This window comes from Carcharodon carcharias, chromosome 4, assembly GCF_017639515.1.
Source record: "Carcharodon carcharias isolate sCarCar2 chromosome 4, sCarCar2.pri, whole genome shotgun sequence".
NCBI classification, from domain to species: Eukaryota; Metazoa; Chordata; class Chondrichthyes; order Lamniformes; family Lamnidae; genus Carcharodon; species Carcharodon carcharias.
This window is the reverse complement of record NC_054470.1, coordinates 170,255,202-170,399,380: the sequence shown is the minus strand read 5'-3', so window position 1 is coordinate 170,399,380 and position 144,179 is coordinate 170,255,202. Positions and strand designations below refer to the sequence as shown.

General features: G+C 44.6%; 1 protein-coding gene across 1 annotated transcript; it reads left to right on the top strand.

Annotated features, from left to right (window-relative positions):
- The first annotated feature begins 35,448 nt into the window (after window positions 1–35,448).
- LOC121277165 (solute carrier family 22 member 5-like) lies at window positions 35,449–143,235 on the top strand. The gene is made up of 11 exons (XM_041186267.1): window positions 35,449–35,823; window positions 69,986–70,089; window positions 82,464–82,618; window positions 98,582–98,753; window positions 105,016–105,157; window positions 107,833–107,933; window positions 124,532–124,746; window positions 127,334–127,516; window positions 138,232–138,367; window positions 139,143–139,302; window positions 143,022–143,235. The coding sequence occupies exons 1-11, from the start codon at window positions 35,449–35,451 to the stop codon at window positions 143,025–143,027; spliced, it is 1,749 nt and encodes a 582-aa protein (XP_041042201.1). The 3' UTR covers window positions 143,028–143,235.
- Window positions 143,236–144,179: the final 944 nt, after the last annotated feature.

Below are 144,179 nucleotides of genomic sequence, written 5' to 3'. Positions count from 1 at the left end.
GTACCCATAGCCACACCTTTTATTTGGAAGAAGTGAGAGGAGTTTAAGGAGAAATTGTTCAGTGTGAGAACAAGTTCAGCCAGACGGAGGAGAGTAGTGGTGGATGGGAATTGTTCGGGTCTCTGTTTGAGGAAGAAATGGAAAGCGATCAGACCATCCCAGTGGGGGATGGAGGTGTAGAGGGATTGGACGTCCATGGTGAAGAGGAGGCGGTTGGGGCCAGGGAACTAGAAATTGTTGATATGATGTAGGGTGTCAGAGGAATCACGGATGTAGGTGGGAAGGGACTGGACAAGGGGAGAGAGAATGGAGTCAAGATAGTAAGAAATGAGTTCTGTGGGGCAGGAACAGGCTGACATGATCGGTCTGCCGAGACAGTCTTGTTTGTGGATTTTGGGTAGGAGGTAGAAGTGGGCTGTCCGAGGTTGGGAGACTATGAGGTTGGAAGCTGTGGAAGGAAGATCTCCAGAGGAGATGAGGTCAGTAACAGTCCTGGAAATAATGACCAAATGCAGACTGGGTGACTGCTTTGTAGAACACCTTCGGTCTGTCTGCAAGCATGACCCAGACCTCCCTGTCGCTTGCCATTTCAACACTCCACCCTGCTCTCATGCCCACATATCCGTCCTTGGCCTGCTGCATTGTTATTATTCCTATTATTCATTTGTTAATGCTGAGCAAGATAATTGTTAACATTTTGAAACCTCATGCCACGCAAATCAAAAATGTACAGCATGGTTTCAACTTAATGTGACCTTAACCAGTATCATATCAATGATTCTCTGCAATAAGCCTTTTAGTACAGACTTAACACGAAATTGAAAAGGCACAAAAATGTCATTTTAGCTACGTTTGTGCACTAGATATAGATGCATATTCTGCAATTACCAATATCTGTGATATCTTTTGAATTAATTAATCAGCAAGGTTCCTTCTAGGGTTGCCAACTGTGATTAAATGTATTCCTGGAGGCTTCATCACATGACTTGTTTCATGCTCTTGCCATTGATCAGCCACCACTTCCACCTTGTGATGCACTGCCTTCCTTCACCAATTGGAAAACAATCAAAGACTCAATACCCAAATCGTTGATGTTTGACTGTCAGCAAAACAGCCTTTTTATCCCATTTTCAATATTTTTTATATTTAGTAAAGAGAAATGTTAAACGAAAATGACAGCAAAAAAAATCAGCCTTTTTTAACGTCCCTGTGATTTTTCTCCGGGGCTGCACCGAGTTGTGTTGTGGAGATTGATCTTCAATTGCTGGAGACTCCAGGCTAATCCTGGAGGGCTGGCAGCCTTAGTTCCTTCTGGCCAGAGGTGTGTAGATTGGTCCTGGTGCCATTTTGTGCACTGATTCAGATTGGCATCATTTCACTCTGGCAGAACAGCCCAGTTTGAAGAGGCTGTAACTCGTTTCATGACTCCTCCTCAGTCATTGAAACTGGTAAATATATCCTAATCTTTCATCTTGTGCTCCAGATTGTTTGCTGGCGTTTAATGTTAAAGTGCTGGTACTCTAAATGATGGATTATATCAGGGATTTCATTCTGAACACTTGGAATGTGTTTGTTTTGAGCAGATATTGTGAATGAAATGGAATGATGGCATCTTTTTAAAGATTACAGCATACCAAAGATTATGATCGATTTGAACAATCTTTGAATATTTGTTTTTGTTATCAGATTAAATAGTTATCTGTGTTTAATCAGAGAGTGCTGATAATATCAGGCAAGCTGGCTAGTGAGTTACTGAGCAACTGAAGTTACTCATTTAACAGTGAGGTGAGTTTTCTCATCCATGACCCATTGGGTGCAAGTATACTTATCAAGGGGCAGCTTGTCTGAGTTTTAATACCTCTTTATGTTACCAAAGTTGATTTATGACCATCTGCAGAATTTATGCTTGTAACCATCAAGAAGGTATAATAATGTCTATAATGTTTTTGGAAATTATTTTAAAATAGAGTTTAGTGGTGTCTGTGTCTAGGGGCAGAATTTTCCGAGCCCGCTGGCGGCAGGCTTGATAGGTGACATGCACAGAAGTTATGGCAGGATCCACTTCAGGATGGTGTGAAGGCAGGTTGTGATCTTCCGCTCAGCCCTCCAACGGCAGGCCGCCTTTCCTGCCATCGGTCAGCGGGGAGCTAATTGCAGTACATTAGCATATGATTAAAAGGCCATCCCGCCAGGCTCTTGGAACCCCACTGTATCGTCCGTCCTCGTCGGCGGGAAAGCACGTCAACGTGTTTCACAACAGCAAGTAGGTGATATGCACTTGTCAGCCTTTACTTTTGGGGAACTGAGGTGAGTGAGTCCCACTGTTCACCACAGCTCGCCTGTTGTTTACAGGCCTTGGGGGGGGTGGGGGAAACTGATGCCCGGCCCCACAGGCGACTGCTGAGAGCTGCAGGGTGTCTGCGGGCAAGTGCTGGCCAGCCTCGTAGGCATCTGCTGAGGGGTGGGAGGTGTCTGGGGACAAAGTGCTGGCCAGCCTCGTAGGTGACTGCTGAGGGGTGAGGGTTGTCTGGGGGCATGTACTGGCCAGCTTTGGAGGTGACAGCTGAGGGGTGGGAGGGGTTTAGGGACAAAGTGCTGGACAGCCTCGTAGGCAACTGCTGAGGGGCTGGGGGTCAAGTGCTGCCCCGGCGCTGCATCCTGCGCACAAGCAATCGAATTGGGGGCAGGTTAGGTGAGGAAAGTGGCCACGCATTAGAGACACCTGTATAAACTGACCATGCTTCTGCAACTGAGACAGATCAGGTGTAGCCACAATGATATGATTGGGGTCAGGCTCCTAGCCTGCCCACCCATGCAAACAATGTGGAGGCACCAAAGGGCCACCAAGCGCTCCATACCTTACCGCCTCCCTGCCCCCTGCCCCACACCCCAGCACAGACTTCGAGTCTGCCACCACTTTATTGGACTGCAGAGCAGCTGGACCATGTAGCAGTCACTGCTGGAGGCAGTTACAGCCCCTTGCAATTTCAGCATCCCGGTTTGGATCAGTGCCTTTCATGTCGCAGGTTGACAGGGCAGCCATACTGTGCACTCATCTCTGGCCATCCGAGGGGTGACCAGCATTCTCTGGGAAGCATTCAGGGACTGTCACACAGGGCCAGGTAAGGTGGCACGTACAGCCATGATAACCACATCTCCCTCTCTTTCATGCTGCAGGAGGACCATGTAGGATCATGGATCCTGGTGACCTAGCTGTATGCCTGATGGCCTACAGAGACCGCAGAAGACGGAGGAGAGAGCAACGATGAGGAGGACGCCAATGGAGATGAGGGTGAGTATCTAATGTGTTTACAATCTTTCTTGTATTAATAAAAGTTTAATTTAGTTTTATAAAAAACCTCTTGAGATTCGGTGGTCTTATTACTACCGAATTCAAAACCTGCATCTCAAAACATACAAATTGCAAAAATGCGTTATGACAGTTTGTTCAAGTTTCCCAATGGAATTTGAAAAACTCAGCCTTTACCATCGGCAGTGTCATAATATAACTGACTGGAAAACTTTCTGCTAATGAAACAGAATTTACTTAAAATAAGCACTTCTTCACACAAAGAGTTGTAGCTAGGTCAATTGAAAATTTCAGAACAGATTGATCGATTTTTCTTAGGAAAGGGATAGGAAGTAAGGGGGGTTAAACCACAATCTAATTGAATGGCAAATCAGATTTGAGGGACTGAATGGCCTACCCCATATCTAAAAACACCTGTGTCCATCTCCAAAAGAGGATAGAGGCAGAGTGTGTCATGATGATGGACCCTATCCTTGAATTAATTAGGGATATATTGAACTTTTAAATAAGACGTGTTATGTGTTTTTAAAAAAAAATGACATAACAAGCAAAAGCTAGCTGAGACCATAAAATAACCACTTGCTGGAAAATTCCCATGTGGATTATTTGACCAACCAGTTCAGAGAGAATGGAGTGATGCACCTAAAAGGTATGACATGGCCTACATCAGACAGAGGCACTTCAAAGGAAAAGATACAATGTAAACTGAACTTCAATCTCCTGTGGTTGCAGAGATAATGGAAAATGATTACCATCTCATCCACAATTGTTGAATTATATCCCAGACTATGAACATGAACTGAGTTGAAGAGAAAAAAGATCTGGATGAAAGATGTTTGTTTTTCCCTTCCAGGAATACACAGGGAAAGGGGTTTAAAAAAGCCAACTGCAACCCTAGTTTTGTGTGCCAGTCTGGTGTTCTCCTCTGATTTGTGTGTTCTGTGAAGGTCACAGCTGAAGAACACCAACTGGGCATCTCTGCGCTTGGAGGTAAAAAAAACTTTCTCTCTGATTGCTGGAAATAAGTCCCAAGTCAGCAAAGCCACAGACAAACAAGAAACAGGACAAATCCTTTCAGCTAACTTGCTGAATCAAGAATTTCCAACACAACTGCTCAACTGCCAAAGTCAGCGCTCCTGGAATCACCACAACTTAACGGCCACAACTTTTTGCCATCTGCTCCTCACGGACAAGCCAAAGGACTGATTCTTATACCTTTTTTAATAATTATTTTTGGACTCAATTCCTCATTTCTAACCTATTTGTATGTGTGTTGGGTTTTTATTATTTTTCTTCGTGTTGTAAGGGGTTCTTTGTGAGCCAGTTCACCCTTACCGTTAGTTCTTGACTTTATGATTTTATAAAAGGACAAACTTACACAGAGGGTTTTAGGTTCAACCACAAACTTTTTTATTAACAAAATAGCCCCAGTGCCCTAATACAAGAGCTCTAAACTAGTGTAACGATGCTGCGCAACACTCAAAACCACAGCTTATTAGTAAAATCCACCACTGAAAAGGAAAACCCACAGACAAAACCCCACATTTTTGTCCAAAGGCTTATTTGGTCCAACTCAAACCCCCTCAGGATTTAGTTGCTATCCTTAAAACTATTCTTAAACCTCAGCCCCAATATCCTTCGGATCTGGCAGATACTTACAACTCCTCACGTGGTTCATCGTTCCGGTGTGAGTTATGGGTGCGTGAATCAGGTTGACCGTTCCTGATCCTCCTTGGTGATTGCAATACCAGACCCTACAGCCTTTGCCTTTTATTACAAACTTTATCGACAATATCAAAGCATATTTCCTGGACACATTCTGTTTGGATGGTTGGTGCTTAGTACCCTTTTAAGCTCTTTAGTCTGGTTCCTGCCTTGGTCCAGACAAACCCATTCATCATGATGATTCCATGACTGAAACAATGTACCCCATCCAGATGTGCTGTCTCTGGCTCCCAAGCTGATGTGCGTTTAATAGAATCCACTTCCCCTTAGCTGTTGCTATAATGGCTGTTGCCTGGGGCCATCTGCTAGGATTGTCTCCCAATTTCTTTAATTGGGGTGTCTGATGACATCTGCTTTGCATCTTTTGAGATGATAATGTCCCAGCATCGACTTGGTTTCAGATTTGTAGATTAACCCCAGGCAGTTCATCCTGCCTCTGTGTTGAGGTTTGGCCTGTTTGTTTTGCAATGTTTATGCCCATGAAGCAAAGCTTTTTGGGGTTCTTTATTTAATAAAAGTCCAGTTAGAGGAGATCCGATCCTATAGTGTTTAGCAACTAATAAACTCACTCTTTCTTTGACTCAAGACAGCCTAGTTAAGTTGGCTTCTTTTAAAACACAAATACATTTGAACTGAGAAAAGGTATCCATGAGCAAAGAGATCCTTTTTAAATTAACCTTGTTGCGACCTACCTGAGAGGGTTGAATAAAGAAAGGGAGCCAGTTCAGCCCTGCTCACCAGGGTGCACAGCAATTTGGGGTACCTCTCCCGGGATCATAACAAACTGTGGGAACCGCCTAGGAACTGGTCGTAACAAGAGGCAGAAGAATTGTATTTAACAAATCTTTAAAAATCGTTATGATAAACTAGAACATTCACTTCAGAAAAAGAGTAGAATTAAATTTAGAAAGCAGAGAATGGGAAAGGAGGGAGGCTGAGGACAGGGTTGACAAAAGTGAAGTAATTGGATTTGTGTTCTATTTCATTTAAAAACAAGTTTTCTTCCAGGTTTTGAGGTTGTCACCCATGGGCCGGGATTTTCCAGCCCCGCCAGGGTGGGACCCACCGTGGGAGATTTGGTGGCCCAGCCAAAAGTCCATTGACTTTCAATGGGACTGGATGACCCTGGCAGCAGGCAAGGCGGGAGAATCGTGCAAATGTGCCTGGAAACTATGGCATAAATGACTTATGTCATCCCTTAAGCCGCACTATTACTTCCTGGAAATCCTATGTTGCTACACTGTTTCTCCTCACTGAAACTACGAGTAATTAATTAATATAATTAATTACAAAACCTCTGCTGTCTATTTGAACTGACGTTCAAATGAAACTAATTTGGTGATGAAAGCTATTTGATCACGATTGTCGCTTAGGCGACCTGAGGAGGTCATGGGGTAGCATGGGAAATCTGAGGGGGTCAAGGTTAGTACGGGGGATCTGAGGGGGCATGGAGGGGTGGGGAGGTGAGCGGGTGAGGGGTGAGATTTAGGAGGCCTTTGAAATGATATTTGGAACTGAGCTGCTGTCTCCAAGAACAGAGGTGAGCCTTCTAACCAGCTCCCCCTCAACACCCACACTCCTCCCTCACTTCATCATGGCTCGCAAAATGCACTAGGAATCCGAGCCCTGTGTGAAAAGACAAAAATCCCTGCAAAGTCACACATGTGCTTAGAAGGCGGAAAAGTGCGCAAGGCCCGGTTTTCCAGAGCCCACATGAAAATCCGGGCCATAAATTGAAGTCTCCTTGATATCAATCTCCAAGACCTTGTATTCCCAGTAGAGCCACTCCACTGGTGAAAAACCGATCGAATGTACCTTCAACCCATTTGAGCAGGTCTGCTCAGACTCCCATCACAAATTACCCAGTCAGGAGTCATTAGCATGTGCTGCGTAGGTGTATCAGCCACATCTGCCCCAGAAAGCTGACAGGAAACAAAAGGGTGACATGGCACCTCCCTAGAGACCCAGGAACAGTCCAATGGTAATAAAGGTAAGGGACTACTTGCCTTTGCTACTAGTCAACTGGGTTATTACTGAGATTAATCTGGCCTCATTGGGATCGATCAATTCTTGCCGAAGCTTCCTTTTGTGAGGCCTTAGCACAGCTAATACCAGCTGGTGGAGTGATGGCGTAGTGGTATTGTTGCCGGACTAGTAATCCAGAGACCCAGGGTAATACTCTGGGGGCCTAGGTGGAATTTGAATTCAATAAAAATCTGGAATTAAAAGTCAATTGTTGGTTTGGCCTATACATGACTCCAGACCTACAGTAATGTGGTTGACTCTGAAATGCCCTAGCCACTCTGTTGTAACAAACCGCTACAAAGACAAAAAAGGAATGAAATCAGGCAGACCATCTGGCATCGACCTAGGTACAGCAATCTCAGCCCTGTCAACCCTTCAAGGTCCTCCTTGCTAACATCTGAGGGCAAGTGACAAAACTGGAGGAGCTGTTTCACAGTCACAGACTAGTCAAGCAACATAGTCATCCTCATAGAATCATACCTTACAGATAATGTCCCAGACACTGCCATTACCATCCATGGGTATGTCCTGTCCCACCAGCAGGACAGACCCAGCAGAGCTATACAGATGGGAGGGAGTTGCCCTGGGAGTCCTCAACATTGACTCCAGACCTGTCTCATAGCACCAGGTCAAACATGGGCAAGGATTACCATGTACTGCCCTGTGGTATAATCAGCTAATGAATAAGTGCTCCTCCATGTTGAACACCACTTGGAGGAAGCACTCAGAGTGGCAAATCACAGGAGGAGTCATCAATGTCCATCACCAAGAGTGGCTCGGAGCACCACTACTGACCGAGCTGGCCGAGTCCTAAATGGCATACCTAGTCTAGCAGCTGGTAAGGGAACCAACATACTTGACCTCATCCTAGAAACATACAGAGAAAATAGGAGCAGGCCCTTCGAGCCTGCTCTGCCATTCATTATGATTATGGCTGATCATACAACTCAATAGCCTGCTCCCGCTTTCTCCCCATATCCTTTGATCCCTTTCGCTCCAAGAGCTATATCTAACTCCTCCTTGAAATCATACAATGTTTTGGCCTCAACTACTTTCTGTGGTAGTGAATTCCACAGGCTCACCACTCTCCTCATCTCAGTCCTAAATGGTCTGCCTCATATCCTCAGACAGTGACCCCTGGTTCTGTACTCCCCCACCATCGGGAACATCCTTCCTGCATCTACCCTGTCTGGTGCTGTTAGATTTTTATAGGCCTCTATGAGATCCCCCCTCATTCTTCTGAACTCCAACGAATATAATCCTAACCCACTCAATCTCGCCTTATATGTCAGTCCCGCCATCCCCGGAATCAATCTGGTAATCACTGCACTCCCTCTATAGCATCCTACCAACCTACCTGCCGCAGATGCATCGAAGGGTCATGAGGACTCGAAACGTCAACTCTTTTCTTCTCCGCAGATGCATCTGTCCTTGACAGTATCAGTGGGAATGACCACTGCGCAGTTGTTGTGGAGATGAAATCCCACCTACACATTAAAGATACTCTCTATACACTACCACCATGCTAAATGGAATAGATTTCGAACAGATCTAGCAACTCACAACTGGGCATCCATGAGGCGCTGTGGGCCAGCAGCAGCAGAATTGTACTCAAACACAATCTGTAACATCTTGGGCCTGGCATATCCCCCACACTACCATTACCACCAAGCCAGGAACACGACCCTGGTTCAATGAAGATTACAGGAGAGCATGCCAGGAGCAGCACCAGGCATACCTAAAAATGAAGTGTCAACCTGGTGAAGCTATAACACAGGACTACTTGCATGCCAAACAGCATAAGCAGCAAGTGATAGACAGGACTAAGTCATCACACAATCAATGGATCAGATCTAAGCTCTGCTGTTCTGCCACATCCAGTCGTGAATGGTGGCACAATTAAACAACTCACTGGAGGAGGAGGCTCCACTCCACGATGGAGGAGTCCAGCACATCAGTGCAAAAGACAAGGCTAAAGCATTTGCCTCAAGCTTCAGCCAGAAGTGCCGAGTGGATGATCCATCTCAGCCTTCTCCGGAGGCTCCCAGCATCACAGATGCCAATATTCAGTCAACTCGGTTCATTCCATCTGATATCAAGAAATGGCTGAAGGCACTGGATACTGCAAAGGCTATGGGCCCTGTCAATATTCCGGCAATAGTACTTGTAAAGACTTGTGCTCCAGAACTTGCCGCGTCCCTAGCCAAGCTGTTCCAGTACAGACACAACATTGGTATCTGCACAGCACTGTGGAAAATTGCCCAGGTATGCCCTCTATGCAAAAAGTAAGACAAATACATCCCGGCCAATTACCGCCCCATCAGTCTACTCTAGATCACCAGTAAAGTAATGGAAGGGATCATCAACTGTGCTACCAAGTGGCACTTGGTTAGCAATAACCTGCTCACTGACGCCCAGTTTGGGTTCCGCCAGGGCCACTCAGCTCCTGACCTCATTACAGCCTTGGTTCAAACTGGTACAAAAGGGCTGAACATCCAAGGTGAGGTGAGAGTGACTGCCCTTGACATCAGGGCTGCATTTCACTGAGTGTGGCATCAAGGAACCCTAGCAAAACTGGAGATAATGGGAATCAGGGGAAAAACTCCGTTGGTTGGAGTCATACCTAGCACAAAGGAAGATGGTTGTAATTGTTGGAAGTCAGTCATCTCAGCTCCAGGACATCAATGCAGGAATACTTCAGGGTAGTATCCTCAGCCCAACCATCTTCAGCTGCTTCATCAATGACCTTCCTTCCATCATAAGGTCAGAAATGTGGATGTTGGCTGACAAGTACACAATGTTTAGCACCATTCGCGACTCCTCAGTTACTGAAGCAGTCTCTGTCCAAATGCAGCAAAACCTGGACAATATCCAGGTTTGGGCTGACAAGTGGCAAGTATCGTTTGTGCTACACAAGTGCCAGGCAATGACCATCTCCAACAAGAGAGAATCCAGCCATCACCCCTTGATGATCAATGACATTACCATCACTGAATCCCTCACTATCAACATCCTGCGTGTCACCATTGACCAGAAACTGAACTGGACGAGCCATATAAATACTGTGGCAGCAAGAGCTGGTCAGAGACTAGGAATTGTGTGACAAGTAACTCACTTCCTGACTCCCCAAAGACTGTCCACCACCTACAAGGCACAAGTCAAGAGTGTGATGGAATACTCCTCACTTACCTGGATGAATGCAGCTCCCACAACACTCAAGAAGCTTGACACCATCCAGGACAAAGCCGCCCACTTGATTGGCACCACATCCACAAACATTCACTCCCTCCGCCACAGTAGCAGCAGTCCAAACCAGCTACAAGATGCACTGCAGGAATTCACCAAGGCTCCTTAGACAGCACCTTCCAAACCCATGACCACTACCATCTAGAAGGACCAGGGCAGCAGATAGATGGGAACACCACTACCTGGAAGATCCCCTTCAAGTCACTCACCACACTGACTTGGAAATATATCACCGTTCCTTCACTGTCACTGGGTCAAAATCCTGGAACACCCTTCCTAACAGCACTGTGGGTGTACCTACAGCAGCAGTCCAAGAAGGCAGCTCACCACCACCTTCTCGGGGAACTACGGATGGGCAATAAATGCTGGCCCAGCCAACAAAGCCCACATCCTGTGAATGGATAAATAAAAAAGCTAGTGAGAGGTCTTGGAAGCTCATGGAGCTAGTACTGGCCGGAATTCTGAGCGTGGCCAAAGAACTCACCTGATTCTTCAAAGAAGTGTCATATTGGACTCAAACGTTAACTCTTTCCTTCTCCACAGATGCTGTCAAACCTGCTGAGTTTTTCCAGCACTTTCTTTTTTTATTTCAGATCTCCAGCATCTGCAGTATTTTGCCTTTATGCTTTGATTGGTCCTCTGATTGTAAGAGCTTGGCTGCTCATGCAGCTTCTGTAGATTTATACTGGTGTGCAACTAAATTTGCTGAGATAGTATTGCAAGTGTCATCTTAAACAGTTTATAATACAAATGTGTAATGTAAACACATTCTTGGTACAGTAACTCATCGCAAAAACAGAAATGAGGACAGAAAAGAAGCCATATATCAGTTGTTGTCAATGTCTATGCTTCATCACCATGATCCATCCAATACCCGCAATAACTTTAGTTTACAATTCAGAGGCAATGGTAAATCTGTCTCACTTGAGGAGTCTTCCTCTGTCTCTGAGAAGCAAGGATTGGAAGCTATTACCAAATCTGGATGTCAGAATGAAGGAGGAGCAAGTTCTCGATGCCTGCACTACTGTTGCACGACTAACATGAATAATGAACATTTCTGATCCGCCAATTAAATGTGAGCTTCCTTGATTCCAGCTTGAAATCTTGCAATTAACAGGAAGAGGGAAAGCATGAATTCTTGAAATCTGTAATAAAAACAGTAGGTTATTGCTGATCTTGAAAGTATAGTTTAATGTTTAGAGTGGGGCCTTCCATCTGAATACAACATTTGATGAAAAGCTCACCGTCTGATCATCGGACCCAATTGCACCTGCTTTATGCACCTACTACCTTGCTTTGAATTTCTAGAAGAAAATCAGTTGGAATTGCAAACCTAAAAGGCTTGTAGCATTGGTATTATCTTCTGGATCTTAAAGCTGCTGCCCAATAAACAGAGCCAGAAAACCTCCGGCGCTGCAGTTCTGACTGTCTGGATAAAGGACTTGTTCTTATTTTTAGCTGCTTCATGCCTGTGTTGTTTGCACATCCTCTTACCTGAGCCAGTCTAAGTGAAAGGCTAAAGACCATTTTCCTGAAGGTGTTTCCAAATAATGATCAAAAACAATCAGCGGTCATTTTGACATCAAATGTTCTCATTTGGAATGAGTTTTTCATGCAGTCAGCAGTTTTTGCCATCTTTGACATCAAAGGTAAAAGTGCTCAAAGCCATCAAATGCACAGAAAGCTATCAAATGTGGCCTAAGGTATCAAATGCTTTCAGCAACCTGCATTAGAAAATACAAGGAAATTAATTTCTTAAATAATATCTGAATTTCTTCAGTTTTTTCATTTAGCCTAAAGAATCTTTCCACTGTACATGCTCCCCATCAGTTCCTAATTCATTTTATTCATTCATTAGTTGCCATCCTGGGAAGAAAACACATAGGATGTTGGAAAATCAGCCTGAGTCTTGGCTTCCCTGGTGTTTCTCTCTTGGGATCTACACTCACACCACACAGTTTCAGGGTCTATACTCCTCTCTTTCCCCCCCCCCTTGACCCCAACATGTGCTTGGGGTCTAAGCTCTCCCCTAACCCAGTCTCAAGGTCTATATTCTGCGCCCCCCCACCCCCACCATAGGGTTTACACTTCCCCAGTCTCAGAGTCTATACTTCCTATCCCAAACCCTCCCACCCCCCACCACCATAGTCTCAGGGTCTATACTACCCCCCACACACAGTCTCAGGATCCATACTCCCTCCTCCCCCTGCCCAGTCTCATAGTCTTATCCTTCCCACTGAACTGTTGGGTCTCGCCACTGAACTGCTGAGCTTCGACGACGACGTCCCAGGCCTTGGAGCTCGCCGTAGAACTGGTGGACCTCGGTGCTGAACATCCAGCTTCCCCAACCCAATACTTAACCTTGTCCCTGCCGCCGTTGGTGCTCCCAGGCTGGCAGGGAAACTGCAGCAGAGCCAGCCTCACTGTCACTTCTGGTTCTGGCTGGTGCTGAGGTGTCCCATTGTCCCATGGGGGTGGAGAGGAAGGTGGGGGTGGGGGTTAGAGAGGCAGAGGGGGTGGCTGAGAAGGCGGTAAGGGAAGGGGAGAATGCAGGAGGTGAGGGAGGGGGGGAGAAGAAGGGAAAAGTGAGGGTGGAGATGGAGAGGAAAACTGTTGCAACAGGGGTTCAGTGGGGGGGGGGGCGGTGCGTGCTGAAGAAACTTGCTCCAGGGCAGGATGGGTGTTGGTGGGGGAAGAAACTGCTGCAATCTGGGATTGGGGGGAGTGGTGGCAGGGTGTGCTGCACTAGGTTATGAAGAAAAAACATAAAATGAGCTTATCAAATCATATGTTAAAACAGAATCCGCTTTTTCTAAAGTTAGGTCAGTTTTAGGATATTTGAAGCTATCAAAATTCAGAAATATGGTAACCAAACTCTATGACCATAAGGTAAATGATTTTGCTAATCGCAAATGTTTGTGTGTTAAGGTTCAGGGTAACTGATGACAATGATATCAATTGCTCTACCTGCTATATTAAATGATAGCTAAATGATTGCTTTTGAGTGCAACTGATGTCAAATGAATGCAAATGAACCTTGTTGAAAGCAAATGATGTGTAGGGCTTCTCCCCGCAACCTCATAACATCCCACTCAAAGTGGATGGAGATTTGTCATGGGTTTCCTCTTTCTTCTGCTTTACACCAGTGACATAAGAATCCTCAACTGCGAAGCAAAGATAGGCATGATTTAAGTATGGATATTATGGTCCAGAACTGAGGAGTGACAATCAGAGTTGGATTGCCACTCCGTTCCTTTTTACTTACCTAGGTCCGGAGCTGCAAATTTCTCACCCGCTGTTCTGACCCGAACCTGGTGAGAAATGTGCGGTGTACCTAGTTCCTGAGGTCTTCCGGTCCAGTGTAGCGGCTTTGGGGGAAAGGAAGCCACACCCCCTTTTTACAGCACTAGTCAGGGGTCGTGAGGGCAATCAGAGAGGCACAGTGGGGTCATCGGGTGGTCGAAGGATAGTCGGGGGTGTGGCAGTAGTCGGGGGTCAGTGGGGTGGTCAGGGGATAGTGGGCCAGTAGTTGGGAGGCGGGAGGGTATTCGCGGATGGGGGGATAGTTGTGGGGGATAATCAGTGGAGCTGGGGGTAGTTGGTGTTCTTGGGGGGTCGGGAGGCTCGGGGAGGGTGGTCAGGGATTGTGGTGGTGTCTGACGTTCAAGGGGGTGGTAGTTGGCGGTGGCTGGGGTGGGGGAGGGGGGGGAGGGGGGTGTCCAGTGGGGGTTCGGTGTGGGAAGCTTATACTATAGTTACCCAGGAGTTGGAAGTGGTTTTAATTCTTCTAACTTTTCTTGGTAATTATTCTGCTAAGAGAGTCTGAACTATCCAAAGTCCCTGATCAAAGTATCGGATGCCTCCCAGTGCAGGGGAATTCCCCCCCAGGAGTTTAAACTTCCTGGGCAACTCCCGTGCAGTCCTTGCGGTGGGGGCGGGGGGGTGGCGGGGTGGAATGTGCAATGTCCCCCCCCACCCCCACCCCAACCACCACCAGCAACCCCCCAACCCCTGCCCATAGAGACTGGAAGTTCTGGTGCACACGTTGTACTTTTGCTGCATGTTCACCAGAGAAATGTGAGTGCCAAGTAGCAGTTAATTATACTGACTATTCTTGAAGGTCACTTGAGTAGATGAGCATGGCAGGTGTGATGCAAGAGTTGTGTGTGTTACTTTTTTCATGCTCAGTGCCAAAGTTCAGTCCTGTAAATGAGCCTTCAACATTTACATATCAGAGCATACCCTTCCACATCCAATATCTGTTAATGTCACTAGTCCAGGGCTCAAGGAGAAACCATTATCACCATGTTTGCTTTACTGAATATGATACAAGCTTGGATAAAGAAGAAGTGACACTTTGTTAACTCCACAATAATTATTTGCTTGTTTTAGCACAATCTGGAATTCTTAGGGCTAGCTTTCCTCTCTGTCAGTGCATGGGGTACATTCAGTTCCCACTGCGCCATGAAAAGGAAAATAGAGTGGAGGATAATTACATCAGCTCTCTGCACTTTTGCTGTACATAGGATATACGGCACAGAAACAGACCAAACAGACCAAGCAGCCCAGTCTTTGCTCCAGGATTCCTAGGGCTTTTGTCAATGGTGGACCTTGGGCAAGAGCCTGAAATTTCCTTAAGATACATCAAAGGGTGCCTGGATTTAACTTATCATACACCTTTACATCATGATTTGTGAAGTTGTCACCACCTTTTGAACTTAACCTGTCAAAAGGCACCTGACTCCAGACTAAGCTTCCCCTATGGTTCATGGCTCCTCTGAGGTCTAACTCCGTAGAAATAGTGAAGGTGTCTAAAACACCCTCCGTTGCCAAACCGCACCCCCCTCCCAACACTGCAGTTGGTAAGGGCAGGATTGCTGCGTGCAGGCTTGCTACATGCATCCTTATCCTGGGGCCATAAAAATCCCAAACGGCAGGAATGGATTTCCCAGAATTGGGCTCAACCCACCATTTTTAAATCCTCCCACTCCATTCTGAAACAAATGTCGTCATTGAAATCCAGCTTCTGATGTTCACTTTTCTGATGAAGAAAAATCATTGAAAATCTTAGTAATCAATAGATTTACTTCATAAGAACCACAAAAAATAGACTTTCACACTAAAAGAGTAAGAATAAAAAGTAGTGACTTGTACTGGATCGTTTACTTCATGGATATTGACACTTCACCCTAATATTAGCTGCCAGTGAGGTCAATGCATGTGCGGACCATCCTTGTAACATGAGTGAAGCATATGATGTTGGCCTTCATGAGGTATAAAACAATGGATAGTTAGTTCACATGTTCTTATTTAACATGAGAGTTGGGGAGAATGCCCATAAATTGCATATCTTATTAGCACTTTGTTAGATATCCCTTTTGAGTTCCAACATGGAAACATGGAAAATAGGAGCAGGATTAGATCATTTGGCCCTTTGAGCCTGCTCTGCCATTCATTATGATCATGGCTGATCCTCTATCTCAATGCCATACTCCCGCTTTCTCCCAATACCCCTTACGTCTTTAGATTCTAGAAATCTATTTGCTTCTTAAATATATTCAGTGACTTGGCCTCCACAGCCTTCTGTGGTGGAGAATTCCACACTCTGAGTGAAAAGTTTTCTCCTCATCTCCATCCTAAATGGCCTCCTCTGTATCCTAAGACTTAGACCCCCAAGCCAGACTGTTCCAGAGGAAACATCATCCCTGCATCCAGTCTGTCCAGCCCTGTCAGAATTTTTTCCTTTCAATGAGATCACCTCTCATTCCAATGAATACAGGCCTAGTTGACCCAATTTCTCCTCATGCGTGATATCAGTCTGGTGAACCTTTGCTGCACTCCCTCTATGGCAAGTATATCCTTTCTTAGCTAAGGAGACCAAAACTGCACACAGTACTCCAGGTGTGGTCTCATCAAGGCCCTGTACAGCTGCAGCAAGACACCCTTACTCCTGTATTCAAGCCCTCTCACAATGAAGGCCAACATACCGTTTGCCTTCTTAACTGTTTGCTGCAGCTCCATACTTGATTTCAGTGATAGGTGTACAAGGACACCCAGGCCACTTTGTATATCAACATTTCCCAGTCTATCACCATTTAAATGGTACTCTGCCATTCTGTTTTACCTACCAAAGTGGATAACTTCACCTTTATCCATGTTATAATACATCTGCCATGTATTTGTCCACTCGCTAAATCGCCTTGAGCCTTCTTAACATCCTCCTCACCACTTACATTCCCACCAAGTTTCGTGTCATCAGCAAGCTTGGAAATGTTACATTTGGTTCCCTCATCCAAATCATTGATATAAACTATGAATAACTGGGGCCCACTATACCACTAGTCACCGCCTGCTGCTGCGAAAAAGACCCATTTATTCCTACTCTCTGTTTCCTGTCTGTGAACTAATTCTCAATCCAAGCAACTTTATTACCCCAATCCCATGTGCTTTAATTTTGCACATTAACCTCTTATATGGGGCTTTATCAAAAGCTTTCTGAAAATCCAAATACATCACATCCACTAGTTCTCCCTTATCTATTCTGTTAGTCATGTCCTCAAAAAACTCCAGTATGTTTGTCAAACATTTCCCTTTCATAAATCCATATTGATTTTGTCTAATCCCATTGATATTTTCTAAATGTCCTATTATCTCATCCTTTATAATAGACTCTAGCATTTTCCCTACCACTGAGGTTAGGCTAATTGGGCTGTACTTCTCTGTTTTCTCCCTCCCTCCTTTTTTTAAATAGGGGGGTTGCATTTAGCACCCACCAATCTGACAGGACTGTTCCAGTATGGAATATATCCTGTTAAGTACTCTCATAAGTTGTGCCATAATTAACTAGAACCATCTGCAACTGAAGGAAATGCAGAACTTTTTTTTGAAGCAGAGCAGCTGTTGATATTTTTCCAGTGGAAGTGAACAATAGATCATTCTTATAAAAACAAAAAAACTGCGGATGCTGGAAATCTAAAACAAAAACAGAATTACCTGGAAAAACTCAGCAGGTCTGGCAGCATCGGCGGAGAAGAAAAGAGTTGACGTTTCGAGTCCTCATGACCCTTCGACAGAACTTGAGTTCGAGTCCAAGAAAGAGTTGAAATATAAGCTGGTTTAAGGTGTGTGTGTGGGGGGCGGAGAGATAGAGAGAGAGAGAGTTGGGGGGGGTGTGGTTGTAGGGACAAACAAGCAGTGATAGAAGCAGATCATCAAAAGATGTCGATGACAATAGTGCAATAGAACACGTAGGTGTTAAAGGTAAAGTTGGTGATGTTATCTAAACGAATGTGCTAATTAAGAATGGATGGTAGGGCACTCAAGGTATAGCTCTAGTGGGGTTTTTTTTTGTGGTTGTAGGGACAAACAAGCAGTGATAGAAGCAGATCATCAAAAGATGTCAATGACAATAGTACAATAGAACACATAGGTGTTAAAGGTAAAGTTGGTGATATTATCTAAACGAATGTGCTAATTAAGAATGGATGGTAGGGCACTCAAGGTATAGCTCTAGTGGGGGTTTTTTTTTATATAATGGAAATAGGTGGGAAAAGGAAAATCTTTATAATTTATTGGAAAAAAAAGGAAGGGGGAAACAGAAAGTGGGTGGGGATGGGGGAGGGAGCTCACGGCCTAAAGTTGTTGAATTCAATATTCAGTCCGGAAGGCTGTAAAGTCCCTAGTCGGAAGATGAGGTGTTGTTCCTCCAGTTTACGTTGGGCTTCACTGGAACAATGCAGCAAGCCAAGGACAAACATGTGGGCAAGAGAGCAGGGTGGAGTGTTAAAATGGCAAGCGACAGGGAGGTTTGGGTCATTCTTGCGGACAGACCGCAGGTGTTCTGCAAAGCGGTCGCCCAGTTTACGTTTGGTCTCTCCAATGTAGAGGAGACCACATTGGGAGCAACGAATGCAGTAGACTAAGTTGGGGGAAATGCAAGTGAAATGCTGCTTCACTTGAAAGGAGTGTTTGGGTCCTTGGACGGTGAGGAGAGAGGAAGTGAAGGGGCAGGTGTTGCATCTTTTGCGTGGGCATGGGGTGGTGCCATAGGAGGGGGTTGAGGAGTAGGGGGTGATGGAGGAGTGGACCAGGGTGTCCCGGAGGGAGCGATCCCTACGGAATGCCGATAAGGGGGGTGAAGGGAAGATGTGTTTGGTGGTGGCATCATGCTGGAGTTGGCGGAAATGGCGGAGGATGATCCTTTGAATGCGGAGGCTGGTGGGGTGATAAGTGAGGACAAGGGGGACCCTATCATGTTTCTGGGAGGGAGGAGAAGGCGTGAGGGCGGATGCGCGGGAGATGGGCCGGACACTGTTGAGGGCCCTGTCATTCTTGCTGCTTCACAGAATTGTCCAGAATCAGTTCCTAGAATGCTCACTTAACATAGCAGGGAACCAATGCAAGATCCACCATGGCCCTTCCCTCACTCTTGAAAATGGCAGAAGGATAATCATGAGCTAAAATCCCTATGGCCCCACGATCTTCCCCCTCTTCTGGTCCCAGTGGAACTCTCATTAATGGTTTTGAAGCTGAAGTTTTCTTAGAATTTCTTAGCATTATTTTGCCTTCAACCCAGATGTTGAGCAGACAATAGTAAACAAATGGGTTTTACCAACAAACTAGCCATTTTCATGGATGGTTGAAGAATATAAGAAATGAGAGCAGGAGTAAGCCATTCAGATCCTTTAGCCTGCTTCACCATTCAATAAAACCATGGCTGTACTTTCCTGCCCAATCCACATAAACCTTGATTCCCTTCTTGCCCAGAAATCTGTCAGCGTTAGCTTTGAGTATATTCATCAACTGAGCATCCACAACCCTCAGGATAGAGCATTCCAAAGATTCACAATCCTCTTAGGGAAGAAATTTCTCCTCATGTCATTCTTAAATGGTCAACCCCTCATTCTGAGACACCTAGTTCTAGACTCTCCAACCAGGGGAAACAGCATCTCAGCTCTACACTGTCAAGCCATCTAAGAATTTTATGTGTTTCATTGAGATCATCTCTCATCCTTCTAAACAGCAGAACCATAAGCCCATTCTAGTAAATCTCTCATGAAATAACAGCCCCTTAATTCAAAGGATTAAACTAGTGAACCTTTGATGCAGCCCCTTTAAGTCAAGTATATCCTTCTAACCCTCAGGCTCATTACTGTTCTTTGCAAGATTACAAGCCTTTTCTTTCAATCTAATGGTATTTTCAACTTCTCTAGCCAGCAATCTTGTACCAATTTTCCAATAGAGTTTTTAATTCTTCAATTTTCATTGAGAATTATGAAGTGTTTACTTAAATGTTTGTCATTGCTTATATACTGAAATATCTTTAATCTAATTTCTCAATCTACCTTAGCCAACCCCTCCTCATACCTCTATATTTGTCTTTTTTAAATTTATAATCCTAGTTTATGATTTACCCACATCACTCTCAAACGTATTAAGAAATTCCATCATATTATTCCATCTTCCCCACAGAATTCATTACTGCTGAAAAAAGACACATTATATGTTGAAGCTTTTCGTCTTGCATGCATCAGGATAATTCACTATAATACCAAATGTAAAGGGAACAACAATTTATACTGTATGAGAAGAGAGTGCTGTTTGGTTGGCAAGTGGACCCTGATTGGTAGAGACATTGCTATGGATTCATTACATATGTTGCCAGGATTCATTACTTTAAGATTAATAATTAATCCTGTCTCATTATACAACTAAAATAGCCTGTTCCCTAGTTGGCTTCTCAACATATTGTCTTAGAAAATGATCTCAAATGAGCTTGTCCTCTAAGTGCCTTTTGCCAATTTGGTTTGCCCAGTCAACATGAAGATTAAAGTCCCCCACAATTATTGATTTTGATGTGCTTCTCTATATCCTGCTTTATACACCATCCAACACTATGGCCACAATTTTCCGTTCCAATCACAACGGTCGTCAAGGTGGGTGCAAGAGCTAAATCTCCCGAGAAGGCCCAAAACTGGTTTTACAATGACACAAAACAAGGAAGTGATTGTGTGCTTCAGCCATCAATGGTGGGCCTCGTTTCCCGCCGCTGAATGTCGCGAACGTCATTAGCATAAATCAGCATGTCATTATGATGCCCGCTGACCAGAATGATCCCTACATGCTGGATTAAGAGCCCATGTCAGCATGCAATTAGAAAAGTGTGTTTTGCAACAGAATTTAAACAGTGTGCGGCTGGCGACCTGCGCTTCACTCCTGACCCCAAGGTGAGTTCACATACCTTGTATCACGCAGTGCTCATGGGGGTCAGTGCCAGTCTTTGCAGGCTGCACTGCATCGGTTTCGGGGGGGGTTTCAAAGCAAGTCTCTACAGGTACCACATCATGGGTAAGGCGGGGGTGGCTTTTACTGTGCTGCAGGGCAAGGTCTTCACTGGGGAAGAGGCCAGACAGGAATGAGGGAAGGGAAGGGTCATATCGTTATAACTCTGCCAAGAGACAGCCGGCACATGGAGTTGGATGGTACATGAGCCTTCTCCATGCGTTTGCACATCTCTCCTTAAACATCACAGCTTCATCTGTCAAGGTGATAGGGGCACACCCCTGCCTCAATCATTCAGAGCCAAGAATGCACATAACAGGACTCTACGAGGAACAGGAACAAGGTTCGTCCCACAAGCACACTTAACATGAAAGTGCTGATATGGAAAATTATGTTGAAACAGGACACTCATTGTGTGAGATCATAGCACACTGCACAGAAGAGAGGCCCAGGAAAGAGACATTTGCCATAAGTGGGTGCAGGAAACAAGTCATCTCATGTGATTGACAGTAACACAACTCATCATAAGAAGGAAGCATAGACAAGAGGAGATATGAAACTATTGTGAGTCTCTACATTTGTGAACATTATATACATGTGGTTAACACCCGTGCCAATGTTGTGCAGCTACATCTTCTTCATTTTCCTTACCCTGCCGCTACGTCTTGGTGCTCCCCGATTTCCACGGTGGAGGTGGAGGTAGCCTGCTGACTGCTATGCCTTGTTATCTGCGATGACTTTGGTGGATGTCTTCTGGAGGGCCAAGACCTGGTGGGCTCCGGCCTGCACTGGGTGTCCTGCTATGGGACAGGTACACTCTCCTCGGCCTGTGGAGCTGGAGCTGATGGGGTCACAGGAAGAGGGCATTTGGATCAGCCTGACACTCCTGGAGTCAACTGAGTGCATGGCAACGGAGTGTCGATCTGCTCGTCCTCCTCGCTATGAGTGGCCGAGGCCCCTGCCTGACTCCTTGAGGAGGCGGGGCAGCTGGAGTGAGATCGAGGTGCCCGACAACCCTCTCGCGTTGACACTGATGGATGCCACCAATGGCTTCCGCGATGGAGTGCAGCTCCTGCAGCAGTGCAGGACCAAAATCCTGGACCAAGGCCTCCACAGTGGCTGCCAACCTGCCAGTGTTGACCTTGGTGTGTCGGCATGCCAGCACTATCACCTCAGACTGAAGGCGGACAGACTCCTCCATCGCACGTTGCAAGCTGAGGAGTGCAGCTGACACCCCTTCCTGATGTTCCAGTGCTTGTCTTTTCAGCTCTAGCAAACTGTTTTAGGACTGAGTCCAGAGGCTCGTCAGCAGACTCAGACTCAGCAGAATTATGGCCTCCAGCAGTCCTCTGAGTAACCTCTGATGCCCTTTCTCTGCCTGCTGTGGAGCAGATAGTGCGCTGGGCTCACCAGATTGTGACCCTGAGGCTACTCCAGAACTAGGTCCCACCGAGGTGTGTGTCGCTGAACAGGTGGGGGGTGTGGATGAGCGCTGTGATGGGTCTTCAAAGGTGCTGTCCTCAGGTTCCTCATCCAAGGAGTCGTCGGGGTTGGAGTTGAAGGCCTAGCTCATGGATGCCCTTGACAGCTTCCCAGAGGAGCCTATGAAAGAAAGGAGAAACAGTTAGTGCATGGCAGGTGACTCTGAAAAAGGAGAGCTCACTCACAGTATGGCGATTGATGGATGTTTTGGTGCAGGATCCTCACTTGGGTGTACGCTGCTGACCTCACCATCAGTGCAGACACGGTCTATTCCTCTGTGGTCAGCTCTATGGTTCTGTTCTTGAAGTCCATGAGAATCTTGATCTCAGGAACTCCACCCCTGGCTTGGGACCTCCTTATTGTGAGCCATTTTATCCTAATGTAGACAGATGGAGATGTTGTGAACAAGACACATGTGAGGGCAGATGATAAGGATGCCTTCCATGTGTGTGTAGCGAGTGGAGTCTTGGACAGGATTAGGATGCAAGCTCCAGAGGAGATGAGGCCAGATGGAGATGTGAGGGCATGTGAGTGAGTAGTGATGTGCCTTGAAGTGGCAGCAAGTGAGATCCTTGTGAATATGTGATGGGCTTGAGTGTGTGTGAGTTGAGAGTGATGAGATGGTTGACTTACCCTGACAGAATGGATGAGATTGTTCATCCTCATCCTGCACTGGGTTGCAGACCTCTTCTGCAGGGCATTTGCACTGACCACCGCTGCGAACAACTCCCAAGCCTGATTGGTCACCTTTATGAAAGACCTGCAGCCAGAGCAGGGGTAGAGGATGAGACAGTGGGCCTCGACTGCACTCAACAGGCGATTCATTGAGATGCCACTGAATACGGGTGCAGCATGCTTTTTCTGCCTTTGGGAGCCATGTCTTCACTGGAGCAGCTGCAGACAGTGTGAACGCTATGCAGGGGCGCTGTTTAAATATGGCACCCAGAGTTAGGGAGCACTAAAGTCACTCTGGGGCAGGTGAATCAGATGCCACCCAGCACTGGAAGGGCATGTTCCCCATGGATGAATAATTAATCAGCTGTGATGCGGATGATTCACCGCAAAAAGCCGCAATTGCAGCCGGCAGGTGGAATGCCGTTTTTCCTGCCTGCTAACAGACTTTGCGCATTTCAGGGAAAATCCCGGCCAATGATGACAGCTAGGAACTCATAAACTACTTCCACTAGTGCATGCTGCCCTTTCTTATTTTAAGTTCACCCATATTGATTCTACATTTGATTTTCTGGGCTAAGATCCTTTTTCACTGTCTTTATCTCATCTTTTATTTACAGGGCTACCCACCTCCTTCTTCACTTTGCCTATCTTTTCTAGAATTTCAGAATCCTAGAATTTTTAGTTCCAGATAATGGTCACCATGCAACCAAGTCTTAGTCATGGCAAGGTATTTATATCCATTTATCTCTATTTGTGTAATTAATTCATCTATGTTGTTATGAAGGCTTTGTATATTCATATAAAGCAACTTTCTTTTAATTTCCCATTTCTCCTTTTCCCTGATGGAATCGTACAGCACAGATGGAGGCCATTCACAGAGTGTAAAGGGAGCTTTATTGTGTAACAACCTGTGCTGTACCTCCCCTGGAAATGTTTAATGGGACAGTGCAGAGAGAGCTTTACTCAGTATCTAAACCATGCTGTACCTGCCCTCGGGATGTTTAGCATTCACCCTCATTGCTTAGCAGGTTAAGTGTTCTATTCCTTTCACCTTGAAGTTCACAAAATTGACAAAAACAAAATGTTGCAAAAGTGATTTTACTCTCATTGAAATTGATGAAAAAAGAGACATATCTAACCTGCCTGGTTTCAATTTGGCAATTAACTGCCAGTCACCAGTGGTGGTGCATTCTCCATGGCATCGCCACTTGTCAACCAATCGGCACTCTCTTCATATGCAGTATAAATTGATGTTTTCCTCTTTATTTTGATATTCTTATGAGTGCAAGACAAAAAGCTTAGACATGTCTCTTTTTTTAGTAATATTCAAGATGTGGACTTCCAAATGATCAATTCACTGAAATGCTGCTTTGTAATTTTTTTGGGGTTGTAACAAATAATTTGAGAATCTGAGTTAAACCTGAAGCATTATTCAATAAGCAGCAGTTTCTACTGATTCTTTTTTTATTAGTTATAGCTTGAACCCTGAAAGTGGCTTGTCGGTGGGGGAGGAGATGGAACATAAGAACAGGAGTATTCAACATTCAATGAGATTAAAACTGATCTGCACCCTAACTCCATATACCTGCCTTTGCCCCATATTCTATAATATTTAGTTAATGAAAATCTATCAATCTCAGGTTTAAAATTTACAAATGACCTACCGTCAATTGCCATTTGTGAAAGAGTGTTCCAAACTTCTACCACTATTTGTGCATAAAAATGTTTCCTAATTTCACTCCCAAAAGATCTGGCTCCAGTTTTTAGACTATACCCTGAGTCTTAACCTGTTCAAGCACAGGAAGTAGTTTCTCTATCTACCCTATCTACTTCCCTTAATATCTTGAAAACAAATTGTCCTTAACCTTCTAAATTCCAGGGAATACAACCCTCTCCTCTGAGCTGAACTCTTTGAATCTATTCCAGTAAATTTGCACTGTACTCTCCCAAGATCAATATGTCCTTCCTAAGGTGTGTGCCCAGAGGTCCTCACAGTACTTCAGGTGTGGTGTAACTAGTTTGAAGAAGAGTCATACGGACTCGAAACGTTAACTCTGTCTTTCTCTCCACAGATGCTGTCAGACCTAGAGTCATAGAGGCCTACAGCACACAAAAAGGCCCTTCGGCCCATCGTGTCTGCACCGGTCAGACAAGTACCTAACTATTCGAATCCCATTTTCCAGCACCAGGCCCATAGCCTTGTATGCCATGGCATCAGAAGTGCACATCCAAATACTTCTTAAATGTTATGAGGGTTTCTGCCTCTACCACCCTTTCAGGCAGTGAGTTCTAGATTCCCACCACTCTCTGGGTGAAAAATTCTTCCTCACATCCCCTCTAAACCTCCTGCCCCTTACCTTAAATCTAGGCACCCTGGTTATTGATCCCTCCATCAAGGGGAAAAGTTCCTTCCTGTCTACCCTATCTATGGCCCTCATAATTTTATACACCTCAATCATGTTCCCCCCCCCCTCAATCTCCTCTGCTCCAGGGAAAATAACCCCAGTCTGTCCAATCTCTCCTCATAACTAAAACACTTCAGCCCAGGCAACATCCTGGTAAACCTCCTCTGCACTCTCTCTAGTGCAATCACATCCTTACTATAATGTGGATTCCAGAACTGCATGCAAAACTCTAGCTGTGGCCTAATCAGCATTTTATACATTTCCAGCATACCTCCCTGCTCTTATATTTTATGCCTCAGCTAATAAAGGCAAGTATCCCATATGCCTTCTTAACCATCTCATCTACATGTCCCGCTACCTTAAGGGACCGGTGGACATGCACACCAAGGCCCCTCTGATCCTTGGTACTTCTCAGGGTCCTACCATTCATCGTGTATTTCCGTGCCTTGTTTGTCCTGCCCAAGTGCATCACCTCACACTTATCCAGATTAAATTCCATTTGCCACTGATCAGCCCGTCTGACCAGCCCATCTATATCCTCCTGTAATCTAAGGCTGTCCTCCTCACTATTTATCACCAGACCAATTTTCGTGTCATCTGCAAACTTACTGATCAGCCCTCCTACATTCAAGTCTATATCGTTTATATATACCACGAACAGCGAGGGACCCAACACCGATCCCTGTGGAACCCCACTGGACACAGGCATCCAATCACAAAAACAACCCTCGACCATCACCCATCACCTTCTACTTCCTGCCACTCAGCCAATTCTGGATCCAATTTGCCAAATTGCCTTGGATCCCTTCGTTATCAGTCTCCCATGCTGGACCTTATCAAAAGCCTTGTTGAAGCCCAAGTAGACTACGTCAAATGCATTGCCCTCATCTACACCTGCTAATTTTGCCAGCATTTTTTGTTTTTTGTTTTTGTTTCACATTTCCAGCATCTGCAGTATTTTGCCTTTATTATCTTGGTGTAGTGAGTGTTTTGTGTAGTTGAAGCCTGACTTCTCCCCCTTGTCCTTTTTTTTTCTTTATTCTTTCATGGGATATGAGCATCTTTGGCAAGACCAGCATTTGTTGCCCATCCTTAATTTCCCTTGAACTGAGTGGCTTGCCATGCTATTACAGTGGGCAGTTAGGAATCAACCACATTTCTGTGTGTTTGTAATTACATGCAGGCCAGACTATGTAAGAATGGCAGATTTCCTTCTCTAAAGGACATTAGTGTACCAGATGGGTTTTTACAATAATCGACAATGGTTTCATGGTCACTATTTCTGAGACTTGTTATGGTATGGAAGGTGATATTTGCCAGGCTGACCAAATCCACAGGCGAAACTTGGCCAAGCTATCACAACAATTTTGCAATTTGTATTTATTACAAGAAGACTTGTGCACTGAAGTCAGGAGTAATGAGTCCACTACCACCTTTAGAGATTGTAAAGATTAAATTAAAACATTTATTAACAAAAGAAGAAAAACCTTAATCACACACAAGATTACAATTACAGACTTATAACAGTTACCAAAATTTCTACTTAATCAGACTGCCAACTACACATCCCTTTTAAGGCAACAGTCCAAATAGATTCCAAATTTATAAAGTCATCCAGCAATATTACCACAAGCACCCACTTGACAATGGACTTCCAAAGGCTTTTAACATAACTTTGGTTACTGGAACAGCAAAACTTCTGCATCCTTCCACCCTTCTTTAAATATATTTTATCCCTTTTGATTTGTAAGTCCCATTATTTCAACTTGTCTTTAGAAGTTACTTTTCCCAGAAAATAAAAATCCTTCATGTTCTCATTATGGCCCACACTTTTGGGAAAAATCAAAGAAATGACCTTGCCTTATTTATCTTGCTAGTTGTAAACATTTTCCATGTCCCTTTGAAAATCAAGCACCTTTCTCACTAATCTAAATATTCAAATCTCATTCACACCATCTCTGCTGAGACCTCACCCTAGTTTACTCATCACCATTTCAAATGCCTGCTTTACACCTAACTCCTTTGATAATTTAAACCTTGCAGTCTAATCCTCTCTAGTTTAATTAAATCAGCCACACACACAGAACAACACACACACAAACAGAAGACTATATAGTAATATTAGGAAAAGTATGATTGATTAGCTTTTTAATTCCAGATTATTACTTGAATTCAAATTCTAACAGTTGTTGGTGTCCTTGTCCCCAGAACATTAGCCTGTTACTGGCCCAGTGACTTACCTCTAGGCCACCATCTCCCCGAAGTCACTAGACCTCTGTTATAAAGGACAGCATTCCATGAATTTTTCAGGGTGGAAAAAAATCACTGTGTTCGAAGATTCCAAGAAACTCTCCAAGGATTTCCACCGTGACTGGCTCGAGTGTATCACTGACTCTAGCATACAGCAGGGAAACTGCCATATCACGGCCAAACAATACACACAAACTGACAACAAGGCCAAGGTGAGAGGGTGCTGGGCATCATGCTCAGTGAGGTTTATTCCTGAATTACCACTTGTATTGTTCAGGAGCAATCAGAGCAAATCATTTCACTGTTAGAATATTAGTTTTCATAGGATGATAAGCTCTGCCCCTTCCTGTCACAATCTGCTTGATTTTATCCAGATCACTATTCTGCCAAACAGCCTTGACTTTTCTGACAAATAAATTCATCCTCACCTGAGAGCTCCCCTCTTCTTATTAGTTTAATACCCCATCTACTGCCCTGGTCTTTTGATTTGCAAAGGGCACTGGCCTCAGCCTGGTTTAAGTGAAGTTGGTTGCAATGGAAAAGCTCCCTCTTTTCCTAATATTAGTGCCAGCGCCCCATGACTTGAAAACCCTGCCTCCCACACCACATCAATGGGTGCCTGGAACTCACTGCCTGAAAGGATGGGAGAGGAAGGACTTAGAAATACATTTGAAAGGGTCTATGACTATGGTCAAGGCCTGGCAAGTGGGATTAGCTTGGATAGTGCTTTTTCAGCTTGCACAGTGACAATGGGCTTGAATGGCCTGCTTCCATGCTATTTTTTATTCTATGATTCTGCTCCCACCACCACCATGATTCCAGGGGGGGTGGTAAATTGGATAGCCCCCAAATTCAGCTCAGGGATCACAATATGCAATTATCCCCCACCCTCAAAGTGATGCAAGCAGCATACAAACTTAGCCAGCTCATTTCCATGATTATGTCATGCAGCCCAGTGCTGAACATGCTGCTGAGTGGCTGCACTCTTCAACAGAGGGTCAAACTTCAGGTGAGGCTCGCACCACTTAAAGACAGACTGAAGCTAATGGTGAGGTGCATTCTGGCCCCAGCAGTAGCTGAAATTGATTGGACAACATTTGAAAACCTTCAGAAAGGACCCAAAATAGTGCAACAGGTAGGAGCGTGTCCACAGGTTTTCAGATCCCACACTAGAGTTGCTGTTGCAGGAGGTGCACTGGAGGAGAGAGGTTCCCTTCCCTCAGGGGGCCAAGAGGACCTCCAGCCAACGTCTCCAAAGACAGTGAGAGTAAATTGCTGTGGAGGTTAATGACACCAGGCTTGTGCAGAGGGCACGGATGCAAAGTTGCAAGAAGTTTAATGATCTCACAAAAGTGGTCAAAGTCAGTCAATGCATCTTCAAATGCCATACCCCACCAACTGCACCCCTAGCTGCACACACTGCTCCATTCACCACACCCGCTTTACTCAGCTACAATCTCGGTCAACCACAACTGGTATAGGTTGTACTTCAATCTCAAACTTAGCAATGCTGGAAGCTGCATTTTCACATCTCTCAGATTTTACATGTTGCCAGCTATTCAACTGTGGCAGGCACATACAAAGAACAACATGAGGCAAGAGTGCTACGAACTGAGCCACAGCTGACATCGCCCTTCAGTGTTGCACATGTTGCTTTCCACCATCCTCATTTCCCTCATGCCAACCCTTCTCTCATGCATTTACACTTTCAAATGCCCAAGGACTGCCACCTAGCATGCCAGTGGTGTTTAAGCTGAAGGCCCAGAGGAAGATGAGATCCCCGGGGAAGAAAGGCTGTCCATTGATCTCACACTTGTAGCCATCAGTTCAGATGCAGACACTGTGTGAACTTCAGAGGATATTATAGGGGTGGGATCTGCATGCGGTGAGTCACTTGGCACAAGTGGACTGCAGACAAGCCGGGGTAAGGATATTGCATCTGGCAGCTCCCCTGAGGGCGAGGTCACACATAAGTTCAGCTGCTGAGGACTCAGATGAGGACTTCAGAAAAAGGTAGATAGTCATGCACAAAAAGATGCTTGGTGCATTGGCAGTCCTGTCAGAGAGCCTGTCACTATCAAGGAGCATGGAGGACCTGGGTCCAACTTTGTACAGGGATTCACTCAGTGCTTGGAGCCCATTCTTTGCTGCATGTAAGTGTTGACCAACTCCATTGAGATACTTGTGGACCCAACCATGAAGCAGCATCTTTGGCCAATGTCTCAGCTTCCATTGCAGTACAAGGAGAGTACAGCAGGTTCATGCTCCATTGTATTCTCAGAGGGCGGTGCCTCATCAATCTTAGTACTCTATTGGAGGACAGATTATTGGACTGCTGTGACAGCCCATAGAGCACTGGTATCTGAGGGCAGAATGGCAGCAATCTGAGCCTGCATGGCACCCAACTGGGGCTGCATGACAACAAGCCTCAGTTTGAACTTCTGCTGCAGCACTCAGATGTTGGGGTCAGTGGCCTATCAAAAGCTCAGAATGTCTTCACAATACCCAAAACCACTCCCTGCTGATTGAACCAAATTTTCAGCCCTCCTCCAACAACCAGTACTTCCATTAACTCTGCAACAACAAGTAAATAGTCAAAAGCAGCTAACCTGCGAGTTGGATGGACGATGTCCTTAAATGGCGCTGGTGGGGAATCCCTGAATGCTGTGCATATTTAAGGGAGGGCATTAAATAGAGAGGCAAGATCCAAAAATGGCAGGTTAGGGGTCAAATCAACATCTCACACTAACAGTCTGAACAGCCATGCTTCTTCTGTATCAGTATCACAGATGAATATCTACATTCCACCAACACTTACAAATGTGGTTAACAATGTGATAATAACCACATGTTTTTGTGATGTTGATTGAGGGACAGATATAGGTCAGGACATCAAAGATAATTACCCTGCTCTTTGAATACTGCCATGGGATCTTTCATATTCACCTCAAGGGGCAGGTAGGACCTTGGTTTAATACGTCAACTGAAAGACAGCACCTCCAGGCATGCAGTGCTGCCTCCATACTGCACTGGAATGTCAGCCTTGCTTTTTGTGCATTCAAGCCCAGGAGTGGAACTTGAATCTAAAACCTGATGATTTAAAGGTAAGAGGGCGCAACCAACTGAGCCACAGCCAATATCACCCTTTAAAGCTTTGTGATTTGAGGTGATAAGAGGATAATGGTAGTGTCACTGGCCTAATAGACCAACAGCCTGGCTTAATGCTCTGGGTCCATGGGTTCAAATCTCACCATGGCAACAGAAGGAATTTAAATTCAATTAATTGATAAATCTGGAACAAAAAGCTAGCCTCATTAATAATGGTCATGAAACAACCAGATTGTTGTAAAAAACCATCTGATTCACTCGTGTCTTCAGGGGAAGAAATCTTTTACAAAAGTAAGGCACTGGATACTGAAATTAAGGGTAGAATTGTCCCAGATTTGTACTACGTGTGGTAGTGGGTGGGTAAAATGATGTTTTTCCAGCCGCAATGGTGGGTTTTCACGCCTCATCATCCCAAACCTGCCACATTATTTATGCATTCCTGGGAAACACGCCGTTTCCATGGTGGACGTGCTCCAATTCGCCTGCCACGCAGTGACCTTGCCGCTTCATCACTCCAGGCACCACATTTAAAGTACAGTCACACTCAGTGCTTCCAGCCCAGGACTGCAGCATAGAAGACATGGCCCCGAAAGGCAAGAAGACTGCAGCCCTTGAGTGCCCTTTGGATTCCATAGAGACATGCTGTGTTGTCCTTTATTGCCGCTCTGGCCGCAGGAGAGGCAGCAACATTAGCACTGCGGCTTGGTAGGTGCTGGCAGTGGTGATCAGTGCCAATGCTGCACAGAAGAGGTTGGCCAACCAGCGCAGATAGAGGATGACTGATCTCATCCATGCCACTAGGGTATGGCAACCTTCTCAGCACTCTAAACTCACACACTCAAGCCCATCACACATTCACTGGCATCTCACTTACTGTCAGCTCAAGGGACATCACCGCCCATTCTCACATACCCTCACTTGTCCATCTGGCCTCATCTTCTCTGGAGACTGCCTCCTCAACTCTCACTATCTTGAGGCCACTTGCATAGATCAACATGTGCCCCTCACACACACCCTGGATTACCCTCCTTCCCCAGTACAGCCCTCATCTTGCAGCCTCTTCCCTTGCCTGAGGCCACTTCTCCCCCTTCCGCAAGCAAGCCCTAGTCCTGCAGCCATTGAAAAGCCACCCACATATGGCTGATCTGGTAGGGAGAGACCTACACTTGACCCCACCCCCCCAAACGTGAGGTGGTGCTGTCTGTGAGGCCTGGCACTGATGACTGCGAGTGTTCGCCACAGCAAGGTAAGCAAACAGACCTTGAAGTTCCGAGCAAAGTGCAGCCCGCCAGGTGCATGTCGCTTATGTGCTGTTGCGATACACATCGCCATGTTTTCCCACCGGCATGGGCAGACGATCCAGTGGCGGGGGATGAGACCAGCTGATGTGTTATAATGTGGTTCCTGATGTCCAATGGTGGGGAATGTGGCCAGCCATCGGCGGGCTGAGCGGATAATCGCAAACTGGTTTCACACGGTCGTGAAACCGATTGCGGAATATTGTCCGCTCACGTCACCAAACATGCCTGATGCTGGTGGGCACGGAAAACCCCAGCCTAAAAGCAGAAACTGTGGGAGATGTTCAGCAAATCGGGCAGCATATATGGTGGGAAACAGAGTTAATGGGCTGCATATTACGGAGATATATGTATGGGAAACAGAGTTAATGGGCTGCATATTACTGGGAGGGGCAGACAGCTGCTCCCCCTGCTACCACCCTCCAGCCAGTTGGAAGCCAACTCTTTCCACGCCAGCCCACCCCAAAGCCATAACATGCTGTTGGCGGGGTAAACTGCTCGACAGTGAGACATCCACACCTCACTGGGAGGAAGCCCTGCACTCAGGAGCTGCTGATTGGCCGGCAGCTCCAGCAGTCCTGGCAATGCCAAGATCAGAGGCAGGCGGGAAGGTGGTGGGCTGAGCAGCCACCCTATTTTAAGTGACCCCCCCACAGGCCCCCACTGAAAGCATGCAACATGCCTAGCGGGGGCAGATAAAATCCAGCCCAATATTTCAGGTCGATGATGACTTTTCGTCAGAACATGGGAATCTGCCATCCTTACCTGGTAGGGCCTACATGTGACTCCAGTCACACAGCAATGTGCTTACCTCTGAAACAGCCTAGCAAGACACTCAGTTGTCTCAGACTGCTGAAGACATAAACACTGTGAGTGTAACTACACCACATGGAAGTAGCAGTTCAAGAGGGCAACTCAACACCATCTTCTCAAGGGCAATTAGGGATATATACGCTGGCCTAACCAGTGATGCCCTCATCCAGTGAAAGAATTTTAAAAATTACCTTTGAGGTTCTGCTTTTTAACTTGTAGCCTAGCTCCTGAAACTTCCTCAGCAGAACTTCACTTTATTCTGATGTTAGCTCACAAATGACAAAATTTATTGAATTTTATATTACAACTTGTTTTCAAGTAGTCACTTGGGAGTACAGAACTTGAATACTGCTGCAAAATGAGATATATTTTTGAAGCTTTTCATCTTGCACTCATCAGGACAGATGCAGGAATGTCAAATTTCAAAGGGAGCAACAATTTATATTGCCTAAGAAAAGGGTGTTGATAGGTTGGAAAGTCATCTCTTGTTCCCCCATGCTTCTGTTTAATTTAAATAAAACATAATGCCTGGACAAATTTCTTTTGCTTGCAGAGGATAGATCGTTATGTATGAATGCATACTAGCTTCTCGTAAGCGTAAGTGGGCTACATTGCAACCCCAAATGATCATTCTAAATTGGTGTAATTCATAGCACATTCTGGATTATCCAGCAAGTGCTGTCCAATCACAAAATCACATTTAACATTAGACATTATGTTCTAAGCTTTGCAAGCAAGGCTGGTTGAATACGATCAGTATTCTGGCTATTGCGAACAAAAAAAGGGGTGTGTTGTTTGGTATTTTCTGCCAGTCATTTCATGCTGCTATTGGAGCAGCACATGTTGAGCCGTACGTCCCAACAACTGGTGTATTGTATCAAATGGCACATCCCTTTGGTTGTTCACAATAGACAGGCTAATGACTGTACTCAACCAACCCATGCTTGCAAAACTCAGAACATAACATTAGGCACGATTCCGTGATTGGGCAGAACTTGCTAAACAATGCCGCGTGTGCTAAGAATTACACTAACAACCAATTTAACATTATCAGTCGGGCTTGCAAATAGGCTCGCTTCATGCTTGCTAGAAGCTACACATATTCGTATGCAGTGACCTCTCCTCTGCAGGCAAAAGGAATTTGTCCAGACATTGCACCTTTCGTTCAATTAAACAAAAGCATGGGGGACAATAACTCCTTGGTACATTCTCCATGGCAATTCCTTGACCAATCAGAGCCAATTTGCCAATCAAGCAGCACTGTTTTCTCATACAGAATAAATTGTTCCCTTCTAAATTTGGCATGCTTGACATTCTGCCCTTGAGTGCAAGGCAAGAAGCTTTGACAACATGCATCTTTTTTCTGCAATACATAACTTGTTTTCTCCAAAGCAGATGATCATGAAAAACCTCCTGGAAATTTAACTCCCCATTCTGAAAATCTTCCACAAAACTATTTGTCACATGTTCAGTCGATTCTCCTAATGCTTCTATATACCTGGTCTCTCTTTGCAAAATGCCTTGAGCACATTTTGTTATGTTAAAGATCCCATATAAATTCAAGCTGTTGTTGTAGCATTACATTTTGCACATCAGTAGCTATTCAAATAATGCAAGGAAATAATGGACTATATGCATTCAACTTTGATTTAATTTATCTTATGTGTTCAATAATCTTGAATGGAATCAAAAGTTTTACTTGATGTTAGTAATAATTGAATGCTTCTCCATGGTAGGAATGAGGCAGACTCGAATACTGAGTTAGGAGGGTAAGTGGACAGAGTAAGCTGCTATCAGCTGACGGGGGCAGAGACTGAACTAAGTCTGGAAGTCAAAATGTTGGCAATATTGTAGCTGGGTCCACTTATAGACTTCTAGGGATTTATATTTAGCTACAAGTGGTCAAAAGGTTGAAGATAATTCCAGAGTTCCATCATAGAAAATTACAATATCGCTCCAGCTAGTGCTAGCAATAGCAAGAACTAAATTTGAAATAACTTATGAGGTGTGCAACCAAACACTGTTAAACTGAATATGAAAACAAATGTAGATTGTGCAACATTTAAGTCATTTTAGTGCATGTGTGTATCCATAAATACTTAACATTTCCAACCCATTAAATCTCCAGTTGCAAGGTTGCCTCACTAGCTATTGGGAAAGAAGATTGTTACCTAAAAGTTAAAGACAGAGATAGAGAACAGGGATAAATAAAAGCTGACATATCTTTAGGGTGAAAAGTCACATTTGCACCACTCTTTCAACAGCAAAATTCCTTTCTCAGTACGACCTATTAATGTTATTAGCTTGTTGCAGCTGCTGATATCATTTAGTTAGATATTAATAACAAAATTATATAATGCCCTCTTGTTCAAAAAGAGGTGAATGCGTGTATTAATAGGCTTTCAAAAGCCATGTCTATCAATAGACTAAGAACCAATTAAAGCTCTGCACTGCCCATGCATGGAATCTAGAGGAGGTGCATAGCTTTGAGGGGAAAATACTATCTTGTTTTTCAGATGCTTAGACACAGTTTGACATTACTGACCTGGTGGTCTATTAACCTATGATAGATACAGATCTTGTTGTTTATGTATGATATGAAGACATTTTTCTACTGATCTTCACAAGAGTCAGAGGTTAGGAGTTGTTGAAGGTGCATTGTAAACACTGTGACTAGTGTATGTGTTTTGTCCATTCTGATTGGAAACAGAGCTCATAACCTTAAATTGATTCAAAGATTGGATGAAGTAGTTTTGCTGCTTTGATAAGACACAGTGGTGAGCGAAGGCACCAGTTGCACAGCAAGGAGTTTTGAAGGAGGTAAAAGAAGATGCAAGATTACGATGAAGCGACTGCTTTCCTGGGAGAATGGGGGCATTACCAGAAAATTATTTTCCTTTTGCTCAGCATCAGTGTAATCCCAAATGGCTATGTGGGTCTGTCCATGGTGTTTCTGGCGGATACCCCTGAGCACCACTGCCGTCTGTCCAACTCTTCGAATGTGACCATTGAGGAAACCTCCTTCACAAATCTGAGTTTACTGCTGCCCTTAGAGGGAGTGGGTGGTGAGCAAAAGTACAGTAAATGCACCAGGTTCAAAACTCAGCTACAAGATGGTGTCAATGATACAACACGTGAGATAGAGCACTGTGTGGATGGTTGGGTGTATAGCAAAGACAGATACGTTTCTACTATTGTCAGTGAGGTAAGAAGCTTTCATTTGTCTCTATTTTGTACATATTTATACATGGGTATGGCTCCTACACCTGGCTATCATCGAACTCATTTTTGTCCCATTACATTTATTTATAATGACAATAAAGTTGAATAAGTTGTTCTTGAGACAGTTTTTTTTAATACAGTTTACTTATAGATCTCCTTTAGTGTTGCTTATGGTTTGTCAGATGATATGCTGTAGTGTAAAAATAGGAACATTATCTGCAACACAAGTTGCGTTATATATTAGAGGGTCTCTTACAAAACTGTCACTTATATTATAATGTACAGCTGCAAATTTTATGGGTGTAGGTTAGGAAGAAAGAAAAGCTTTTTTTTAAAGAAAATGAGTTAATTGCAGAAAGAAAGAAAATGATAATTTTTATTAAAAACATTATTATATAGAATGGCATGATATTTACAGCAGAGAAACAGGCCATTCATCCCAAATGGTCTATGCTGGCGTTAATGCTCCACACAAGCAGGCTCCACCACCCTAGTTCATCTCATCTTAACAGCATAGCCTATTATTCCTTACTCCCTCATGTACTTACCTACTTATTAAATGCTTATTAAATAAAATGAATAAAATAAAATTTTGAAATCTTGCCAGCACTTTCTTCTGCAGGTATCTCTTCGGGGCTGCATAGTTCCAGTATATAATATTACTGCCAGTAGAAAACCTCAGGGTCAAAGATCAAGTTGGATGTGGGACCTGAAGCTAGAATGGGGTCACAGGAGATCAGGAAGCATCAGATTGCGAGCAAGGTTAATATTACAGTGGGTCAGAGGCAGGTGGGTGCCTGCAGGGTTGTAAGTGCCTGGCAATGCTTGGCACTTTCCACCAGGCCTGGGAAGGTAATCATGGAACACCCTCCTTGCACTCACCTCATGCAGCAACAAGTACAATGTGGCCAGCCATCAAATTGGGCTTGGGGCCTGCACTGCTTCATCATTTGCCCACATCCTCTATTTTGTGGTTTAACATTGGTTTGCTTTTGGCTCTTTGTCATGTAGCCTTTGGCAAATCTATAAAAGCACACAATTTCTGGAAGGCTGCAAGATTTTAGCTTCCAGTCAACAGCTCCAAGGACTTTGCCAGGGTCCAACCAGCAGTATAAACATATGACCAATAGATGGTCGCTTACCTTCACATGGCCACAACCTTTAATTAATTCTTAAGTGCTGCTGGGTTGTGTAACATAATGCTGCTTCCTCCATCATACACTGGGAGCATACACAGAAGGGTTTAAATGAGCTGACCTTGCATTATTACCTTGGGTCAGGATTTTAGCCTACAGACAAAGGCAGCACTCAATCCAGCAGGATTGCATTCTCAGCTTTATAGATTGTAAAAAAGGCAACTGGCTAAGTGCAGACAGTGGAGTCCAGTCTGTTGCATAAGTATACCAAAACTCAATTTAAGATTTATAAATTTTAGACGTCACACAAATCAACATGTCACTAGTTTTTAGCTGTGCTCTTTCAACTAAATGAATGATATTTCTGTTCAGTCCGTGAGGGCAGTTGAATTCTCTCTGGACTTTGCGAAGTTCTGCAGAATTATATTGTTCCGTCAGATTGTTGCTGTTGTTTGGTCAGAAAAAAAATGGCATTGTAGGGCCTGCTACATAATGCATCTGAGCAAACCTTAATACATAGGTAGACACTACAAAACAGTGCTGGCCTGGAAAGTTGCTTTGATGACCTTGTCAATACTGAATGGACATTGCATGTTGTCTAATGGTCCTTTAGAAGGAGATTATATTGTTATTCCAATGCCTTCTAGTTTGATCTTAACCCCTTAAGACATACCTTTATTGTCATTACCAGATAAGAGTGTGAGGGTATGGAAGACCTGCTCTACAGCTAAAGTTGACAGCATGTCTGCTTTCCATAACATAACTTCCATCCATAGACAGATCCAGTGTGGTGGAGCACTGCAAAAACAGTCCTAATAAATGCAAAACATACTAGTTTCTGGAAAACAAATGTAAACAGCTCATGGCAGCCTTTTCACAATGCCTGACCCAATAGAGTAAGACAAAGACACTGAATGAACAATGTGCCAACCCTGCAATATGGGCTACTGGGCTATGTTATGGGCTACATTAATGGCCTGAGTTAAATGCATGAATCAATTGCTCCATTGCTTGTATTACGCATTGTGCTCACAGCCATTTTGAAATGGGGATTAGGTGAGTGCGATACCACATCCCAAACATTGTCGGATACTATCACTGGCACTAAGTTTAACTCTGTGGCAATAATCAGGCTTTACTCCTTTCATTCATTGTGATATACTTTGTATGTATAAAGCTTTATGATCTATAGAACCAAGTCTGGCAATTTTATTTTAAGAGATCATGTTTATTCACAATTCTGTGGTCAATTGAAAATCTCAAAACTGAGATTGATAGATTTTTGTTAGGCAAGCATATTAATGGGTAAAGAACCAGGACACATTGATGAAATTAAGATACAGGTCAACCATGATCTAACTGAATTTCAAGAATGTTCAAAGGGACCTGGGTTCTTTGTCCATGAATCACAGAAAGTTAACATGCAGGTACAGTGGGTGTGGATGCTTCATCAATGAGTATATTCAAGACAGAGATCGTTAGATATTTGGATATTAAGGGAATCAAGGGATATGGGATTAGTGCAGGAAGGTGGACTTGATGTAGAAGATCAGCCATGGTCTCAGTGAATCCCAGAGCAGTCTTGAAGGGATGAATGGACTACTTCTGTTCCTGTTCCTTATGTTCTTATGTAAGAGACTTGAGAGACTCAATGGCCTACACTTGTTCCAGTGTTTCCTATGCTTCAGTGAAAACAAAGTGCTGAAACTTTATCCCATAGGCACAATTTGTATGATCCAAGTGTGTTTATGTTTATAAATAAATACATGACGCTACAGCAGGCCACCAGCCAGGTTTTCTGCTTCGTGACAAATACTCCTACCACACTGTAGTTAGCCTAATGTGAGTCTAGTGAAGCAACAGAAAGAATTGCTAAGTATAAGATGAATTAGATTTCTGTTTTATTGTTGGATAACAATTCTTCCAGGAAACTTGCACTCACTTAAGTACTGCAAACAAACGAAGCAGGGGCTAGATTTTCACCACCCCCCCAATCCACCCCTCTCGCCCCACCCGGGCTGGGAGCAGAGGTGTGTGGAAGCTAAAAACAGCCATGCCAGCTGGCTTCATTCCACCTCCGAATGAAAGTGTGGCAGGTAGCTGGCCCGGCTCATTAAACCAACTGAAGGAGGCTAAATGGGACTTTCCAGTCAGTCACTAGGATCACACAGTCAGCAGGGGCCAGTTTAGGTATCTGAAGGCAGTCTCCAGGTGGCAAGCTGGGGTCCCAGTGCTTCATGGAGGCCCAGAAGGCCTTCTTGACTGCCTGGATACAGTAGCAGCCAAAGGCCACCCTGTAGAGGTGGTGGTTTGGCTACAAAAACCATTCCTTAATTTTGGTTTGAAGAAGTTGGAGAGAGGGTTCCTTCATCTTGAAGTGGCCTCTCCTTTACTCACCTTCCATTGCAGTCTGCCGCTCCTTCAAGCATGAAAGCCTTTGAACTTTGAGGGCCCACTTGCCATCCTTGTTTGGACGGCAAGCTCATCTCCAGGCCATTTAAGAGCTCACCCCTTGAAAAACACAATGAGAGATTGATTCCCGTAGAGACAGGTTCAGGATGCGGAAACAGTCCTGACCTCTGTCTCTCACCCCGGAAAGAAAATCCTGCTGCAGGAATTCTATTTTGAGTGTGGAGTAATAATCTGAGGGCTCTAGTGCTTTGTTGCTGTAATCTGAATTGTTTATGATGAAAGTACAACATGGCGATCTTTACCAAGCCCTGTCATAGGGTACTTCCCAATGCTGATTTTCATTATGTTCTATGATAGATTTTTTCTGTTGATGTCTTTCACTGGTTCAAAACATATTTTTCTTTGACCTCTAATCACATATTACCTTGCAATCCTTTCTCTTTCTATGCTGTAACAATTCATATGGTGAGTTGTCTTTATGTGATGTGCAAAGCAGGGTGCCAAGGGAAGAGGGAACCAAATTTGAAGCCTCCCAGGTCCCATGGCTGGGGCTATTGGCGGGAAAGAGGGTTATTGCTTTTCTGTGACCCTGACCCTATCGGTGACTCCTGTGACGGGCAGAGCAAGGTGCCAAGGAAAGAGGGAACCAAATTTTATACCCCCTGGGGTGGGTGGGCATAAAATTGGGTGTAATGCCAGGAGTGCCTTTCCCAGCATCTACCTACACGCCCCTGAGCCCACCACATTTGAACATGCGGTGGGCGGCCCACCTGCCCTTGGATCAATTAATGGCCAATTTAATGGCCATTTCTTCCTAACCTACTGCAATTTTACCTGTGACGGGCAGAGCAGGGTGCCAAAGGAGGAAGGAACCAAATTTGAAGCCTTCCAGGTCTCTCGGCTGGGGCTATTGGCGGGAAAGGGGGATACTGCTCTTCTGGGTCCCTTGGGCCCATTGGTGACTCCTCCAAGCTCAGGTCCCCCTAGGTTTGCCGTCAGCCCCACCTCCGGCATGTGCAGCCTGGCCCCCACCCCCTCGCCCCCAACTTGCCAGGGCCTCCCAGCCTGGCCCTGCTGAGAACTCCTCCACCTGGCTTCAGTGGCAACCTTCTTTGGGGACTGGCTGCAGTACCAGCAGTGGCCACCTGTCCCAGTGGCACTGCTGGGACCAGAGAACTGCTGGTCATTTGATTGGTCAGCAGCGCTTGGAGGCGAGGCTTTTTCCCCAGATGTGGCGCAAGTTTTGCCCTGAGCCAATTCACACCCCTCCAGCCATTTAGTGGCTGCAGGGCAACCTCCCAGAGTGGTGTCGGTTCTCGGGTGACTTTTTCTCAGGGGAGGGGGAGCAGAATCCTCAGTGAAACATAAATCCTGCTCTGTGTGTATTGCCCCAAGATAATTTTCTTCTCTGGTGGCCTTGGGACGATGGTTTGTACCTTGGTGGTCAACCCCGTGTTTAACATTGCCTGGTGGCTCCATGTCAGAAGCCCCAATCTGGCATGGCAGTCTATGCCATATTTGCTGCAGATGAAGGCAGTGGGCTGAGAATGTTCTGGATTCACTAGCCTCTGTTTTCTCAGGGGCTTCTTTTTGACCAGCTGAGATTTCTATTGCTGCTCGCCTATTCCAATGCCTCTCCAAACAATCAGCCTGCAGGGGTCATGGCTGTTGGTGACTGTCTCCCAGTTGTCAGTATCAATGTCTGCCATCTTCATATCTCGTTTGCAGGTAGCAGAGGTATATAGCAGAGGTATGGATGTCCAGTGGGCCATAATCGAGTGGCCAGTTCACCGTACAGAAGGTATTTTGGATATGGCCATTTGATGAACTTGGCCGAGCCAGCGCGGATGTTGTTGGCTTAAGAATGGGCGTATGCTGTCGGAATTAACACACTCCAGGACCTCTGAGTTGGTGACCTTGTCCTGCCAAGAGATGCCGAAGGTAAGTCTGAGACAGTGAAGATGGAAATTGTTCAGCTTTTTCTCCTGCCTAGTGTATATTGTTAAGGTCTCACCAATGTAGAGGAGTGCACTGAGGAAGCAGGCTTGGCAGACTCGCAGTTTGGTGTTCTCAGTCAGGATGCTGTTGATCCACACACTTTCTCAGCTTGAACGTAACAGGTGCAGCTTTTGCAATATGTGTATTGATTTCAGCATCAAGTGGCAGTTTGCTTGTGATTGTGAAAGCCTAGATATGTGAAGCTATCAACAACCTCTAGCATCACGTTATCTCTGCTGATAGATGGATATGGTCACATTCTGGACCATGACATTTGTCTTCCTGATGCAGCTGGTCAAACCAAACTCTTTACAGGCATGAGAGAGTCTGTCCATTTGTTACTGAATGTGTTCCTCGGTATGGATTGCTAGAATGGCACCATTGGCATAGAGCAACTCTCCGATGAGCACTTGGTATATCTTTGTCTTGGATCTCAGATGAGCAAGACTAAGCAGCTTTCCATCAGTTCTGGTATGTAGGTAAACACCCTCTATGGATGGACTGAAGGCATAAGAGCAGCAAAGAGAAGAATATGCCAAAGAGTGTCAATGCCAGAACACAACCTTGTTTGACCTCACTGCACAGCTCAAAGGGTTCTGATGTAGCCCTGTTATAGCTGACCTTACCCATCATTTCATGGAAAGAGGAGGTCAGACTGAGCAGCTATGGAGGGAGGCCAATTTTCTTCAGTACCTTAAATAGACCGTCTCTGCTCACATCATTGAATGCCTTGGTGAGATCTTTGCAGGCATTACATCATGAACTCCTTTGTTCATGGCATTTCACTTGCAGCAGCTGGACTGAGAAGATCACGTCAACAGCTCTGAAGCCATTTTGGGATTCAGGGTAGATATGTTCAGCCAGGATCTGCAGCCTGACAAGGGCAACACAGGCAAACACCTTTCCCACAATGCTCAGCAGGGAGATGCTTCAATAGCTGTTGCAATCGCTGCGATTGCCCTTGTTCTTGTACAGGGTCACAATCTATGTATCACACATGTCCTGAAGCACTGCCTCCTCCCTCCAGCAGACAGAGAAGTTTGCGCAGATGCTGCAAGAATGTTGGTTTCCTGTGCTTGATGAGTTCAGGTGGCATCACCTGGAACTTTGCCAATGACAAGAGAGTCAATTGGTTTGCTAAGTTCCTCTACTGTGTGTTTGATAATGATGCTTACTGTTGATAGTTGTCCAATGTCCTTTTATATGATGTAAGGGAGTTATGGTTGACAATATCAATAGAAAGAAGAAGGACAACATGAATTATAAAGTGCTTTACAGCCAATGAAGTACTTCCGATGTGTAATATTTTAAAGCAGAAAATGGGAAAACCAATTTGCACATGCTAAGCTCTCTCAAACAGCAATATGAAGTACTATGACAGTCCAATTCATTAAGAATTGCATGTACTTTTAATTTCCACCTATCTTTATAGATGTATGTCAATGCAGGATCATTGATTTTGGAAAAATTACAATTTATCCTTTTTAGGTGTGGCCAGAAATTCCATTGTGGGGAGTAACAGGTGACTCAGTCACAAATACCAAAGTAAAATGCTGCAGATGCTGAAAATCTGAAATAAAACAGAAAATGGTGGAAGTACTCAGCAGGTCAGGCAGCTTCACTAGAGAGAGAAACACAGCTAATGGTCAGATGAGGTGAAGGATGAACTGACCAAGACAGTTTTGAGATAGAATGTGTTGGTGCTGCTGAAACAAGAGGTTGAGCAGGTGCAAGTGGCTGTGTGCAAATTGAGTGTGGATTTCAGGATGCAGCAAGAACAGTATTTTGAGGAGCGCCGAATATCTGAGAGATATCTGTAACCATGGGTGAATCTGAAGCATGAAGGATGGAAGGATGACACAGGCAAATCTGGGTGCCTTAACACTTTTTTATATGCTAAAGCCTTTAAATTGCAACACCATTAATGTTGATTTCATTGGAAATATTTTTTAATAACTACCTACATAAATAGTCCATTTAATATGTCTTTTTATCACCTTGCTTGGATGGACTTGGGTTTCTGAGTGAAGACCATAAGTTTTCAAAGCCACTGATGGACAGCTCAGTAACTAGAAGCTACTGACTTTGAAGGACAAGTGGGAAAATGTCCCAAGTTTATCAGCTCTCATAGATATAAGAAGCTAGAGATGAATACATAATGATTCTGTGGCAATTAGATGAAACTTGATGTAAAAGGTTTTATGTAATGGACTGCAGTCCAGGTTTTGTATTAAGAGAGTTTGTGCAGTGTCGTGTCATTTTTATGCCCCTATTCCAGAAGATATACTTATAATTTATATAGACATCTGCTGTATTAATTTTACAGATGTCATTATCTTTACCTTTGATATATCTGATTTATAGTCTAAATTCTGCTTGAGTGTTTATTTGCCTATTTGAAAATTAGAATACAAATGAGCATATGATAATTCCAGAAAGCTGTTACAGTAACAAATGTTTCTGTTTGAACCCAGAGCAATGCTACATTATCAAATATTCTGTATCCAAAGCCACATTTTGGTTTGCATGGAGTGAGGCCTTACTAACGGAGCGGCCTTTAATGTTGAACAAGCAAGATATATTTGAGTAAAAAATAAGACCTAACGGGGAGTCATTGATAACAGCAATATATAGTTGGTTCATGCGATCAACTTACATGATTTGAACAGTGGTGATATCGGCCAGGGGATATGATATTTATTTCATGACATTTTATGGGGGCTTTTTAAGTTTTGCATATATTATGGATTATTACTGAACGTTCATATTGAATATGAAACTTATGGTGCTTGATCAGAACATAATTGAAAATTCTATGTCAGTATGAGTGAGCAGACTAAGAAGTTCACAGTGCTGTAACAGGTAATCAGAGTGGTTATTTTCTTTCAACAATAATCTGATGGCTAAATTGCAAATATTACATTTAGTAAAATATATTTTTCAAAACAGCGCTTATCTATTACATGCTCTTTGGTAAATTTGAAATTAATAATCAGGAGGGGTGATCATGGACTGATCCATTTTACCTTAGCAAAGAAAACACTAAAATAATCGAAGGCTGAAGAAACTAACCTGCACTTGAAAGAGATTCTGGGAGAAGATGTGCAGCTTCACATCTATTCGTTTTGTATTGGGCTTTGCAAGTGCAGGCCGGTTGAGTACAGCAGAGTGTCCAGACCATGATCAATCAGTCCTCCCTTGCAAAACCCCCAAAAAACCATCTACTGTTAGATGTGATTCTGCAATTGGGCAGCACTTGTCGAATAATTCTGAGTGTGTGGATAGCTACGCTCATCTATGTTTGCTAGAAGTGACATACATTCATACGCAGGGACACCTCTGCAAACAAAAGGAATATGTTCAAGCTTTGTGCCTGTTTTGAATTCCCTGGAACTTGGGGAGCCGATAGTTCTCCGTTACATTATGGCAATGCCTCAGCCAGTCAGATTCATCTTCCCGACCAATTGGCACCCTTTTCTCCTGTAATGTAAATGGTTGTGATTGTTTGAAATTTGGCATTCTTGCATTTGTCCTGATGAGTGCAAGTCTAAAAGCTTTGGTAACATGTCCCTCTCTTTAGCAATATTCAAATTTTGTAAGAAGTTGCAAGAAACAGAGGGCAGAATTTTGCCCTTGTTGGGCGGGTGCAATAAGTGGGCCCAGAAGTGGCCATGAAAGCGACTGCCACCCGAATTCGATGCCCAACTGCAATTTCACGCTGGCGGGCGAATTAAGGCCTGTCCAGCGTGAAACGCATGCTGCAGCTCTTGGCGCTGCCTGTGTTGTGGGGGTCGGCGGGGGGAGGGAGAAGGGAGATTGCGGAAGTTCGCACATGCAGCGGGTGCACATAGGAAAAGCTCCCTGAGGCACAGAGTTGCCTCAGGGAGATGAAGATTTTTGAAAATAAAAAAGATTTTAAAAATGTTAGAAATATATCCCCTCATGTGACTCTGTCACATGAGCAGGGGCATGTTATGAATGATATTTAAACATTTTTATTTGTCACTGGAAACCTTGTCCTAAAAAACCCAAAGGCTGCTTGGCCTTTTCGCCTGCCTGCCAACTGTAAGGTTGGATGGGCAGCAAAAAATTGAGCTTAATTATTACTTTAATGGCTTCAAAAAATAGGCCTGTTAAATTTCAGTGGGTGCGCTGCTGATTCCCACGTGCACCCACCCACTGAAATATTGTGCGAGTGCGCAATGACATTGGGATGCTCGTCCGACATCGTCGCGAGTCATTTTACGTTCATTCAGGCCGGGCCCAACGAACACAATATTCTGCCCAGAGTTAGAAACAAAGGTTTGTACACATGTGAAGCCTTCACCTGTGGTGCTGAAATTTACAAGTGAATCGAGAATTGCAGGCAGTGATTTTTCTAATGACAGCTTTTCCAACGACAGCTTAAGGGAGGCAGTGGCGTGTTGTTGCTGGGCTTGTTTTCTAGAGACCCAGGGTAATGTTCTGGGGACCGGGGTTCGAATCCCACCACAGCAGATAGTGAAATTTGAATTCAATAAGAATCTGGAATTAAAAGCCTAACAATGACCATGAAACCATTGCCGATTGTTATAAAAACCCATCTGGTTCACTAGTGTCCTGTAGGGAAGGAAATCTGCTGCCTTTACCTGGTCTGGCCTACGTGTGACTCCAGACCCACAGCAACGCGGTTGACTGTTAAATGCCCTCTGAACAAGGACAGTTAGGGATGGGCAATAAATGCTGGCCTAACCAGCAACACCCACATCCCATGAATGAATAAAAAAAAAAGCCCAGGCCACACAAGACGCTTTGGTATGGGTGGTGCCTTGGAGGGGCTGCCCTTAGAGACTTGGCATTGAAAGAAAGAAAAGGAAGGTCTTGCATTAATATAGCACCTTTCACAGCCTCAGGATGCCCTAAAACCCTTCAAGTGTTGTTTACTGTTGCTGGGTGAAAAAAATAAACAGGGTGAAACAACAAAAATACATGTACCAATAAAAATACAGATGAAGCGCTACAAAAAGCAAGGAATGAGCTCGCCATACAAAAATTTAAATGATTACAGTGCTTGTTTCAAATGCATTAGCAGCAATGATTGACATCAACTTCGTGGCCGCACGGCAACCTGAAAATTCCCATGCAGGCCATGAAGCTGGTCCATTTGTTACTGCAATGCAGGATCACAGAAATAAATTTTAAGGTGCACTTAAACAAATCGCCCAGGCAGGTCCCTTGGTGATAAACAATTATCACCAAGGGACCTAGTTAAATAATCCTTGTCAGCATAGTGAGGTTTGCACTGACCATAAATGCAGGATAAAGTTGCGACTGATTTTCCGAATGACATAATGCCCACTGAGAATCGGGTATGCCAGCTTGCAAGCCTGATCTCTTGCCCATAATAAGGTCTGATATTATTATTTATATGATTTGACAGTTTAGTGTAAAAAGATCAGAACACCATTTTCAATAGGACAGCTATAGGCTGCACCTCAAGCGACCCTATTTGTGCAAAAAAAGGCGTGGATTCAGTTTTGAAACTGGAACAAACAAATCTAAAATGATCATGATCCCTAACTCCCTATTTTGAAGAAGTGAAAACTTGGATCAGTGTGCTTGTTCCTTAAAGGAAAACATTTCAAAGAAATGTCCTTGTAACCTTAGCAGAGAATCTGCTAGGGAATGTGCACAGTCATGGAACAAGCCTATTGGATAGCAAGCTGCTACACCCACTTTCCCTTCCTATCAAGGTTTTACTCAGATCACAAGTTCAGACGTGCGTTAATTGCACTGATTTATACTGGGAGCTTCTTGCGGGCTACATTGGATAGCCCCTAACATCAGTCATGGGGATTGCACTGTGTGATTAACCCACACCCGATCGAAGTAACACAGGCAGTGCACAAACTTTGTGCTGCCTGCTTATTGCAATGATTGTGGTGGATAGCCCAGTGCTGAACACACTATTCAGTGGCTGCACCACTTAAAGGCAGCCTACAGCTCTTAAAGGGGGGATGCTTTCTGGCTGTAGCAGGGACTGGAAGTGGTGAAAGAGTGGTGAAAGAGCAGTCAAAGAGCAGGTAGAACCTTGACAAATGGTACAAAAGGCCAGTGGGTGTGCCCTAAGATTCTTTGATACAGTACTGGAAGCTTTGGTGCCGTAGGTGCAGTGGAGAACTGAGGTCCTCTTACCTCAACAGTGCAGGAGGCCCTCATGCCTTAAACCTAGAAGGCAATGGAAGCAGATATGTGTTGCAGTTAATGCCAGCAGTCAAGTCCTGATGCAGAGTTGCAAGAAGTTTAATGATCTCATTAGTGGTTGAAGTCAGTCAATACATCTTCACACGCCATATCCAACCAACTGTACCATGGGCCTCACACACTGCTCCATCTACCACACCCCCTTCACTCGCCTACCAATATTCCCTATCAGCCACAACACGTACCTCACGTTCATAGCCTCACCTCACCCTCAAACACTTAGCACCTTTGCAAGCTGCACACTCACATCTCACATCTTGCACATACTGCCAGTTATTCAACTATGCTGGGCACATTACTCAAACATAAGGTAGCAGACTCAGCCAAATTTCCCCCTCTCTCATAGGACAAGGTGGGCCATAATCAGAAGCAGCCTCAATGCTTTCAGATACCCAGGAACTGCTGTCTGACTAGGCAGTGGAGTGGGAAGCAGATGTCCTGGAAGAAGAGACTGATAAAGAGGAAACACAGTCACTCGATATGACACTCAAAATCACAGAGTTGTCATGGTGTAGAAGGAGGCCATTTGGCCTATCGCGTCTGCACTGGCTCTTCGAATGAGCATTATGACTCAGTGCCATTTTCGTGCCTTTTCCCCATAACCCTGCACACGGTTTCTATTTAAATAATCATCTAATGCCCTCTTGAATGCCTCAATTGAACCTGCCTCCACTATACTTTCAGGCAGTGCATTCCAGCCGGAACCAATCGCTGTGTGAAAAAGTTTTTTTCCTCACATCGCATTTGCTTCTTTTGTAAATCACTTTAAATTTGTGCCCCCTTGTTCTTGATCCTTTTACAAGCAGGAACAGTTTCTCCCAATCTACTCTATTCAGCCCCCTCATAATTTTGAACACTTCTACCGAATCTCCTCTTGGCCTTCTCCTCTCCAAAGAGAACAGACCCAACTTCTCCAATCTATCCTAATAACTGAAGTTTCTCATTCCTGGAACCATTTTTGTAAACCCTTTCTGCACTCTTTCCAATGCGTTCACACCCTTCCTAAAATGTGGTGCCCAGAACTGTACACAATACTCCAGTTGAGGTCTAACCAATGTCCTATACATGCTCAGCCTAACCCCCTTAATCTTGCGCTCTATGCCCCCATTAATAAAGCCTAGGATACTGTATGATTTATTAACTGCTCTCCACCTATCCTGCCACCTTTAATGATTTATGCTCATATACATCCAGGTCCCTCTGCTCCTGCACATCCTTTAGATTGTACCTTTTATTTTGTATTGTCTTTCCACGTTCTTCTTACCAAAATGAATCGCCTCACACTTCTCTGCATTGAACTTCATCTGCCACCTATCTGCCCACTTCACCAACTTGTCTATGTCCTTCTGAAGTTCTACACCGTCCTCCTCCTCACACTGTACAATGCTTACAAATTTTGTATCATCCGCAAACTTTGAAATTTTAAACCCTGCACCCCAAGATCTATATCATTAATGTATATCACGAGTAAATGTGATGCAAGGAAAGTTTATTTCACCCAGGGGGCTGTTGGAGTCCGGGACAAACTTCCTGGAAGGTTGGTGGAGACAGGTTCGATTGAGGTATTTAAAAGGGAATTGGATGCTATCTGAAAAGAGAGAATGTGCAAGGTTATGGGGATAAGGCAGGGGAGTGGGGCTAGGTGGAATGCTCTTTCAGAGAGCCAGTGCAGACTCAATGGGCTGAATGGCTTCCTTCTGCACTGTAAAGATATTGTGATACTGTGAAAGCAAGGGTCCCTATACCAACAAACCTCCTCCAGCCTAAGAAATATCCAGTAACCATCACTCACTGTTTCCTTTAACTCAACCAATTTTGTATCCATGTTGCTACTGTCCTTTTTATTCCATGAGCTATAGCTTTTCTCACAAGTCTGTTGTGCAGTGCTGTAACAAATGCCTTTTGGAGGTCTATGTATGCTATATCAACAGCATTACCCTCATCAACATTCTCTGATACTTCTTCAAAAATCCCAGGAAGTTAGTTAAACATGATTTTCCCTTAGGAAATCCATGCTGGCTCTCCTAATCAACCCACATTTTTCAATGTGACTATTAATTCTATCTGGAATAATTGTTTCTAGAAGCTTCCCCTTCACTGAAGTTAAACTGACTGGTCTGTAATTACTGGGCTTGTCCTTTCAACTATTTTTGGACAAGGGCATAAAGTTTGCAATTCTCCAGTTCTCTGGCATGTCCCCTGAGTCTAGGAAAGACTGAAAGATTATGGCCAGTGCCCCTGCAATTTCCACTCTCACTTCCTTCATTATTCTTCGATGCATCTCATTTGGTCCTGTGCCTTGTTAAATTTAAGTTACCGCCAGCCTATTCAACACTTCCTCCTTATTAACTTTGAACCCTTCAACTGAAAGAGTTTCCTCCTCTGTCATCATGGCCTCGGTAGCATCTGCTTCCTTGGTAAAGTGAGATGCAAGGTATTCATTTAACATCTTAGCCATGCCCCTTGCCTCCATGTGTAAATCTTTTTTTGGTCCCTAATCAGCCCTACTCCTCCTTTTACCATCATTTTACTATTTATGTGCCTATAGCAGGCTTTGGGATTTCCCTTTGTGTTGGCTGCCAGTCTGTTCTCATAATTCATCTTCACTTCTCTTATTTGCTTCTTTACCTCTCCACTGAACCTTCTGTATTCAGCACGGTTCTCAATTGTATTTGCCACCAGGCATCTGTCATGAGCACAATTTTTCCTCTTTATATTAATTTCTACCTCCTTTTTCATCCAGGGAGCTCTGGATTTGTTTGCTCTACTTTTCCCTTTTGAGGAAATATACCTTGACTGTGCCCCAATCATTTCTTCTTTGAAGGTAGCCTATTGTTCAACTACAGTTTTTCCCACTGACCTTTGATTCCAGTCTATCTGGCCCAGCTCCATTCTTGCCCCATTGAAGTCAGCTCTCCCCAGTTAATTATTCTTACTCTGGATTGCCCATTGTCCTTTTCTACCATCATCCTAAACGGTACAATACAATCATCACTGTCTCCTAAATGTTCCCCATTGACACTTGATCTACTTGGCCCACCTCATTGCCAAGAACCAGGTCTAGCAGTGCCTCTTTTCCAGTTGGGTTGGACATATACTGCTGTTGAGAATTCTGCTGAACACACTCCAGAACCCGTGCCCATTTCTGCCCTTTACACTACCACTACCCCAGTCTATATTCAGGTAATTAAAGTTCTTGCATTATAACTACTCAATAATGTTTGCACCTCTCTGTAATTTCCCTGCAGATTTGTTCCTCCACATCCTTCCCACTGGTTGGTGGCCTATAGACTACACCAAGCAATATAATCACAACCTTTCTGTTCCTTAGCTCTAGCCAAATTGATTCTGTCCTTGAACCCTCTGCAACATCCTTTTTCTCCAGCACTGCAATGCTCTCCTTAACCAATACCATCACCCCTGCTCCTTTTCTTCCTGCCCTATCTTTCCTGAACAACTTGTACCCAATCCTGCCCTTCCTTGAGCCAGGTCTCTGTTATTTCTACATCATATTTCCACATGGCAATTTGCGCCTGTAACTCATCAATCTTATTTACTATATTCTGTGCATTCACATATATGCAATATAACCCTGATTTAGACTTAATTACTTTTGCCCTTACTCTGACTCTGCCTATTAGTTTAATATTCTCTGTTCTAGTACTATGTGAGTCTCCCAGTATTTTGTGCACCTTGGTATTACTCTCTAATATTCTCTCTTGGTTTGCACACCCCTGCTGAGCTGGTTTAAAGCCCTCCCAAAGCACTAGCAAAGCACCCCGCAAGGAATGCAAGGAAAACTCGCAGCCACCAGCTCACATACTGGCACTGAGTGCTCTTTTTAGAGTATTTGGAGAGTGGCATTGGGGAGGGATCTGCACGTGGCAAGTCACCAGACACGAGTGGGCTACATTATGACAGCATTCAAGCTTCCAGCACTACCACTCATCCAGCCCTGACTTCTAACCATACATTCCATGGTTGTGTAGCCTGAAGCTGGCCCTTATCCTCGAGAGTGCCCTGCCATCTGCACACTTCTCCACTTAAAGTCGGCAGCCTTCCTGCTGCGGCCACTAGGGTAGCCCTACATAGGAGAACTAGACCAGGCAGGCACATGCAAGACAGGCAAAAAGGAGTGCACGAGGCTGATTAGTTGAGCTGTATATGGAATATTGGATGCTTTATTGGATAAAGTTGGCATGGTATTGTTGTGGCTTTTATTTCAGGATTGTGGCCAAGGACACTGTGTTAGTCCATAACTGAGGGATGCTGGTGCGGGACTGTTGTAAAATAGGAATCTTGAGTGATGGCGTCAAGTTAGGTGCTTGTGGACAACCCATTTGCAACATGGATGTGTTACCTGCCTCCTCCTTTCTTCTTCCTCTGCCCCTCCTCTTCCTCATTCTCCTCTTCCTCCTCCTCCTCATTCTCCTCCCCTTCTTCCTCCCTCTGCTCCTAAGGCGATCACTGAATCCCTGGTGGTAAGGGCTGTGCCTTCATGAAGGCCAGATTGTGGAAGCTGCAGCAGTGCTGCTGAATTCCTTTACCCCAGAAGCCGATCTGTCGAGTACCGGAGGGTTCTTCCATGGAGGACAGGGTGGTGGAAATATTGCTTCAGCACCCAAATCATCTGCTTGATGGTGTTTCTTGTGGCAGCATTGCTCATTGGATGTATGCCAGCCATATGTGTTTGGGCTGCCATGGGGAGTTGTGAACCAGGTTTAGCAGCTGAGCAACCCTCCGCTGGTTTGACCTGGTGACTGTAAGACTGATGGAACAGTGTAGACTGGAGCATAATAAATACATCATAACTGCTGCCAAGATAGCGGGCATTCAGCACCACGATGTACTGAGCATGGTTGCACACCAACTGCCCATTCAGTGATTCATAACCTTTGCCATTCTGGTACACCTCATTATGGAGATGTGGCATCCCTAAAGCCATGTGGGTGGTCGATGGAAACCTGGACCATGGTAGCTAGCCCGCTACCCTAGTAAAGTCATGAATGCATTATGCCTACGTGAGAGAACACAATGACATGCCCTCTCCTTGTTTATGGAGCATCTGTTACCTACCAAATGCAATGATGTTTGGAAAACTGGGTGATGTTAGATGTGTCATCTGTTCCAGCCTGGAATGATTCCGAGGCAAAGGAATTCAGCACCACGGTCACCTTCATAGCCACTGGCAATACAGTTCTCACCCTGCTCTGAAGCTGGAGGCCTGGTTTCATGAGGTGGCAGAGTTCTTTGAGCACTTCCTTTGTGACTCTCAGAGGATGCACACACTGCTCCTGGTTTAAATGGAGGTAAGGAGAGTGTTCCTGGCAGACCATCATGGTACAGCTTCCTGCGAAGAGCCCTTCATCTGCTCCTCTTCCCCCCTCTGTGAGCAGCCTATCTTCTGATTTACTGCCTCTACACCATTTCCTTCTCATGCTGCAGCCCGAGGCAGTCTACTACCCTGGCACCCATGATGGGAACAATTGGTATGCCCAGAGCCCCTGTAGTCAGAAACAATGTCTTCCCCAACTGCAGCACCACTCCCTGCAGACCTTACCAACTGTAACCAACTTGTCCCAGTACCCAGCACTTCCATAAACTTAAACAGAGGCAGTAGAAGGTAATCAGCAACTAACCTGAAAGCTGTTGATGAGATCTTTGGTGAGGGCATCATTCACATGTTCAGCTGTGTGTGTTTAAGAGACGATGTCAATTAGGATGGTGAGGAAAAGAACGACAGCACTGATGTCAAATCAACGTTAGATGCTGACTGATGTCACAATCTGCCTACTTAGCATACCTGCAATGCCCATTCAACCTGGCTGTACTGGAAGGGTGCACATTTGCCGTGCATGTCATTTTGGTATTAAAGTGGCATGCACGGCCCCCACAGAACTGAATATTATGACCGCCTGTGTTACATTATAGAGCATTCATTATAGCTTACTTCTTATGAGGTTAGAGAACTTTAGGGCTCTTGGACGCATAGGTCAACATCGGCTGTCCCCTGATTCAAGGATGGTATCTACTAAGGATCAGGAGTTTTTGCTATGGGCCTTCATGTGACTAAACCCATAGATCACTTGGCACATGGAACAGGTTGTTCCCTGAGGGTGTAGGATTCAGAGTGCAGGATTTGCTTCTTTTACTTTCCTTCTCTGCCGCCACTCTGCCTCATCATTAAGTTGTGACTTTAAAGTGTGATGCAGCTTGATGATAAGTTGTCATCGTTTTGAATGATTGATAGCAAGCTTCTCCTAGTCAATAACGTAAATGCTGCCACACTTCAAGGAGAGCTTCAGAGTGTCTTTGAAATGTTTTATTTGTCCCTGTCTAGAACTTTGGCCATTTGAGAGTTGGGAAACCAGGAGCTGGCGGGGGTGGGTGGGGGGTGGCTGGGGGGGGTGAGTGGGGGTTCTTTTTGGCCATCCAGATAGTGTCCAGTCAATTGAGGTTGATTTGCAAGAGTTTTGCCTGAATTGTTGTGGAGCTGGCTTCAAGATGGACACTAGCCATATTGAATTCAACAACTTTAGGTCTTGAGCTCCCTCCTCCATCCCCACCCCCTTTCTGTTTCCCCTTCCTTTTGTTTTTTTCCAATAAATTATATAGATTTTTCTTTTCCCACCTATTTCCATTATTTTTAAATATTTTTAAATCTTTTATGCTCTCCCCACCCCCAGTAGAGCTATACCTTGAGTGCCCTACCATCCATTCTTAATTAGCACATTCGTTTAGATAATATCACCAACTTTAACACCTATGTGTTCTTTTGTTCTATTGTTGGTGACATCTTTTGATGATCTGCTTCTATCTATCACTGCTTGTTTGTCCCTACAACCACACCAACCCCCTCCACTTCTCTCTCTCTCTCCACCACCCCCCACCCCCCCACCCCCCACACACCTTAAACCAGCTTATATTTCAACTCTTTCTTGGACTCATACTCAAGTTCTGTCGAAGGGTCATGAGGACTCGAAACATCAACTCTTTTCTTCTCCGCCGATGCTGCCAGACCTGCTGAGTTTTTCCAGGTAATTCTGTTTTTGTACTAGCCACTAGCGTTTGTTTGACAGTCCCATCTTTGAATCTGGAGGATGTGACAGTGGCATTGCTGATGAAATTACCCAATGCTATTATGTATCACTGATACACAGTCTAGGTCTCACTGCAGTATATAAGTTTGGTGATGACAACTGTTCTGTGCACTAGGACCTTTGCTGACTTGCTGAGGTCTTTGTTGTCAAACTCACGCTGTCATAATTTATAGAAGACTGAGCTGGCGCAGCTGATCCCATTGTTGGATTTCCTCGTCAATAGTGGCCTTTTGAGAGAGGTGGCTGCCAAGGTATGGGAAGAGCTCAATATATTCCGGATTCTCTCCTTCGACATTTAAGGGAGGTGAACATTTGACTGACCAGGAATAGGTTGATATATGAGTTCTGTTTTGGCAACATTCAAGGAAAGGCTGAATCTCTTGTATACAGAATTGAAGGGATTGAGAGTGGGTTGCAAATCTGGTGCGGAATGGGCAACAACACTGCGGTCATCCGAAAACTGTAGATCATATATGTTTAAGGTCAGTTTAGTTGTGGCATGGGGGTGACTGAGGTTAAAGAGTTTTCCAACTAGGCAGTTGAGAGGGCAGTTGATCTTTGATGACAACCCTAGTAAAAGCCTTTATTTAACTGGGGACCTTGGGGCACTGTCATCGTTGGTGGTCATATTTCTATGACGTGTCGAACCTAATGTCCAGGACCACGTTGCCATTGCAGCCTTCTTCTGGCTTCACAGCCGTTGAGATGCACAGTCTTCCTTCGCTTGTTCTACAACTGAGGAGCTTTTGGACCACTCTTTGTCTGGCACCTCTCCCAGGCCTTGCTGCCATGGGGTGGCCCTACCAGGACCAAGAAGCTCCTGAAGACAACACGCAAGGGATCATTGGGGCACACAAGCCTCTCTACCATGTCATGGTGGGGATCCACGAAGGGACAAATAAATATACATAAATTGACTTTAAACCAAATTTGCATGCCATGGACTAGATTTTCCATCAGTTTCCATTGCAATTTACCTGAAATTTGCCAAACCAGCATCAAATATCAGGGAATTCTGAGTGAAAGTTGTGTCAAATCCAAATCTGGTTTCCGTGGTCCTTTATGCTGGTTTAAGAATCTTCATGATGGAAACTGGCCTCACTCACAAAACTTGCCATGTCCTCCGATTGAATGAATGAACATGGCAAGTTTCCACCGATTGCGACCATTTGTGTCCCTTTAAGAAGGACCTTCAAATTAAGATGTTTTTGGTTGCACAGCCTCTACTAAGCACATTATAAAAGCATTAAACTAATAAAAAAATAATTTACTAAGAAACTAACAAGGGTACACCAATGAAACTGGTAACTGGAGTATAGTTTTTTTAAGCCATTTTCGGTGATTTAAAATCAGGTTACTCACTGGTGGTGGACCAGACATTAATGTAAAATATTTCTGTTTTTGTGATATGTTCCCTCCTCACCCCTCTCAACCTGTCTGCGACCTTTGACATGGTTGACCACACCATCATCCTCCAGTGCCTCTCCACTGTCGTCCAGCTGAGTGGGGCTGCGCTCATGTGGTTCCATTCTTAGTTATCTGATCATGACCAGAGAATCACTTGCAATGGCTTCTCTTCCTGCTCCCATACTATTACCTCTGGTGTCCCCCATCTATCCATGCCTTCGTCCTATCTGCCATCGACATGCTGCCCCTCAACAATATCATCTGAAAGCTCAGTGTTATTTTTCACATGTATGCTGTCAACATCCAGTTCTACCTTAGCACCATCACTCTCAACTCCTCCACTGGTGCTAAATTTCAGACTGTTTATCAGACGTCCAATACTAGATGAGCAGAAATTTCCAGCAATTAAATATTGGGAAGACTGAAGTAATTGGCTGGGATTTTCCGGTGCCACCGCAGGTGAGGCGGCGCTCCAGCCAGAAGGCCATTGACTTGCGGCAGGACCGGAAGATCCTGGCAGTGGGTAGGTGTGGAAAACCCCGCCCAATGGGTGGAATTTTCTGTGCCTGCCGGCATTGGGCGTGTTCAGTGGCATGAGTGGATAATATGGTGCACTCGGTGTCACAATGGCGTGAAACTAGTTTGCAATTTTCCGCTCAGCCCACCGATGATGGGCCACGTTTCCTGCCATCGGACATTGGGAACCTCAGTGTAATACATCAGCACATAATTAATAGGCCAGCCCTCAGGAATCGCCCCCCACTGCTGGATCGCCTGTCCACATCGGTGGGAAAGCACGTCGATGTGTTTCACAACAGCACATAAGCGACATGCACTTGGCGGGCTGCATCTTGAGGGGAACTCGGAGGTGAGTACACGCAGCGCTCACCACGGTCGTGTGTTGGACTTCAAGCTTGAAGGTCATTGGGGGGGTCGGTGTTAAGGGCAGCCCAGCCGTTGAGGCGACTTGTGCGGGGGTGGGGGATGAGTGGGGGCATGGGCAGCTCAGCCATTGAGGTGACTTGTGGGGCGGTCAGGGTTAAGGGCAGCCCTGCCATTGAATATACCACAGAAGCATTTGCGGTCAGGGGGTGGGGGGGGGAGGGGGGGTGGGTGTAGGGTGGCCAAGCCTTAGGAAAACCTGTATAAAGTGTCCCTTCCTCTGCAACTGAGACAGTTCAGGCGCAGCCACATTGATATGATTGGAGTCAGGCTTCTAGCTTATCTGCCCACTCAAGCAATGCAGTGGCATCAAAGTGCCACCAAGTGCTCCAAAGATTTTCACCCCCCCCCCAACACCCCCTCCACCCCCTGGCACAGACTACAAAGTCATGAGTGTTTTAGTGGACTGCAGAGCAGTTGGACAACTGCACACATTTTACAATCTTCTTGCAAATGCTGGCCATGGAGCAGTCACTGCTGGAGGCGCTCACAGCCCCTTGCAATGGGTTGCAAATCGTCCCGGATTGGACCAGTTTCCCCCATGGTTCAAGTTAACAGTGCAGCCTTGCAGCGTGGGTTAGGAGAATGCCTGTGCCTGAGCTGAGACCACAGCATGCAGTCCAATGGGCAAAGCTGCCGCCAATTGGTTGGGTGGAGTGGGGCGGAGGTGGGTGGGGTTTTGGGCAGCCATACAGCGCATTAATCTCTGGTCATCCAAGTGGTGGCCAACACTCTTCAGGAAGTATTGAGAGATCTTCACACTTAACCAGGACAGGTTCTTTGTACACCTATGCTAACCCATGTCTCTCTCTTTCATCCTGCAGGAGTACATCAGCATCATGGAGCCTGGTGAACTAGCTGTATGCCTGATGGCATACAGAAAGCAAAGATGGCAGAGGAGAGAGTGACTGAGGCTCCTGACTGCACAGAGGCAGGAGCAGCAACCTCAGGAAGCAGGGCCACTGACACTCCCGCACACGCCACCGAAGAGCCACAGTGAGCCGCCACTGGTCGGTGCCTAGCGACATCCAGGGTCTTTCGGCACTGCCTGTCATTTCTACAGATGACCAAGAACCAGTGCCACCGAAGACTGCACATGTCCGGGGAACTGGTCGGTCACAACTGCCAGCTCCTGGTAGGTCAGGTGTTTCTCACGTGTCAGTGCAGACTCGATGGGCCTTTATCATGTACCGAAAGGCCTCACATCTGAGCGACAAGAACACTGCTCATCAGAACAAGGAGCCATAGGCAGGGAGACATTCTTGGGAGTTTATTGACAATAGTGAACAGTATGTTCAAGTGATTAACAACCATGCCCAGGCTGTGCAACTCATTCTTCTTACCTTTCCCAACCCTGCTGCTGTGTGTTGGTGCTCCCCGGACATCCACAGCAGAGTTGGAGGCAGCCTGCTGACTGCTATGCCCTGTCTGTGATGATCTTGGCAGATGTCCCCTGGAGGGCTGAGACGTGGAGGTCCTGGCCTGCTTTCGGGGTCCTGCTGTGTGGCAGTGGCGCCCTCCTCGGCCTGTGGAGCTGGAGCTGCTGAGGTTACAGGAAGAGGGGAGTCAGATGGGCCAGACGCTCCTGGAATCATCTGGGTGAATGGCCCTGGAGTATGCATCTGATATCCTCCTCCCTGTGGGTGCCCGAGGGCCCCAGGCTGACTCCTTGAGAAGAAGGGGTAGTTGGAGTGAGAGTGAGCTGCTTGGCATCCCGCTCGCATACACACTGTTGGAGGCCAACTATCGCGTTAGCGATAGAGCTGAGTCCGTGCAGCAGTGCAGGAGCGACGTCTTGGATAAAGGTCTCCATGGCGGCTGCCATCCTACGTGTTGACCTCGGTGCAGTGGCATGTCAGCGCTATCATCTCAGAATGAAGGCGGACGGACTCTTCCATCGTGCCTTGCAATCTGGGGAGTGAAGCAAACATCCCTTCCTGATGTTCCTGAGCTCGCCTATGCAGTTCCAGCAATTGTGACATGACTGAGTCCAGAGGCTCAACATCTGGCTTGGATTCAGCAAATTTCTGGCCTCCAGCAGTCCTCTGAGTGCCAGACACCAGGGAAGTCCCTGCCACCTGCTGTGGATCACACAGTGCAATGTGCTCACCAGATTGTGATCCTGAGGCTACTCTAAAGCTAGGTCCCACTGAGGTGTGTGTCTCTGTGCTGGTGGAGGGTGTGGGTGAGCGCTGTGATGGGACTTCAGGGAGGGTGCCTTCAGGTTCCTCTTCAGAGGTTTCTTCGGGCCTTGTTGGAGGCCCTAGACCATGAATTCATTTGGCTGTTTCCCAGATGTGCCTGCGGAAACAAGGGGAGATAATTAGTGCATGACAGTGGCCTATGAAACAGGACCCAATTCTCACGGCATGGTATCTGATATATGTTGTGCTGCTGGATTCTCACTTGGTAGAGCACTGCTGACCTCACCATCAGCACAGGATCAGTCCTGACCATCGCTGGCCAGCTGGATGGTTCTGTTTTCAAAGTTGGTGAGGACCTTGATTTCAGGCATTCCTCCACCGGCCAGTGGCCTCTCCCTGTTGCTTTGTGACAGCTTGTTCTGTATGAATAGAGAGAGTGTAAGCAGGATGCCTGCCAGGCCAGATGATAGTTATGCCTGGCATGTGTGGGTGGTGCGTGGTCCCATGGACAGGATGAGGACAATGACGATGTGTGTGAGAGAGTGAATGGTGACTTTCCATAAGATGGCAGTGAGTGAGATCCCTGTGGGTGTGTGATAGGTTTGTTGAGAGTGTGAGTTGAGAGTGATGAGAAGAGTGACTTACCCTGGTGGAACGAAGGAAATCATTCATCCTCTTGCGGCACTGGATGGCTGTCCTCTTTTGAAGGGCGTCGGCGCTGACTACTGCTGCCACCACCTCCTAAGCTGGATTATTGAGGTTGCTGCCCATCCTGTGGCCAGAGCAGGGGTAGAGGACATCCTGGCAGGACTCCATGGCATCCAAAAGGCGTTCCAGTGACGTATCGCTGAACCGGGGTTTGTAGTCATTTTGCCTTTCAGGGCCATGTCTTCTTTGCAGCAGTCATGGGCTGGAAGCTCTGAGAGGTGTGTGCGTGGCTGAATTTTAAATATGATGCCTCGCGTAATGAAACGGCGAGGTGATAGCAGGCCAGCTCACTATGGAAAGGTCGTGTTTCCTGGGTGTGCATAAATGATGTGGCTGGTTTGGGACAATAGGGCATGTAAACCCACCATCATGGCCGGCAGGTAAAACGTCATTTTACCTGCCCATTAACACACTTAGTGCAAATCTGGGACGAGTCCACCCATTGTTTCGGGTCCCCTCTCCAAACTGTGTTTCCTAGCAACCGAATCCATCCCTCTCCTTGGCAACAGCCTGACATTCATGCCATCACTAAGACCTCCTATTTCCACCTCCTTAACATTGCCCCACTTTGCCCTGTCTCAGCTCATTGCTGCTAAAACCCTCATTCACATACTAATTTCCTCTAGACTTGACTGTTCCAACACACTCCTGCCTTGTCTCCCACGTTCTGCCCTCTGTGAACTTGAGGTCATCCAAAACTCTGCTGCCCTTGTCTTAACTTACAGAAAGCCCTGGTCCCCTATCAATCTTGTGTTTGCTGAGCTAAACTGGCTCCCAGTCAAGCAATATTTTGATCTAAAAATTCTCATCCTGTTTTCCAGTCCCTCCATGGCTTTGTCCCTCCCTATCTCTGTAATTTCCTCCAACCCCACAATCCTCTGAGATAGCTGCACTCTGCTAATTCTGGTCTTGTGCACTCCCGATCATAATTGCTTCATCATTGGTGGCCATGCCTTCAGCTGTCTAGGCCCTGAACTCTGGAATTCCCTCCCTACCACCTCTCTGTCCCTCTACCTCACTTTCCTTCTTTAAGACACTTCTTAAAACATACCTCTTTGACCAAGCTTTTGATCATCTTATCTAATATTTCTTTATTTGTCTCAGTGTCATACTTTGTTTTATTAGCCCATAACTTCCGTGGAGTTGCAATCAGAGTTGGATTGCCACTCTGCTTCCCACTAACTTACCTGGAAATGAAGCCCCTCCTTTCTCACCCGACCTTCTAACTCAGGCTGGGCCTGAACAGTGTGGTGCAGCAGGTTTCTGAGGCCTTGTGTCGAGGACAGGTGAGTCGGAGGTAAGGAAGTCACGCTTCCTTTTTACGGCGCCAGCTGCCGCAGAGCAGGTAGGTTTAAAGGCCCAGCGGAAGTTTGAACCTCCTGGGCAATTGCCATGCAATCCTTACGTGGGGACCTCCGGTGTGGGGTGGAAGGTTGGGGGTGTGGCGGGGGGTTCCCCAGCGCATCTTTGGGGTGCCCCCCCCCAGTTATGATGTCACGGAGCTCGGAAGTTACAGGCCATTATGTTCCTGGGAAACACCTTGTGACATTATGTTAAAGGCGCTATATAAATGTAAGTTGTTGATGTTAATATACCCAATTTCAGCCAGAGTTAATAAAGCTGCAACATGTTACAACTCTTAAATATATAAAGGAATGTATTTTAGTCTAAAGTAAAGGGAATATACAATTCTGTTCTAAGATGTTTCCTGATCATGCTAGCTATTGGAAATGTTTACATCTGTGACTTTGTGAATGAGTTTGAATGTAAACTTCACTTCAAACAACTAGCTTACCTTGTGCTCAGATTGCCTGCTGCTTCCAAAGTAACCCAGTATTTTGCAATGCACAATGGTTAGTTTTTGAGTGCCTTTTAGCAATCTTTATAAATTAATTTTATAAACCATTTCATTGCAAAAACAAGTGGCTGGGAGAAGTGGACAATATGAAAGACAAATTTTCTGGTCACCAGATTTTAATGAAGTGGACCTGGGGTGAATGACAATTGAGTGCCAACAATCCCCACCACCAACCTCGGCAACCTGAAGCCAGGTGATTTTAACTCCCGGTCTCCAAAGATGGGAGCGAAAGCTCGGGCGGCTTCTAGCATTGAAATGGATGCTCACCATCAAGAAACAAGTTGTGGGAAAGAGCCAAAGATCTGGCAGGGTCTTGTGGGAGAGTGTGTGGAGTAGGGGAGGCCAAACTTTGCTGGCAGGGCCCTGAAAAGCATTCCGGCTCCTCCTGACCCCATGAGTATAGCAAATAAACCATACCTTAAATGTGTTTTTATTCCCAAAACAAAAACAGAAATACCTGGAAAAACTCAGCAGGTCTGGCAGCATCGGCGGAGAAGAGCAAAGTTGACGTTTCGAGTCCTCATGACCCTTCAACAGAACGAAATAGAAATAGGAAAGGGGTGAAATATAAGCTGGTTTAAGGGGGGGGAGGGGGTGGCGGGAGAGAAGGGGGGTTGGGTGGGGGGGTTGTTGGGACAAGCAAGCAGTGAAAGGAGGAGATAACCAAAAGATGTCACAGACAAAAGAACAAAGAGGTGTTGAAGGTGGTGATGTTATCTAAAAGAATGTGCTAATTAAGAGTGGAGAGCAGGACAAGCAAGGTAGCTCTAGTGGGGGTGGGGTGAAATAAACGATGGGTGGAATACATTTAAAAATAATGGAAATAGGTGGGAAAAGAAAAATCTACATAAATTATTGGAAAAAACAAAAGGGCGGGGGAAGAAACGGAAAGGGGTGGGGGGGAGGGGCGGGGATGGAGGAGGGAGTTCAAGATCTAAAGTTGTTGAACTCAATATTCAGTCCGGAAGGCTGTAAAGTGCCTAGTCGGAAGATGAGGTGCTGTTTCTCCAGTTTGCGTTGAGCTTCACTGGAACAATGCAGCAAGCCAAGGACAGACATGTGGGCAAGAGAGCAGGGTGCAGTTTTTATTCCCGCTGTCTTCACCAGGCAGGAAATGCTGGAAAACCGAAATGAAACAAAAAAAAAAGGCTGGAAAAACTCAACAGGTCAGGCAGCATCTGTGGAGAGAAATAGGGTTAACATTTCAGGTCCTGATGACCTTTCATCAGAACCCGACTTGAAATGAGAACTGATCTGTGCTATTTTAAAACTCCTGAGTCACTTAAAGGCTGTAGCCATCTTTAGCAGCAGGAACGCTGGATGTGTGCACATTTCTCCAAAAATAAATAGGAACTAGTATCACCAAGATGGAACTGAAAATAAAATTGCCCTAAAATGGAAGGGGCAGAGGGTTGCAGGTGAAATACATGAAAATAAAACACTTCCGAGTTGAGCTGCTTAAGTCTCACATTGCTCACATGCCAAGTGAAGAATACAAATAATGGACAAGAAACAGTTCTTTAATCTCAGACCAGGCTGTTGACATGAAGGCAGACCTGGGACAGATGAATAAAACAAATAGCATTTGAGACTGAAAACCAAAGCTTCATCAGGATAAAAAAGAAAACTCAGTGGGAATCCAGAAAATCTTCAGAAAAGGAACCATTTGAAGTTGGTGGGACTGCCAGAGGTACTTTTTTGGCTATCCCAAATTATCCTACACAAAGGCTGGAATTTTCCAGCCCCATTGGTGTTGAGTGTCGTGCAGGTGGGGGTGGGGGGCACAAAATGGCGTAAGGCCAAAAATCAGTTTCACACCATCATGAAACCAGTTTGCGATCATCTGCTCCACCTGTCAATGGTGGGGCCATGTTTTCCCCTGCTGCATGTCAGGAGCCTAATTTCATTATTCAGCATCTCATTATGAGCTCCGTTCACCAAAATCATCCCCCCTCACTGGATCATCCGGACACAGCAGCGTGATTGCACACCAATGTGTTTCACAACTGTACATAAGCGACGTGCGCCTGGCGAGCTGCACTTTGCTTGGGACTTCAAGGTCTGTTTGCCTACCTTGCTTCGGACAGCACTCACGGTCATTAGGGCCAGGCTTCACAGACAGCACCACATCATGTTTAGGGGGGGTATCACGCTTGGTTCTCTACCTACTAGTCCAGCCGTAAGGTGGGATTGGCTTTTCAACGGCTGCAGGGATAGGGCTTGCTTGGGGAAGGGGGAGAAATGGCTTCAAGCAAGGGAAGATGCTGCAGGGAGAGGATTGTACTGGGGAAGGGAGGGTATATCAGAGTGTGTGTGGGCGCACATGTTGATCTGTGCAAGTGGCCCCAAGGTGGTGCAGGCTGGGGAAGCAATCTCCAGAGGCAAGGTGGGGGGTGGGGTGTGGGCTGGAGTATTTTTGGCTTTTGTGACTGGAGCAGTCCCGGGCTGCAATCGTTGAGAAGTGTATGCGCTGCTGCAGTTTAAATATCCTAATTGCATCCTCAAATCATTCAAATGAACTTCTTTGCCATTTTTCTCAGGAAATGAAATGCCCAATTAACAATTAAAAATTGTTTTTATATTACACAGTTTACGGTAACATAGGTAAATGTATCTATTTGAAACGCCTTTTGTCTTTTAAGATGTCTCCACTAAATGTAACTTGAAGGCCCCAGCCTTTCCCAATAGCCTAGGGCATAGAATAAATGTGCTCGCCCAGAGTGGTGACACTGTGAGGTGAATTCAGGTTGTGCTCTTTGAGCAAGCAAACCTAGTTTTCCAGATGCATCAGTAATGTTCAGCCAGGCGTACTGATGAGATGTTTCTCTTGCACTTCTAACAGTTTCTGTTCAATTGTTTTACAAAATTATTTGGAGAGAAGCAGGTAAGCCAACCAGTTTGAAAGAGGCGAGTTTTAATAGGGATGAGTGGGTCAGATTAGGTGCGAGTGGTGGGCGGATGGGTTAAATGGCCAAAAGATGAAAACATGTTGAGGACCCAGCTCCTACCCACTGATATCCAGCTTTTATTCAGGTGGAACAAGGGGTGGGCAGTCAACCTGCCCCCAGGAGGCGGGTTGCCATTTTCAATATATTAAGGAGCCTCGGATTTAGCCTGCTTTGCTAGCCTTGGGAAACACAGTAGATATTGTGAGATCCTCAATAGCACTCCTTGAATGTGGACCAGGAGGAGCTGGAGCACTTCCTCCCACTTCTCTAAAGTCTCCCCACCATCGGAACGTCTTATACAATTATCCATATTCCCCCCTCAAGATCGTACCCCCTCCCCGGGGTCTGGGATCAGACTGCCCCATACCTGGGATCGTAACCCTGCACTCCACCCAAGGCCTGGGATCAGATCTCCCTGGGATTAGAGTCAAAACTTACCAACACACCTCCTCCCCGGTATCAGAGATCACCTGGTCGTGTGACCTCTTCCCCAGTGTTAAAACTCCACAACCTAAGGGGTAACCTGAATTTAGGGTATCTGCACATTATCTTGCTTCTGTTGTGCAGAAAAGTTAATCCTCTCGCCAGTCATGAGTCAAGTAATTGAGTATATTTTTTTTAATCAGAGAAGCTCAGTGGTTGTAATTTTTGATTTGTACTCTGTGAACAAAAAGTAAGTGCATTTCCATGATTGAGAGAGGGCGATGAGGTCAGGGAGAGTGAGAGAGAGAGACAGAATGAGAGAAAAAGGAGGGGTAGCAGAGAGTGTGCGTGTTAATGTTAATTCAATTCAAAAAATAGCACCAGTTGCATTTTGAAGAATTAATTATATCACATGTGTTGTGTTCCAAGTCAGGTGGCACAGCACAGAAATAGGCATGTGGCTGGTCAGCCTTGTAAGGAGTGAAGCTCTTGTCATCTGTACTTACGGAGAGTAAGTAGGAATAGGATCATTTAGAGGGTCAAGTGGAGGGGAGAATGCAAAAGTTGAATGGGTTGAAATTCAGCATGGTTTCATCAAGGGGAGGTCATGCCTGACAAATCTGTTAGAATTCTTTGAGGAGGTAACGAATAGGTTAGACAAAAAATTTAGCCAATGGATATTATCTACTTGGACTTCCAGAAGGCCTTTGACAAGGTGCCACACAAGAGGCTGCTCAGTAAGATAAGAGCCCATGGTGTTAGAGGCAAGGTACTAGCATGGATAGAAGATTGGCTGTCTGACAGGAGGCAGAGAGTGGGGATAAGGGGGTCCTTCTCAGGATGGCGGCCGGTGACTAGTGGAGTTCCGCAGGGTCAGTGTTGGGACCACAATTTTTCACTTTATACATTAATGAACTAGATGAAGGAACTGAGGGCATCCTGGCTAAGTTTGCAGATGATACAAAGATAGGTGGAGGGACAGGTAGTATTGAGGAGGCGGGGAGGCTGCAGAAGGATTTGGACAGGTTAGGAGAATGGGCAAAGAAGTGGCAGATGGAATACAACGTGGGGAAGTGTGAGGTCATGCACTTTGGTAGGAAGAATAGAGGCATAGACTATTTTCTAAATGGGGAGAGAATTCAGAAATCTGGAGTGCAAAGGGACTTGGGAGTCCTAGTTCAGGATTCTCTTAAGGTTAATTTGCAGGTTGAGTCGGTAGTTAGGAAGGCAAATGCAATGTTGGCATTTATTTCGAGTGGACTAGAATATAAAAGCAGGGATGTGTTGCTGAGGCTTTATAAGGCTCTGGTCAGACCACATTTAGAATATTGTGAGCAATTTTGGGCCCCGTACCTCAGGAAGGATGTTCTAGCCCTGGAGAGGGTCCAGAGGAGGTTCACAAGATCGATCCCAGGAATGAAAGGCTTAACATATGAGGAACGCTTGAGGACTCTGGGTCTATACTCAATGGAGTTTAGAAGGATGAGGGGGGATTTGATTGAAACTTAAAGAATACTGAAATACTGGTCTGGATAGAGTGGACATGGGGAAGATGTTTCCATTAGTAGGAGAGACTAGGACCCGAGGGCACAGACTCAGAGTAAAGGGAAGACCTTTTAGAACAGAGATGAGGAGAAACTTCTTTAGCCAGACAGTGGTGAATCTATGGAATTCATTGTCACAGAAGGCTGTGGAGGCCAGGTCATTGAGTGTATTTAAGACTGAGATAGATAGGTTCTTGATTGGTAAAGGGATCAAAGGTTACGGGGCGAAGGCGGGAGAATGGGGTTGAGAAACTTATTAGTCATGATTGAATGGCGGAGCCGAAGGCCTAATTTCTGCTCCTATGTCTTATGGTCTTATGGGTAACTTTGGGAAGACATAGGAGTAGTGCTGAGTATGAAAGTGTTAAGAAGAAGGAGGTAGTGAGGAGATCAGGGGGTTTAGGGGTTGAGTTGTTTAGGGCCACATTTTTCCAAGTAACCCCACAAGGAAAGGAAGAAGGGAAGGAAGTAAGTAAGGAAGGAAATAATGACAAAATAATCAGTTTGTGTGATGTTGATTTAGGGATCAGTATTGACGAGGACACTGGGATAACTCCCCTATACTTTTTCAAAATAGTGTCATGGGATTTTTTTTTTTATTCGTTCACAGGATGTGGGCATTGCTGGCTAGGCCAGCATTTATTGCCATCCCTAATTGCCCTTGCGATGGTGGTGGTGAACTGCCTTCTATCCACCCAAGGAGGCAGGTGCGGCCTTTGTTTAACATCTCATCCAAATGGTGGCACCTCCAATAATGCAGCACTCCCTCAGTACTACACTGGAGTGTCAGCATTGCTTTTAGTGCTCAAACCCTGGAGTGGACTTGAATCTAGAACCTTGAGACCCAGAGGTGATAGTACTGCCAACTGAGCACCAGCTGATATACATTGGAGCTTATACTTCACTCACTACCCCCAACCACCCAACATCTCTCACCCGAAAGAAAACAAAAAAATGACAGAGCGAGGAACTTCCAATTTCCTAGTTTACTTTGGAGTTTCCTTTAAAGCTAGCTTGAACAGATCTTTAAAACAAACTATCCGCCTTCCTGTAGCTACAGATTTAACTATAGCAGAATGTGTAACATGCTGTGACAACTTTGGCTCACTGAGTTTTCATTTTAACCCTGGGCAGCATTCCAGGTAATACTAGATCTGGGAGAGAATTCATCAGCAGGAGAAGGGATAAATCAGATTCTGGCACTAATATTCCGTGCACACATTTTTGGATTGATCCAAAATATTTTGCGCATCTGGCACAAACATGACAATCTGGCTTCACTCCGAAACCCTGTGGAAATGCTTCAGCCACAGTCTTGCTGAGAATTCACAAGCTATCCATGTTCCTGTGAAAGCATAAATGCTGGATTCCAGTCATTCTTAACAAGCTTTGTATGGCTTTGGTCTGTAATTTGTCCAGGCGTAAGAGATAGGATTTCTCTGTGGTCCCCCAAACCGAACAATGATACTCAATCACAAGATGGATAGAAGACTGACATTTGGTGTTTCCAACCATTGTGGCTTTTCTTTCCCCTGCAGTCTTAATGAGATATGAAGGTAGATCTTTAGGCTAGCAGGATATCTGGCACTGATACAGAATGGCTGAGTGAAGACTGGGAATTCAGAGGGGACCATATTTGTGGTTCCCTAGCAAAATTGCTCAGCAGGTAGCGTCTATCCAGGTTCATAGGCTTGAATTTTTTTGTGTATGTCTATTTTGTCAGGCTGCTAATGAGTTAAGGCTAGTAGATATCAAGTCGATATCCAATCTGACGCTAAAACTTTCAATCACAGATACCTGGTCCAAACTAAACTTATTATTTCCAAGATCTACTGGAACTTGAACACGTTTATTGTGTTGATAATCATCAGAGCCTGGTGAAACCTGCTGGGGTTGTCCCTGCTTTGGCTTAATTCAATTCTTATTAAACTTGATTCATCTCTGTAACCTGAGCTTTAATGCTATTTGCAAGTCATAGGGAGATATCAAGATATCACAGTGGGAATTTGTGCTCTATTTCAATGACAAAACAACAACAAAAGCTTGCATTTATATAGTGCCTATAACCGTAGAATAAATTGTCCTTTCGCAGAAGCATGATCAAAGAAAAGTTGACATGAAGCCAATGAAGGAAACATGAGAAGGGGGGGGTTAAAAACTTTGCCGGAAGAGCTGGGCTTTAAGGAGGGCCTTAAGAGTAGTGAAGCAGTGGAGTGAGGAGGTGGAAAGGGAAAGTATAGGACTGGCAGAGCTTATGGCCTGGGCAGCGGCAGGCAAGGCCAGACATTTATTTGGATGGATTCAAACTTGGAGTCATGGAAAAGATGGACACAGATTCAGGAGTTTACTTTGGAAAGGAAAGAAAGGTTTAAGATGGGGCTGTAGCTTTCAAGGACAGGGGGATTGATGGTGGATTTTTTTCAGAGGAGGTAATGATAGAATTTTGAAAGAGATAGGGAGAGTACCTAAGTAGAGAAAACCATTTACAATGTAATTAAGTATAGGGAGCAGGAAGGGAAGCTGAATGGGTCAGCAGTTTAGTGATTAACAACATTGTGGGCTGTCATCACTACAAGGACTACAGCAGTTCAAGGAGAAATGCCCATCATCACTGGCTCAGAGCAACTATAGGTGGGCTCTGAATGCAATGTTCCCAATATCCAGAGAGAGAGGAAAAGTGAAGAATTGCTTCCACTAGTCAATGAAACAGTGATAAAAGGTCTCAAATTTAAGATAATTACAAAAATATTTCAAGGGGCGGTGCAAAAAAATGTCATTAGTGGTCAGAATATGGAACTATTTGCCTCAAGCTGTCATTAAAGCAGAGACCATAACTTCTTAGCACCAAACAAGAAAGTGGGACTAGGGGAAAAATTTTCCCCCCATCGGCGGGGAAGTGCGGGAGCGGGCATGCCTCCAATTGCCGACTGGAAGATCCTGCCCTTGGTGATTCTTGGATTAAAAGAAAAATCAATAAAGTGCGATAAATGGTCATTTTGTGAGCCATATGTTCCAATAAAGAATTTCCACTTGGGTAAGATAGCAGAGGACTACTGGTTGCTAGAGAGTCACCTCCCACCATGCTGCAAGAATAGGAGATAAGATATAAGTTGGAGCAATTGTACATGCAGTTAAATAGAAACAAAGGTAACAAGTTCACCTTATAAGATTTACAAGAATTTTATAGCATATTTTAATGCTTTTTTTTTAAAGAAGTGATTCTTTTCCAAAGTAGAATTTTCATGTGAGTGATTTTAATTATTTATTCTGCCTTTCTTGCAGTGGGACCTAGTTTGTGAGAACAATTGGAAAGGTCCCTTTACCATGTCAGTGATTTTTCTGGGGATGACAAGTGGCGCGTTCATCTCCGGACACATTTCAGACAGGTACAGCTATAATCCTTGTATTCAGTTTAAAGAGAAGACATTCCAACTACAGGTCAATGTAATGAGAGTCCAGCCTGTGGGAATGTAGATGCAGCTGGCTGTTTGTTCCTGTTAACATAAGGAATGTCCTGTAGATAGGAATTCTTGGCCTATTAAACTTTTGCTGCTAAAATAAAAGGGTAACTTGCGTTAAGTACGGCATCTGAGGCTTCTGAAAACAGACTAGCACCAGCCTGGTTTCTAGTCACAGTTCAAAGCACGCACATTTCCCTAGAGTGCGCTATTCCCTAGCTTAAACTGTTCAGAATAATCAGTTTTGTTTAAGCCCTGTGTATTTTCTTCCATTTATGCCGTGGGAGGGAAAGTTTCCATGGGCAGCAATGGCCCAGACATGGGATATGGAACAGCAGACCTGCCTCTCCTAGTCTCCCAAAGATAAGTTTAAAACTTAGCTTTTAGAGCCCCTTAATCTTCCCTGGCAGCTTGTTTTCCTGAACCCCAATTAAAAACCCCAATCAACATATATTAATGAGGCTCCCATCAAGGGTGGGCAGGTGACTCAGCCATCTAAATGAAGGGCCCGATCAATGCAGTGGTGGGCAGGAATGGAGGAGAAATAGGATAGTAAGTTTTCAAAGGCAATCTTAATGGTATGACTACCCGATTTGTGCCAGAAAAGGTGAGTTAAAATCACTCCCATTCTCTCCCCCCTCCAATCCTTTCAGTTTGTGCTGGCACCTCTTTACTCTTTGACCGTAATTCAGCCTGGAACTTGTTTCTTTTCTCAAAATCGGTTTGGCATTTTTCTTCAAACCCTCTTCTCCTTGAGGTCAGTATTTTTCTTCTGATCCAACCTACCTTCTTCCCCTCAGTGCAAGCTGCTGTTATTTATCCTCCACCTCCAATTCAAGCTGACTTTCCTTTCCTTCCTAAGACGTCTCTCAGTTCAATATATGCCCAGTGTGCAAGGACTACCCCCTCAAGCTCAATCTGGCATTTCTTCCTCTTAAAGTAAGGTGGCACATTTCACCCACCCAATGCACTCAGTTCAGGGTGACCTACCTTATCTCCCAGTTTACGCAGCAGATTCCCTACTGCCCTTAATGTTGGCACCCTCCTTCCTCCATCATTCCAAAGTCATTCTCAGGCTCTTCTCCTGCCTACTAACTTCTTCCCTTCTCCCTATTCCCCTCACTTTCTCCTTCCCTCTCAAGTTTATTGTCATCCATTTCTCTGTCCCTATTCCTTTCACTGTCAAACATTTCTCCCATTTCCTGCTTCTTTCATTGCCCTCTCCTGTCATGCTTCTTTTACCTGAGTGCTGCCACGAATGGAGCAGGGGTTTGGGGGGGTGGGGGGTGGGTGTGGGGGCGGTGGCGGTCGTGGCTGGTGGTTGTGGCTGGTGGTTGTGGGGAGGAGGAGGAGGAGGAGGAGGAGGAGGGAGGCTGTCTCCAGCCACTGCACCATATAGGAGGGAATTCACGTTGTCATGAAAATTTCCAACTGTTCTTTAACTTGTTCTCAAGATGTTGATGATGTTGGAAGGCTTGGATTTATTGTTCAGTGTCCAATTGCCTGAGAAAGTAGCGAACGTGCCTTCTTATGTGATAATTGTTCGATAACTGAATAGTTTACTAGGCCACTTAGAGGGCAGGAGGGAGCCAATCATGGGTTTGCGGCCATTCATGATGCGATAATCGGCAGTTTTCCCAGTTATTGCTTTTTTCTGGTGTTAGCCTCAAAGTCACGAGATGTATTGAATCCAATTTCATTGCTTGCCAAGGTGGACTTTGAGCTCACATCACATGGACAGCTAGTTCACTACCTGCCTACAGCATGCTGCAGAGATTACGGCTTATAGAAACAGGAGGCTGGATTTAATGTTGGTGACTTGGGTCTCGCCCACCGATTGGAGGACTGGTGGGAACCCTGCGTCACTTCCCTGACCAAATTAAATGTCCGTTAGGCACTTAATTGTCCAGCGTCGGGCCTTCTCAGGAATCGGGACCTCAGGACTGGAAATTCCACTTGCCAGGAGATCCTGGCCAATCAGAGGTCGGCAGCTCTCCATTGCCGGCAGCACCATCGGGAGCAGTAGTTGTCAGTAATGCTCCAAGGACTTCACCAGGGATCATCGTCGGGTCCCTAGAGAGAGATAAGTAAGGGATGGATGGGAATCAGAGGCAAGGGCTGTGGGGGCTTTCAATGCACCCCACGCTCTTCCCAATGACAGGTCTCTGGATTGGACACTGAGTGTCTGACGATGAGGGATCCTCCGGTAGGCTGCTGTTAGTGTTTCCTGGGTGGCCTTCAGGAGGCACAGGAAAGCTGTGTGACTTCTATTTAATCCCTGAGGCACTGCTAAGTTATGGTGGGCTCAGGGATAATTGCTGTCAATTGGCTCATCAATGAACCTAATTGACATCCCACCACGAGTGAGCGAGTTTCTTGTATCGGCTCTGACTTAATCACGGGGGGCTTTCCATCTGCTGGCGGACTGACGTGCAGCCTCTCCTGTGATTAAATGGGCAATGCCACCATGCTTCTTGCCCTCACGGGCCGGATTAAATACTCCCAGGGTTCCAGTTAAAATTGTGCTGAGGGGACTGGAGTTTAGTTAGCAAGCACAGACTCACTGACTGGGCCCCCAAGCTTGAAATGAGAAGGGTTATCTCGTATCATGAGGTCAAAATGGTACTGGGATAAAGAAAGAACTTGCTTTTATATATTACTTTTCCCAATGCTGAGATGTCGCAAAGTTCTTTGCATCCAAATAAGTAATTTTGATGTGTAGTTGATATAATGTAGAGAAATGCAGCAGCCAATTTGCACACAGTGAGGTCACACAAATAGAAGTGAGATAATGTCCAAGTATTCTGTTTTAATGCTATTGATTGAGAGACAAATGTTGGACTGGCCAATTCCTCTGCTGTTCTTTGAACAGTTCCTTGGAATCTCTTATGTCCACTAAAGAGGGTAGATGGGGGTTTTGGTTTTACCTACTTGCCTGAACAAATGGCCCCTGCAGCAATGTGGCTGTCCTTCAACAATGTGCTGAATGGTGAGTGTAGATCTTTTGCTCAAGCTCCCAGAATTAGAGGTTGAACCCACAACCATCTGACATAGAGGCAAGGATGAACCATGGCTAAAAGGATATAAAATAGGAATATATATTGATATTTCTTTGTATCAGAGCAGGGAAACCCAAGAAGCAGTGGAAGCTATAATTAAGGATATAGTGACTGAAAACCTTGAAAACTTTCAGCTGGTGAGAAAGAGCAGCATGGATTTGTAAAGGTTAGATCACGGCTGCGAATCAGATTGAAATTTTTCAGAGGTGACTAAAATAATGCACAGGGAAATGTTTATGACTATTATTTATATGGACTTCCAGAAGACACTGGATAAAGTTCCACATAAGAGACCATTAGCTAAGGTTGAAGCTCATGGAGTTGAAGGCAAATTATTGAAATTATCTGAGCAGCAGACAACAGAGAACAAGCATAGTGGGTAGGATCTCTAATTGGCAGAATGTTACTAGTGATGTCCTGGAAGAATCTGTGTCAGGGCCTCAGTGAATCACTTTACATATGAATGACTTAGGTGATGAGCTAGAGAGCCACAAAGACAGGTTTGCTGATAACGCCAATGTGGAAGGCATTGCAAGCGATGTAGATGGATACAGAATTACAAAACTGTGGCAAATTGATTTCAATGATCAAGACCAAGACTGGGAATGACCAAAACCAATGACCCTGGACTGGGAACTCAATATTCAAGGATATTTGATGTTCTGGAATAATAGGCAAAAAGGGAAAGCAGGTGGGGTAACTTTGTTAATAAAAGAAGATATCAATGTGGTGGTGAGTAGTGATATAGATGCAATAGATCATGATGTGGAATCAATTTGGGTGTAAATAAGAAATAGCAACAGGAAGAGGTCATGGGTGGAAGTCATTTATAAGCCCCCGAAATGTTGCCTCACTGTAGGACAAAGTATAAATTGGGAAATAATGGAGGCATGTAGGAAGAGCACTAGAATTGTCATGGGTGATTTTAATCTGCATATTGACTGCACAAATCAGATTGGCAGGGGTAACATGGAAGACAAATTTGTTGAGTGCATCAAGGATTGTTTCTTAGAGCAATATGTTGCAGAACCTATCCAGGAACAGGCTATTTTAGATCTTGTAATGTGTAATGAGGTAGGATTAATAAGAGATATCGTAGTTAAGGATCCTCCAGGGGGTAGTGATCAAAACATGGGAGAATTTCAAATTCAGTTTGAGGGCGAGCAACTCGGATCTCAAAGCAGTATCCTCAACTTAAATTAGGGCAATTACAGAGCTATGAAGAAAGAGTTGTCGAAAGTGGGCTGGGAAAATAGACTAAGGGGAAGATCAATGGATGAGCAGTGGTAGACATTTAAGCAGATATTTCATAACGCTCAGCAAAAATTTATTCCAGTCAAAAAGAAGGACTCGCTGAGAAGGATGAACTTGTGCTTAACAAGGGCAGTCAAGGAGATTATCCAGTCAAAAACTAAGACATACAAAGCTGCAAAAACTAATGGTAGGCCAGAGGATTGGGATTTTTTAGGAACCAGCAATGGATGACTAAAAAGCTAATAAAGAAGGAGAAAATAGATTATGAAAGTAAATTGGCAAGAAATATAAAAACAACCAGCAAGAGCTTCTACGGGTATATAAAAGGAAGAGAGTAGCTAAAGTGAGCATGGGACCCTTGGAGGATGCAACTGGAGAATTGATAACAGGGAACAGGGAAATGGCAGATAATTTAAACCAGTATTTTGCATCGGCCTTCATGGTGGAGAACACTATAAACATCCCAAAGATATCAGATAAGCAAGGAACTAATGGGAGGAAAGATCTTGTTACAGTCTATCACGAGACTATCAAACAAAGTGTTTGACAAACTAATGGGACTAAAGGCAGACAAGTCGCCAGGACCTGATGGCCTGCATCCAAGAGTTTTAAAGGAAGTGGCTGCAGAGATAGTGGAGGCATTGGTCGAAGTATTCCAGAACCCACTGAATTCCGGGAGGGTCTCAGTGGATTGGAAAACTTCCAAAGTGACGCCCCTGTTCAAGAAAGGAGGGAGGCAAAAAGCAGGAAACCATAGGCTAGTCAGCCTAATGTCTGTCATTGGGAAAATGCTAGAGTCCATTATTAAGGAAGAAATAGCAGGATATTTAGAAAAGCTTAACACAATCAAACAGGGTCAACATGGTTTTGTGAAAGGGAAATCATGTTTGACAAATTTGCTAAAGTTCTTTGAGGATATAACAAGCAGAGTTGATAAAGGGGAACCAGCAGATGTAGTGTATTTGGATTTCCAGAAGGCATTCAATAAGATGCTACATAAAAGGCTATTGCATAAGATAGGAGCCCACGGTATTGGGGGTAATGTATTAGCATGGATTGAGGATCGGTTAGCACACAGAAGACAGAGAGTCAGGATTAATGGGTCTTTCTCAGGCTGGAAAGTCATAACCAGTGGAGTGCCACAAGGATCAGTCCTAGGGCCTCAATTATTTAATATCACTATTAATGACTTAGAGAAGGGGGCAGAGTGTAATGTATCCAGATTTGCTGACGATACAAAAATAGATAGGAGGGCATGTTTTGATGAATACATAAGGAATTTGCAAGAGGATATAGATAGGTTCAGTGAGTGGGCAAAAACTTGGCAGATGGAGTTTAATGTAGGAAAGTGTGAGATTATGCACTTTGGTAGGAAGAATCATAAAGCAGACTATTATTTAAATAGAGAGAGACTCCAAAAAAGTGCAGCACAGTGTTAATCTGGGTGTTCTTGTGCATGAAACACAAAAAGTGAGCATGCACGTGCAGCAAGTGATTCAGAAGGCAAATGGAATTTTGGCCTGCTTTGCTAGAGGCTTGGGGCTGAATTTTGCGCTTGACGGGCGGGCAGGCCCGACCGACTTTGTGGCGGGCGGGCAGCTGATCGCCGCCGCCAAAACGGGCTGCGCCGCCATTTTGCATGGGCAGGCCAATTAAGGCCCGCCCAGCGGGGTTGCGACTCCCATGTATATCGGGAAAATTAAATCGGCAGCAGGCGTGTTCAGACCACCAGTTCCAATGGGGAACCAGCAGTCTGTATAAAGAGCAGCCAGGCAGCCTCCTTTAGGCTGTTCACCATGGCTAGTCATAGGGCAGGACAAGATTTGAGGACAAAGGAGGAGGAGGAGGGCAGGCCAGCGGAGGGGGCCACTGTGCCCCTCGGTTCTCAGATGCCTGCCTTGCTGTCCTCCTCAAAGAGCTGTCCAACTATTGGGTGTCTTGTTTCCGGAGGGTGGGAGGAGGATGGCCCCTCATGTCACCAGGCAGGCATGGCAGGAGGTGGCGGAGGCTGTGAGCTCCTATGATGCTGTGCGGCGCACAGGAACACAGTGCCGCAAGCGCTTCAATGGTTTGTTGCGTTCTGGAAGGGTGAGTACCATGTCAGCCTTGGCCATTTGACCCAGCAGGTAGCCTTGGCCTTTGAGGCACCACCTGCCCATGTCTTAGTGTTGTTACTGCATTTGACATTTGGCGCACGCTGGGTGGGCAAACAGATAGTGACCATGCTTACATCAGGCTTAGTGGTTTACGAGAAGATGGCTTCTCCCTGCAGCAAATATTGGTGTTTGTCGCATTTGAGTAGTCTGGGGGCAACCTGCAGGGGAGGCAGCTAGACACATACTTAGAACTCCAACACATGTCTTATTGATGGTGATGAAATGGTAGAAGGGGACCCTCAAGGTGTTGTGGCCAAGAGCCATCTGCTGGCCTCGGCGCCGCACCTAGTTGCACCTCCTTGCCATGGGCGCTAAGACCCGTGTGTTATTCAAAGTGATGGACGCCGAATGTGTCCAAGGTGGCCATTGGGGGAGGGGGTTGGGACCAGCCATACTATCTTCTGGGGACTGATCACCAGTAGTGTGAACAGGACCCCCTGGAGGTGTCAGATGGGCCACTGTGGTTGGGGTGAGGTGTGCATGTGCAGAGTATACGAGCGATCAGCCCCAATAAATGCTCTTCTCTGTTCTGCAAGTAAAAACAGAGCACAATAGCCGGGAGCGATTGGGGACTGGTGGTGGGCACGCTATGCTGCAGCATGTAACCACATATGAGGAGCAGGCCATGGAGCTGGGGAGGAGGTGGGCGGCCAGGTCGGCAGGTGTTGGTGAGGCTGGGGTGCAGCGGCCAGGTATTTGAGGGCCACAGTCCCATCCACTCTGTCTGCCCACCATCCAAAGCACTGATGGTTGCTGCAATCGTTAATGCAGCAACACTGCTCATTCACAGACTGAGACAGTCAGACATTTGGGCCATACACAAAGCTCCCTTGGCCCCTTGAGGATGCACGTCTCCAGCACCTTCCAAAGTCGCCTTATCCCATTTGTGACCACTATCCCCATGGCTTAACATGCCATGGCATCGCTGCTGCACATCCAAAGATGTTTTGCATCTTAGGAGGGTTTGTACCTCCACCACCCTTTCAGCCAGTGCACCCCACGTTACTCTGTCCAAAAGGTCCTCAGCACCTCACCTGTCAACCTCCTGGCACTCAACTTAAATAAATGCCACTACGTTAGTCATCCCTGTGCCAAGGGGAAATGATGCCTTCTGTCCACCTGGTCTATGCCCCTCATAACAGTATGAAGGTCAATAATGTGACCTGTCAATCTCCTGTGCTCCATGACAAATGTCGCAAGTGTTTGCAATGTTTCCTCATCACTCCAACTCTCCAGGCCAGCATGCATCCAGGTCAGGAACCTCTGCATTCTCCCCACTCCAATGCCATCCCTCCCATGAAGCGCAGGTCACAACTGAACGCAGAAGTGTAGATGTGGCCTCGACAGCGTTTTCTGCACTTGTAACGTGACCTCCCTTTTCCTACATTCTATTCCTTGGATAATAAAGATAAGTCTGGCTTTGACCTTGTTAAATGCTTTATGTTCCTGTTCTGCTACCTTAACGGGTCTGCCCAGCAAGGTCCCTGTCATCATCGTAACTTCCCACGGTCCTACCATTACTCATGTATTCCCATACCTTGATTGTCTTGCCCAAATGCTTAACCGAACCCTTTACGCATAACATTCCATGTGGCATTCCTTAGGCCATCTGACCAGCCTGTCTGTATGCGTGTGTAATGTTTGGGCCTCCTCTTGACTATTTACCACCCCACCAATGTTCGTCTCCTTAAGTTCTTGAAGGGTGAGCGACTTATGAGGCTGGGGGGGAAAGGGTTGAAAGGTATTACTGACTGAACACTAACTGATGCACTGTCCTTGTTGGTAATTTCAGCATCACCACCGCATGGCTGCCACCAACATGTCCAAAGCCCCCCCTCCACACCTGAGGGCCAAGACTTGCAACTTGCTTCACATCCTTTCAGCGAGCCAGGCACCAGCACAGCGACAAACACTTCGGTGGGGAATATAACGTTGGCTAGTGTCCTAGGGCACAGTGGAGAGGGCACTTCACGATCGCTGGAGGAGATGGCACAGACAGAGAGTGCCGATGGTGCCAGCAGTGAGAGGACTGCAGGGGACCAGGCACATGCTGAGTCTGGCAGTGATGATGTGCCTCTGGAATGTCCGCCATGCAGCAGCTGCAGGACAAGCGGCAGGACGTGTGGGAGCATCTGGCAGGGTTGCATGAGGGTGTGCTTCAGTTGGTCTCTGTGGTGGAGGAGTCCAGGCAGAGTGTCAGTGATAGCATGAACCTCAGGACAGATCTTCAGGCATCCTCCACTGAAAGATTGGCAACTCTCATGGAGAGGGGCTTCAGGCAGATTGAGAATCTTCTGATTGGGTTACGCTTTGACCTGCAAGCCCTCACAGCGCTAATGGCCACAGGTGGTCATTGGCAATGTGGGAGATGTTCTGAGCATCAAGTATCGCCACTCGGTGCCCGTCCATCTGCGGTGAGCAGTGAGGTCCAATGTGACCACACGTCAGCGCAGCAGCTGTCTGTTGTCGCTGCGAGCTCCTCTCAGGGCGCTCCGGATGAGGGCAGCAGCTCCTCCCACCCCTCTGCCAGTGACCGTTCCATCTGTTGAGGCTGCGACAACCGGGGCACTCCCTCCCAGGCGGGGTCATCACAGGCTCCATGGGCCAGAGGACGGCCCCCAAGGTCATCGAGTCCCACAGGACAGCAGAGTCAGCAGGCTGTCTCACAAGCCATTCCAAGCGATGGGGCAGCACCAAGATATAGCACCCGCAAACGAAAGCATGTTAGGCACTCCACGGGTTTGTCACTGGTGATTTTGTGTTGGCCTTAGATTAGGGAAAATATAATTATGCATGTCTGAACAACGTTTGTGTTTTATTTTGGACAGAATAAAGTCCACTTTTTTGACCATGGCTGAAGGTGTTTCCTTTGTGCTGCATTTGTATGTTTCACAGACATCTCATGAGTGTTTGAGTGGACATTGATGTTTCTGTACTAAGCCCTTAGTTGCAGCTGATGAGATGGAAGATGTAGCACCTAAGCGACACGTGTGGAAGCGCCAGGCAATGTTGGTCCTGCTGATCCATGTGTGTGGAGCTAGCTGAAGGTTCATTGGATTAAAGTGTCCCAGGTGTCCCTGCCTCCTTGGTGTAGCGGGTTGGCATGCTGCCCTGTATCATTGCCATGTGCTTCCTCATCCTCTGAGCCACTGCTGGATTCATCATGTGCAGCCTCATCCAGTGCGTCAAGATCTTCATCATCAACGGCATCCCCCCTTTCCAGCACAAGGTTATTCAGAGCACAGCAGACTACCACTATCACAGAGACATGATCTGGGGGGTATTGGAGTGCGCCCCCTGAGCAGTTCAGGCAACGGAGGCGCATCTTGAGAAGATTGATGGCTCTCCATCAGAGCCCTTGTGGTGCCGTGGCTCTTATTGTAGCGCTGCTCAGCTTCTGTTCTTGGTTGGCGGAGAGGCGTCATGAGCCACCTTCTGAGGGGATAGCCCGTGTCACCCACCAGCCAACCATCCAACCGAGCCGGAGCACTGAAGAGCGCCGGCACCTGGGAGTGTCTAAGAATTTAGGCATCGTGGGAGCTGCCTGGGCACCTTGCACAGGCTTGTCGATTCAGCATCCTATGATCACACATTATCTGCAGGTTCATGGAGTGAAAGCCCTTCCTGTTGACGAAGGCACCAGGCTCACCTGTTGGCGCCTTGATGGCCATATGTGTACACGGATACAGGGGAAGCCAGCAATGGCCGCAAAGCCTCTGGCTTGCTGTAGCTGACTTGCCTGGTCACAGCGGAAGTGAATGAAGGTCAATGCCTATCTGAACAGAACGTCTGTGGCCTGCTTGACACAAGTGTGTACAGCTGATTGGGAGACACTGCAAAGATCACCCACCAAGCCCTGGAAGGAGCCAGATGCATAGAAGTGGAGGGCAACTATGACCTTCAGAGCCGCTGGCATGGGGTGTCCATCCACACAGTTGGGGGAGATCTCAGGGCCAATCATCTGACAGAAATAGTTGACTGTCTCCCTTGACAGATGGAGCCTTTTTCGGCACTGCACCTCAGTCATATTGAGGTAGCTGCTTCATTGCCTGTATACCCTAGTAGGATAGTGGCGTCTTCTGTGGCCCCTTCCACCTTGGACAACCTCTTGGCCCTGCGCCCCTTGTGCCTGTGCCTGGCCTCCCAAAGTTGGCTCCCCTGGAGGCTGATTGTTCAGTCCTGGCCTCCTCCTTATTCTAACCCTCCCTTCCTCCTCAGAGGAGCTGCCACCAGTGGGGATGTCAGAACCTATACCTAGATTTAATGGAGGCCTCCGGAAAGCTGCCGGCCCGATAAAGATTACTGTCTGCAGACTGGTGAGCTGAAGCTTCAAAGTGCAGAGAAAGCTAAACTGCTAACAATCACACAGGCAAGTTTAAAATGCTTTCTGCATTAAATACTTCAGAAAAAACATTAACAACCCCTCTGAGCCCACATAAAAAATCAGTTACCTGCCTGTTCGTTGGGCCCATGCACCGAGTCGAAGATCGCTCAGGCTCCTCAAAATCGGCTTCAATTGCCGAGTTAAAGGCCTTAACAAGGCCTTTAATTAATGGCGGGTGCGCATTGCACTTGATAGTGCACCCGCCCAGCTCAATATCGTGATGCCATGCACTGACGTCGGGATATTCACGCGATGTCAGCACGCGACATTTTAAGTGCTGACATGCAGGCTCCGCCACCTGCACGTCAGCCATAAAATTCTTCGCTTGGAGTTTAAAAATAGGGATGTCTTGTTACAACTGTACAGGGTGTTGGTGAGGCCGCACCTGGAGTACTGTATACAGTTTTGGTACCCGTATTTAAGAAAGGATATATTGGCATTGGAGGCAGTTCAAAAGAGATTCTCTAGACTGATTCCTGGGATGAAGGGGTTGACTTATCAATAACGGCTAAACAGATTAGGCCTTTATTCATTAGGGTTTAGAAGAATGAGGGGTTATTTTATTGAAACTACAAGATTCTGAGGGGGCTTGACAGGGTAGATGTTGAGAAAATGTTTCCACTAGTTGAGGAATCTTGAACTAGCGGACGTAGTTACAGAATAAGGGAACACTCACTTAAAACTGAGATGTGAAGGAATTTCTAGTGAATGTCTGGAATTCTCTACCCAAGAGAGTTGTGGAGGCTAGATCACTGAAAGTATTTAAAGAGGAGATAGATAGGCTTCTGAAATATCGGGGAGTTGAGGGCTATAAGGAGATGTCACGAAGAAGGAGTTGAAGCTTGGGGCAGATCAGCCATGATCTTATTGAATGGTGGAGCATGCTTGAGTGGCTGAATGGCCTACTCCTGCTCCTATTTCTTATGTTCTTATGTAAGCAAATGTGAGGTCATCCACTTTGTACCTAAAGATGGTAGAATGGGACACTTTCTAAATTAAGGAATTACCAACAGTAATGGGGGAACAACAATTTATACCACATGAACAGAGAGTGCTGATTGGTTGATGAGCGAACTCTTAATGGTGGAGGCGCTGCCATGGAGCATGCAACATGAAATGATTAACTGCCGAGCTTTATTCAAACTGGACAGATTGACTCTGATTGGCTAAGGTATTGCCCTGGGAAATGAACCAAGGAATGGCTGTTCTCCATGGCAGTGCCTCCACCAATCAGAGTCCACTTACCAACCAATCAGCACTCTCTTCTCATGCAGTATAAATTGTTGTTCCTCTGTGACTGTTGGGAAATTTATGCGAGCTATCCTGATGAGTGAGAGCAAGACAAAAAGCTTTGACAGCATGTCTCTTTTTTCAGCAATACTCAAGTTCTGTACTACTAAAGCATATCCTGTTAGCATTTAAAATTCCATCTTTTCTTGCTTTTCAAAGGTATGGGAGAAAAATCGTTCTCTTTGGAGCTATGACAATGCAAACAATCTTAAGCTTCATTCAAGTGATCGCTTGGAGTTGGGAAGTGTTCTGCATACTGTGCTTTTTTATTGGCTTTGGAGATATCTCAAATTATGTGGCTGCATTTGTTCTAGGTAAGTTCTTTTCAGACTATATCGTATGATTCTAAAAAGCTGCAAAATGTGTAGCTCATCATAGTAAAACTTGACTAACCTTGTATCTTAATTTTTTTTATTTATCTCTGTGATGATTGAAAGTAGAACTCTGACAAATTTTATAAAAGGATTCATTTGGTTTCTCTGATGCATTTTTTTTTAAAAGGTTACAGGTCTACTGTGGATCATGGTTGACTCTCCAGATAAGATTACCTCATTTTTTTCATGCCAAAGTGCATGTTTAGGCCTATTCTTGGCTTATAGGTCAACCCCCATTTTTCAGCCAATAAATGCATGTTTAGGGATATACTCACTTTAGAAGTTGGCCTCAATTTTTCAGTTCAGAAATTTCTGTTTAAGGTTACACTTGCCTTATAAGATGGTGCATGGGATCAAGCAGGTGATACAGGCAGTGTTGCTCAGAAGATACATAGATGATGCGCGGGAGTTTAAGACATGCCCGCACAGAGCAGACCGTGCATGGCCAGCAAACAGAAATGGGTGTCCTCCTGTAAAAAGAATGAAGTACAAAGCTGATTTCAAACTAAAAGTTTTAATATTTACAAACTTGTCAAAAAACTATGCTGCAGCGAGGGAATTCGATGTCAGTGAAAACTGATGCGCAAATGGAATCCGTCTTGAGAAAGATGCCCAAGATAAAATGCACCATTGGAACTAGGATTGCTAACCCTCCTGGAATGGGCAGGAGTCTCCTGGAATTAACATTAATTTCTCAGTGCCCAGAGAGATCCTGCCAGGAGAGTTAAAAACAATACTTTATGTTGACAGTGTGGTCCACAAGTGTCATCACTCCACCCCCACCCCCACCAGGCCAGGAAAGAGAGTCCCGCAGTGCTGGCTGGGAAATGTAGTCTCTCTGTCCCTGCATGGCAAAAAGCAAGGAACTGGATGGAGAGCAGACTACAAATCCCAGAGGACACAGTGGCTGGCGGTTGGGCTGGGCCGTGATGCAACTTGTCACAAGTGGAACACCAGAAGCTGAGGTAAAAGGAGAGAGGACCAGCTGGATGTGGCTGTGACAGAGGGCAAGTAGCAGCATAGACCGCCACAGATTATTTCTGTAGTCTTAGGGTCTTATATAGAGAGTAATTTCCAGGCTATAATTAATAAAAGATGTTGTCACGAACCTTGCTGGAAAAATAACAGCAAGTTCACACTGCATGCCATTACTAATGCACAAATTGTCCAGCAAATTCAGCCAAAAAAGAGCTATATCGTGAGTTGCTCATCATCAGGACTTGCAAGGCAATTTGCTCCATTCTGCTGTTTGCCTTACACAAACAGCACCACAGTTTCAACTTCCCTGTTAATTTTAAGAACATTCTGGATTTGTACATTAGCTGCTCATTAAACTTGCAACAGAAAGTTATAGCTCATACTTAGAGCATAAACATCCTTTTGGCGACATCATAATTGCTGATGCAACCTCCCCAGCAGAAAGAGAACAATTTAAGCTGTTCAAGTCTCATTCCTGCATGCAGTAAATTGTTGCTAGAGATCTGAAAAAAATTCACATCTTAAACTTTTAAGGGTGTGAAATTCATCAGTCGCAGCTGTGGCAGCCCGGGCTGGAATAGAATATTGAATGGTTACATGGCATTCTGATTCTAGTTCCACTGGGGAATCAGGATTCCAATTTGGAATGTCTACACCTGTGTCAATTGCGGGTTTGCAGCTGTAACTATCAAAAGCAGGCTGGATTCACAGCGTGGTCAAGGCTTAGCAAAGGGCTTTATTATATATGGCTTGAGAATACCTTGTTGCTGATGTTTCCAGTACCTCTCTTCCACCCCTCCTCACTCCCTGCCTCTGTTATTTGACAACAGTAAGAGCTGGTGGGGCAGGATTTACCTTTATGTATCTCTGTTCGTACAGCTAACACATAGAACCTGCTCGTACCACACCGCCAGCTTTCTATGATGTCACTTCCACTAACATCTCCTGGAATATGTTCAGCCCGAGTTGGCACCCATGCGGCCATCAAGGCACCCAATGACTGGCCAATCAGATTCATCAACGGAAAGGGCTTCCATTTGCTCAACATTTACCTGGCCTGCAACTTCAACACAAGATTCCTCCATGTGTCCACTCGCTTCCCAGGCAGCTGCCAAGACTCCTTCATCCTCCACCAGACCAGGAAGCCATAAATCTTCACTCCAACCACCAAACTCTATCTGTGGATCATCAGAGACAAGAGACATTCCTTGAAGAGATGGCTACTCATCCCCCTATGGGAGCCCCAGACAGAGGCACAGAGGCCATCATAGCCATCTGCTCATCAGAACCTCTATTGAGCAGGCCATTGGGCTTCTGAAGATGTGTTTTTGGTGCCTGGACCAGTTAGGTGGTGCCCTTCAATACCCTCTTACAAGGATCTCGCTCATTGTGGTGCTCTGCTGCGCTCTCCAGAATGTGGCTGCCCAGAGAAGTGTTGTCACTGACAATGGTGAGGCCCTGAAAGGAGAGAGTTCATGAGAGGAAGAGCAGGAGGAGGAGTTTGGAGAGGAGGAGGAAGTGGAGTTTGAGGGGGAGGATGCAGAACATCAAAATGTCCTGACTGCACAGGGACATGTTGGGCACAGCGCAGGGTGTGAAAGTTCTCTCAGGAAGCCATGAATGTCAAAGATCATCTTATTTAGGAATGTTTCAACTGAGTCTCTCTGATCCAGGATGAAGGAAATGGTATGGCACTTGCTCTGAGATACCTGTGGTAACACATCCATTGAAGATTCAGCCTGGAATTTTTAAAATCTCACAACCAATGAAGAAAGCCTATCTGCCCAGAAGCTTCACTATCACCATACAGGAGCCCTTGAACTCCTTCAATCACCTGGCACCGCTTTTATTATTGCGCATCAGTAAAAGGATTCTCATATTTTGCCGTGATGAGCCATAATTTACAACGTGCTCAGAAAAGAAAACAGTGCACAGTTAGAGCAGGAACTAAAACCTGTGGCCTTAGAGGAGGTAGAGGCAGCCTGCTGACTTATCTCAGACTACAGGAGATACGTTATTCTCATCATGGAGGTGCCACTGGGGGCATCATTGCTGGAGCAGTCTCTGACACTTGGCCCTGATGCATAGGTGCTCCCACTGTCAGAGGAGCTAAGGAAGCCTAGGACGATGAAGGTGTCCCATAAGGGCTAGTGGAGCCTTCATTCTCCTCGGTGACGTCCTCAGCCCTTAGTGGGTGTTCCAGGTGGCTGGAGCAAAGCACTAGCTGGGAAGCAACTGGAATCCCCTCCAAACATCTCTGTACCATCAGTGCAGAAAAAAGAAAACAGTTAACAAAATGAGCATTAATCCGAAAGAAAGTGAGTGTGGGGAATTAATAATGGAAAATAAGGAGATGGCAGATGAATTGAATTAGTATTTTGCATCGTTCTTCACCATAGAGGATAAAAGTAGCACCCCAGAAATAGCTGTAAATCAGGAATTGGAAAGGAGAGAGAGACTCAAGAAAATTGCAATCACCAAAGAAGTGATATTAAGCAAATTGCTGGAACTGTGGGTTGACAGGTCCTCTGGTCCTGATGAACTTCATCCTAGGGTCTTAAAAGAAGTGGCTTGTGAGATAGTTGATGAGTTAGTTTTAATTTTCCAAAATTTACTAGATTCGGGGAAGGTTCCATTAGATTGGAAAATAGCAAATGTAACTCCTTTATTTAGAAAGGGAGGGAGACAGAAAGCAGGAAACTATAGGGAAAATGTTAGAAGCTATTATTAAAAATGTTATAACAGGGCACTTAGATACATTCAAGGTAATCAGGCAGAGTCAACATGGTTTTGTGAGAGGGAAATCATATTTAACCAACTTATTGGAATTCTTTGAAGAAGTAACATGTGCTGTGGATAAAGGGGAAACGGTGAATGTATTATACTTAGTTTTTCAGAAGGTATTTGATAAGGTACCACGTCAAAGGTTATTGCAAAAAATAAAAGCTCATGGTGTAGGGGGTAACATATTGGCATGGATAGAAGATTAAAAACAAAAACAGAATTACCTGGAAAAACTCAGCAGGTCTGGCAGCATCGGTGGAGAAGAAAAGAGTTGACGTTTCGAGTCCTCATGACCCTTAGATAGAAGATTGGCTGGCTAACAGGAAACAGAGATTTGGCATAATTGATTCATTTTCTGGTTATCAAGATGTAATGAGTGGGTGTGCCACAGGGATCGGTGCTGGGGCCTCAACTTTTTGCAATTTATATAAATGACTTGGATGAAGGGTTGGAAGGGATGGTTGCTAAATTTGCTGATGACACAAAGATAGGTCAGAAAGCAAGTTGTGAAGAGGACATAAGGAGGCTACAAATGGATATAAATAGGTTAGGTGATTGGGCAAAGATCTGTCAAATGGAGTATAATGTGCAAAATTGTGAAATTGTCCATTTTGGCAGGAAGAATAAAAAAGAAGCATATTATCTAAATGGTGAGAGATTGCAGAGCTCTGAGATTCAGAGGGATCTGGGTGTCATAGTGCATGAATTGCAAAAGGTTGTTAGTGTGTAGGTATAGCAAGTAATTAGGAAAGCTAATCAAATATTATTGTTTATTGTGAGGAGAATTGAATGCAAGAGTAGGAAGGTTATGCTTCAGTTATACAGGGCATTGTTGAGACCACATCTGGAATACAATACTGTGTACTGTATTGGTCTCCTTATTTAAGGAAAGATGTAAATGTGTTGGAAGCAGTTCAGAGAAGGTTTACTAGATTAATACCAGGAATGAGTGAGTTGTCTTATGAGGAAAGGTTGGATAGGCTAGGCTTGTGTCCACTGGAGTTTAGAAGAATAAGAAGTGACTTGATTTAAACATAAAAGATCCTGAGGGAACTTGACAAGGTGGATGTGGAAAGGATGTTTCCTCTTGTGGGAGAATCTAGAACCAGGGATCACTGTTTAAAAATAAGACGTTGTCCATTTAAGACAGCAATGAGTCTTTTGAGTCTTTGGAACTCTTTTCCTCAAAAGGCCATGGAAGCAGAGTCTTTAAATATTTTTAAGGAAGAGATATATATAGATTCTTGATAAGCAAGGGCGTGAAAGGTTGCTGGGGGTAGGCTGGAATGAGGGATTGAGGTTAAAATCAGATCAACCATGATCTTATTGAATGGCAGAGCAGGTTCAAAGGGCTGAATGACCGACTCCTGCTCCTAATTCGTATGTTCATATGTGACACTGACCAGTCCAGGCGATATAGCATATCATGCATCCTATGGATGTCTATACGCAGTTCCCGCATGCGCTCCGAGTGCTGCCGCATATGTCTATCCATGAGGTTGGCCACTCTCTCAGTGGAGGAGCTGATTGTTCAAAGGCCTGAGTCGTGATGGCACACATGAGCTGAATGGACTCCTCCATTCTCTGCCCAAAACCTCACATTTCCTCAGGGAGCTCTGACAAGTGGGAACATATCTCCTGCTGCTGGTCTAGGTACATCTACCTTTCCAGTGACTCTTGAGGTCTTACAGCAGCTCCCAGCTGAGCAGGGTTGCATCTGTGCTCCCTCCTCTGAGGGGACTGGCCCACAGATCCGTCTGCCTCTGACACCTCCTTCTGCCCAGAGTGACGTGCTCCTTATTCAATGACATCCTATCTAAACACGTGAGGAGCACCATGCTGACCGTATCTGAACTGGTGAACAGTGCACTTCTTCAGTATCTTGCTCCTGCTCTTGGGCTGCCGATTAGGAGGGAGAAGGTCCCTATGGGTGGACATCTGCAGCTGTGGAAAACACAGGAAGTGGTCATGAGAGCTAGCCTTGGAGAGCAGGAGCCTCTGCAGTGCCAAGTCTTCCCAATGCAACTCAGTGTTTAACATGCTATTGGACAGGGTGGAGTGAATGTATCCCTTCAATGAGTGTATTTCCTCAGTCATCATCATCTCCATCATGAGTGTCAATTTAACCAGGGCCAACAGCTTCCTGGTCCATGATCCCGACCATTTCCATCACTCCCTTCTCCATGATGTGATGACCTGAAGGTAGGGGGACACCTCCATCAAGACTGGGCCCTCTCCCAGTATTATGTGCCCATTTCTCCTGCAAATACAAAAGAGAGCAAGAAAATGCACTGCTGTCCACTTGGGTCAATGGCAGCTCCCCCTGTTCATTAGAAACAGCATGTGTCAGAGCTGGCAGGTCTTCAGCAGCATGCGGCTGTGAGTCATTCTGAGGGATCAGTAAGTGCCTTGAGCACAGAGCCCTCCCATATTCAGGAACATCATGCATCCTGAGGCTTTCAGCCAGTATATCTGCTGGGGGTGAATACCCAGGGACCTATCCTGAGGGTTGGAGGCAGCATTCACCTTGCCATAGCATATGAGGTCATTGAACATTTTCCAGCGCTAGATCAAGGATCTCCAAATGATGCTTCTGCCGCTGGCAATTTCAAGCCATGCCTGTTTTGTCTGTGTGAGGGTTCTCTTCCTGCCACCCTCCATGAAGAGGACATACCTCCTCCTCCCCTTCACAACCTCCAACATGACTTGTTGGTTTGTGCCCCAGAAACAAGGGGCTTACCTGTCCCGGGGCACCAGGCCTCTGTCTCTCCTGGGACACCTTTGAAACAGTAGAAGAATCATTGAAAGGGCAGCCACTGTAATAGTGGGATGTGGGCTTTGCTGCCTGGGCCAGCATTTATTGCCCATCCTTAGTTGACCTTGAGAAGGTGGTGATGAGCTGCCTTCTTGAACCGCTACAGTCCATGTGGTGTAGGTACACCCACAGTGCTATTAGGAAGGGAGTTCCAAGATTTTAGGAGGAGCAACAATACGTCATTTGGCCCTTCAAGCCTGCTCCAGTATTCAATATGATCATGGCTGATCCTCCACCTCAACGCCATACTCCCACTCTCTCCCCATTTTAGGACACCTTTAGAGTCTAGAAATCTACCTATTTCCTTCTTGAATACATTCAATGACTTGGCCTCCACAGCTTTCTGTGGTAGAGAATTCCACAGGTTCACCATTCTCTAAATGAAGAAGTTTCTTCTCATCTCAGTCCTAAATGGCCTACCCCGTATCCTGGGACTGTGACCCCTCGTTCTAGACCCCCCCCCCCAAGCCAGAGGAAACATCCTTTGCCTATCCCTGTCAGAATTTAAACATTTCAATGAGATCCCCTTTCATTCTTATAAATTCCAGTGAATACAGGTTTAGACAACCCAATCTCTGCTCACATGAGGAATCAGTCTGATGAACATTTGCTGCACTCTCGCTTTGGCAAGTATACCCTTTTTTAGGTAAGGAGACCAAAACTGCATACAATATTCCAGGGATAAAAACAAAAAAAAACTGCGGATGCTGGAAATCCAAAACAAAAACAGAATTACCTGGAAAAACTCAGCAGGTCTGGCAGCATCGGCGGAGAAGAAAAGAGTTGACGTTTCGAGTCCTCATGACCCTTCGACAGAACTTGCGTTCGAGTCCAAGAAAGAGTTGAAATATAAGCTGGTTTAAGGTGTGTGTGTGGGGGGCGGAGAGATAGAGAGACAAAGAGGTGGGGGGGGGGGTGTGGTTGTAGGGACAAACAAGCAGTGATAGAAGCAGATCATCAAAAGATGTCAACGACAATAGTACAATAGAACACATAGGTGTTAAAATTAAAGTTGGTGATATTATCTAAACGAATGTGCTAATTAAGAATGGATGGTAGGGCACTCAAGGTATAGCTCTAGTGGGGTTTTTTTTTTATATAATGGAAATAGGTGGGAAAAGGAAAATCTTTATAATTTATTGGAAAAAAAAGGGAAGGGGGAAACAGAAAGGGGGTGGGGATGGGGGAGGGAGCTTACGACCTAAAGTTGTTGAATTCAATATTCAGTCCGGAAGGCTGTAAAGTCCCTAGTTGGAAGATGAGGTGTTGTTCCTCCAGTTGGCGTTGGGCTTCACTGGAACAATGCAGCAAGCCAAGGACAGACATGTGGGCAAGAGAGCAGGGTGGAGTGTTGAAATGGGAAGCGACAGGGAGGTTTGGGTCATTCTTGCGGACAGACCGCAGGTGTTCTGCAAAGCGGTCGCCCAGTTTACGTTTGGTCTCTCCAATGTAGAGGAGACCACATTGGGAGCAACGAATGCAGTAGACTAAGTTGGGGGAAATGCAAGTGAAATGCTGCTTCACTTGAAAGGAGTGTTTGGGTCCTTGGACGGTGAGGAGAGAGGAAGTGAAGGGGCAGGTGTTGCATCTTTTGCGTGGGCATGGGGTGGTGCCATAGGAGGGGGTTGAGGAGTAGGGGGTGATGGAGGAGTGGACCAGGGTGTCCCGGAGGGAGCGATCCCTACGGAATGCCGATAAGGGGGGTGAAGGGAAGATGTGTTTGGTAGTGGCATCATGCTGGAGTTGGCGGAAATGGCGGAGGATGATCCTTTGAATGCGGAGGCTGGTGGGGTGATAAGTGAGGACAAGGGGGACCCTATCATGTTTCTGGGAGGGAGGAGAAGGCGTGAGGGCGGATGCGCGGGAGATGGGCCGGACACGGTTGAGGGCCCTGTCAACGACCGTGGGTGGAAAACCTCGGTTAAGGAAGAAGGAGGACATGTCAGAGGAACTGTTTTTGAATGTAGCATCATCGGAACAGATGCGACGGAGGCGAAGGAACTGAGAGAATGGGATGGAGTCCTTACAGGAAGCGGGGTGTGAGGAGCTGTAGTCGAGATAGCTGTGGGAGTCAGTGGCTTTGTAATGGATATTTCTCCATCATTTTCACGTGGTCCATCTCTGACACTTCCCTTCCCTTCCTTGACCTCTCTATCTCAATCTCTGGTGATAGACTGTCCACCAATATCCATTACAAAGCCACTGACTCCCACAGCTATCTCGACTACAGCTCCTCACACCCCGCTTCCTGTAAGGACTCCATCCCATTCTCTCAGTTCCTTCGCCTCCGTCGCATCTGTTCCGATGATGCTACATTCAAAAACAGTTCCTCTGACATGTCCTCCTTCTTCCTTAACCGAGGTTTTCCACCCACGGTCGTTGACAGGGCCCTCAACCGTGTCCGGCCCATCTCCCGCGCATCCGCCCTCACGCCTTCTCCTCCCTCCCAGAAACATGATAGGGTCCCCCTTGTCCTCACTTATCACCCCACCAGCCTCCGCATTCAAAGGATCATCCTCCGCCATTTCCGCCAACTCCAGCATGATGCCACCACCAAACACATCTTCCCTTCACCCCCCTTATCGGCATTCCGTAGGGATCGCTCCCTCCGGGACACCCTGGTCCACTCCTCCATCACCCCCTACTCCTCAACCCCCTCCTATGGCACCACCCCATGCCCACGCAAAAGATGCAACACCTGCCCCTTCACTTCCTCTCTCCTCACCGTCCAAGGACCCAAACACTCCTTTCAAGTGAAGCAGCATTTCACTTGCATTTCCCCCAACTTAGTCTACTGCATTCGTTGCTCCCAATGTGGTCTCCTCTACATTGGAGAGACCAAACGTAAACTGGGCGACCGCTTTGCAGAACACCTGCGGTCTGTCCGCAAGAATGACCCAAACCTCCCTGTCGCTTCCCATTTCAACACTCCACCCTGCTCTCTTGCCCACATGTCTGTCCTTGGCTTGCTGCATTGTTCCAGTGAAGCCCAACGCAAACTGGAGGAACAACACCTCATCTTCCAACTAGGGACTTTACAGCCTTCCGGACTGAATATTGAATTCAACAACTTTAGGTCGTAAGCTCCCTCCCCCATCCCCACCCCCTTTCTGTTTCCCCCTTCCCTTTTTTTTCCAATAAATTATAAAGATTTTCCTTTTCCCACCTATTTCCATTATATAAAAAAAAACCCACTAGAGCTATACCTTGAGTGCCCTACCATCCATTCTTAATTAGCACATTCGTTTAGATAATATCACCAACTTTAATTTTAACACCTATGTGTTCTATTGTACTATTGTCGTTGACATCTTTTGATGATCTGCTTCTATCACTGCTTGTTTGTCCCTACAACCACAGCACCCCCCCCCCCACCTCTTTGTCTCTCTATCTCTCCGCCCCCCACACACACACCTTAAACCAGCTTATATTTCAACTCTTTCTTGGACTCGAACGCAAGTTCTGTCGAAGGGTCATGAGGACTCGAAACGTCAACTCTTTTCTTCTCCGCCGATGCTGCCAGACCTGCTGAGTTTTTCCAGGTAATTCTGTTTTTGTTTTACAATATTCCAGGTGTGGTCTCACCATGGCCCTGTACAGCTGCAGTAAGACATCCTTGCTCCTTTATTCAAGTCCTCACACAATGAAGGCCAACATATCATTTGCCTTCTTAACTGCTTGCTGCACCTGCATGCTTGCATTCAGTGATTTGTGTACAAGGACACCCAGGTCCCTGTGTATGTCAACATTTAAATAATACTCTGCCATTCTGTTTTTCCTACCAAAGTGGATAACTTCACACTTATCCACGTTATACCGCATCTACCATGTATTTGCCCACTCACTCAACTTGTCTAAATTGCCTTGAAGCCTCTTAACATCCTCCTGACCACTCATATTCCCACCGAGTTTTGTATCGTCAGCAAAATTGGAAATACTGCATTTGGTTCCCTCCTCCAAATCATTGATATATATTGCGAATAGCTGGGGCCCAAGCACTGATCCCTGCTGTACCCCATTAGTTACCATCTGCCACTCCAAAAAAGACTCATTTATTCCTACTCTCTGTTTCCTGTCTGCTAACCAATTCTCAATCCATGCCAGTATACTACCCCCAATCCCATGTGCTTTAATTTTTCACACTAACCTCTCACATGGGACTTTATCAAAATCTGTATCAAAATCCAAATACACCACATCCATTGGTTCTCGCTTATCTATTCTGCTAGTTACGTCCTCAAAAAACTCCAGCAGGTTTGTCAAACATGATTTCCCTTTCATAAATCCACATTGATTTTGTCTAATCCCATTGATATTTTCTAAGTGTCCTGTTATCATACCCTTTATGATAGACTCTAGCATTTTCCCTACTACTGATGTTAGGCTAACTGGTCTGTAATTCACTGTTTTCTCTCTCCCTCCCTTTTTAAATAGTGTGGTTGCATTTGCCACCCTCCAATTGGCCAGGACTGTTCCAGAATCTACAGAATGTTGGAAGATGACAACCAACGCTTCCACTATTTGCATAACCACCTCCTTTAGTACTCTGCGATGTATATTATCCGGCCCTGGGGATTTATCAGCCATCAGTCCCAATAATTTCTCCAGCACTATTTTTTTTAGTAATACTAATTCCCTTCAATTCCTCCTTCTCACTAGACCCTTGGTTCCTTAGCATTTCTGGAAAGTTATTTGTGTCTCCCTCTATGAAGGTAGAACTAAAGGAATTGTTTAATTGCTCTGCCATTTTCTTGTTATCCATTAGAAACTCTCCTGTTGCAGACTGTAAGGGACCTACATTTGTCTTCATTAATCTTTTTCTTTTTACATACTTATATAAGCTTTTACAATCCACTTTTATATTCCTTGCAAGTTTATTCTCATACTCTATTTTTCCCCTCTTAATCAATCTCTTGGTCCTCCTTTGCTGAATTTTAAACTGCTCCTAATCCTCAGGCTTGCTACTTTTTCTAGTAACTATATATGACTCTTCTTTGGATTTAATACTATCCTTAATTTCTTTTATTAGCCATAGCTGGCTAATAAACATTTTCTGTTGTGCTTTTATGCCAGAAAGGAATGTATAACTTGCAATGCATACCTTTGTCCCTTAAATATTAGCCATTGCCTATCCACCGTAATGCCTTTTAATGAAGTTTCCTAATCTATCTTAGCCAACTCGTACCTCATACCTTCATACTTTCCTTTGTTTAGGTTTAGGACCCTTGGTTCAGATCGGCCTACTTCACGTTCCATTCTAATGAAGAATTCTATCATGTTATGGTCACTGTTCCCTAAAGGACCCCGCACAACAAGATTATTAATTAATTAACCCCTTCTTATTACAGTACCAAAACCAGTATAGGCTGTTCCCTAGTTGGTTCCTCAATATACTGGTCTAAAAAATCATCTTATACACACTCCAGGAATTCATTCTCCACAGTATTATTGCTAATTTGTTTAGCCCAGTCTATATATAGATTAAAGTCACCCATGATTACTTTAGTACCCTTGTTACATGCATCTGTAATTTCCTGTTTAATGCTGTCTCCTCCTATACCACTGCTGTTGGAGGCTTATAGACAATTCACACTAATGTTTTCTACCCCTTATTGCTTCTTACCTCCACCCAGACTGATTCCACATCTAGATTTTCTGAGCCAATATCCTCTCTCAACATTGCACTGATTTCATCCCTAACTAACAATGGCATGCCACCTCCTTTTCCTTTTTGCCTATCCATCCTAAATATCAAGTACCCTTGGATATTCAGTTCCCAGCCTTGGTTGCCCTGCAGCCATGCCTCCAATATCACAATCATATTGTACCGTTTATATCTACTTGCACTGTTAATTAGTCAAATTCGTAACATGGCTCACTTGCACTTAATAGAATCAATATACATTCATATGCAGCTACCCGTTCTCTGCAAACAAAAGGAATATGTTCAGGCCTTATGCCATTCTTGAATTACCTGGGAGCTTGATGAGCCTATAGTTCCCCATGGCTTTCTCCTTGGCAATGCCTCAGCCAGTCAAAGTTGACTTGCCAAACAATCAGCAGCCTTTTCTCCTGTAGTATAAATTGTTGTGATCATTTGAAATTTGGCATTCTTACATTTGTCTTGATGCATGCAATATGAAAAGCTTTGACAGTATGTCTCTCTTTTCAGCAACATTCAAGTTCTGTGCTATCAAGGGACTGGATGATGAAGAAAACCAAGGCCGAGCAGCACTGCCTGGCTGTAAGGCAACAAATCACTGAAGGGAATTTTTTCTGAGTAAACACTCTCTGCCTCAGTGCATCAATAATCTCTCTGACCATCTGGCTCAGACCTTGCATCTACCATTTTAACTTTCTTACACTTTACTAACTCATGGCCATTCATTTTACATGACTTAGCATATTGTACATTGCCCATTCTAGATATGACAATATTTTGTTTTCATAATACTCAACTGAAATCACCTGAGTTCAATCCCATAGTCTGGCTTCTATGCTTATTTATCTATTCTGGTGCTTCAATGGGGGTTTCCATATTGCTGTATCTTGAATGGCAGTAATCAGCTGATCATCTACTGAGGGCACTTGATATGGCTATGGGGGTGACTTCTAGGAGCTCTGCCATTGAAGGTTTGGCTGCAGACTGCTGCCTCTTGTTGCTGATCAGTATCATCTGGACCAACTGACCATGTGGAATCAACAATGACAGTAGGCCAGGGACTGGCAGGGAGCAGTGGTGCTCCTGCAAGAGGACAGCATGGGCTTCTTTCACAGAGCTAATGCCATTACCATGAAGTTGCATCCTAACATTGCCTCTGTGCTATGTCAGAATAGAGTGAAGGAGAATTGTGATACTCTGGAAGTGCTTCCATGCTTTACACACTTGTATCCATGTTCTGCTTCATGGTTTGAAAACCTAAGGAGATTCTGGACTCTGTAGCCTCAATTACAGCAATCTGAGCTCCTAGTGAAACCTCAGAGCTGTCGCCTGGGCTTTATCACTGTGCAGTGCCACTGCATTGTTCATAGAGCTGACCACTCGCTCAATGGCTGACTTCATGATCTTAATTCTCCGCTTGAAAACCCAACAAAGTTTGACCTGGACCCCTCCAGGCTCTGTGCCATTTTGAGCAAGCTCACTGGCAGCTAGCCAATGCACTTAGAAAGTCTTGGTATATAGCCATCTTCTGCAGGGTGCTATAGGCTGCAGCCTGAGGGGCATTCATGTATGTCCTCTGCAGCAGAGCTAGGACTTGAGCAGCCTCATCCAGGCTGCCTCCTGGGCTGTCCTACCACCTTCCAGGGTAGTCTCCCTGTGCAGACCCTGTACAAACCATCCTATAAATTACACAGGGTTACTGACTCACAGCTGGCTCTTGCCCTGGTGTGTCTTCCTGGTTCTGTCCTCTTCCAGCTCCTTCACCACTGCTGTCCTTATATTTGCTGTGCCTGAGAGAAAAGATAGTGACAAATGTTAGTATTTAGTGTCCAGGCTAAGCAGAGTTGGATGAGTGACTACTGAAAGGAGCTGCACTTTGTCATTTATAGTGTGTGAGGCTAGGATTTCATTGAGAAGTTTAAAAGGGTGACTCAGCTTAGAAAACTGCAAAACATGTCCTCCAGCAGAGAAAGATGTAAGATCTCAGTTAGGAATCTTACCTTTGCAATCCTGGTCTGGCTCATTAAATTTATTACATATTGCAGCCAGATCCATGGGAGAAGCTTCCTGGTGTTCACCTGCTCTGCCACATCTTCCCACTACTGCTGAATAACTTGGCTTGAGACCTTCCTGCTGTTTGAGGGCTAGATTAAGTGAAAAGTGCACTTTGAAGGCCCATAGGGCAGTGAATGCACTCTATGAGGTCAGGGTTGATAACATTGCTCTAAGCATCTCGCAAAGCCCTTAGCTGGCAAATAACTTACCTTTGCTGCTTTTGTAAGATCATTAAATTCCTTCCTACATATGATGGATATCCTGGAAGAAGATCAATGAGGTGCCATTGCTGTCTTCTTCTATATGGCACAGGCAGTGCAATGTAATGGCCTTTTACCACTTATCCTTCTTTGTTGTAGCTTATGTAAGATTATCAATTTTCATTTTATTCCTCTTGAAGGTGCCATGGTTCCTAAATTTCTTTGCTGCTCGGCCTTTTAAATGCTACAGGCCTTTAACTCCTGCAATAATTTCCCCCATTTTCTTCCTCCCCTTTGTGAGATTTCAGGCCTCCCCTGCTTCAATTGCTGGCAAGATTGTGGGCTTTGTTCCATCTAGTATCATTGCTGATCCCTGGATTTCTGAAGGAGACAGTCTCCAGCCAAAAGCCTCTTCCTGTTGCTCTTGCAACAATGAACCGGGGACCCAGGAATCTTGAGATCCTGGAGTTCTGCCTCCATATACCTTACAGGTGTTGAAGTCAGATTGTGCAGCCATAGCCCTGGCATTTTACAGTATGGTGTGGTGTTATGTATGCAAGTGAAAATCGTAACAACTTCTCTTTACAAATATCATGCGTTACTTCATCATTTATATTGTGATAGTATATGTATGATACCGTTTATCTTTGAGAAATTGGGTTTTATTTTCTAATATTTCATTCAATCCAGGAATTTAAACTGCCTTTGTTCAATGGTGACCTCCACTTCTTGATTGCTACTGTGCCAAAGTCAGAGAAGCTAATCATTCTTGGTGACTTCATGCAAGAGTTGGTGCAGATCACCAGGCGTGGGAAGGGGTTATCGGAACAAATGGGATTGGCAGTTATAACAGCAATGGTCTCCTCTTGCTGAAGATATGTGCTGATCTTGAACTTTAATTACCGACACAGTTTTCGGCCTCCCTAATTACAACAAGCCTGCTTGGATGCACATCCATTCTATGCATTGGCACCTATTCGATGGTGCAGCCTCCTTCAAAAACAAGTGCAGATCAGAGGCAGGGAGAAAATACAAGGGGAGGAAATCGTGAGCCAGTAACTTGACCCCAAGACTCAACTGTCTACAGTATCCTGTCCTATTTCCAGTGGAAACTTCCAGGTGCAGATCGGCCTTAGCTTCACCCATCGGAACCCTACCAAACACCCAATTGATGAACTTCACCTTGAAGGACGAACAAGAGCAGAGGAATTTCATACAAATATATTTATGTATCTGTTAATTATACTACACTGTGCTGTTTTCCTTCCTTCTATTGAGTAGTATCAGTAAAATTGTGCCTTGAAGTTGAATTACTTAAACTTCAAAATTTGCATTTACAATAAATATGCCATGGCTTTGGTTGTTGATTATGATCTAATTTAAGTTACTTTCTTTCCTTCACTGAACAGGAACTGAACTCCTTGGCAAAACTGAAAGGACTGCTTACTCAACCCTTGGTGTCTGCATGTTTTATGCTATAGGCTATATAATTCTGCCAATCTTTGCATATTATATTCGAAATTGGAGGATATTATTACTTGCTTTGACCATCCCAGAGATTCTGTATATTCCTTTTTGGTGGTGAGTTAGCTTTTTTTTTTAACTGTTATCAACTGTGACAACTTGCATTTGCATTTATATGGCATAAGATGTCCCAAAGAAATGTTACCAAACAAAATTTGAAACCAAAAATGTAAGGTTATATTAGGGCAGATGACCTTGATCAGAGAGTTAGGTTTTAAGAAGCATCTTAAAGGGGAAAAGAGAGGTAGAGAGGCAGAGAGGTTTTGGAGGTGTTGAGGGAATAGGCACAGTGTTTAGGGCTTATGCAGGATTAGAATTTTTTTTAAATTTCCGACTAAAACGGGACCCAATGTAGATCATTGAGCACTGGAGTGATGTGAACAGGACTTGATGTGAGGTAGGAATCAGAGAGCAGAGTAGTCATTTGATAGTACAGAACTTAAGTATTGCTAAAAAAAAGAGACATGTCTAAGCTTATTGTCTTGCACTTGTCAGGACACTTTGCAAGAATACCAATATAAGGGGAAAACAACAATTTACAGTGTATTCACATACACTGAATTCACACACAGTAGAAATTGTGGTTTTCCCCTTATTCTTGCACAGTGTACTAATAAGGGCAAGACAGTAAGCTTAGGCATGTCTCTTTTTTCACCAATACTCAAGAGAGCAGGGTTTTGGATGAACACAAGTTTGTGTCAGCTTGAACATGGGATGTCAACCAGGAGAGCATTGGAATAGTCAAGTCTGTGGGGTTGAGACACAGAGAGTGGTGAGCCTGTGGAATTCGCTACCACAGAAAGTAGTTGAAGCCAAACATTGTATGTTTTCAAGAAGGAGTTAGATATAGCTCTTGGGGCGAAAGGGATCAAAGGATATGGGGAGAAAGCGGGAGCAGGCTATTGAGTTGGATGATCAGCCATGATCATAATGAACGATGGAACAGGCTCGAAGGGCCAAATGGCCTACTCCTGCTCCTATTTTCTGTGTTTCTGTGTTGTATGTTTAACAAAGGCATGGATAAGGGTTCAGCAGTAGATGAGCTGAAGCAGATAGTGGAGTCGGGTTAAGCAAAGAAAATGGAAGCAGGCAGTCTTGGTGATGGTGCAGAAGTAGGGTCGGAAGCTGGTTAAGGGAGCAACCACGACACCAAGATTGTGAACAGATTGGTTCAGCCTCAGAAAGTTGGCCAGGATAAGGATGAGTTAATAGCTAGAGAACAGAGTTTATGATTGGGTCCAAGGACAATGGTCTCAGTATTCCCAATGTTTAATTGTTTTTATTTGTTCATGGGATATAGGCATCGCTAGCAAGTCCAGCACTTATTTCCCATGCCTAGTTGCCCTTGAGAATGTGTGGCATCACCTGAAATTGGACCTTCAGTCTCATTTTGACAACTATGTTGAGCTTCCACTGCCTGTCATGTTTCCAGAAGGCTTGCCCATCCAAATCCAGCCAATTTGTGCCTTGCCAGCAGTGGCCCTGGAGCTAGTCTCAAGGGGTGGAGTGGCAGATGGTGCTTAAGGAGAATGGAGTGTGTGTTGTGCTCACTAGTGGCCCTCAGGAGTACAGTGGAACCAGAAGGAGGACACCTGGTTTCATGCAAAATTTGTTGGTGGACAGCGTTCGGCCTCATCCATGTCTGGAAAATCAGCTCCCTCAGGCAGCCAGTCTCTTGAACATTCGTATGGGGTCTAACATCTGTTTGAGGAAGCTGCCATGGATGTCTGAAAATTGCCCAACATAATAGAATGTTCAACAAATTTTGAGTGGCTTTGATGATGTATGAAGTGAAAACCAGCAGCAGAACAGAATGCTGCTCCTCTTGTGTTTTCCTTTTGGCCTGGCACATCTACAGGAAGAGTAAAACAGAGATTAGAAAGGATTGCTGAGTAGCAAAGTTCACATGCTTTTCAGTAGGAGGAACGGCTTGACGGAATGCAATCGAGAGAAGCTGGATGTCTGACCAATCTGCAGCTTGGCACCTTGCCTTCCATTTTCCCCTTTCTACTCCATTAGTTAGCTGCCTCCGCTTCTCCATTGGAATGAGAGGGCAGATATTGGGAGGTCCACCATCAGCGGCCAAGTTTCCTCCGCAGTTTTGGGATGACTTCTCCTTTAAAGGAATGCAGAATATGAGAATGTTGTTGTGAAATGTAGGCAAACCTAGGTGTCAGCAAGCAAACCATAATAAGATTGATGACAGGAACACGATCACACAAAGGCTTTTAAAGAGATATATGCAGGGAAAAAAAAACGTTTGCAGATGAAAGCCAAGGATACAATTCATCCTTCTTTATCTCCTAGTGTTTGGTGGAAACGTCTTGAAACATTTTAACACAGTGGACCAAAATTTCATTTCAGAGGCGGGGAAACAGGAGCCATGTGGTAACTGGATGTATAGTCACTCCCTCCTGTCAATCACAGGTCATGTGATGTATTGTGGGTGCTCTGGCCAGTGAGCTCTTAGCACAAGCAATCTGTGGGACGGGGCTTACCTGATGAGAGATCTGGTCGAGCAAGCACTGAAAATGCGCTGTAATAAAGTTTGACTGTTTCTTGATGAAACCAGTCTATCCTATAGAGTCATCGCATTTGGTGACAAGGTTAAGATCAACTTTGACTGTGCACCTCATCCTGTTAATGTGAGTAAATCGAATTTTAAAAACTACTCACCAGTCCTCCTGCTGTTTGGAAGGATTGATCCATGTGATGCTAATATTGAAGACTGGAGCCAGTATGTTGAGCGCCTCAGATTTTATTTTGTAGCAAATGAAATAACTGCCGAAGAAAAGCAGAAAGCGATCCTCTTAAGTGTACATGGCAGCAAAACATATAGCTTGATTCGCAACCTGACTGCCCCGAGCTCGCCCGATTCCAAGTATATAGTGAGTTAGTGGACCTAGCGAAAGCACATTTAAACAGCACCTTGGCATCTCTCATCGAATGGTCTGGCCTGGCCGAGAGGGTAATACAAGCTTTTAAGCCTGGAATGAAAAAATCATTGGAAGGCACTCTGGAATCTCGACTTTCCTGGTTTCTCTTGTTATCATACAACATCACATTCGATTATGGGTTCAACACCGTCAGAGTTATTAATGAAATGCCATCTGTATACACGTTTACACTTGGTGTTTCCAAATTTAGAGGGGAAGACAGCACAGAACCAGAGTAATCAGAAATTTAACCACGGCATACACTGTAAAGCTCGTATATTCAGTGTAGGTGACATGGTATACATGTGAAATTTTGGCAGTGGGCCCTGCTGGGCTCCGGGAACCATTGTTTCAGAGTTTGGTCCATTACCTTTCCAAGTACAAGTGGAAGATTGAATCGTCCGTAAGCACGTAGATCATATCAAAGCCAGAGAGATATTCCAACAATTAACTGATCAACCTTTGATTAACATCGAAAAATCAATGTCTGAGGTATGTGATTGACATAGAACAGACATTCCAGATTTTTCAGAAGAGTTGCCAAATCTTGAACTGCCCAGTTCCGATGATGTGTCTCACAGTGCAGCTCCAGATCCTGTTGATCCTGTTCAGGAACCTCCAGTGGTAGAGCTATACTGCTCTAGCCATATAAGAAGAGCATGTCAGAGACTTGATTTATAATCACCTGAAATTGTAGATATGTTTTTTGGATTGTTTAAATGCTTTTCTGTAAAGAGTAATTGTAAAAAGCTAAAGGGGGAGAAAATGTGGTAACTGGATGTCACTCCCTCTTGTCAATCACAGGTCATGTGATGTACTGTGGGGGCTCTGACCAGTGAGCTCTTAGTGCGGGCAATCTGCAGGGTGAGGTTTTTCCAATGAGAGATCTGGTCGAGCGTGCAAACACTGAAAATATCTCTGTAATAAAGTTTAACTATTTCTTGACGAAACCAGTCTGCTCCATAGAGTCATCGCAAGCTGGGACTATTTCAGGTCCTGAGCCATCACCATTCCCTTGCCCCCCATCCACCCCACCCCCCCGCCCCACTCTGCCTGACCTGACCCCTCAGGTGGAAACAGTCATTTGCTGGAATTTTGATCCAGGGCGTTCCCTTAATTGGCATGGAAACAGATTGAGTATCCAATTGAGGGTGGTGGATGGGATCTCAAGGAGGGCTACTCAAACAACTTCCAGCTTCAGAGGCACATCCAGCTGTAGTAGATGTGAAATAGCTGAGAGGGCTAAGTAACTGAAGGAGGTGGAAGAAGACCCATGGTGCCTGGAGACAAGTAAGCCCAAGGTCTTGAGCAGGGAAGGTCTGTATAGGTCAGGGAGGAGGTGCAGGGTGATTGGGGGGAGTAAGTTTAAGGCTACGGGCAGGTAGGAAGAAAGGGGGGGATTCTATCTTGGGGGGGGGGCCCACAAAGGGCATTCACTGAAGATAGAACCCACCCTTTCCTTCCCTTCCTTGGAAGAGATTATTTTAAAAAATCAGGCTGCCCACTCCTGCCTGGCTGCTCACACCAAACGTTTTAAGGAGGGGGCAGCACATTATCGAGATCAATTGGCTTGATAACAAGTCTAATTGACCCTTGATTATCTATTTAAATATGACAGGTAGGCTGCCTATTCTGCTGCCTGCCCACCCCCCGTATTATGGGGGTGAGCTCGAGGGTGGAAAGGGGGTGGGTAGGTTGTGGGTGGGCACCCGTCATATTTTATCTAATCCCCTACCGAAAACACGCCCGGCACGGGAACGTAAAATGCAGCTGCTGACCTAGCCAGCGAGGCTCACATCCCATGTTTGAACAACAACAACTCACAAATGTGACGATTATACATACCAAGAAAGGATGGACAGGCTGGGTCTCTTTCCTCTTGGAAAGAGAAAGCTGAGGGGTGACCTAATAAAGGTCTTTAAAAGTATGAAAGGCTTTGATAAAGTGGATACAGAGAGAATCTTTTGTTGTGTGGAGAAGAGCTTAACTTGAGGCTGTCAATATAAGACAGTCACGAGGAAGAGAATTCAGAAGAAGCTTCTTTACCCAAAGAGTGGTAAGAATGTGGAACTCAGTACCACAGGGAGTGGTTGAAGCAAATAGTAGAGATGCATTTAAGTGAAAGTTAGATAAGCATATGAAGGAGAAGGGATTAGAGAGTTATGCTGATAGAGTTGAGGAAGGATAGGAGGCTCAAGGAGGGCATAATCACTGGCATTGTACTGGTTGGGCCAAATGGCCTTTTTGTTTTCTTTATTCTTTCATGGGATGTGGACGTCACCAGCAAATCAGCATTTAATGCCCATTCATAATTGCCCTTGAACTGAGCTTGTTAGACTTGCTAGGCCACCTCAGAGGGCAGGTAAGAATCAACCACATTGCTGTGGGTCTGGAGTTACATGTAGGCCAGACCAGGTCAGGATGGAAGATTTCCTTCCCCAAAGGGCGTTAGTGAACCAGATGGGTTTTTACAACGATCAGTGATAGTTTCACGGCCACTATTATGGAGACTAGCTTTTAACTTCTGATTTTATTGATTCTGCCAACTGCCATAGTGGGATTAGCCTGGCCTCTAGATTACTAGTCCAGTGACATTACCATTACATCACTATGCCCTCCCCACCCAGTTTGTGTGCCGTATTCTCCAAATAATCACGTGTCATGCATTCCTGGAAGCTATAGCTATTTCCTTTCAACTGTTGGTCCTGGTTAAGACCATTAGTTTTTTTTGCATTACTGACTTGAACCTGTGACACTCTGTGTGATGAGCATCTCTTTGCAGGGGCAGAGCTAAGATCGAAGGAATGGTTGGGGGTCAAAGTGCAGATTTACCTGACATGACACAACACATCCGCAGTGCTCTCAAATGCCATGATGCCACCCTTGTCTGTCTTAAAAAATGACAGTGCGGTTGCAAACAGTAATTTAATTAGTGAAGTGAGTAAATTATTTGAAGTCAGCCACAGCTGAACCCTGATGTAAAATAATGGCTGAGCAAGAGTGATTTGACTGTTCCTCACCAACCCTCCACCACCATACTGGCCGCCTCTTTTCCGTTTCTGCCTCAGTGACCCGGGGGCTGGACAGGGGGCAGGGGTGGTCACTGACAATTTCTGAAGAAACGGCGAGAAATGTACAGCACAGAAAAAGCCCATTCAGCCCAACTGTGTCACGCTGGTGTTAATTCTCCATAAGGAATCTCCTCCTAGCCCTCTTAACCAAATCCTATCAGCACACGTTTCTGTTTCTTTCTCCCTCATGCGTTTAACTAGCCTTCCAGGAACTTCGCTGCAGTCACCCTGTACTGAAATTGGGCAGGTGGAAGTCTTGCCCCATTGCTCTGTTACCATCCTGATTTCTGCTTTATTTGTACTTTTTTTAAGGCTTATACCTGAGTCTCCCAGATGGCTGATCGCTCAAGGTCGAGTGACTGAGGCAGAGAAAATAGTGCAAGGCTTTGCTAAAAGAAATGGCATCACCCACGTTGGGGTGATATTTCAGCATGTTGACACCAGAGAATATACGGTAGTTATTTCACATTTTTCATTCTTTTGGTCTTAGGCTGTTATTCAAATATCTCAAGATCAAGCAACAATATGTCTCTATAGTTACAGAGTCATAATCCATTTTTAATTATATTTACTAACAATAAAAGCAAAATTAAAAAACATAATTTTGTTTTGTAGCCTGTCTGTGCCCTCTTGAAGTCTATCGCTATTCTCCACACAGTTCATAACACTTACAATTTTATGCTATCTTAAAATCTTGAATTTATGCCCTGTATACCAAAGTCTAGGTCATCAATATATATCATGAAAAGCATTGGTTCTGGTAACGATTCCTGGGGAACCCCAACTTCCTTCTGACCGGGTAATAACCATTCATCACTACTGTTTTGAGTCACTCAGCCAACTTTGTATCCATGCTGCCACTGTCCCTTTTATTCCATGAGCTTCAACTTTGTTCACAAATCTGTTATGTAGTATTTTGTCAAACACCTTTGGAAGTCCATATACACCACATCAACTGCATTACTCTCATCAACCTTCTCTGTGACTTCATTGGAAAACTCAATCAAATTAGTGAAACACGATTTGCCCTTAACAAATCCTTGCTGCCTTTCCTTAATTAATCCATGTTTGTCCAATTGAGAGTTAATTTTGTCCCAGATTATCATATTTTAAAGTTTTTCCAGCATCTAGTATAAACTGACCAGTCTGTAGTTGCTGAACGCATCCTTACACCTGTTTTGAACAACAGTATGACATTTGTAATTCTCCCATCCTCTGGCACCACCCCTGTATTTAAGGAGGATTGGAAGATTATGGTCAGTGCCTCTGAAATTTCCACTGTTACTTTGCTCAGTGTTCTTGGATATATCTGATCCGGTCCTGGTGTCTTAGTGTAATGGTACGTCGTTGTTCGTTAGCTCTAACCAAATAAATTCTGTTGTTAACTCCTCTAGGACATCCTGTCTCCACAGCATTGTAATATTCTCCTTAATCAATACTGCCACCCTCCTCCTTTCTTTCCTTCCGTATCTTTCCTGAACACCTTGTATCCAATCCTGCCCTTTTTTGACACAGGTCCCCATTATCGCCACAACAGGAGGCGGTGGCATAGCGGTACTGTCACTGGACTAGTATTCCAGAGACCCAGGGTAATGCTCTGGGGTCCAGGGTTCGAATCCCACCACATCAGATGGTGAAATTTGAATTTTGGAATTAAAAGTCTGATGATGACCATGAAACCATTGCTAATTGTTGTAAAAATCCATCTGGTTCACTAATGCCCTTTAGGGAAGGAAACCTGCTGTCCTTATCTGGCCTACAGCAATGTGGTTGACTCTTAAATGCCCTCTGAACAAGGGCAATTAGGGATGGGCAATAAATGCTGGCCTAGCCAGTGACATCCAATGAATAAAAAAAAATCATATTGCTACTTGCGTCTGCAGTTCACAAGTCATATTTACCACGTTCCACTCGTTCACATCTTTCAGACCTTATTACCTACACTGACCCTACTAATACCTTGCTACTTCATACTCTAGTGCCACCTCTCTCTCCCAGTTCTTAAGCACCTTGTTTTTTTTTGCTCCCTCTAATGTTATCTCCTGGTTCTCAATCCCTGTCATGTCAGTTTAAACCTTCCCCAATAACACAAACAAACCGCCCTGCAAGAACGTTGCTCATGGCTCTGCCTAGGTGCAATCAATCCAGTCTGTATAGGTCCTATTTTTCTTCAAGTGGCCCCAATGACCCAGGAACCTAAAGGCCTCCCTCCTGCACCATCTCTCCAGTCATGCATTCTTCTACTTTATCTTCCTATTTCTATACTCATTAACATGATGTGCTGGAAGTAATCCGGAGACTGCTACCACTGTTTTTTTCCTAATTCCCTAGCCTTTTTATATCTAGGCACTATACTTTAGGAAGGATGCAGAGAGATTAGAGTAGATGTACGAGAATGGTTCCAGGGATGAAGAACTTCAGTCACCTGGATAGATTGGCAAAGCTAGGACTGTTCTCCTCAAAGAAAAGAAGACTAAGGAGAAACTCAAAATCATGATGAATCTGGGCAGAGTAAATGGAGGGGGTTGGTGTGGTAGAGGATGGTGGGGGAGGGCAGGGGTAAAATATTCCCATTGGCAGAGTGGTTGAAAACCAGAGGACATTGACTTAAGACGATTGGCAAAAGAATCAACGGCTGCGAGGAAAATCTTCTTAACACAGCAAATGGTTAGGATCTGGAATGCACTCCTGAGAGTGTGGAGGAGGCAGTTTCAATTGTGCCTTTCAAAAGAGACTTGGATCATCATTTGAAAAGAAAAGAGTTACAGAGTTACGGGGAGAAGGTGGGGAGTGGGACTAAGTTAGTTGGTCTTGCAGAGGGCCAGCACAGACTTGACAGACAAAATAGCCTCATTCTCTGTTGTAACTATTCTCTGATTCTATAAAGTGCTATGTGCTCAGTAGATTAAGGAATAGTTTTATACCCTATTATCACCCATTCTTTACAAACTTTGATAGGCATAGGACATAGTTCTGTCAACTGAGATCAGTGCAATACTCTTAATACTTTTGGTAAGAAAGGAAATATTTTACTTAAAATGCGGTGCTTCCAATTGAGAATCGTCCACTATACTGGGACTTGTATACAATGCAAGCATTGAAAATTCATTTTTTTATGTTTTCTTTTAGCTTCTGAATTCCACAGTTGGGCAAAACCAACCACACAGCTTCTTAGATTTGGTTAGAACTTCAAATATACGGAATATCACAATTCTATCTTTCCTTGTGTGGTGAGTAGAGAATGTATCAAACAAAGAGCTCTCACCAAAATAATTAAATTCAAGATTGTGGCAGTTTGTTATATGTATGGTTGTGGTGTTTAGCAAAATCTATATGGAACCATATTTGATACTTCATGTAAAAGTATGTTAATGACACTTATTGAGGAGCCATTAATGTTGCAAATTTAGATTCTTACTGCTGTCGCTAAGTTAAACCATTTAATAGAATGTCTGGTGAAATGATTCAAATTGGCCACCCTTGAAGGTAAGTGGACAACTTTACTTAATTTCTGGACCTCTTGCAATAAAAGCCAAAATAAAACAGGTATGGCAGGCCCATTTCTTTGAAAGTGAATTGTTTGCATTATTTTAGTGAAGCAGTGCATTAATTGAAAAAAACTTCACTTTAGGAAGCAAAATGGTGGCACATGCAAAGGCAAAAGTACCAGAGGCGACAGGAGTCAAAACTTACACAGCGAGTGGTTAGGATTTGGAATGCACTGTCTGTTAAGTTGGTTACAGATTCAATTGTAACCTCCAAAAGAGAATTGGATAAATACTTAAAAGAGAAAAAAATGTCACGATCTGGGGAATGATCGGGCAAACAGGACTGCTCTTTTAAAGAGCTGGTGCAGTACTGCACTATACTAATTTATGATTCTAACAGAGAGCCATTAAAAATTCTGCAGAATTGAAGCAGTATAATTTTTAAAAATCAGGGAATAATTTAGAAATGCAGAAAGTTGCAAAAACACAACATACTTTTACAAACGATGGCTCAATGTGTGATAGCATACAATCTAAAGAAACATAGCTATCAGTGTGATAGCTCTATAACCTATACGATAACTTGTTGCCTCAAAAATATATTTATTCAGTCAGAAAAATTAATGATTTTTGAGGAATTTAGCCTTCTAGATGATGAAAACAACATATTCTGAGTGTTCCTGACTCTGGTAAGTTTACTCTTCTTTTATTTATAAGTTTATTCTAAAGTAAGAAATAACATTGTTGCATTTTCACTGTTTATTAAAATTTGCCAGTTACAATTACTGAAACCTTGGGGTATCGTGCAAAGTCAAATAATGAAAATATTCTTTATAGGCTCACCTCAGCATTGTTCCAAGTTTCTGATACCATTCTGAAGAGAGGATGGGCAAACAAAATGATGAAACATCCAGGAGAAGCATAGCACAACTCCAGGAAATAATGAGCCATGCATTGTGTTGTCAGGAAGAATTTCAGATCTATAAAGAGATCTTCTGCAAGTGGACTTCCAAAAGTGCCAGAGAAACTGACATGTCAGCCAAAGAAATAAAGTCAAAAATTGTTAGGGATACTCCAGGAGCTGTGCTGGCTCTTGATCATCTCACTGCCAGCATATTGGAGTAATGTATTGACCAGATCTATCAGTCCTTCAAGGCAAATCATGTCTGATGAACTTGATTGAATTATTTGATGAAGTAATAGATAAGGTTGATCAATGTAATGCAGTTGATAGTGTAGACTTTTGGAAGGCATGTAAAAGTGCCATACAGGAGGCTTATTAATAAGATGGCAGCCCATGGAATGAAGGGGAAAGTGGTGATATGGATACAAGATTGGGCCAGTAATAGGAAGCAAATGATGGGGGATAGATGTTTTTCAGACAGGGAGGTTGTTTGCAGTAATGTTCCCCAAGGGTCATTTTGGGACCATTACTCTTTATAACTTTTATAAACCAACTTTGATTCAGATGTAAGGAGCAGTATTATAAAGTTTGCACATGATACAAAACTTAGCAATGCAGTAGTTGGAATGAGGATATTTGTAGGCTTCATAATAACAGAATGGTGAAATGGGCAGAAGCTTTACAGATGGAGTTCATTGCAGAGATGTGTGAAATGATGCACTTTCAGAGAACTAATATGGAAATACAGTATGCTATAAATGGCACAATTTTGAAAAGTGCTGATGAGTAGAGACATCTTGGTGTCCATATACACAAACCCTTAAAGGCAGCAGCACAAGTTAATGTTGTAATTAAAAAGCATGCAGGATACTTGCATGCATAAATAGAGAAATTGAATATAAAACCAAAGAAATCCTGCTAGAACTTTATAAATCACTGGTTAGGCCTCAACAAGGATATTGTAATTTTGACCAACACATTTCAGGAGAGATAGAATTCCATGGAATGGCAGCATGGATACACAGTTGGCTAAGTGATGAACAATTGTTTTCAGACTGGAGAAAGATATATTGTGGGGATGCCCAAAGCTCAGTGTTAGGACCAGTGCTTTTCTTGATCCATATGAATGACCTAAACCTCTGCTTCCTTTAGTTATGTCAGAATGATTGGCTAATATCCGTATTCCACCAACATTTATATTGGTATTACTAGCTAAACCAGAATTCTTTCAGGAGGTAACAAGCAGGATAGATAAAGGGGAACCAGTAGATGTAATATATTTGGATTTCCAAAAGGCATTCAATAAGGTACCACATATGAGGCTACTTAATAAGAGCCCATGGTGTTAGGGATAGTATATTAGCATGGATAGAGGATTAGCTGATTAATAGAAAACAGAGAGTTGGGATAAGGGAGCATTTTCAGGATGACAACCTGTAATGAGTCGAGTACCACAGGAATCAGTTCTGGGGCCTCAATCATTTACAATGTATATGAATGACTTAGATGAGGGAAGTGAATGTACTATTGCCAGGTTTGTGGATGACACAAAAGTAGGTGGGAAGGCAAGTGGTGAGGACACAAAGAGTCTACAGAGGGATATAGACAGGTTAAGTGAGTTGGCAAAAAGTTGGCAGATGGAATGTAATGTGGTAAATGATGAGGTTAGGCAGGAAGATTAGAGGAGCTGAATATTATTTAAACGGAGAAAGACTGCAGAAGGCTGCAGCACATAGGGGTTTGGGAGTCCTTGTGCATGAATTCCAAAAGTTAATCCCAAAATGGAAGGATCCTCAACAGTGCTATCAAGCAGCACTTGCTTAGCAATAACCTGCTCGCTAATGCACAGTTTGGGTTCCGCCAGGGCCATGCAGATCCTGACCTCATTACAGCCTTGGTTCAAACATGGACAAAAGAACTGAACTCCAGAGGTGAGGTGAGAGTGACTACCCTTGACATCAAGCTGCATTTGACAGAGTGTGGCATCAAGGAGCCTTAGCAAAACTTGAGTCAATGGGAAACAGAGGGAAAAGCCTCCACTAGTTGGAGTCATACCTAGCACAAAGTAAGGGTTGTGGTTGTTGGAGGTCAGTCATCTCAGCTCCAGGACATCACTGCAGGAGTTCCTTAGGGTTGTGTCCTGGGCCCAACCATCTTCAGCTGCTTCATCCATGACCTTCCTTCCATCATAACATTAGAAGTAGGGAGGTTCGCTGATGATTGCACAATGTTCAGCACCATTCGCGACTCCTCCGATACTGAAGCAGTCCATGTTCAAATTCAGCAAGATCTGGACAATATCAAGCCTTGGGCTGACAAGTGGTAAGTAACATTCGCACCACACGAGTGTCAGGCAATGACCATCTCCAACAAGAGAGAATCCAACCATCGCCTCTTGATGTTCAATGGCATTACCATCACTGAATCCTTCACTATTAACATCCTGGGGGTTACCATTGACAAGAAACTGAACTGGACTAGCCATATAAATACTGTGGCTACAAGAGTAGGCCAGAGGCTAGGAATTGTGCGATGAGTAGGGTGCGCATGCGTGTGGCGGGTTCGGGGCGGGTTTTGAATCCCGGGTGAAGATGGTGGCGGCGCCGTGAGTTGGAGGAGACTGCGGGGAGAGAGAGCATTACCCAGGGAATGGGGGCTGGGGGAATCAGAGCCGGCCAGATTCAGAGAGCAGCAGGAGCAGCACCGACCCGATTTGAGTTATAGATAACATTCAAGGCTATGTGCCAAGTGCCGGTAAATGGGATTAGGTAGGTAGGTCAGGTGTTTCTCACATGTCGGTGCAGACTCGATGGGCCGAAGAGCCTCTTCTGCACTGTGATTCTGTGATTCTACGAGTAACCCTACTCCTAACTCCCCAAAGCCTGTCCACCATCTACAAGGCACAAGCCAGGAGTGTGATAGAATACTCCCCACTTGCCTGGATGAGGCCAGCTCTCACAACACTCAAGAAGTTTGACACCATCCAAGACAAAGCAGCCCACTTGATTGGCACCACATCCAAAAACATTCACTCCCTCCACCACCGACGCACAGTAGCAGCAGTGTGTACCATCTACAAGATGCACTATAGGAATTCACCGAAGGCTCCTTCAACAGCACTTTACAAACCTATGACCACTATCATCTAGAAGGACAAGAGCAGCGGATAGATGGGAACACCACCACCTGGAATTTCCCCTCCAAGTCACTCACCATCCTGATTTGGAGATATACTGCCATTCCTTCACTGGCGCTGGGTCAAAATCCTGGAACTCTCTTCCTAACAGCACTTTGGGTGTACCTACACCACATGGACTGCAGCGGTTCACGAAGGCAGCTCACTACCACCTTCTCAAGGGCAACTAGGGATGGGCAATAAATGCTGGCCCAGCCAGTGAAGCCCACATCCCATGAATGAATAATTTAAAAAAAGCTAACATATAAGTTCAACAGGTAATAGGGAAGGCAAATGGAATTTTGGCCTTTATTTCAAAGGGAATGTAGTATGAAACAGGGAAGTATTGCTCAAACTATACAAGGCACTAATTAGACGATACCTAGAACACTGTGAACAATTTTGGTCCCCTCATCTAAGGAAAGATATACTGGCATTGGAGGCAGACCAGAGAAGGTTCACTTGGTTGATCCCGGGTATGGAGGGATTTTCTTATGAGGAGAGGTTGAGTAGGTTGGGTCTATATTCATTGGAGTTTAGAAGAATGAGAGGTGACATTATCGAAACATATAAGATTCTTAGGGGGCTTGACAGGGTAGTTGCTGAGAGATTGGTTCCCGTTGTGGGAAAGTCTAGGACCAGAGGCATAATCTCAGAATAAGGGGATGCCCATTTAAAATAGAGATGAGGAGGAATTTCTTCTCTCAGAGGGTAGTCAATCTGTGGAATTCTTTACCACAGAGGGCTGTAGAGGCTGGGTCGTTAAGTATATTCAAGGCTGAGATAGACAGATTTTAATTAATAAGGGAATCAAGGGTTATGGGGACAAGGCAGGAAAGTGGATTGAGGATTATCAGATCAGCCATGGTCTCATTAAATGGCGGAGCAGACCCGAAGGGCTGAATGGCCTACTCCTGCTCCTATGTCTTATGGTCCATGGTCTAATGACCTGCTGAGATGGCAGTCCTGATGTTGAAAACTTTTAAATAGAAATAATATAAAGATGGGTCTTGAAGATTTCAAGTGTTGGGGCTGTGATTATTTCCTTTGGCTGCTTGTGGGATTACCCTTAGGAAGAAAGATTGTTGATACATTGTTTTGGACACGTGGTCAAAGTAGTTGGTGTAGGGGGCTTTACAGGGTAGATGCTGAGAGAATGTTTCCTCTTGTGGGGAATCTAGGACTAGAGGGGACAGTTTAAAAATAAGGGTTTCCCATTTAAGACTGAGCTGAGGAGGATTTTGTTCTCTCAGAGGCCGTTAGTCTTTGGAATTCTCTTCCACTGAGAGCAGTGGAGGCTGGCTCATTGAATATGTTCAAGGCTGAGTGATTGACACGGGAGTTAAGGGTTATTGGGGACAGGCAGGGAAGTAGAATTAAAGCCAAGAACAGATCAGCTGTGATCTTATCAAATGGTGGAACAGGTTTGATGGGCCAAATGGTCTACTCCTGCTGCTATTTCTTATAATCTTATTTTCCATTCAGTTAATATTGTTACTTCAACTTCGCATATTTTGGAGGATTGTAAAAATTCTCTTACTTTGTTGTCATTTGTTCCTTAGTGACTTATCAAAAACATGCCAAAGAGTCAATATCCTTGTAAATTTATTACCACTCACAAACTCATGGATGCTTGCTTTGAAAAGAATAGATGATAAAAGGCAGGTAAACAAACTCTACTTAATGCTCTAAGGCTTAATTAATCAAGAGTCCAGTACTAGATATGCTTGATGTGCTTTCTAAATATATCCATAATATATTTTCCTAAATCTTTTAGACATTTCTATTGTTAGAACTCCCAGTACCACTTCATCCTTTCTAATTAAATGTGCCAGATCCCATCAGTGAACAGTGTTGCCTGGTTAATGATCAACTTAACCCAGCAACACTGTGGATCCACCTGGCTCTTACTGTCTCTGCTGCCCAAGGGTCAGCACTGTTCCAGCCTCCCATCACCAGACTATCTTCAAATCACCTTGAGTTGAAAGAATCTCCAGTTCTCTGCCGCCCCCCCAAGGAGGTTTGCTCCTAATTGGTTACTGGTTTGTGGACTGGCTAGGAAGAATGCAGATTGCTCCTGGAAAATGAGTGTCTGTCTGAATGTCCACAAGCAAGTTACATACCAAATGTCAGATTTTACTCATCATGTCAACCACATGGTAGATATCTGCATGGTAAAAGCACTTCTATCGGACAGCTTGCAACATACCAGCTATCTTGTTGCTTTAAGTGGCTAAGTTTTTAATGCTGTTTACCTCATGTTAAAAGTGCATGTGTATATGGGCATCATTAGCAAGGGCACCATTTACTGACCATCCATAGTAGCCCTTGAAAAGATGATGATGAGCTGCCTTCTTCAGCCATTTCAATCAATATGAAGGTGCTCCCAAACTGCAGTTTTATAAGAAGTTCTGGGGTATTGACCCAATGACCATGAAAAAATGCTGATATCTGTCTAAATTGGTGTTTTTGGAGGAGAAAATAGAGGTGACGGTGTTACATATTACCAGCTGCTTAATCCAGGTCTTCATCTGATGTGCTTTGGAGAAGAACTGTACTCCTGATAACTTACCCCCCCACCCCCCTGCCAGTGATAGGCCGGTGAAAATCACCAGCTTTTTCTGCAAACATTCACCCCTTGGACCTTACACCTGTGATGAGTAAAGTTCTTTAATTACATGCCCAGGCTTCCTGATGCAGAAAGGAAAACCGTATTGTTAAACATCTTGTACACTGGAAATGTTGTCAGTGGTCAGAGGGGGAAGCCAGTTGGTTGGAGAGGTAATCAGGGGTGGGGGTGTAGTGAGAAGGTCATGGGATAATCAGTTGGTCGGGGGGGGGTGGGTAGTTGGGGGTAAAGGGGAGGTTGGGGGGTTGGATGTAATTGGGTGGTCGAGGGGGTAGCTGTAGGGTGTCAGGGGGTAGTCGGTTGGTCAGAGGTTGTTGGGGGGGTGAAGGGGGTTTGGGAAGTGGGGTGTAGTCGGGTGGTTGGTGGGGTAGTAAGGGGTGGGGGCTAGTCAGAGGTTGGGAGTACTCGGGCGGTTGGGGGTAGTTGGAGGTTGGGGGTTATTCGAGGACTGGGGTAGTTGGGTGGTGGGGGTGTTGAGGAGTAGTCGAGGGGGCGGGTCAGAGGGTGAGGGGTAGTCAGGGTGTAGATGGGTGGTCAGGGGTGTGTTGTCGGGGGTTAGAGTTAGAACTGGTTTTAATCCATCCTGCGTAATTACCCTACTAAAACAGTTGGGATGATCCAAGTCTCCGACTTTAAATCAGAGTTTCGGAGGGTTCCAGACGCAGTTAAAACTTCCCGGGCAATTCCCATGCAGTCCTTGTCTGGGAACTTCCAAGGGGTCAAGGGGTCAAGGGGATCCCCCCCACCCCCAGCGAATCTTCTGGGCTACCTCTGGGGTACGACCCTCTAGGGAACAGAAGATCTGGGCCAAGGTTTCCAACAATCCTCCTCCGTAGTTACAGAGAGTAATTGGGAAACCCTTGAGGAAATTTCCTTCTTATGCTACATAGGCAATAACATCAGTGTCATTGACAGACTGGTTGAATCAGTAAAACTCCATTTTTTATTAAATGGTGCTGTGGGATTTTTACAGGTGCTCTGGAAATTGAATTTAACAACTCTGCCATTGTTCTGTGATAACTCACTTTCTATGTAAATTCCTTATGTATTATGCATTTAAATTTTCAAGCTGAGGATACAAAATAGCATTAAAGACGCATGAGTTGGTGGTGCTGTTGTAAGATGGAAAAGCATCTGCTTGCTGCTTTCACTATACCCTAACACACCCCTGAGTTCTGAGGTCATTTAACTAATTGGGGCTGGCACCCTAAACAGGTGCCCATCACTGGGAGACAGCAGAACATGGAACAGCACCCTTCAAGAGAGGGAACCTGAAGCCTAGATTGGCACTGTAGTCCAAAGCCTTCTACCTTCCCCTCAAGGAACAGGGGAGACAACTAGTAACAGTAAACCAGTGCTTTTTCCCATTCTGATGGGGCCATCTTAAGACCCAAAATGGAAACTTCTGCAGCTCGCAATGGATACTTGTGCACAATTTTTAAGGAAGCCTGGGAACACCTCTGGAACGTGGCGATGGTTGGCTGAAGCTTGGAGCACAGTTTGTTGTGCAGTGGAAATGGTTTGGAAAGTCAACGGTTTCAGGTTGTGCTCCAATTTAGTATTTCCCTATCATCATGATAATTAAGCTGAACATGAATTATTTACGTTGCATGATTTTTGTATTTAGCAGAACTGGATGGAGGGAGAGGCAGTGGGAAGAGTAGTGGGCTAGGTTCCACTTAAAGATTTGTGATGTTCCCCAAATAATTTGTCTTTCTGAAAGACAAATATCTAGCCTCCTGTCTAAGCCTGTCCCTCTTCCTTTCTTAATATTTTTTCTAAAGATTAAAAAAAAGCAAAAAGGTCCAATGGTCATGTCATTGGGTGGAATTTAATGCCATTCCCCATGGTGAGTTTGGTGGCGGGGGTCATTTAATCAGCTGGGAGGTTGGGGCGGGGGCGTCCCCAGTCAAACTGTTCCACCAGCTACAACACTAGCATCTACCCGAAAAATTGCCCAGCTATGTCCTGTACACAAAAAGCAGGACAAATCCAACCCACCAATTACCAGTCTACTCTTTGTCATCAGTAAAAGTAATTGAAGGTGTCGTCAACAGTGCTATCAAGTGGCACTTGCTTAGCAATAACCTGCTCACTGACAACCCAGTTTGGTTTCCGCCAGGTCCACTCAGCTCCTAACCACATTACAGCCTTGGTTCAAACATGGACAAACGAGCTGAACTCCCGAGGTGAAGTGAGAGTGACTGCCCTTGACACCAAGGCTGCATTTGACCAAGTATGGCATCAAGAAGCACAAGCAAAACTGGAGTCAATGGGAACCGGGGCAAAACTCTCCACTGGTTGGAGTCATACCTAGCACAAAGAAAGGTGGTTATGGTTGTTGGAGGTCAGTTATCTCAGCTCCAAGACATTACTGCAGGAGCTCCTCAGGGTAGTGCCCTCGGTCCAACCATCTTCAGCTGCTTTATCAATGACCTTCCTTCCATCATAACGTCAGAAGTGGGGATGTTCGCTGATGATTTCATAATTTCAGCACCATTTGCGACTCCTTAGATACTGAAGCGGTCCATGTCCAAATGCAGCAAGACCTGGACAATATCCAAGCTTTGCTGACAAGTGGCAAGTAGCATTCATGCCACACAAGTGTCAGGCAATGACTACCTCCAACAAGAGAGAATCTGACCATTGCCTCTTGACATTCAGTGACATTACCATCACTGAATTCCCCACTATCAACATCCTAGGTTACCATTAACCAGAAACTGAACTGGGCTAGCCATATAAATACTTGGCTACAAGAGCAGGAATCCTGCAACAAGTAACTCACCTCCTGACTCCCCAAAGCCACTCCACCATCTACAAGGCACAAGTCAGGAGTGTGATGGAATACTCCCTACCTGCCTGGATGAGTGCAGCTTCCACAACACTCGCTAAACTTAATATCATGCAGGACAAAGCAGCCCGCATGATTGGCACCACATCCACAAACATTCACTCCCTCCACCACTGACGCATAGTGGCAGCAGTGTGTACCATCTACAAGATACACTGCAGCAACTCACCAAGGTTCCTTAGATAGCACCTTCCAAACCCATGACCACTACCATCTAGGAGGACAAGGAAAGCAGACAGGTGGGAACAACACCACCCCTCGCTTACCATCCTGACTTGGAAATATTAAATGCCCATTCCTTCACTGGTGCTGGGTCAAAATCCTGGAACTCCCTTCCTTACAGCACTGTGGGTGTACCTACACCACATGGACTGCAGCAGTTCAAGAAGGCAGCTCACCACCACCTTCTCAAGGGCAATAAATGCTGGCCCAGCCAGCGAAGCCACATCCCGTGAATGAATAAAAAAATGTAAGCTATATCTGCTTATCATGGGTATTACTATTGCTAGTTTCTGGCAGAGCAATTGGAAGAAGATGAATTGCACCACTAGCCTCAGCAACCCGCACGGGTAGAAGTTGAGCCTATCCCAAGACAGCAGGTGAGGGGTGCTGTTCATAGCAGACCGTACCCTGCACACAATTTGTATCGGCTAAGTGTTAGTTTCTTGGATGTATCCAAGATGCAGTGCATCAGGAGGCTCCACTTTCTTCCACAGCTCTTAACGTATTTGCCAATGGCTCCTTCCAGTCTCTACAGAAGATATCTCCCAGTCTGTAGTACACAGATGTATTGAGAAGGTTTATAAGATCTAACTACTACATCACTTTCTCCATTGACACCAACAGACAACTGGAGTAAGCTTGGAAGTTTGCAGCAGTGGCTGGCTTCCCTTACATCCAATGTGATAGTAACTGCACGTGTGTTGCCAATGGAGCACCAGAACACCAGCCAGCAGCATTTGAGAAAATGAATGGCTAATATTCAATTAATGCACACCCAGCCTCCAATCAAAGGAGAAAGAACCATGCAAATTTTTACAAGCTCCTCAGGCATGAAGATTTACGCTGCAAGACTCAAGCATGGTCCGTACTCCCAATACTTACCCCTCCCACCATCGTGGCAAGATGGCTGTTGACATGCAGGAGTCTGGACATGTCTGGAGCCTCCCTACAACGTGTCCCAGAGATAGTCTCCTACAATATGATGACGTGCTGCATTCTGCATAACTTTTGCCATACAGGGGGACCTGTGTTACAAGGAGGTACAGCATTAGCAGCAGTGTTCATTACATGAGGAAGGCAAGGATGCCACAGAGGAACACCATTTAACAAGTCTGAGCCGACCCATGTGATGGGTAGGTCACATCTGATTAAACTTGCTGGATTTTTTGTGGAAGTCACTAACATGATAGACAGAGCAATGCCTATGGGTGTTGCCAAATGGACTTCCAGAAGGAATTTGATAAGGTTCTGCATCAAAAATAAAATTGTACTGAATTGGAGGTAACCTTGTTAAATGGGTTGGGAGGTTGGAAGACAGCTAACAGGATAAAGGGAATATGTCTAATTAGCAGGATGTGATGAGTGGTGATTGGGACCTTTTTGCCATATATTGTAGTTCCAGTTTGCAGATCATTCATCCAGCAGTAGGAAAGCAAAGTCTGACATCAAGGATTGCAGCCATGCTTTAAGAAGTGCATTTCTGCTTTAAAAAGGCCTCTGGTAATCATTAATAATTAGATGGCAAAGATGGGTTTTCCCAATTAAATTGATTGGGCAACCTGAATTCAATATTGCGTTCAAATTGCCAGGCCTTGTACTGGTACCAGGGCATTGAGTGTCATTGAGATAGATAGGTTCTTGATTGGTAAGGGGATCAAAGGTTTCAGGGAGAAGGCAGGAGAATGGGTTTGAGAAACTTATCAGCCATGATTGAATAATGGAGCAGACCCGATGGGCCGAATGGCCTATTTTCAGCTCCTATGTCTTATGGTCTTATGGTAACTGCTGTAGGACATTGGTTACATTTTGGTAGGTCTGAAGAAGTCTTCGTTGTCATACGTAGGTTAACTAAGAGTCTTTATTGACTCTTAGAACTATTTACAAATAAATAAAGGGTACAAACTGGGAACTGTGGTGGAATCATCCCAGATTTGCACTGGTAGTGGGTGGGAAAAAGGACGTTCTACCTGCTGGCTGCAATGGCAGGTTTTCATGTTGTATCATCCCAATCTCACCTCATTAATCATGCATTCTCAGGAAGCACGTCATATCGCTGGCGGGAAATTCTCCTGCCATGCCGTCACCTCGCTGCTTCCTCACGCTGGGTGCCATATTTAAAGTGCAGCCATGCACACACCTCTGTGCTTCCAGCCCAGGATTACTGCACAGAAGACATGGCCCCAAAAGACAAGAAGACGGCAGCCACTCAGTTCAATGATGCATCCCTGGGATGCCTTCTGGACACCATTGGAGACCACCACAATGTCCTCTACCTCTGCTCTGGCTGAAGGAAGCCCATCAATGTCACCACTCCGGCTTGGGAGGCAGTGATAGTCGTGGTCAGTGCCAATGCTGCACAGAAGAGTTTCACGATCCTGTGCAGAAAGAGGAAATGAATGATCTCATCTGTGCCACCAGGGTAAGGCAACCATCTCAACACTCTAAACTCACACACTCACAAGCCCATCACGCATTCACTGGCATCTCACTCACTGCCATCTCAAGGGACATCCCCACTTACACTCTCACACACAACCTCCCAGGCTGTGGCCTCATCTCCTCTGGAGGTTGCCTCCTCAGCCCTCACCATCTTGAGGCCATTTCCTCAGATCAAAATGTGACTCCAACACACACTCTTGGATACCCTCCTTCTCTGGTACAGTCCTCACCCTGCAACCTCTCCCATTACCTGAGGTCACTTCTCCCCCTTCTCCAAGCAAGCCTTAGCCCTGCCGCAGTTGAAAAGCCACTCGCGCCTTTCAGCTGGTCTTGTAAGTAGAGACCTGCCCGTGTGTGGTGCTGTCTACAAAGCCTGGTGCTGATGACTGTAAGTGCTGTCTGAAGCAAGGTAGGCAAACAAGCCTCAAAGTACCAAGTGAAGTGCAGTTCGCCAGTTGCACATCACTCATGTTCAGTTGTGAAATCAATGCTGATATGCACAGATGATCCAGCGTGGGAGATGATTCCAGCGAACAGGGCTTATAATGATATACAGATGTATTAAAATGAAGTTCCCGACGAGTGGTGGTGGGAGCGAGTGGATGCCATTGACAGGTGGAGTGGACGATTGCAAACTGGTTTCATGGTGCCGTGAAACCAATTTTTAGCCTTCCCGCCATAAATGTCCACTCATGCCTGCCATGACACCCAATGCCAATGGGCACGGAAAATTCCACCCTGTCTCCATGCTTGCTTGTACGCACGGCTCTGTCCAACACTCGACTGATCCTGGGTGTGAGTCAGGTGCTCCCTTACATCACTGTGTGGATAGTACTGTACTCAGTCCTACATTAACCCTATAAATGCCAGTCCCTTATACTACAGCAACATTATGTGGGCCTGCCACGCCCCCTTACTCCCCAACCATCAGATCTTCTCTCTCTGTCTTTCTATATCTCTCTCATGCACACAGGCAACCAGAAATTTAATGGAGTTCTGACAATCTTCCGTTGTAACTTTAGCAGAACATCAGCAGAAACATCAGTCAAATGGTGCAATTGGTAGATTATACCATTTCTTTGCTATTTCTGATGTTGTTGTTGGAGATTTGGAGAAGCCATAGAGAATCTCTATCCTTTGTTCAAAACATTATAAACTTTATCTGAATAAAGCTCCTAAAAGTTGTCTTCTAGTTTGTCTTCAAATAATGTGAAACCACCTGAGCAGAAATTGGTAGAATTTCTAGGTAAATATTCTAGCGATTTGGCTGTCAACATCCTGAAAAATTGGGTGCATAATCATACTGCATGATTTGATTTCAACTAACAGTTACAGCTCTGGAGAAAATATCAATTTTCAAGCTAGGATTTTGGGTGAGACTGATGTATTGAAATAAAAATGTAATAAAGGCATTAAAATACACGTTAGAACGGTGAATTGGTGTATTTTATTGTGTTATTGGCAAATTTGGCTGTTACTTATTAATAATATCATAGCATTTCACTGGCTTTTGAGTGATGCCAGAGCTTTTACATCCACTTAACCTAGCTGAAAAGCCATGCAGGTACTGATTAATTTATGCTGGAAACCAGTTCCTTACTTGCCTTTTTCCAGTTTTATCCTTATGCCCTTTTATTCCATAGAATTACAGCTAACTTGAACTTAAAAGTCCAGTCCAACATGTATTTATTTCTGCCCTACTTAGTATCTTATACCTGTATAAGGCTTATTTATCATTCACCCACTTCATGGCTATAAATAACAGGTAAATTTCCTGAGCTACAGCAAATGTGAAATGAGGTGAACAGTTAAAGAGGCTATTATGCCAAGTGCTGTCCTCTCAATATTGACCTGGCAATTCCTGGGTTCCCTACTCTGTTGTAACCGGGCCCTTGTCTGGAGGAACTTCCTGTCTGGTTGTCACAGCATGTCCTGTAACCCTCATCCTCCAATTCCACTCTGCTGCCTGGATATTTGTTGAGGCTGAACCTGACCGTGCACAGCTTCAGAACTATGCTTGTCTTTGGGGTGAGCTGCAAACCTCCCATTCAGTACATCATTAGACTGGTAGGGAGTGAAATTGGTCCACACCACAAATGCGTAATGGGCTTGTAGGGAATCAGCAGCTGATTTTTCACTGAGTAAGTTCTTATTTTCCATTGGCTTGCAACACGTTGCCCAGATTTTTAATTTCAACCCAAGTAAAAGTGACAGTGAGACTAGAAAACAAGTCTCCGAGAAGAGATTGGACTAAAGTTCTATGAACAAAAACAGAATTACCTGGAAAAACTCAGCAGATCTGGCAGCATTGGCGAAGAAGAAAAGAGTTGATGTTTCGAGTCCTCATGACCCTTCAACAGAACTAGGTGAATCCAAGGAAAGGGGTGAAATATAAGCTTGTTTAAGGTGTGGGGGGTGGGGGGGGGATGGGGTTGGATGTGGGGAGAGAAGTGGAGGGGGGTGGTGTGGTTGTAGGGACAAGCAAGCAGTGATAGGAGCAGATCATCAAAAGATGTCACAGACAAAAGAACATATAGGTGTTGAAGTTGGTGCTATTATCTAAACGAATGTGCTAATTAAGAATGGATAGTAGGGCACTCAAGGTATAGCTCTAGTGGGGGTGGGGGGAGCATAAAAGATTTAAAAATATTTAAAAATAATGGAAATAGTTGGGAAAAGAAAAATCTATATAATTTATTGGAAAAAACAAAAGGAAGGGGAAGAAACTGAAAGGGGGTAGGGATGGAGGAGGGAGTTCAAGACCTAAAGTTGTTGAATTCAATATTCAGCCCGGAAGGCTGTAAAGTGCCCAGTCGGAAGATGAGGTGCTGTTCCTCCAGTTTGCATTGGGCTTCACCGGAACAATGCAGCAAGCCAAGGACAGACATGTGGGCAAGAGAGCAGGGTGGAGTGTTAAAATGGCAAGCGACAGGGAGGTTTGGGTCATTCTCCGCAACCCCCCCCCCCACCCCACACCTTAAACCAGCTTATATTTCACCCCTTTCCTTGGATTCACCTAGTTCTGTTGAAGGGTCATGAGGACTTGAAACATCAACTCTTTTCTTCTCCGCCCATGCTGCCAGACCTGTTGAGTTTTTCCAGGTAATTCTGTTTTTGTTTTGGATTTCAAGCATCCGCAGTTTTTTGTTTTTATCTCTAAAGTTCTATGAACTTCAGTGGAAAGAAAATCAGGCACAGTGAACATTCAGCTGTCAATTCACTATTAGCCAGTTATGTGCTGCTGCCAGAAACCAATTTCTTCTTGTAATTTCCACCTTAAACAACATAAGTGTCTGCAGCTACTTCCTCCCCGACACTGGTTGAAACCTCCATCTTTTTCACCTACAAGCTGAATATTTCCAATTTTCCTACTATGCCTAGCTTGGCTCAGTGATTCAAAATCCTCACTCGCTTTACATATCTCCCATGGATAACATTTATTTCTCAACCCTCATGTAATGCAAATGTATTTCCGTATTTCATTTTTGTTTGTGGTATCCTGCTCTGCAAGAATTAGCTGCCGCATTTCCTACAGAAGTGTTTGATTGGTTGTAAGGTACTTTGAGTTGTTCTGAGGCTGTGGGAGGTGCTATATAAAGGCAAGTTCTTTCTTTCAGGTAGATTAAGTGACAGCACTTCAACTTACCTCTGCAACCTTTTTCAGCCCTAAGTCCCTGTTTGTACCCTCATTCTTATTATTTTGACATATTGTGTCATACCAGTGAAAGAAAAATCAAGAGAGAGATAATGTTTCTTCTGTTCTATCCTGATCCATCCTTTTACCCAAAGTCTATATTATACACATTGTGTGCTCCTGTGGCAAAGCTTTCAACCATCATGCATTTTCAAATTCTCTTCCTCACTTCTCCATCTTCCTATTTCTGTACCAAAATTCTTTCAAAATTAGCCTCTTTGACTGTACCTTTTGTCACCTCTTTTCCCAGTCCTGCTGAAGTGTCCAGTCTCCTTCATGGTGACTGTGAGATTTCCACAATACTAGAGGCGTAATATGGGTGTGGGTTGTCACCTGAATTTCTAACATTAGCCTGCTGACTGTATCTAGACAATCTTTTACAAAGGGTTGAAAAGTTTAAATTTCTATTCTGTTTCATTGCAGGATGATTACTTCCATTGGGTACTTTGTTTTAACCCTGGGCACTCCCAATATGCACGGTGACCCTTACCTCAACTGCTTAATTTCTGCAATCAGTGAAATTGTGGCATATGCAATGGCATGGTGGATGCTGAACCATGCACCTCGACGAATTTCAACCGCTTCCATGCTGATTCTTGGTGGCGTTATTCTGCTCTTCATTCAATTTATTCCTCCATGTAAGAGATTTAGAAAACTCTTCTACTTCACATTTTTGAAATGACGATGGTTATCTGCTTCACTTTTTCCTGGTGACATTTTTATTCGCTTTTTAAGTAAGTTGTTTCAAGTAAAAAATGAAATTATGGCTGAAATAGGAGCTCTCTTAATGGCAAGGTGACAAGTGCACCACTCAATATGACACTGAAGCATCAGTCCAGAAAAATCCCAGGTTCAGTCCCCGGGATGTGTTGATTGTGTTCATGACCATCACAAGGAGTAAAGAGCTCACCCTTCCAAAATTCCCCATTTAGGGGAGGTGGTGGCGTAGTGGTATTGTCACTGGACTAGTAATCCAGAGACCCAGCATAATGCTCTGGGGACCCAGGTTCAAATCCCACCACAGCAGATGAATTCAATAAAAATCTGGAGTTAAAAGTCTAATAATGGCCATGTTGATTGTTGTAAAAACCCATCTGGTTCACTAATGTCCTTTAGGGAAGGAAATTTGCCATCCTTGCCTGATCTGGCCTACATGTGACTCCAGACCCACAGCAATGTGGTTGACTCTTAACTGCCCCTGAACAAGGGCAGTTAGGGTTGGGCAATAAATGCTGGCCTAGCCAATGATTCCCACATCCCATCTATGAATAAAAAGAATTACAGCATTTACTTATCTTTTTGCATAATTCCAGAGCTTTTACATCCACTTAACCTACCTAAAAAACCATCCCAATTATTGGATATTTTATGCTAGAAGTTCAGTTCCATTCTTGCCTTTCATTAAGTTTATACCTATGGCTCTTCTGTCTCATAGAATCACAGCTAACTTTAACTTAAAAATCATACCCAAGATTTAGTTTCTTTCTATTCTACTTAGTATCTTATACCTATATAAGGATTCTTTATCATTCATATATTTCTATGGCTAAAGATAACAGAGAATTTCATTTTCCTTGTACCAGGGGAGCACTCAGTCCCCAGCCACAGCAAACATGAAACAAGATGAATGGTGAAGGGAGCTATTACACCAAGTCCTTCTCCCTACGAGGTTGACCTGGGAATTTCTGTGTTCGCTACTCTGATAAAACTGGGTCAGTGTCTAGAGTAGGTGCAGGCCCAGGTTACGTACTAGGGGCGAGGAACATCAGCATTCCTGGCCTCCCACTTCAGTTCCTTCTACTTGGGTATACCGGGTGCTCAGGCACTGGGATACCTGAAAGAAGCAGGCATTGGAGTTTATGCTGGGACTATGTGTGGATCCTTAAGGGCCTGAAGTCTCCTGGGGATGCCTGGAGAATGATGCACCCTCCTCGGCTGTGGCAGGACATCACGATGCCGATACATTTATTTTTTATATTATGTAAGATATATCAGAGGCAAATTTTAACCTTGACTGCCCAGAGGGAACCAGGTCCGTGGGCAGTTAAAATTGGCAGGAGGATTTACCTGATCAACTTTCCCTTTCTGCAGTGATTGATTTTAACATACTCTTCTAAGCAGATCGGAAGGACACTCGCTGGAAACCTGCAGGGTCCCCTTTAAATATGTAGCCCAGGCTTTAGGGCCTGCCTGCTTATTTAACCATAGGCCTAAGCAGGGGAGCCTTTGTGACTTTCCTGCCAGATCAATCTAACAGTAAGAAGAACCATACCCAGAAGAGGCCCAAATGAGAGGCAAACATTATCATTGTTTTACTTTCCTTAAGGGGCCAGGAGAAGCAGAACATCTCCAGGCCACACAATTAGAATGTTTAGGCTTCCCCTCACCTAAGCTCCATCCTCAAGGGATCATAAAACCCTCCCAAAACTCCTTCCCCGTGAATTACCTGAGCAATGGGGACTGTTCCTCTGGTCCCCAGAGCTGGCCTCCTTCCCCAAATAAAAATAAAATACTGTGGATGCTGGAAAACTGAAACAAAACAGAAAATGCCCGAAAAACTCAGCAGGTCTGGCAGTGTCTGGGGAAGAGAGAAACAGAGTTAATGTTTTGAGCCCACATGACTCTTCTTCAGAGCAACTCCTGCCCCAGATGCTGTGCTACCACCTGCTGCCACTGCAGTTGAGGGCACTGAGTTAAACCTGTCCAATGGCAAGGTGCCAGTGTCAGCATGGTCATCTTCTTAATTCCCATCTCGAGTTCCTATTAGAGTTTTAGGCTCATGTCTCTAGGAGTAAAGGACAAGTGAATGTTTTTTTTCCCCCTGTTTGCGTGGTTATTACTTACACAGTTTCTAACATCTGATTTGCTTTTTGATTTTGCCTACCTTAACGTGCCTGCCGAAGGCAGAGGCAGAGCTTTAGTTCTGTGCAGCCATGGCCACTTGGCGTTGTGTGTATGAGCACAGCAGATAAGTAAAGGAGGAAGGGACATCATTTTTCCTCCTCGGTATATATGTAGGGATGGCTGTAACACACAAACTGGCATTAAATTGCAGTTGTATTCCAAGAAAAAAGCACCCTTCAACAGGAGGGATCGTGGAATTATGCAATAAGTAAACATTCTGCTTGGAAATTAAAAAAGGAAATACATGGAAGTAGGTGCACTTGCACCATTTTGAAAGACCTTTCTGCACATCTTAAATGCTACTTAATTTGGTTTTCACAGCTCTCCATATTCTGACAACAGTGTTGGTGATGATTGGAAAAGCAGGCATTACAATATCCTTTGCCATAATCTATGTTTTCTCTGCTGAGCTATATCCGACAGTGGTGAGGAACATGGGGATTGGAATATGTTCCATGGCATCCAGAGTTGGCAGCATAATCTCCCCATACTTTGTTTATCTTGGTAAGTGAGGAGTTGAAAGATTATCTACTGTGTTTTCCTTTTAATAAAGCTTTCACAAAGTTTTAAGGCTTGATAGCTCAACAGAAAGACACTAATGATAGAATTTGGATTACTTAGCTGGAAATTTCCTTGGAACTGCTCCTGCTTCATCACAATAATTTTCCCAGAACGTGGCAGAAGTAATGGCGGCTGAACGGGTACAGCTGTGAGGAAATTCTCAGCTACTACGTTCACTTTGATCACTATAATTTAACATAAACCAATGCATATATAAAAACTATAGGTGATGGCTCAGTGGTATTGTTGGACTAGTAATCTGGAGACCCAGGGTAATGCTCTGGGGACTCAGGCTTGAATCCTGCCCTGGCAGTTGGTGGAATTTGAATTCAATAAAAAATCTGGAATTAAAAATCTAATGATGACTGTGAAACCATTATTGATTGTTGTAAAAACCCATCTGGCTCACTAGTGTCCTTTCAGGAAGGAAATCTGCTATCCTTATCTGGTCTGGTCTACAAGTGACTCCAGACCCACTGAACTAGGGCAACTAGGGATGGATCATAAATGCTGGCCTGGCCTAGCCTAGCCAGTGACACCCACATCCCATGAACAAATAAAAAGAAAAGAACCTGGCATGCCTTTTATCATCATATATCTTGCGTTACAATTGCTACGCCATGTTGTGAGTCACTCTTCAACATTTTGTGCAAAACCACTTTGCTTTTGCCTCCCATTTTGTATTAAAACAATGGCAAGTCACAATTTAAGAAATAAGATGCACAAAGATGAATTTGTGGGGTAAAATGCTAGATAAGGAAGAACTTTTTTACACAGAGGGTAGTGGGTGTCTGGAATTCGCTGTCCAAGTTGGTGGTCGAGGCAGAAACCCTAAACTCTTTTAAAAAGTACCTGGATCTGCACCTTAAGTGCTGTAAGCTGCAGGGCTATGGGCCGGGTGCAGGAAGGTGGGATTAGAAAGGGCACCTGGGTGTCCTCGGGCTGGCATGGACAAGATAGGCTGAATGGCCTTCTTCTGTGCTGTAACTTTTCTATGGTTCTATAAACAAAAGTGAGGAATTAGAAAAACAATACTTACGCATGATCTATTCAGGAAATTCTATCAAGAAAAGAAAGGTCAAATCGCTCCAAATAATTCTTAAAAATCCTTTTGCCCATCATTTAGAATTCTCCAAAGAGTTGAGCACTTGCTACTGGGAAATGCCTATGGCAATGCCTGTGCCTTACTGACTAGCCTGCACCTTTAGCTCACGCAGGTTGCCACTCCCAATATATTGAGCTGAACAGTAGCTAGATAAATGAGACTGTTCCCAATGTACAAATTTTTTGATATTAAAATTTATGATTGCATTTATAAAACACATTAACTGGGATTTAACACAGAGGTGGTGTCCCTGCTCATTGGCTGGAAATCCAAGGGAGAGCCGGCCTCTGATGGCCCTGGAAGCCGTGACTATATTTTATGGTCATCAGACAATTAGTTGCCTAAGGTCGTGGCTTTGGGCCCCCAGAGGAAGGAAACCCTGCGTCCTAGCTGCCAGTCAATCAGAGGGCCGGCAGCCCTTCACTTGCTGCTAGGCCATTGGGAGTGCTGGCCACTGCTGGGACTGCAGTAGGCCCCAGACCAGGAGCAGCGCTGGAGGCCTGGAGGAAAGGTAAGTACGGCAGGCTCACCGGGGATAGTCAGACAGATCCCGGCAATGAGGGAGTGAGAGCACGATCGAGTGGTTGGGTGGGAGGGGTTTCTTCAAGCGGGGCTGTTCTTTTGCATTAGCAGGGCCCTTTATGGGGCACAGGGTGCCTGAACAGAAGGGAACACCACTCCCCACCTCGAGCCTGAACCCTGGTGATCTCGCTACGTGGCATGGGCCTACTCTCCCACTGGTGGTAAAATATCAGTGGCGGGAAGAAGAGGCCCTTTAGTGGCCTTTAATTCACTACTTAAGGGCCTCAATTGACCCAAACAATGCATCATCTGCTATTGCACCCAATTATACACCCACACCCACCTGCTTCCCAGCCCATCCTGAGACGGGATGGGGTTATAGGATCTTAAGTGTGGAAAAGTTCACAGACACTGCACACATAGAAATATATAGGAACAAAAACAAAAATTTCTGGAAAAACTCAGCAGGTTTGAGAGCATCTGTGGAGAGAAAGAGTGAGTTAACATTTCGAGTCCGTATGACTCTTCTTCAGAACGAAAGAGAAGTAGAAATGAGGTGAAATATATACTGTTTAAGGGGAGAGGAGCAGCTGAAGCTGGATAGAAGGCCAGTGATAGGTGGAGGCAAAAGAGAGATTGCAAAAGATGTCATAAACAAAAGGTCGAAGGGGTGTTGATGGTGGTGATACTGGCTAAAGGAGGTGCTAATGGTGACATTAAGAGTAGGAAGCAGAATGAGCAAGTGACAGATGGCCCTAGTGGGGTGAGGTGGGGGGAGGGGACGGTGTGGGAAAAAAGATTGAAATGGGCTAAAAGGTGGGGATAAAACAATGAATAGAAATAAATTTTAAAAAATAATGGAAATAGGCGGGAAAAAAATATATAAAATTTAAAAAATAAATATTGAATAAAGGGGATCAAAAAGGGGTGAAGGTGGTGGAGAGAGTTCATGATCTGAAGTTGTTTAACTCAAAGTTGTCTGGAGGCTTTTAAGATGTCTAATCGAAAGATGAGGTGCTGTTCCTCCAGTTTGCATTGAGGCTGCCACAGGGGCTGCTGGTTTCTTGGCACTGTGGGACTTCATCCCAGTTATCATGAAAACTTAAAGGCCCCCCAGCACTCAGATCACACACACTCATGCCTCCCCATGCCCCCAAGCCACTCTCCATGGCCCCTCATGCCACCTATGCCAAGTTATGCTCCTCAAGCAACCACCATGGCCCCTGATGCCCTTCCATGCAAAGCTATGGCACTTCCATGCCCATTCAGCCACTACACTTTCTATAGAACAAATAATCCCTATATTGACGATAGGATTTGTGAAACAAGCTTTAAAAAACATTCAATTTCTTTTTAAAAATTCCTTTTTTACTACAGACCAATAAAAGTGTTAATCAACCAGACCCTTTAAAGTATCAATTGGGTAAGGAATTCACCAAGGCTCCTTAGACAGCACCTTCTAAACCCATGACCACTGCCACCTAGAAGGACCAGGGCAGCAAATAAATGGGAACACCACTGCCTGGAAGTTCCCCTTCAAGTCACTCACCATCCTGACTTGGAAATATATCACCGTTCCTTCATTGTCACTGGGTCAAAATCCTGGAACTCCTTTCCTAGCAGCACTGTGGTGTACCTACACCACGTGGACTGCAGCAGTTCAAGAAGGCAGCTCACCACCACCTTGTCAAGGGCAACTGGCGATGGGCAATAAATGCTGGCTCAGCCAGGGAAGCTCACATCCGTGAATGAAAAAAAGTAGCCGGAACTACAGGCACTTGAAATCTCTTTATCTTGTGTAAATAAACATTGTGCAATTGACAGCATAGAAAAGAGATCTAGAGCTGTCAGCCAAGCGATGTTTTCCCTGGCGCTCAGATGTTTTAGAACTCTAATGTTTGTTGGGGCTTTTAGCTAAGAATGCATAATCTGGCTCAGCTAAGAGCCCAGAAATCCATTTATCTGTCTTTGTTCTATGGCCATTAATATTATTTCCCGGCAAATATCAATTGATCTCAATCTTGGAAATTTCAATTGATCTAGCCTCAACAGCCATTTAAAGGAGCAAATTCTGGATTTTCAGCTTTGTTTGCATGAAAATGTGCTTCCTGGTTTAAATCCTAAATGGCCTGGCTCTTTTAAGGTTATACCCCCTTGACCTGGATTTCCCACTAGAGGAAATAGTTTCTCACTATCTAAGAATCATAGAATCATGGAAACCTGCAGCACAGAAGGAAACCATTCAGTTTATTGTGCCAGTGCTGGCTCTTTTGAAGGAACTGTCATGCTTAGTTCCACATCCCTGCTTTTTGTCCATAGCCCATGTAAAATCTTTCATAATTTTAAACACCCCGATTAGATCATCTTACAAGTTTCTAAACTCAGGGATGAGTCAACTTGATACAGCCTGCTCTCTTTTACACAGCCAGCCCTTTAAGCCCTGATATCTTATATACTCCCTTCAATGCTAATATAATCTTTCTTGAGGTGTGGTGCCTAAAAGCGAATGCAGACACGGTCTGACAAAGCTTCTGTAATAATGAAAGCCTTACTTCCTTGCTTTTGTGTTCCATTCCTTTGAGACAAAGGCCAACATTCCCTTAAGCATTTTGAAGACACTTTGTAGCCACGGCACTAACCTTTAGTGACGTGTGAGTGTGGACAGCTTTGCTACTTCACACCATCCCTCAACAATAAGAAAATCTTTGGATTTGTCTTTCATATATCCAAAGTGGAAAACCTCGCATATCCCCTCATTGAAAACCATCTGCCATATTTTTACCCATGTCCATTTGCAACTTCTTGCACCTATCTTGACATCCTACTGGACCTCCTAACTTAGTGTCGTCAACAAACTTGGATATACAACTCTCCGTTCCATCATCTAAATTGTTACTATACGTGGTGAAAGATTGAGACCCTAGTTCAATTCCCTGATACTTGGCACATCCCATTGTTCAGAGATGTTCCCTTTATCCTTTTATCCCTAATCCCTGTCTCCTACCTTACAACCAACAGAAAAATTGATTTTTTTATTTGTTCATGGGATGTGAGTGTCATTGGCAAGGCCAGCCTTTGTTGCTCATCCTTAATTGCCTTTGAAAAGGGGGTAGTGAGCCACCTTCTTGAACTGCTGAAGTCTGTGTGGTTTTGATATGCCCATAGTGTCAACACCGAGGAGTTCTAGGATTTTGGCCTAGTGATAGTGAAGGAATGGCAATATGTTTCCAAGTCAGGATGGTGTGTGGCTTAGAGGGGAACTTGTAGGTGGTTTCTATTAAATCTAAGTGTTTAAAGTCTTTGTTGCCTGTCAATTGCTGCAGGAAGCAGTCAGGAACATGTCAATTTCCACCTTTACCTGAGCACTTTCTTCAGTGCGCTGGAGCTCCCTATGGGACAGGCTTTGTTAAATGCTCATTAGGCGCTGCTTTAACTCAGGTTATGGCTAAATGGACTGGATTTTCATGGAGTTGGGGAAAATGCATGGAGGGTTCAAAATGATGGGCATGCTCTGGATCCAGGAGCCCCACCATGATTCTTGACATTTCCGATATCAAAAAGTGCGCAAAATGGGCACGTCTGGCATTTATGAATCAGCCAGGCCATGTAAGAGACAGGAGAGAATGGTGGGGTGGGGGGGGGTCATGATTTTCTCTGTGAAAAGGTACAAAAATCGCATTGTGTGTTCCACAACTTGGTATTGGAGACGTAATCAGTTCTGAAGGCTTGAGGTAAAGAATTCTAAGCCTTACATAGAGTTGTGTGAGATATCAGACTTAAAGCTCAGTTTGTCTCTGAGATAGAGGCTGTTGTATGACCTCAGGGAAGTGAAGGGTGGGCTGGTTGGAAGAGCAAGAGCACATCCGCGTAGGCGCCTCTTTACCGTCCCAATATTTCAGTCTGCCAGTCTCGCTGGGTGTGCTGGCTGTTGTCCACAAATGAAGGAAGGTTGAAGACATGGATGCAGGGCCCTCTCACATGCATCAGGTAGGGGAAAAGCAGAGGCAGCAGCATGTAGCGAGAGCCCTTGTGCCCAGGCATGAGGTGGCAGAGCCCCCAGTCAGAACAGCAAGAAGGAGGAGGATGAGATATTTCCCTCAGCGAAGGGTATACCAGAACAGTTATAACTTCCTCAAAATGACTGACAGGCAGTGTAGGTGAAAGCTTAGAATGTCTCAGGAAATGGTCAGAGAAATCGGCAGCATGCTGGAGGCAGACCTCATACCTTGAACAACAAGTGCCTAAACCCTGTCTATTGTTGTGAACGGTACTGTGGTCCTCAACTTTTATACAGCTGGATCCTTCCAGGGCTCTGCTGCAGAACTCTGCAGCATCTCACAGTCAGCCACCATAGATGCATAACATCAACGACCAATGCCCTCTTTGCCAGGGTAGGGGAGCACATTAATTTTCCAACAGATGTGGAATCTCAGAGCCAAAGAGAAAAAGGGTTTATGTCAATAGCTGGCCTTCCACAAGTGCAAGGTGTGATAGATTGTACACATATCAACACCAAAACACCTTCATAGGACATGTACAGATTGAATAGAAAGTATTTTCATTCCATCAACATGCAGTTTCTGTGCAACCAGAGTAATGTTTTCCTCCATGTCTTTGTATGATTCTTTGGAAGCTGCCATGACTCTTTCATCCTGACGGAGTCAAACCTGTTTTACCTTTTCAAGCCTATACATAGGTCCATGGCTAGCTATTGGACAACAAAAGTTATCCATTGTGGTGGTGTCTGCTTACTTCATTACTCCAAGGAAGACAGTGCTAGAATGTCGTTATACTAGCAGTCACCTTCAAACCAGGGCAGCCATTGAGCAGGTCATTGGCCTTTCAAATATGTGTTTCAATAGCTTGGCTGCTTGGGAGGAGCAATGCAATATTCTCCTGTGAAAGCGTCAAGGATAGTGGGCTTGCTGCATGCTGCACAATATGGCACAGCGAAGGGGTGTACATATGCAAGATCCAGAGCCCAGTGAAGTAGGTCGCTCATTGGAGGAAAGGATGGAGGAGCCATCTGCCTCAGATGAAGATGTAACCGAGGAGGATGAGCATGAGGATGAGGGGCACAATGGAGGAAATGACGAGAGGCATGCCTGGGTAGCTAGAGTCAGCTCAGCACATGACACCAAAGGAAACAGGGAGGACCTAATACAAAGGCACTTCTCCTAAGCACATCGTAGATAAAGATGCACCCTTGGAAGCAAATGGCTGTCCAGCCATCACCTTTGATACGATTGCTGTCTCACATCCTCCAGGAGATGCCCATTCCGTCACAAGAGAGAAACTATAAAAATGTCCTTGAGACTCTCTGGCATCACAATGGCTAAAATCTCACCATCACAAGTCAGCATTCAGTGGTCTTGAGAGACTGATCTTGCGATGCCCTGTGACAGAGGGCCCTGTAATTGTTTTTTGGAGGTTCTCAAATTGACGGTGAAGAAGTCACTAAGTCACTAACCAAAGCCTGGCCCCTACGTCAAGAGTGCTCCTATGCTGTGTCAGTTGAGACTCAGGACATGCAGATATGATGGATGCACCAAGAGATACACTTCAACTCAAGACTGGGCAGCATGAAGTAACTTTATTTTCACACAAGTGCCAGGCAATGGACATCTCCAATATGAGAGAATCTTACTGTCTGCCCTTGACATGCAATGGCTTTACAATCACTGAATCCCCTGCTATCATTGACTAGAAACTGAACTGCACTAGCCACATAAATACTTGGCTCCAAGAGCAGGTCAGAAGCTGGGAGTTCTGAACCGAGTAACTCACCTCATGATTCCCCAAAGCCTGTCTACCCAGCAGTATTCATCAACCAAAAGGGATTCTACTAGATCTGTGTTGAGGATACTATATATTAGGGGTTCTAGAATAGTCCAGAGGTCAGTACTAATGACCTGATGATCAATTCAAATTCCACATGGCAGCTACGGAACTTAATTTCAGTTAATTAAATACAGTCTGGAATAAAAAGCTCATGTCAGTGATGATGACCATGAAACTACAGGATTATCATAAAAATCTACCTGGTTCACTGCTGTTTGGGATGGAAATCTGCTGTCCTTACCCATACTGGCCTATAAGTGACTCCAGACTCTGACAGAGCTCTGAAATAGCCTAGCAAGCAATATGGTTGATTCAAGAAGGTGGCCCACTCTCATATTTTCAAGAAGTGGGCCAAGAAAGCTGTCTTCCCATCAAAATCCACATCTTGTGGATGAATTAAAAAAAATGTTCAGCTGGTATGCAACCTCTGAAAGATCATTATGCTTGTCTGTGCAAGATTCCCAGGGAGCTGCCATGATGCCTTCATCCAGAGACAGGCAAGTTTCCCACAGATATGCACACCTCAAAGCAGACTCCATAGATGGCTTCTTGGAGACCAGAGTTACCTTCTGAAGATGAGGCTGGTGACACCTGTGAGCAGCCCAAGCACTGATGCCCAGGAAATGCACGACAGAAGCCACATGAGCTCCAGAGTTGCTAATGAACAAGTATTCAGGATTATGAAAATATGATTCAAGTGCCTGGAAAGATCTGTACACACCTACAGTGGTTTCCAGAATGGTAGTAGGATGTTGCACAATACTGAAGCTTAGGAGGTGATGAACACTCTCCATCTTTGTATGTTTTTCTCACTTGTTGGTTCCCCCACTGCCTCCCATAGAGCCAGTCTTGCAGCTATGTCCTCTAGGACTCAGCCAGCAGTGATACTACTGAGCCACACTTGATAATGGACATTGAAGACCCCAACCAGAGTACATTTTGTACCCTTGCCACCCTCAGTGCTTTCTCCAATGAGTATTCAACATGGAGGAATGCTGATTCATCAGCTGAGGGAGGGCAGTGCATGGTAATCAGTAGGTTTTATAGCCCATGGTGCTATGAAACTTCAAGGGGTCCAGAGTCAATGTTGAGGACTCCCAGTGCAACTCCCTCCTGACTGCATACCACTGTGCCACTACCTTTGCTGTATCTGTCTTGCCAGTGGGATAGGGCATACGCACAGATGCTGGTGCCTGGGACATTGTCTGTAAGGTATGATTCCATGAGAATGACTATGTCAGGCTGCTGCTTGACTAGCCTGTGAGACAGATGTCACCAATTTTGGTACTAACCCCCATACGTTAGTAAGGAGGACTTACAGGGTTGATAGGGCTGAGTATGCCATTGTCATTTTCAGTACAATGCTGGGTGGTTTCATTCACTTTAGACTTAGTAGTGGACTGAATGGCTTACTAGGCCATTTCAGAATCAACCACATTGCTGTGGGTCTTGAGTCACATGTAGGCCAGACCAGGTAAGGATGACAGATTTCCTTTCCCTCAGGGCATTGGTGATCCTGATGGGTTTTTACAACAATAGCTTCACAGTTAGACTTTTAGTTTCAGATTTTGACTGAATTCAAATTTTACTGTGGTGGGATTTGAACCCAGCTCCCACAGAACATTACCCTGGGTCTCTGGATTACTAGTCCAGGGACAATGCCACTACACCACTGCCACTGCCTCCCCCTCCCTGTCTTAGACTCCCAAGAGAGAGTTTGGAACACCATGCTCAGGTGCAACATGCCCAATCTGTCACCTGTATAGATGTAGTACTAACTGACAAGTGCAAAGTAGTACAAGAGTATGACTACAGTTTGTCCAGTAACCAAAAACCACTCCTAGGGTCTACAGATAAGAAGGACCATCTCAGAACAGATATGTGCGAAAATAAGCTGTGAAGAGTACACAGAGAGGCTGTAAAGGCAGCAAAACTAGTTAAGCATGAAGGTGGCAGATCAAGTATAATGTGGGAAGTGTGAAATTATCCACTTTGGTAGGAGGAATGGAAAAGCAGAATATTGTTTAAAATCTGAGAGAAGAATAAACATTCGTATGCAGAGAAATTTGAGTGTCCCGCATGGATCATGGAAATGTAACATTTAGGTACAGCAAACAACTAGGAAGACATCTGAAATGTTACCCTTTATAGCAAGTGGATTGGAGTTAACAGTAATGAAGACTTCTGCAATTATATAGGACTTTAGTGTGACCACACCTGGAGAACTTTGCACGGTTTTGGTCTCCTTACCTTAGTGGGATGGAACAAAGATTCACTACATTGATTCTTAATGAGAGGACTGTCTTCGGAGGACATATAAAGCAGATTGGGCCTACATTCTCTGCAGTGTAGGAAAATGTGAGATACTATCTCTGTAACTTCTAAAATACTTAGAGACTTGATAGGGCAGGTGCTGAGAGGTTGTTGCCCCTGGCTTGAGAATGTGGAACTAAGGGCCTTAGTCTCAAGATAAGAGGTTGGCCATTTAGGACTGAGATGAGGAGACATTTTTTCACTGGGTTATGAATCTTTGAAATTCTCTAACCAAGGGCTGTGGATGATCAGTTGATTCAAGACTGAGGACAAAAGATTTTTGGACACCAAAGGAATCAATAGTTGTGGGTATAGGGAAGGAAATTGGAGTTGAGTGGAGGAGCAGGCTCGCGGCTCCTTCTGCTCCTATTTCTTGTGTTCTCATGAGAATAACTGCGGAACCACAGGAGATGAGGAGTGGGAGGAGAATGTGGGGAAGAAAGTGAGGCAGCTTCATAACTGGTCTCAATGATAGAGTAGAGCATCACAAGATCACAAAATTGCTAAACAGAATACCATTTCAGTTCATCTTAGTTCATCTATCCAGATAAAGCCTCACATCGCTCCATTCCAGCATTCAGTTGTCTAGGGCTTTTGCCTCTATTGCAATTCCTGGATTGCTAATCTACCTGTTGATCACATTTTGTGTGATTCACCCAAATTTCCAATGTGTGGTGCCAGAAGGCAAGGCTCTCTATGGCCGCTCTAAGTTGGCTAATGTTGCTGAGGCAAGTTGCAACCAGGTCTGCATGGCAAGTCCTTTGAGAACAAAATTAATATTAAACCCCGTTTCAAATCTAATTTGGTACACTGAGGATGAGAATGCTTTTTTGGCAGCTTCCGGTTATTTGTCAAGCTGTCTCCTTCTATCTTTTAGGAAGATATAACAGGATGTTGCCTTTCATGCTAATGGGCAGTTTCATTTTACTGGCTGGAAGTTTCTGTTTACTCCTACCTGAAACACGTGACCAACCCCTTCCCGAAAATGTGCGGCAGGTCCGGCCAATCAGATGGTAAGCCATTTGTGAGAAAAGGCTATATGTTTGAATGTGATCTGCATGTTTGGATATCAGTCATGAATATAAGCAGTAGGCAGGAGGAACACTGCATCACTGCAGTCAAACTGATTATTCATTGAACAGAGAATAAATGACAACTTTTTAAACAAATCTCTTCATGGTTACATGTAATTAGATATTAATTGATGCCATAAACATGCACTGGCTGCTTGACAAATACAGCATAGCCTCAGCACAGTCTAGTAGTAAGTATAGCATGTGAAGGCAATGCACTTGTCATCATGTGAGGAGATGGTGGTGTTGTGGTAATACCACTGGTCCTGAAGCCTAAGCCAACCCTGGAGGTATGGGTTCATAATCCCACCACAGCTGCTGGTGGAATTAAAATTCATTGAATAAAGCTGGAGATATAAGGCTCCTCTAGATCGCTAGTGTCTTTTAGGTAAAGAAATCTGCTGTCCTTCCCTGGCCTACATATGAGTCCAGACTGGACCAGAATGTGGTTGACTCCTCAATGCCCTCTGAAATGGCCTAGCAAGCCCCTCTGTTCAAGCACAATTAGGGATGGCCAACAAATACTGGCCAGTGACATCTATATCCAATGAAATAATAAATCATATAGAAAACAACCCAAGTTCCATTGCTTAATGGAGAGTGATAACAGGAAATATGTACTGCTTTAAAAATGAGTGTTTGTCTGTGAGCGAAGGAATAAATTAATGTATTTTAGTTGCAATATTTCTTCTGATAAGCTACTTTCTTCCTTAAGTCTCCTCTGCCCTATTGCTCCACATCATTCTGAACCTAATACCTCTAAGACATGCACTCATCAGGAGGTGCAAGTTCAGAACAGCAGTATTTTCTTCATGCCTTGCTCCACAAGTGGACCAAGCTACGGGGTTACATTACCTGCTACCCATCATGTGCAAGTAAGTAGACATTCTTCTCAGTCCTATTTTTGTGTGCAAGATGAAGAATTGTATTGCAGCAAAACAGAATACTTTTCATAGGCATTCATTGTTAGCGTGAAGGCAGTTATAGCAGGCCTAGGCACAGAGTGGAATTTATGTCCCAATAATGTATGCTCATTCTAGTCCAATATTAGAAGAACATTTCCAACTGAACCTATTGCCTTTGATCTGTTTGAGTGAATTGTGAATTTGTGGGCAATTTTGTACTGTGCCATGGAAACTGGCTTGAGACTCCCCGAAGCCATTTCAGGTAGGCCACGCAAAGGAAATTTTCATTCCTCTGGTTTCAAACCCAAAGCACCAGTTACGAAAAGCACATTGTGCTTGTCCTCGTCAACTTGATCACACTAATTCTTCTCCATTGCAATTAATTTTTCTGCTCACATGTTCACAGTTCTCTTTCAATACTGCTGCTGTGGTGACCACAAGCAGATGCTTGCAAGCATAGCAAGGTGCATTCCCCAAATGAATTTTGATTCAGCATATAATCATAAAATTATGGCACAGAAAGAGACCATTCAGTCCATCACATCAGTGCTGGTGCAAACTCTTTAACTTATGAGATTGGAATAGATAGCATTTCCCTCCCATTTTTCAATATGCTTTTATATTCTTCTTCAAATGCTTTATGTTAAATTATGTTATTAACATCTTCCTCCATAATCCATTGCTACAAAGTTCATGTTCCAATAGCCCTTTTTGTAAATACATCTCTTTCAACTTCCTTCTTCATTCTTTGAGTGATAAACCTTGTTCTGCGATTTCCTAGAGTCACGGGGCCAGATTTTCAAAGGGCTGCTGGATTGGGACCTGATGTGCGCGGGAATTAAAAATCGCCTTTGGAATAGTTTTGAATTTTCAAAGGGCCGGCGGGGGGAATGTAATAGGTATCGCAGTTGCTGCCAATTAACAACCGCTTAAGTTCCTTAAGGAGCTTGTTAAAGGGCCCGTCAGTTTCGGCTTGCAATTTTTAATGTTTTTTCCGGCAGACCCAAATAGACTCGTACATGTTCATGCACAGCTGCAGGACCTGAGTAATTTTCTTTGTAGCGTTATTTTAGATCAGATCTGAGGGGTCAAATGGCACTGACATGATCGTTGTTCTTAGCTTTGCCCTCCATGTCCACTCTCTGTCACGTTTAACCTCCTGGCCTTCTGAGGGGCTGCCTAATTTAACCAGCAAGGCAACACAGCCCCCTACGCGGCTGTTGCCTGCCTTTGCCTCTGGTGCCAGGCAGGCAGCCTCTGCCTCCTGGAGGCTCTCAGCACCACTAATTGGGCACTGAACTCACCTCCTGGCCAGTTAGGATATTTGTATTCAAAGTTTGTGTCATGAGAGCAATGCATCTGAGGCATGGGGTCGAGATGTCGAATTCATCCAGTGCCAGCTTCCCAATCCCATTTTGAAAATCCAGCCCATAGCGTCATTAAGGCAAAAAAGGAGTTGATTCAACCCATCAAGTCCATGCTGGCTCTCTGTACAGTAATCCAACTCAGTCCCATTCGTTTCACTCTTTCTGGTGGCCCTGCAAGTTTATTTCCCACAAGCGCCCATCAGATTTCTTTCTAAAATCATTGATTGTCCCCACTTCCACTACCCTCATAGATACAGATCATTGCCAGTCACAGCATAAAAAAAGGTTCTTCCTTCCATCCATGCTGTATCCCTTTTACAAAAACTTAAATCTGTGTCTGCTAGTTCTTGTATCATCAGCTAATCTCTGGTTCTTTTTGTTCCGACATTCTGTTAACACTGTTACAATTTAAGGTTACACTTCCATGCAGTGGAGGTAATTTAGAATTTGTGCGAGATTATGAAACTGCTGATAGTGAATTGGCACAAGTCAAGATCTACCTCAAAGTGTCTCCGAACACGTAACTTTCTTATTGCACCATTTTCATTTCCCGTGTGGAGATTATTGCAAGCATCCACTCTATAAGAAAGGACATTCACAACCTCAGGATGTCCCAGAGTACTTCACAATCAACAAAATACTTTTGAATTGTAGTCACTGTTGTAAAAGAGTAATAACCTATAACAAATTTGGACATAAAATTTCCCCAAAAATTCCTCAATTAGAAAAATGATGTCAATGATAAATGATGATACAAATCATCTGTTCCAGTAGTACTGGTTGAGGGATAAATGTTGACCAGAGCACTGGAGAATGAGCCCTGTTCATCTTCGAAAAAGGCCACGCGATTTTTTACTTCAATCCGAGTTGAGCAGACAGGGTGGAAAGATGACACATCCGACAGGACTGCACTGGAGTATCTGCATAGATTATGTGCTCAAGTCTCTAGAGTGGGGCTTGAAACCACAACCTTCTGGCTCAAAGACAATAGGGAAAGGAAAGGATTCTTTGTTAGTGGTCAATCTACTGACGCCTATTACCCACCTCTACAAGAAGTTAAAATCAGTTCTGTGAATGTTGCCATTGAGCCATGGTTGACTCTAAATAAATATTGCAGGCTCATAGCAGATTTTTTTCCCAAAGAAAAGGCCAAAGGTGTACTGTTGTCAACATGAAGGATATTATTCTCCAAGCTGTCTGGTGGAAGGATGTTATCTTCTTAGATTTTTCACCCAGCATGGTTTCCTTTACCAAGCTATTCATTGTGACAATATAACATGTTTCAGTGGCAGAATATCTTTTTCCATTCATCAAAAATTTAGATATCGAAAGACTGCAAAGCAAAAGGGAAAGGCATGGAGCCCCCCTCATGTTGGTTCTGATACCCCTTATTGACTTGAATCCCCATTTGGAAGGTAGAATAGGCATTGCCGTCAAATGCAAATGAGGCAGTGATGTCACCACAACTGCTGCCACACTTCTGGAGGTCACCATTTGGCAGAAATTCAAATCGAGTGGTATGGAAGTTTAGTGACCTCACTGCTCATGCCCAGTCTTTCAGATCAGAGGATTTGGGGGGACTAGACACTATGCATGTAGAGGGTCCAAAGGATGTGTATATTCCTTATAAAGAACCAGAAGCAGAGCCTTCAGGAGGTGGAGCTCTTCTTACTGCTTTTTCTTAACAGTCGCTATGAAGGCCACAGTTCCAGTGGCATCACATCTGCTGCAGGATATTATTGGGCACATGACCTAAACCCAGAAATATGGCAGCTTCAGGTAGAAAGACGCACATAATAAAACTGCAGCATTAAACATGTTTAACTACTATAACAAGTTATATGGTAAACTCATAAACTCTTCTACCAAATGTCTTATTCCCATAATCAGAACACCCTTTGTATTTTTAAAATTTTAAAAATTTATTTTGTTTTATTTTTTAGTTTTTATTTTTTTAAACATTTTTTATGATCTTATTGAATGGCAGAGAAGGATCAGAGGGCTGAATGGCCTGCTCCTGCTCCTAAATCCTATCTTCCTTTGTTCCTTTGGAATACAACGGTGCCCTTGAAAAATCAATCTCTAATATAATGGTATTTTCCATGAAAAGTGCATGGCAAGCTTCGTAACATAAACATAAAAGCATGTTGATGGCTACATGATGGTATCTGGCGAGTACTATCTATGGTAGGGCTATCCTTTTTAGATTATGCTGTTGATGAATAACTTGGTAATGCACATCAATTATTTCTAGTACTAGGTGACTTATTTTGTCTGATGTCTCACTGTTTGAAACTAACTACGTTTCTGTACTTCATGCAGAGTTAAAAGAAAAGAATACCAATCTGCTAGCGTGCGGTTGCAGAAACCATTCTGAGGATGTTATCTTTCTTGAAGAGCCTATTTTAAACTAAGAAATGTAGTTCAAAGAAAAAACTTATAAACTATATAGAAAAGAAAGACTTGCATTTATTTAATGCTTTTCATGACCGTGAATGTCTGAAAACATTTTGCATCCAATGAAATATTTTGAAGTGTTGTAACACTGTTGTGATGTAGGAAACATAGCAGCCAATTTGAACACAGTAAACTCCCACAAACAGCAATACGATAATGACTAGATAATCTGTTCTTTTGTGATGTTGAGTGAGGGATAAAGATTGGCAAGACTTCAGGGATAACTCCCCTGCATTTCTTCAAAATAATTCTTCTTTAACATCCACTTGAACAGGCTGATGGGGGCCTTGGTTTGAATTTTATCTAAAAGATGGCACCTCCTACTGCGCTGCACTGGAGTGCCGGCCTTGTATTTGTACTCAAGCACTGGAGTGGGACTTGAACCTGGAACCTCGTGATTCAGTGCCAAGCAAGCTGCCAATTAAGCCAGGGCTGACGCATAAACTATACACAAAGATGCTCACTTTTGTCCACCAGAAATATGATTATAAAATGGGGTGGAAAATACCAATGCAATGCAATAACTCAAGTGGTGAAAGCAATAACCAGAAGAGCAATAAAATCTGGTTTGCAGAAAGAATCACTGAAGCACAACATTAGAAAGGAGGCATGTGCAACAGCTACCAGGGAACAAAAGCACTTGGCAGGGTACTCAAAAACAGTTCATTGTATTAAATGAACAGCCATGTAAAAAGCAATTTCAGCAAGTAAGTTTGATGGAAATGTTGAAGAACTAAAAACACTAACAATGGCAGAAAGGAAATTCCACAAGTCTTCGCTGATGAAAGCTGCAAAGGTTGGTCATTTTGTTTTAGGAATGTTATAGTAATATCTGTTCCATAGCGATGAATAAATGTATCATGTTTTGTATATTAAACAACATTCTAAAATACACATCACTTTCTCAAATGCAGTGAATCCAGTGTAGATAAAATTATTGCACTCAGTACAAGCTAATATTTACTGTATAGTAACATGCAATTATAATGGTGTAGATGTAAAGATTCTGAAAATAAAAAGATA

What these genes read in the sequence shown, in the direction of transcription:
- LOC121277165 (XM_041186267.1), top strand. Translation starts at nt 35,449, where the DNA reads ATGCAAGATTACGATGAAGCGACTGCTTTCCTGGGAGAATGGGGGCAT. An exon ending in TTGACACCAGAGAATATACG is followed by an intron (nt 105,158 to 107,832) that starts GTAGTTATTTCA and finishes GTTTTCTTTTAG; the next exon opens with CTTCTGAATTCCACAGTTGG. An exon ending in CAGGTCCGGCCAATCAGATG is followed by an intron (nt 138,368 to 139,142) that starts GTAAGCCATTTG and finishes TTCTTCCTTAAG; the next exon opens with TCTCCTCTGCCCTATTGCTC.